The 130,574-nt window shown below is 31.5% G+C and overlaps 13 protein-coding genes and 1 long non-coding RNA gene across 21 annotated transcripts; 7 read left to right on the top strand and 7 right to left on the bottom strand.

The window, feature by feature from the left end:
* The first annotated feature begins 16,836 nt into the window (after positions 1-16,836).
* Positions 16,837-24,954, top strand: LOC116775216 (BSD domain-containing protein 1-B-like). Its single transcript, XM_032668066.2, has 9 exons — positions 16,837-16,997; positions 17,540-17,633; positions 17,850-17,966; positions 18,969-19,026; positions 19,354-19,451; positions 22,792-22,997; positions 23,770-23,880; positions 24,186-24,262; positions 24,329-24,954. Exons 1-9 carry the CDS (start codon positions 16,987-16,989, stop codon positions 24,607-24,609), a joined length of 1,053 nt encoding a protein of 350 aa, XP_032523957.1. The 5' UTR covers positions 16,837-16,986; the 3' UTR covers positions 24,610-24,954.
* Positions 24,955-26,218: 1,264 nt separating this feature from the next.
* LOC116775360 (uncharacterized) lies at positions 26,219-29,390 on the bottom strand. Its single transcript, XM_032668251.2, has 10 exons — positions 29,303-29,390; positions 29,069-29,239; positions 28,757-28,834; positions 28,540-28,681; positions 27,940-28,171; positions 27,654-27,843; positions 27,479-27,578; positions 27,219-27,347; positions 26,893-27,014; positions 26,219-26,481 (listed from the first exon to the last, which is right to left on the bottom strand). The coding sequence occupies exons 1-10, from the start codon at positions 29,378-29,380 to the stop codon at positions 26,326-26,328; spliced, it is 1,398 nt and encodes a 465-aa protein (XP_032524142.2). The 5' UTR covers positions 29,381-29,390; the 3' UTR covers positions 26,219-26,325.
* Positions 29,391-29,821: 431 nt separating this feature from the next.
* Positions 29,822-32,490, top strand: LOC116775206 (vesicular inhibitory amino acid transporter). Its single transcript, XM_032668054.2, has 4 exons — positions 29,822-30,250; positions 30,398-30,557; positions 30,698-30,827; positions 30,895-32,490. Exons 1-4 carry the CDS (start codon positions 30,112-30,114, stop codon positions 32,077-32,079), a joined length of 1,614 nt encoding a protein of 537 aa, XP_032523945.1. The 5' UTR covers positions 29,822-30,111; the 3' UTR covers positions 32,080-32,490.
* Positions 32,491-33,300: 810 nt separating this feature from the next.
* Positions 33,301-37,360, top strand: LOC116775044 (uncharacterized). Its single transcript, XM_061524674.1, has 10 exons — positions 33,301-33,411; positions 34,619-34,789; positions 34,993-35,070; positions 35,130-35,262; positions 35,456-35,687; positions 35,936-36,125; positions 36,424-36,523; positions 36,596-36,706; positions 36,892-37,016; positions 37,193-37,360. The coding sequence occupies exons 1-10, from the start codon at positions 33,352-33,354 to the stop codon at positions 37,334-37,336; spliced, it is 1,344 nt and encodes a 447-aa protein (XP_061380658.1). The 5' UTR covers positions 33,301-33,351; the 3' UTR covers positions 37,337-37,360.
* Positions 37,361-37,417: 57 nt separating this feature from the next.
* LOC116775043 (DNA polymerase interacting tetratricopeptide repeat-containing, protein of 47 kDa) lies at positions 37,418-46,994 on the bottom strand. Of its 3 annotated transcripts, XR_009753130.1 has the most exons (5): positions 46,712-46,994; positions 44,754-44,944; positions 43,310-44,119; positions 42,145-42,229; positions 40,633-40,762 (listed from the first exon to the last, which is right to left on the bottom strand). XR_009753130.1 is itself a non-coding variant. In XM_032667834.2 (4 exons), exons 1-4 carry the CDS (start codon positions 46,862-46,864, stop codon positions 39,985-39,987), a joined length of 1,932 nt encoding a protein of 643 aa, XP_032523725.2. In that variant the 5' UTR covers positions 46,865-46,994; the 3' UTR covers positions 37,418-39,984. The 3 variants fall into 3 exon arrangements, 2 of the variants coding, with proteins under 2 accessions (XP_032523725.2, XP_061380655.1); XM_032667834.2 differs by lacking the exon at positions 42,145-42,229 and having other exon boundaries at positions 37,418-40,762; XM_061524671.1 differs by lacking the exon at positions 40,633-40,762 and having other exon boundaries at positions 42,124-42,229.
* Positions 46,995-47,242: 248 nt separating this feature from the next.
* Positions 47,243-61,108, top strand: LOC116775419 (N6-adenosine-methyltransferase catalytic subunit). Of its 2 annotated transcripts, none has more exons than XM_061524673.1 (13): positions 47,243-47,618; positions 47,882-48,032; positions 48,331-48,455; positions 48,740-48,831; positions 49,129-49,255; positions 50,323-50,482; positions 51,149-51,237; positions 51,912-52,007; positions 52,146-52,290; positions 52,602-52,749; positions 59,386-59,497; positions 60,254-60,320; positions 60,876-61,108. In XM_061524673.1, exons 1-13 carry the CDS (start codon positions 47,417-47,419, stop codon positions 61,000-61,002), a joined length of 1,641 nt encoding a protein of 546 aa, XP_061380657.1. In that variant the 5' UTR covers positions 47,243-47,416; the 3' UTR covers positions 61,003-61,108. The 2 variants fall into 2 exon arrangements, with proteins under 2 accessions (XP_061380657.1, XP_061380656.1); XM_061524672.1 differs by having other exon boundaries at positions 47,846-48,032.
* On the bottom strand, positions 61,083-68,979 carry LOC116775045 (dual specificity protein phosphatase CDC14B-like). Of its 2 annotated transcripts, none has more exons than XM_032667836.2 (16): positions 68,462-68,979; positions 67,958-68,130; positions 67,629-67,773; positions 67,306-67,435; positions 67,108-67,233; positions 66,992-67,044; positions 66,717-66,907; positions 65,486-65,567; positions 65,307-65,418; positions 64,904-64,987; positions 64,543-64,702; positions 64,279-64,446; positions 62,769-62,908; positions 62,341-62,399; positions 62,181-62,267; positions 61,083-61,263 (listed from the first exon to the last, which is right to left on the bottom strand). In XM_032667836.2, the coding sequence occupies exons 1-16, from the start codon at positions 68,845-68,847 to the stop codon at positions 61,161-61,163; spliced, it is 2,199 nt and encodes a 732-aa protein (XP_032523727.2). In that variant the 5' UTR covers positions 68,848-68,979; the 3' UTR covers positions 61,083-61,160. The 2 variants fall into 2 exon arrangements, with proteins under 2 accessions (XP_032523727.2, XP_032523729.2); XM_032667838.2 differs by having other exon boundaries at positions 65,325-65,418.
* Positions 63,115-64,138, bottom strand: LOC116775047 (protein NDUFAF4 homolog). Its single transcript, XM_032667841.2, has one exon. It carries the CDS (start codon positions 64,014-64,016, stop codon positions 63,369-63,371), a length of 648 nt encoding a protein of 215 aa, XP_032523732.2. The 5' UTR covers positions 64,017-64,138; the 3' UTR covers positions 63,115-63,368.
* A 242-nt stretch (positions 68,980-69,221) lies between the features above and the next one.
* Positions 69,222-71,743, top strand: LOC116775049 (small ribosomal subunit protein eS12). The gene is made up of 5 exons (XM_032667842.2): positions 69,222-69,383; positions 69,718-69,852; positions 70,772-70,874; positions 71,312-71,413; positions 71,649-71,743. Exons 1-5 carry the CDS (start codon positions 69,367-69,369, stop codon positions 71,709-71,711), a joined length of 420 nt encoding a protein of 139 aa, XP_032523733.1. The 5' UTR covers positions 69,222-69,366; the 3' UTR covers positions 71,712-71,743.
* On the bottom strand, positions 71,738-74,955 carry LOC116775046 (zinc finger MYND domain-containing protein 10). Its single transcript, XM_032667840.2, has 10 exons — positions 74,793-74,955; positions 74,587-74,695; positions 74,402-74,515; positions 74,172-74,311; positions 73,901-74,023; positions 73,469-73,623; positions 73,233-73,384; positions 72,694-72,855; positions 72,173-72,411; positions 71,738-71,875 (listed from the first exon to the last, which is right to left on the bottom strand). The coding sequence occupies exons 1-10, from the start codon at positions 74,894-74,896 to the stop codon at positions 71,806-71,808; spliced, it is 1,368 nt and encodes a 455-aa protein (XP_032523731.2). The 5' UTR covers positions 74,897-74,955; the 3' UTR covers positions 71,738-71,805.
* A 184-nt stretch (positions 74,956-75,139) lies between these two features.
* Positions 75,140-78,759, top strand: LOC116775218 (large ribosomal subunit protein uL30). The gene is made up of 7 exons (XM_032668068.2): positions 75,140-75,249; positions 75,767-75,917; positions 76,343-76,462; positions 77,055-77,144; positions 77,726-77,869; positions 78,189-78,338; positions 78,599-78,759. Exons 2-7 carry the CDS (start codon positions 75,771-75,773, stop codon positions 78,737-78,739), a joined length of 792 nt encoding a protein of 263 aa, XP_032523959.1. The 5' UTR covers positions 75,140-75,249; positions 75,767-75,770; the 3' UTR covers positions 78,740-78,759.
* A 1,086-nt stretch (positions 78,760-79,845) lies between these two features.
* On the bottom strand, positions 79,846-82,346 carry LOC116775281 (uncharacterized). 2 transcript variants are annotated; one of them, XM_032668152.2, is made up of 3 exons: positions 82,182-82,312; positions 80,263-81,361; positions 79,846-79,981 (listed from the first exon to the last, which is right to left on the bottom strand). In XM_032668152.2, exons 1-3 carry the CDS (start codon positions 82,184-82,186, stop codon positions 79,871-79,873), a joined length of 1,215 nt encoding a protein of 404 aa, XP_032524043.2. In that variant the 5' UTR covers positions 82,187-82,312; the 3' UTR covers positions 79,846-79,870. The 2 variants fall into 2 exon arrangements, with proteins under 2 accessions (XP_032524043.2, XP_032524042.2); XM_032668151.2 differs by having other exon boundaries at positions 80,263-82,346.
* Positions 81,952-83,539, top strand: LOC133319564 (uncharacterized). Its single transcript, XR_009753126.1, has 2 exons — positions 81,952-82,080; positions 83,278-83,539. It is a non-coding gene; the product is annotated as an uncharacterized LOC133319564 (long non-coding RNA).
* A 58-nt stretch (positions 83,540-83,597) lies between these two features.
* Positions 83,598-117,115, bottom strand: LOC116775247 (transcription factor AP-2-epsilon). 3 transcript variants are annotated; one of them, XM_032668104.2, is made up of 11 exons: positions 116,967-117,115; positions 109,820-109,936; positions 93,696-93,839; positions 93,034-93,171; positions 91,271-91,372; positions 90,469-90,523; positions 89,338-89,521; positions 86,495-86,613; positions 86,092-86,234; positions 85,606-85,773; positions 83,600-85,433 (listed from the first exon to the last, which is right to left on the bottom strand). In XM_032668104.2, the coding sequence occupies exons 2-11, from the start codon at positions 109,877-109,879 to the stop codon at positions 85,326-85,328; spliced, it is 1,221 nt and encodes a 406-aa protein (XP_032523995.1). In that variant the 5' UTR covers positions 109,880-109,936; positions 116,967-117,115; the 3' UTR covers positions 83,600-85,325. The 3 variants fall into 3 exon arrangements, with proteins under 3 accessions (XP_032523992.1, XP_032523994.1, XP_032523995.1); XM_032668101.2 differs by lacking the exons at positions 109,820-109,936; positions 116,967-117,115 and adding an exon at positions 107,367-108,039 and having other exon boundaries at positions 83,598-85,433; XM_032668103.2 differs by lacking the exons at positions 109,820-109,936; positions 116,967-117,115 and adding an exon at positions 107,367-108,039 and having other exon boundaries at positions 83,598-85,433; positions 89,338-89,500.
* Between the last annotated feature and the right edge of the window lie 13,459 nt (positions 117,116-130,574).

Raw genomic sequence — 130,574 nt, 5'->3', positions numbered from 1 at the left:
AACAATTAAAAAACTAATTTAATGTTTTTTTTTTCTTAATTAAACTATGTACTTTCGATCACGTTAACACATATGAACTGACATTCGCTTGTTCTATGTTCAAATAAAGCTAAAATATAAATACTATATAATAAAACAACTATTGGTAATGGCACCATAAAGATGCAACTTTCTTCTGAAACTGGTGTACACTCAATACTATATCAAGCGATATAGCATTGAATATATATATATATAATTCGGAAATTATTCTTTGTGTTAATGTAATTTAAAAATCTCGTAATTCAGAACTGAACTTATATTTATTTAACCTCACAGCTTTTCTAAATACATGTACGTGTTCTTATAGACATATTATCGACAATATTATTTCAAAATGAACATTTTTAACGCAAACCAAAAAAAAAAAGTTTCTCTCAATTCACTGTTTTTCATAATTTTATATAAATTTGGGTGTAAATTAATTCTTCGATAATCGACTTTATAATTATTAAATTAAATTTAAATTTCGTATTTTCTCTCTTCAAAGCGTTTTATTTCCTTAAACATAATTATTTTTCAGAACAACCACTTACAATATATAGCGAGGAATCTCTTTTAATAGCCTGTCTTTTACTGTGTAACTGGCATATAATGAATGCGCACGCGCCTATACTCGACTCGCCTTTGAAGATAGCGCCAATACATGACGTGTACTTTGCATAATCAAAAAGCATCAGATTAATTAACATCACCAATAATAAGACTAAAAAGAAAATAAGAAAAAGACTAATAAGAAAAATTTTCCAATTCAATCCAAGAAAAAGGATTCCAAAAATCACACACAAGTTATCAGCATTCACAATTTTGTCATAACCAATATAAATTCTGGTGTAAATATACTAAGTTTTCATCGTGACACTAATTACGAAGTTTTTCGCGTTTCTCATACAATAAACTACGTTAATGCGTGCCAGAAATTATGAATGAAGTATTTCTAACGCTCCGTATAGCGTTACGACTTACTGTGCAAACGAAAAATAAACATACTGATCGAAAAATAATATACCGCTAATACATATATATATATAACAAGATCCACTTTGTTTTAAAAAACTAAATTCTATTTAACCACGTTCACACAAGCATTATTAAATATTACGAAAATAGTTTCAGATTTTTAGGTAATATCCAATAGCCTTCCGTTAGTGCGGTTATGTGTATATTAAAGCAATGTTGATATAATAAATAAATTTTAAATATGAAAATGTAAAATGAAAAAAATCATTTATAAAATTCAAATTTGAACCGAGAGCCTGTTCTGCTGTTTTATATATAATAAATAAGAAAAGAATATAACATTATTAAATATAACAGCATATATTCAAGAAAAGGCTTAAATATCAAACGAATGTCCTGGTACAGACAAATAATAAAAAAAACTAACAGCTTATGTTAATGAGCTATCCGGGAGTGACAACTGACAGGATGTCATGACGAGGCAGATAGGTTTTTTTGTAAAACTCTGTTCATTGCTATTATGTATGTAAATGTATTTCATGTAACTATAATTCTGGACTAGCTTCTATTATTAATAACTTGACAAACAAAAACAAATCGCTAGAATCCCGGTTTTTATTTAATATTAAATAATAAATCAAAATTGTTTCCAACGTCACACCAAAGAAAGAAACACAGAGTCCGGTTTAAATCAATATAATATTTGACATATATTCAATACATAATATATAATATATATACAAAACGCTTGCGTAATTATAACTCAATCATCACACGAAGATATAATATTGTTATCAAGCAATCGTTTAAAGCTAAACAAGGATTTTTAAATATCGTAAACAGAGGTACCAACACCACGTCGCTGCCACGTGCCTTATCAAACATGTCTTTTTACCAACTTTACAAACTAAACATCGATTAACGACCCATTGTACGTACGTAATATGTTTCCAAAACATTTCTACTAAAATAAAAGATTCTTTTGATAAGCGAACGATAAGGTTATAATGATTTTATATCGATTTTTATTTTTGTTTTTTTTTTTTTTTTTTATTCTACAATTTCTGATGTTTTTACTCTTATTCGGAATTTATTAAATATTACATCATATTGCATAGCTGCGCGACGGCGTCCGGACCGGACATATTTTTATATTCGCGAATTTTAAAGCGCATTGTTATAATTGAGCTGACGGTTGCTTGGGAAACCAGCATCCCCAAAGACCATGCCATCAAGGTCAACAAGTATAACGAACTCACTAAGAATAGGTTCGTCGTAAATTTGTACGCGGTAGAAGTAGGAGCGAGAGGTATAACAGCCAAATCTCTCTACAACCTGCTGAAAGACTCGGGTCTGCCAAGAACATCAGTTTATTCTTGGAACCTGCGTGGCAGCCCTAGTAGGTTCGTTTCAAATTTATTTAATGGTTAACTGGTTAGGTAGAGAGAGGAGCTTGGACAGTGGAGGTGAGCGTTTAACGCGATACATAGAGACCCCTTAAGCCTACACCTGGGTCGCAAGTCCTAGCCACTGTTGAAGCTCCTCTCCCTGCAACGCGATTGACCCGGCACTGCACGGCGAATACATGGAATGATGAGAGGTTTCGTCTCGACTACATATTATTCCATTACTCCTTAGCGAGATATTAAATTAGAGAGATTTTAATTTAAAATAACAAAATAAAATTCGCGTAGTAAATCCTAAAAATATTAATTTTATTTTAATGAATACTCACTAAAGTCCTAGATCTCATTATAATCCTTACATATATATTTTGATGTTTTCACAAGCACACTATGTTAAAAATTGCTATACTATATTAATATATAACTGATTTTTGTCGAAACTTTGTCCTTTAGAAGCATATAAATTTGCATCCAAACTATGTATAAACAAGAAGCTATTTGCGTGATCAAATCAAAAAAGATTGATTATTGATTTTATAAGTTTAACATAAAACAACTATCAAATAATTTTTTATAATACGAAATATACTATTTGCTTATAAATAAATAAAATAATTTCTAGACTTAACAACATTGTTCAGAAATCATATTGTAGTTTTACAAATGTAGTATGAACTTAAGATATTTAAAGAATAACGATAAAAAACTATAAAAGCTTTCACAATTAATATATTCTGTAAGGACTCGTTCATGGTTACGTGTCTAAAGGTACATTAATATTCAAAAATGTGTACACATCCTTATAAATAAATTATAATAAGAATGGGCCACCCCTAGTTATATTATAAAAAAACAAGTAAACACAAAACCTTAACAAATTATATACTAAAACCTTCCTCGAGAATCACGCTATCGAGTGGTGATGGCTGTTTGATAATCGGTGCAGCAGTTTTTCCGTTTATCGCGAACAGACAGACGGACAGACGCGGCGAGGGACTTTGTTTTATAATATGTATTAATGTATACTCTAATATAATGATTTAAATCTTAAAGATAACTGCTATATATTAAATATGATAATTATTCTGTGATCCTTATTTTTCAATGAATTTCGTATTTGAACAGCGATCTCTAAACAAAATTGACTATTTTTGTCATAAAATACATGACTACAAACTTTTCTTCTACTTATATGTATAGGAAATTAAATTTTTCTTACATCGACATACTAAAAAAGAATTTAAAATGAATATATAAGCGAAAATGATTCTCAAATAGATATGAAAAAAAATAATGGGTAATTTTATAATTAAATAATTTTAACAGAAACTTTGAATAGCTAAAACGCTTATTTTTGTTAAAGGTATAAAAAGTATACATTTATTTCCTATTAGAATTATTTTATATCAGAGTTCTTTGTGTCCGCGAGATGTCTGAATGAAAGCTATTTGGCGTACATTTATTTATAAAACAGATTCTGTTAAATATTTCACAAATCCATCTTAGCATTGATAATGATATGAAATCTGTTATCATAGGTATATTTCCAACTTCGACAACTATTCCCATCACTTTATACACACTGCAAATTTATTTAAAATGTCAATACATTTGAGGCGCATATTATATTTATAGTAACTTAGTGTTGTCATGAAAATTTAATATTGTTATCCTAAGATAGCTATTAATATTTTTGTCAGTAAATAACAATTTGAGTTACGTATATTCGTGTGTCTGTGTGTGTGTGTGTGTGTTTTTTTGTGTATTTTCCGAATATATATATAAGCATTGTAAGCATTTATTTCCAATTAAAGTGGGAGCTATCAATAGCGTAATTGGTAGGTGCAAATCCCGAGTATGCAGGGGCTTTTAGCGAAGCCTGTGTTAGCGTGGATTCCGAGATGAGGCCTAATTTAAACTGGATACTGCTGTGTATAGACTATGGGTATTCTGGTGCATGCCTCTGATTATGAATAAATTATTTTAATGACCATATTCTATACGAAGATGATATAGGCTGGTTGAAAAAAATTAAGAGCTCATTTCAGTTATAGATTATGAAACTATGATAGATAACAATTACTTCATTGTGATGCAACAGCTTTATTAAAGTAAATTTTTTATTAAAAACCGTTAAAATAATAACATGGAAAGATAAACGAATGTATATCTTTAACAATGTTATATGTATTAATGTTAAACGTTAATATTTCAGTCTAATCCCCTTTGTCTATACATGTCATTATGTTATTTATCGATACACCCTATCTACGGTATCTCTGATAGCGACACAGGTAAATAAGGCTCCATCTGATTTATCTACTTATTAAAGTTTTTACTAAGAGAAATCTGTGACGCCTGGAACGGCATTAAAATTGCTATGAATTATTTTAGCAGTATGTATTAAATTTAAATATTCTTGAAAGTCAGAGCTGCGTATAGTCTTATATGTATAGCCATAGCCGTTTTATTTTAAGTAACATCGGCATATAACTTGAACACAATCATTACATATGCAATATATAAAGATAGTAAATCGCGAATATACGCAGCGGGTGCCATCCCACAAAGCGCTGGGTTGACAGCCGACAGGCTACCGGCCACAGATAATATACTGTATAGCCGGACTCATGGCTGTTTAAATGAGAACTTCAGCTGATAATAACGAAATGCAATAAAAAAAAAAATAAACGTCATCCGTAACTTGATTTTATAGATGATTAATAAAAACTTACGTTATCAATGAAATTATAAATTATAACGAATTAAATGCTATTAAAAATAATATTATATCCTTTTTAATGAATGCAGTTCGAAATTCAAAACAATTTTGTACAAATGAGTCGTGAATTTGAATTATACAGCAATGTCTTTATTTACACGTTGCGATCCACTGAGACCGCGATCCATTACATTTCTTTATCCTTATAAGCGACACACAACATATAATCTTTGCATCCGATCGAGAGTACACAATGTTCAGCTTAATTAATTGTGCTTTGATTCTGAGCGTCACAGATTTATATCGTTTTAGATTGAAGATGTATTAAATGACGTGAGGATACACATAGACACTTAACAGACGGGACCACACCGCTTCATATACGTTCAACCGCATTTACTCACATTTACTCACAATTACTCACTCGCATTCATTCACATGATCATACATACATATATCACACTATACAATTACTTACGTATTGAACGTAAGATATATTAATATAATATACAGTGTATAATATAATTCAACGTAACCTTATTATGAGGTAAATGTTCAAGTGCTATAGAATTAACAAAGCGCAAGTTTATCATTATAAAATATGAACAGCATCGATATCGGCTAATCAGTGGGCTTTAGCGAATATCTCCCGCTATCAGATACAAGGGCATAAAGATGCTGAGGATAGCCGTATCTCAGATAGAGATAAACGTACGCCGAAATACTGAATCAAACAAAAAAGGTGCAAGCGATGGACCGCGTTATGCAATGTGCTATATGGATATATATATTTTTTTAATATATTATTTACAAAATATTATTATTTTTAAGCACCTACTCATTTAATATCAAAAATATATTCAGTTAGTTATATTATTTGCATTATTCATGTTATTAAATTTTATAGACTATATAGACGGTTGTTATATACATATATTTTTCATGTGCTAGAAACAATTATATGGGAATAAAAATGTTTATTTGTAAATGTTTATGTTCTGTATTATTATTGTATGTCTCGGTTCGGGCGGTATTCGTAAAGGCGAATGTGACACTGTTATTTAGTGTCCACAGTGGCACGGTTAGACTTACTCTATATAGCAACCAACAATCCTCCTTACATACATTAAACGAACCTCATAGACACATCGAGGGGTCATTAAAATGAACAATAAATAACTAAAATAGATTTGTCTATCATATTTATTCTAATGTAAATACAGATAAAAATAATTCTTTTTTTTTTAATTTAAACTAATTACAACTAAGTATCGTTTTTATCTCCGCACTTTCAGATGCGATCGGAACTTCACGGATGTGGAAACATATGGAATGGGTTTGAATTAAATGTTTATTTGTAAGTAATAAAAAATATATATCACTATATATATTATTCTAATGAGAATTCTTTAATTTGAAGCCAGACTGACATATTGTTACATAAATGACGTTGACATATCTGTCAAATTTCCCACCAAATTTTTGTTTTTTTTTTAATTTAAAGTTCAATCAAAAGTAAGTCATTAGTTTAAAATGTTTTAATTAAACAAAGACGTAATCTATTGTGACGTTAATGTGTTTAGTCCAAATGTAAATCGTCACACTACATACGAAGCGTTTCGCGTTTCCTCCTCATTACGAACGTGCGAAGATTTATGAATAAAACTGGGGGTATTCAGCAGTGTGATGAGGTTTGCGTGGACTAATCGTTCATTCGTTCGTTAGTGAATGAGCATGTAAATTAGTAAGTTTGAAAATATGTTCATTCGTATCAATGACATTCTTTCGTTCACAATTAAATATTTTTACAGAACATTTTGCAATCCTTAATTTGTTAAGCATTCGAAGACTACCGTATTCATTTGTATAAAATTCTTTTAACTTAAGTCCAATTTTGTAAACTCTGTAAATTATTTACAACAAATATGCGCTGGCTGCTTTAAGATAAAACAATAAATGTCTTGCGCTTGACTTTATTTAATAATTTAAAAATATTGACAGTATTAATATTTTAAATTCATAAAAATTTCTAAAAAATAAATATTAAATTTTTAAACCCAAAAGACTTGAAAATTGCAATATCCTCACATTGTTTCTAGAACAATTCTAGTCAATACTTATTTAATTGTACGTGAATATCCCCAGAATGCTATTTCAACAAAGCATTCCAGTAATGCACCCAACAAAGACACATCATACCTCAAACGGTAATAATACATTTCACACATATTGAATAAAATAAAATCACTATGTTATTATGTTTGTAATTCATTAAAAAATATTTGTTTTATATTAATTTATTTGAATAATAAACCCAATAATGCTGAGATTTAATATACTTATTGTTAGTTTGTTCATACATTATATGTAAGGATCGAGATAAACAAGAGTAATATTTATTTTTAACCGAAAATGGGGTAATTTATTCCGTTTTTATTACAGGCAACACCACCGGCGTTTGGTAGTGTTTCAATAAATAGTTTCCTGAAAGGTCGGTCGTGCGCGACCACGTAAATAATTAGATAGCACTAATTAAACCTGACTACTTGGATTGTGGGGCCGGTGGCAACACCAGCTAACCGAACTTTTAATATACCTAGATATTATCAAGAAATTATTTGTCTGAATAATCAATACCAATTCAACACTTCATTACCATGTTAAAAGTTAAACTTCCATTAATTAGAAAATTAATTATTCTATTTAGCTTCATAAAATAAGTTATTATTATATTAATAATACTATATCAAACCAACAGTTAATTTTGACCGTAGTTTGTATAAAACTGTATTGGTGTAACCGGGCGCCCGCCTAATACGGAGGCAAAGCACAGCTCGCTAATACCTCGATACTTGAGCGGTATTCTAAAAGCTATCTAATTTACTGCCCAGAACCAAACGAGACAGATTCCTTTCAAATATATTATTAAACACCTGGTAATACAATTATTACGTAATGTGATAATCACCATGTATAAACAAAGGCGCCAACAGTTCAGAACAATTATCACTAGTTACAGATTCCACGTTTTGGGAGGACAAGATATACTTTGTATTACAGATGCGCCAAGGAACACTTTTGCTCAGTAACGAGTACAGAGTCTTACTCGGCAAATATTTTCATCAACCGACTACGAGTCTGAGTAACTCGGTTCAACCAAATTTGCATTTTCTTATAAGAGTTCTTAATTTTATCTTATTACAACTCATTCATTAGCATAATTTTGATTATATTAATTGATATTGTCAAAGATTTCATAAATTAGTAATACATAATTATATACTTGTTAATTAATGCTCTTGTTTGAATTATATCTATTTAAATATATTGTTTTTTCTTAAAGAGTATGTTATGTTATTCTTACATACAAGACCAGATTTGATTTTAATTTATTAAATTTACACAAAACTGTAAACAATTTTAAATTAACAACATTCAACTATCTCGATTTAAAGATATCGTTAAATTAAATATGAATATAACACAAACGAAAGATTTAATAACACTTCGGAAAACTACGATTGTTTTATCTATCACACCAACGCGCTTTACGAACTATAAAGAGTCCTGATGCCTCTGACATCTGCTTATATCGTGTAAGTTACATGTCGTTCGGATCTCTGCTACCCTCTCATATTTCTCCATTATATTAATTGCCTATCAAAAACCAGATACCAGAAGTATGACCAATAATAACCGCTAGTCTCTTCGTCAGACTAAAAGCAGACAGTTCAGTCTTCACACACTAAGTGTTTCATTCAGAACGCGTGGTAATTATATTCTGTTTTCCATACATAAGAAAAAACCTTGATATGGCTTATAATATCGTCACTATTATAATTTCTGACTATATAATAACTTATAGTTTTTGCAGTAAAAGCTCCGTTTGTCTAAACAGTGATATTATTAACCTCTGCCACCTATACTTGGCTGTAGTAAAATATTTGTTCTTTAATATTTTGTTGAAAAAAAAACGAACTAAATAATTAAGAAACTTCATAACATAAAGTAACATCCTATCAGTTTAATATATTTTTAATGCTGTATATACCTATTAAGTTTTTGAAATTGTATCTGTCATTTTATCGTATTCTCGTTTTAAGTGCTATATTTCAAATACTGTGGTGTATCGATTAAATAAATAAATAAATAAATAAATAAATAAATAAATAAAAATAAATATGAAGTATTCCATCGGAACTTAGAACTCGTTTTCATAGTTAGACTAAAAACTGACAGTTCGAACGTTTTTTTATTCATACATCTACGTCTATAAGATTATTTGGAATTATCGCTGATGAAAAACTTTAAAGCTCTAGTTCAATTTGACGACTAAACTACAAGTAATGGTAAAAAAACGCGAATCTATTCGTTTCTCTTGACACTGTGGACGTGTTTATTTTCAAATTTCAATAAAATATACGGAATTTTGATAAAAGTAAGTTATCCAATATAAAATCGTACATAAAAAATAAACATTTTAAATAAGAACTTACTGTACAGTAATTCATATAAACAAACCCAGCGTGAAGGTTTTATGCCATTTAATTTAAATCCTATCATATATAAGTAAATTACTTAAACCATCACCACGCGTAGGACTCTTCCACAGACCATATACGGAACATCTGTACATTATCTTATCTTATCCTTTACATTATTTGAAACAAGTTATATTACACCTTATTGTTATAAAATACAGTTCATTTTTAATCACATCCTTACAGATCTATATTTTCTATAACTTTCATGTAGTTTTCAACTTTATTGTCTGTGCTCTATGGTGTATTTTTGTTTAATATTGACTCCTTGTAAGTCGGGATAAGGCAGACATTTGTTTAACTCACTGTTAGTGATCTTGGGTACTTCGATACGCTAATTTCCAATATTCGTAAGCATCAGCCTCTTTATCAATACATTATTATCTATGCTACATTATTAATTGTATTATTCAATATATTTTTAATAATTTTAAGTAATTTAAACATTCAAGAATGTAAATGTTTTAGTAGAAACCAGCCGCTTGATACACAAGCAAACTAATTTAATAAATAATTTTATATAATCCCTTTCATGTGTTTTAATGAAGTTTAAAAAAAAATCTTCGGAAGATTACTCTATGATGATTATGAATGATAGGATAAGTAACAAGAGAACCATAAAGAAAACATGAGTGAGTGATAGAAAATTAAAATTTTAACTTTATTCATCACATAAAAATTTAAATTATAAATTGAGACAACAATTTCCTGTCTAGTAACTATCTCGTGGTTACAAATCTACTTACGAAAAAAAAACACAAAATATAAATATAAATAAGTTCCATATTCAAATTGAGACCTCGGCGATTAGCATCCAAGATGGCCGCGCCCGATTTTCGGCCAGTGATACAAATTTCAATTTCCTGCCTCGCTTATCACATACCTGTCATCTGTTTGACAAATATGTTCATTTTGATGGCTTGGATACAATTTATAATTCTGATATATAATAAGAAAGAAATGACTTTGCATTCGCTTTACATGGGAGGTATAAATGATATAAAAAGGCTATATCTAAAAAGTTCCGTGGATCCAGAAGCTATCACGCGCGCATGTTATTCGATAAAGGGAAAAGCCGCCTCGCTGCGTCGAAATAGCAAAATAATTGCGACGTCGGCTCTTAAATCCGACATCATTTGTTTATTAAGGGCCACCGCGCGCCCGTTTAACATAAAGACTGTAAAAAGCTATATCAAATAAGACCTCATAGTTTTTTTTAATAATTTTAGACATTTCTTGTTAATTTAATTAATCTACTAGCATTTTATATTTGTATCCTTTATAATATAAATTAGTTGACGTTTTATTAACATAATGTAAGTTCAATATTTAGTCATAGTTAAACATTACAACCTCCTTACTATTACGGCAGACTAGTCAAAAACCGAATAAGTAAATTTTAATAAAATAAAAATTTACAGTCGTTAGATGGCGTTGTCTGGACTCTGGGCGCGTAGAGAAGTGGCTTGTCATCGAACGGTCCCGAACGAATAAATACGACGACATTCTTTACGTTAAACAACAGCGGTGCCGACGGATGAATTTTATTTTTGTATAGATTTTAAACTAAAGATTTAACTTAATGTCTGATTTATTTAAAATATACTTACTTATTATTCGCTAAATAACTCTCTGTCCGGTATGTATGTTAGGAATCCATCAATTTGTATAAAAATAAACGCGATAACTTAATTTAATTCAAGCGATTCTTTAGTACAATAAATTTATACGTTTAGCTACAGATACATTAGATTAAGAAATTCTATATTACTTACAATTAGTAAATATTTATTAACTTCTGTCCCATAACTATGTCTGTTTGCTATTTATTTGCATTTTATTTGTCACATTTTTAATATCTCAATAAGATTAAGTCAATCAAATATTTCTACAGAATAATTTGCTACCATCATTATATTCGTAAATATGTGTTTTATTTCATTTTAGCATGTCTGTTTGTTGTTAATAATATTTTCTTTAAAAATAGCGGGCAGAATAGCAGCTATTTCATGTCATATCTTCAACTACAACCAGTGCTATCTTCGTAAAAGTCCCTTCATCTATTTCAGAAAGAAACTCCTCGAAGGTCAACATCAATCTTTTCTTTCGCTCACATCTTATTTTATCTCAAATGATTATGAAGGAAGGATATAAAATTGACGGAATTAACGGTTCTGATGCTAACGAAGAGATCACTATGGAGTCAAATATTTGGAAGCAAAGAATTATCGCCGTATATATAAATTTCGCGTTGAAGTAAACTAAACTGAAAGAGTTCGACATTAATTTCATTTATTTGTAGTTAACGAGAAAGGTCCGATTGTTTGCCTAACAATTTACTATACTAGTTACAAAGATGTTTAGATTATTATTTATATATTTTTTGCTGTTTTATTTGCTTTTTTTAAAATATAACTAGAGTCTTCTTTAATAATAATAATAATTAAATAAAAGCCTTTATTCCATTCGACTAGCTCCTTCGCGTTTCCTGCACATAGTACTGAAGATTATAATTCGTCTAACAAATAAGAAGATTTTTATTGTCAAAACATTCCACGATTCCAGTGCGAGTGGAGCCACAGCTTTAAAAAAATACTCATTTAGACTATAGTTTTCATTTGTAACATAAGAATGATGGTTGAATTACATATCTTATACTTAGTTTTCGTAAACGAAATCTCATCGCGATGTGTAATATAAGTTTCCACACGATATACGGAGCGTTAACAGTATTTCATTCATATATCTTAACACATTATAATTAAAGTTGCTTTTTGAACGAAAAACGGGAGACGCTTCGTGTGTAGTTTGATTCAAACTTGTCCTTGGTTTGGGTTGGTTTAAAAGCGTAACTTACGAGAAAGCATGTATGTATTATTAAACATTGTCTTTGCTGGTTTACGATAATGATATCAATAGTGAAGTAGTACATAAAATCCTGAATCGAAAAATAGATTTAGTAATAAGTTATGTGGAAGCTGACCACAGCTTATTTACAAATTAAATATTTTTTTTAATCTGTGTCTCATTATATTCTAATTCTAATACTTCTTCACCTTAATTTATATGCCTTGAACTGAACGAGCCATTATGTTTCTATGCTGATAGTTTTTGTGGTTCCAAAGCCTTGGAGCAAACAGCCTGGTCTATATTTGAACTTTAATATTCCGCATCATCAGTCTTTACGTTTTGGTATGACCCATCTTCAGTCTCAGTCAAGAAAGAAATAAAACTTTCGTTTTTAAGTCTTGTTTGTCAAACATTTCGATCGTATTACGTATAGTTCTTGCTAATATCGATGCCTATCCAATGAAATCAAATCTATTTAGCTTCTTAACATCTTTGGAATAATTGTGACGTACTCAATATCCTTGTAATGAGACTATTCTGTTTAATATTATTTTTATGTAAGCCCTAGATTAAAATTCCTCCCTAATTCTCGCAAATACTAAATACGATCCAAGAATAATCTTTATCAAAATCCCAGACCACTCCTCTCATAATTTTGTCCAAATTCATTTATATCATATTCCACCAACTGCCTGGAATAGATTTCTCTCAGTGGCAATACCGCCATTTTGTAATTTAATTTGTTTTTTTTTCTATTATGTTCCATTTTGTGCTGTACAATATATATTCTAAATAAATTTCACATATCAAACCTCTTTGAAACTTTGACTGTAATTTTTTTTTTAATTCAGTATCATTATATGTAAATAAGTGAAGTTAATTTATAATTAATATATTTAACAAATATGCCTCCCAATAAAAATCAAAAGCATGGTATAACAGAGATGAGGTGCCCACGTTGTTCCCACTCGCTGTACGGTGACCACTTCACGTTGCTATCAAAATATTTAATTTTTTTTTTTAATACTACAAAGAGTATACAACAAATATACAATATTCAAACTAGGTTACGCTATCGATCATTTTAACATAAGTAGATAATCATTTTGTAATAATTTTTTGTCGTTAAATCAATTAATTTATTCAACATTTTTGAGAAAATTATAAAAGAAAGCGTAAAAAATAATAATGATGGTTGAATTGAGTTTTTGGTGACTTGTCAGTGGTATAGGCTTTCTGGACGGGATCCTTGCTAAGAAAGCCAGGGCTGAAGTTCTAATATAAGAATTTTTAATAAACGTATGAAGAATTCACGCGTTCTAATCACACCCAAACAATAAAGTTTTGCATTATGTAGTTAAGTAAAAAAAACATGAATATATTACTTATAAATAATTGTAATCATGATAAAAAGGTTTTACAGATGTATACATTTGTTGAAAACTTCACAATAAAGATTGTTTCTTATGCATACAAGCTCGAAACGCATGTCCACCCTAAGACCCTAAGCACGATTTTTCAGCCAATCAATAAACGATCGCAACCAACAATCGCAACGTGCGCGTTGCACTTCATATAACAAACAACCTTGCTCCCAATGAAACATTTGTTTAATAAAATTATATGTTATCAGTTTCTGAACGTGATATAACATCAACACTTTGTATTATCTGTTAAATCATTCGTTATGTCATTGCATTTTATTAATTTACGCATGTCAATTATATTTATCATTGGCAAAATATTCCACAATTCCAGCATGAATGAAACCATACCATTGACATATGTATTATTTTGAAAACTTACACCAAAAAAATATATTAATCGAAAACAAATTTTCTTATTACAATCTAAACGAAAATATGATCAAAATAACCCGTCGAGTTGTGTAAATGAACTACACTGAACATCGTTCATAATAATATATATTTTTTTATAGAATTTGACGTGTCGGTGTCAACGTACTGTCTATAATGTTTAGTATTACATTAAAAATGAGTTACACAGCTGGTTCTACCTTTAACAGTAAACAAATTCTCAATCCGATGCTATAAATCCCTATTCTCTGATCTCATATAAGAGATTCGGTCACGACGACATGAAATTAACAATTTTAGGGGACGTACGTATTCGCCATATAGGTGTTGAAGGTATTAGCCATTTTGACATATTAAAACAATTAGTGTATAGGAATTCAAGAAATCAAATTACGTTTAGAAATTTATTACTGTTTGAAGTAAAGAAGCTTTTTATTTTAAAAATCATTAATTTTTTTTCAACCTATATTATGTTATATTTATTGCAAATTTAATAATTTTTACATTTAAATTATTTGTAAAACTTAGAAAAGTTTTTAGGTCGTTGAACAATTGTCACTAAAATTGCGTAGTTTAGGCCAACTACTAAACATAAAATAATAAAACCAAGTTCATATCGTCACGCTACACACTGTGAATTCACATTTTTTCATTCATTCATAAATCTTCACACATTATAGCATTAAAGTAGATTTTGAATGCGAAACGGGAAACGCTTCATGTATAGTGTGAGGACACAAACCTGTGCTCAGCATACACTACAGCCTACAGCTTGAACCAGAGAGACAAATTTTAACCCTTTGTAGCAAATCAATATAAGTAATTGGAAAAAAATGTAAATGTAAATAAATAAATTTGGATTGACGTTTGCTTAATTCACTTCCGTTTAGAAAATAGGATTGTGAGTGCGTTTGAAGTTGATTATTTTAAGCTAAATATGATTAAAAAAAGTCTTCAACTGTTGTATAATTTTCGTATAATATAAATTAAATGCATCATAAATTACATGCCAATTTTGCAAAAAGTAATGCATCTTAATTTATTAATTATCTGTACTAATATTTGACATAATGGTTGAATGCATCGTGCAGCGCCATCTCGCGGGCGTGGTGGATCACGAGCGTGACGTCACTGATTTAGCGATGAACTTTGAAGACTCGCGTCGATCACGCTGTGTTATTACTCGTGGATTATCCATTCAGATTTTATATACAGGGTGCTAGAATTCTCTCATCAAAGATAACAAATATATATGTTTATTTTTGTTTGTTATACTGAGTAATTTTTATAGATAACTGTTATAAATATAAAACAATTAATGTTGAGTATCGTTAATATTTCTTATAGGTAATAAATCATTAAGGTCAGATTAATTGCAACTTAAATAGTTGATGTAATTTTGTATAAAAAATTATTTTCATCTTAAGGTAATTTAATTTTATAATTTTTATTGACAAAATATTTAATTGTGCCGCGATATATATAAGTTTTAAACACTCTGTATACACCACTTTGATGCAAGGTTCGCAAGCTCTTATTAATAATATGAAGAAAGCTGCACCAAATCTGATCGAAAACTAACAGTGGGAGTGCTTGCTACAAACAACAGTCATCAACACAAGTTGTGTTTCAAAATTTGTATGCTTATAAAATATTTAGATGCTGTAACGGTCTGTAACAAATAATGTTAATTTAATGTTTAAATATTTTTAATTTACACAAACTTGAAATTATATCACTTATAGAAGTTATTTTAGCTCATTAATGTTATTAATGGATTGCGAATAAAATCCTTACATATTTTATAAAGAAGCATTTTTTTTTTGTTAAAAACCTAAAGGCACATCTTATTCAGCCTAACGTACGTTTTAAACAAACAGACCATTCCCATACCTATCATAACACCGGTATCTCGAACGCTAAGCTCGCAAAATATAATATTCGTTAATACTTTATTGAATAATCCACGTATGAGATTGAGATACGTTACCCACGTAAATTAATATAATATACAATAAATTCCTATAATTACTCACCAGATTGCAATAATTTACCTGGGATAATTCTCATGATAAGTATTTATTTCTTTTTGAACATATTTTTAATATAATCTCAACATGGAGCTGCAAGATAGAAAGTTATTCAAAATTATGAATCCAATTCCATTTTAACTAATTTTAATGTTCCATATTTGTAATACTGTTGTATGATAAACATGAAATAACAAAGCGCTGTTTAAAAAATTTAAAAATGCCGCTTCCCATCAAAGGCTTGATACTGTGTTTCTAGTCTCTTATAGAAGTTTTTAACTGTGTTGTATTGTAATGTAAATAAAAACAATTATATAAATAATATTTGAATAAAAAAGTTGTTTTATAACTTTTACGTAGTACTTTTAAAAAAATCATCAGATAACATATTATATCCTCTTTCCTGTTATCGTTCTTGATTACTTATAAATATTTAATCTGTGACAACATTTTATAGATATTTTCTTATCTGGACCTCATATGTCAACGCAAACAATTTACAAAACTAATAACTATGTCAAAATTAATTCTAAATTTTGTGTAATAACAAAAACATTTACATAATTTAATATTGTCCAAAAATCCATGTAAAATTTATTCAATTCCTTACTAAAGCACAGGATGGCTGAAAAGTAAGTATTTTGAGATTAATTCTTATGACAACAGCGTACCAAAAGAATTTTTAACGCTTATACAATAAACAAAGTGCGCATGTATAAATAAATAATCCATGCACCATTTATTCGTTTTCTAATTATTTCCTGTTTAGAAAATGAAATTATAACCCTGTTGTACTTAATCTAGATTTATCTTAAATCTCATTACAATGTCGTAAATCATTATATTTCATGCCCCAAATGTTGTATAATGTAATAAAGGTATTAAGACATGTGTATTTAAGGTTTGTCATTATTGCTTTGTGTGTCTAATCAATCATGAAAAGGCATGTTTAAACTTATCATAATGATAAAACTGAGATAAATGAATGTTCTGCCTATTTGGCAGACAAAACAAAAAACGTCTAAATTAAAAAAAAATAATAATTTTCAAAGTTATTGTTTTCTATATCAAAGCAAATTCTAAAGCTAGACAGGTTTTTCAGAAATAATAGAAACAAAATAAAAAAAAAATCAAATTAACATTTTAAAAATATTACATGATTAATTGTTAATAGAAGTGAAAGCACAAGCGAGACAAGCACTCCAAAACAGGAAGACAAGTCCACTGGCAACTGGTGGGACTCGTGGATCACATCTGCCAAGACCAAGGTAGCAATCACATTACTCATAATATAGACTTTAAAGCTCCTACATTATTATTAACATCAAAATATATAAACAATATAATAAAAACTATTTCAACTAAGACAATAGACTGCATACATAAATCCATGTTTTATAAAATTCAGAAGTTGTAGTAATTCAATCTAGTTGGTATAAAAACAATATTAAATTTACTTATATATAAAAATATATAAATTACAGTCTGCGGAAGTGTACTCAATGGTCAAGAAGGACTTGGATGAAATCGGTACAGCTGTTAAAAGCGAGGCCAGTCATGTGTTCACATCAACATCAAATGTCATCGGCAAGACTCTTAAGGTGAGATTAGTTACGAACTAGTTTTTACCTGCAACTTTACCCATTAAGCATTGGGAGTTAGGCTTGGAGATATACATATAGAGTTTTGTAAAACAGTCACTATATATGTGTGACATGTGACTTCATACACAATGCAAGTAAGTCACCTTAATCCTTGAATAACCTATAGCCTACAATTAGATTACATAACTAGAAAATTTGTTCAAAATGTATTTAATAATTATTGTATGAAAGAACAAAGATTGTAACATTCACACAAACAATTAATTTATTGAACATTAATGTTCAATGTTACTTCAACGTTTGTTAAACTCTGATTACGTAGACAGATACACTTAGCATATTAGATTAATTCACATTATTAAAAAATTCCTATATAGTATTTATTAACTTTCTCAGAACACATACATTATAACAATATAATTAAAGCAAAAAAAAATAATAAAATAAATAAACTAATTGGTAGAAATATGTCTCATGGAATTTGAATTTTTAAAAATAATTTAAAATGACCAATGCAAAAAATGTTGGTTAAAAGGCAGTTAATAAAAAAAAAGCAGTAGAAGAGATGAGATGCAACTTCTCATTCCATGGATTCACCGTGCGGGTGCCGGGTCCATGGTTGCAGGGAGAGGAGCTTCAACAGTGCCTGGGACTCGCAACACAGGTGTAGGTTTAACAGGCCTCTATCTAACGCGTTAAACGCTCACCTCCACCGTCCAAGCTCCTCTCTCTACCTAACCACTATCTTAGCGCAGTTTTAACGACGAAATATTGCTCATGATTAAACATTATTATATAAATTTTTATGTCAGTTAACATATATTTATATATATATGTATTATTTCAGGTATCATATAGACATATATATATATATATGTCCATTTGTATATATATATATATATATATATATATGTAGATGTAACCAACATACAAAAAATATAAGTCACTATTAAATGTCATGCAAACCCAGGTAACATGTCCTATATTTGATTTCTACAGTTGGATGTTCCTGAATCACCAGCGAATGTCATGAAGAAAAGTTTAAGCACCTTTATAGGTATGTCATTAAATTATTATAGATATACCAGTTTAAAGTAAGATTTACTATTTATTTATTTAGTAAAGGTGAATGTCCAAAAACGTTATAATGTTAGGTAAATTGAAGTAAATAATGAAGAATCATTAACTTTTTTTTTATTCCCAAATCAAACATCTGCGAACAGACAGCATTAAAACCTAGCTGAACTAAATGGTAAGGATTGGAACAAATCGTCCTATTTGCAGAAATATATATGTATGTGTTAAAAACATGGGAATACAGAATAGACTCATAGTTCATGAGATAGCGTCTAACAGACTAACAATCATATTATATGTGTGTCAGGTCAAGTCAGCACAGTACTGAACCCCGAGCCGGAAGATGATGATGACACCGAAGTCATCTTGTCATCCGGAGACACCATCATGCTATCGACATATAAGGTGAGATATCAACACATGAAAATAGCAATTTACTTCAAGAATAATTAAAAAAAAACTATGTTGATCAAAGAAATTGAATTTTACACGTAATATATAAATTAAATTTATTTAAAAAAATTACATACATTACGGATTTAGGTGTCATATTATAAAATAAAATTACATGTAGAGTATTTAATCATGTATTCCTTTGCCTCGTTCTCTTGGTTATTTCACATTTGACAAAATCTTCGTCCTTCTGTTCTGATGTAGTTAATAGTTTGTTATATTAAAATCTTTACCTTCCACCGGATAACTATAAAGTGTTTAAAAATCATCAAAGGTGTTTGTTTAGTTAAATTTGTATTGATATTTTAAAATCTCTAAAGAATTACATACATCTTGACATATTCGGCTTCCGTTATCGTCTGTATTTCTAGAAAGTTCTTAACAAAGAAATTTTTAATATATCACCATTTTTTTTTTTGCATTTTATACATACGGTATAGAAATTTTCACTAACGTAACTCTATTGTGAATAATCAGCACAAAGCTTTAAAATATATATATATATATATATATAAATAACTAGCAAACCCGGCGAACTCCGTTTCGCCACCAAATGGCTTCGTTTTATGTAACATTTCGTTTGGTGATTAAAAGATGAAGAAAAAAATTTTTTTTGTTTTATATTTGAAAAGGAAAAATTTTATTTCATTTCACAACAGTAATGAATTCATCTCGAAAAAAAAAATTAAGTGTTATTTCGCCGAAGATCCTTCAGTGTGATTGCTTCAAGTGATTTCTTATGTGCCATTGTGCACTCATCCCAAACAATGAGCTTGCATTGCGTCAACAATTTTCCCATTGCACTGGATCGGGAAATATTGCATGTTGGAGTCTCAATTGTGTTTAAATTGAGTGGCAACTTAAGCGCAGAATGTGCAGTACGACCGCCATCTAGAAGAGTCGCCGCAATTCCAGATGATGCTAACGCCAAAGCTATGTCACCTGTTGATCGAATAGTGGCCAAAATCAATGAAATGACAAATGTTTTCCCTGTTCCTCCAGATGCGTCCAGGAAGAATAGACCACCAGTATTATTGTCCACCGTTTGCATTAATGTTTCGTATACTGGTTTTCGCTGTTCATTCAGCAACGGCACATTATTTTGAACGAATTCCTGCAATGTATCAACATTGTATTGCAGCTCTCGATTTAATTCTTGGTTGAATGCATCGTGTATCGATCGATTTGGTGCAATCATTCCTACTTCAATCAGTAGCTTGTTTACAATAGTCAAGCATTATCCTCAATCAGAATCAATCCTTCATTGTAGATTTCATCGGTTATTTGCATGTCAGGATTATTCGTTTGAATGCGCAAGCGATGCAAGATATCTTCACATATGTCGTCTTTGTATTTGTTCCATAACTGAATTCACAGTTTTCAAATGCGCAAATGATTTTGGTCCACGTACATTTACCAACAGCAGTCGCAAATAAAAACATTCATCATTTCTAGGATGAACAGTATACATGCGACCTAGTGCATCAGTGGAAAACACCTGTGGCCAATCTGGAACTGGGGTTCCTTGTTTGCGACGTTGGAATTTCTTCGTTGATTGATTCCAAGTGTAATACTTGGGCATTTCAACGTACATCAGCGTCGCTGCGAATGGATCTGCTTCACACATTGCAAAGAAGCTAGTCAATGTTGTCGATGGTGGTCTCTCAGCTCGTTGTGCTGCATTAGCTTCAATGAAAGAAAACTCTTTGGCCATTTTCCAAATGCACTGCTAAATGTACAACTGTGGGATATCTTTCATGAATTAGAAATGAAAATAATCGCCACAGTGCTTCATTAGTACTGACGTATTTGCCCATTTGGGAGTTGCTGATTTCGTCATTTATTGTAATCAAGGATGTGTTGAAGAAAATGGCTGGAATCGGGATCACTTCCATCGAACAATGGTTTCAGTGGCTGTGGTGGTGTAAGTAATGGATCCAGTTTGACTTTTCCACTTGCGCAGCACAATCCAGCCGTTTCTCTTTTGAACTTTAACGCATTGGAATATCGGCATACAGTCGTCATTGGTCCAATATTTAAATTTTCAGCATCACTGTAGTTCGCAGTGGGATCATATTGGAATGCCAAGCGATTGTATGATGCCAATGATCTTCGTGTGCTCACGCGTTGTCTCAATCGGGCATTATCTCTTATTATATTTTGTCTTTCTTCACTTAAGTTCTGTGAATACACTTGTTGCTGACTTGCATGTATTGTGCGGCGGCCGATGTTCGCACGTCGTCCTCTAGGCATTTTTAACTATGGGCAGAGTGGTGAATTTAACCTCCAATGCACGATCCACATAATTTACACAGTTCAACTTACCACCTTAAAGACAAATACCTGCTGTTGAAATTGAATAAAAATGTACACAATACACGTGATTGATTTGATGCAGTGCCGGCGTTAGGGGGGGGCGTGATGGGGCGATGGCCCAGGGCGACAAAATCGGGGGGGCGCCAAGGTCTGAAGTTGGAGTCTCTTGCCTCTCCTGGTGCAAACCCTCAGAACTGTCCTCTACGCTCTGTGCATATGCATATTTTTTATTGAGATTTTTTTTAGATGGATTATTTGAGGGTTTGTGGTCGAGGAGCGACTCTAACGATATCGCTAGAGTCACTCCTCGACCACACGGTGCTTACGCTTACGATTGGTGCAATACTTCCACCGCCAAACCGATACGCGTGACACGTGGTAGATGGTGGGGATAACTGAACCTTCTACGTCCGCGTCGTTAGCTCTGGGTAACGCTAAAGGAAAGATGAAATTCTTAATATAATTTTACTTGGGATCAGCAAAAAACTAACACTTGAAATTGCTTCCCTCAAGTGGGCGCCACAATATTTTCGCCCGGGGTATCAGTGGCCCTTACGCCGGCACTGATTTGATGGTTTCCAATTAAAATGTTAAAAAACGAATAACTTATTTTTTTTTACTTTTTTTTCACAATTTCACACCGGTTTGTCACATGAAATTAACTGAGAAGAAAACAATAAGTAGCTGTCAAACAATGTGTCACGCACCGGCGCCATCTACTTAAAATATTGGTTTGTAGTACATGCTATGTTTCAGAGATGGCGCTGTATTAAAAAATGATTTTCCCTATTTTCCCGCTTTTCTAATGAATTTTTGCTGAATTTTCTTTGCTATAAACCTCACGGAGTCCGAGACCTTTTCAACAAATGCAAAACCGTGGAAATCTGTTTGTGCGTTCTGGAGTTATAGCGTCAGGAAGGAAAACTCGACTTATTTTTATATTATAGATATTTGTATGTTATGTTATGTTCCATAGAAAGAGTTAGAAGCCCTCCAGCGTGTGGATGCGACGTATATAGTTCCAGCGGACTGTCCAGAGTTCGATGCCTGGCGCGCTACCCTCGAGCCCGGGCTGGAGTCGCCGGAGAAGGCCCTCAGACGAATGAATGCGAGTCCCGTACTAAGAGAACAATATGAAAGATTAGTCCCAGATGCCGTCTCTCACGAGGACTTCTGGAACAGGTCCGTGGTAGCAAAAATGAAGTTTATATGATGGAAATAGAGATCAAAACGCTTTAAAAATTATATAGTTCGAGTAATCTAAGTAGTCACATTAAAATATGGATGAAAATATTTTAGGCTTTTATAGTTAATTATAAATGGCACCAAGTTTAAGAAACTAACAGTATATAAGTGTATTCTATTTTGTGGCTATTTTGATAATTGTTCCAGTATATTAAGTAGCCACAAAAAACCGTGAGTTAGCCAGGTAACTATACCTCTACTTGCACTCAATGTTATAGACATATGTACTATAAAAATAGGATATTTGTTGGAAGGGCCTGTATTTTTTTCTGACACAAACAAAAAACCAGCTATAATAAAGCTTCTTGTATCTTGTTTACTGTCAAAAACACATTTACATGAGTTGACTACATCCAAGCTGACCCGACCCAATCCAACAAAACCCTTCACTTTCTCTATCAATCCGATACTTGTGCACTTCTCCAAAGACAGCTTCATCTCCTTCACACTTATCTGGTATCAAAGAGTCTATATACAAAATGATAAATAACATTCTGGTATGTATTGATTTAAATAAAACTATGTAAAAATTCTCATCCCGTCTGCCCGTGATCACGGTGGCTGCAAAGAACCCTAAACGCTTGGGCCATGCAGAAATAAACAATAAAAAATGCTTAGTATATGAAAAAAAATCTTATTTACAAGCTGAATTAACTATATAGAAGTTGTGTCAAAACATATTCCTATAAATCCTCTAATTTTCCTGCAGGTATCTGTTCCGAGTGGCTCTTCTTCAGGACCAGCTGTGCGCGTCATCTCGCCGTCTTCCTCAGGCCACGAGCGACCCCGTACTTGCGCACCTGCCACCAGTCGTGGACCAGTACGTATCACATCAAATTATGTTCCCTATTCAGGGTCCATGTGCAATCCGTCCAGAATCCCAATGATTTTTGCCAAATCTTCTACCAAATCATAGTCTAAAATATAAAATAATCTTGAAAACAATTACTATATCACCCAGATCAAGGCACAATTCAAAGATATCCTACTTTTTTAGAATACATTTAAGTCTCTGTAAGATACTTTGCAAATGGACACGTTTTAATCACGTTTAATAATTACACTAATATTATTAAAAAATCTGTAGTTTGTAACTTTTTTTATAACTTGTTAATATATTTTCAGGAGTCCCAAAAAAGTTCTTTCTGGTATTATCACAGATGATAACGAACCAGACACCGATAATGTGACGTGGGAGGACGGTAAGTAACGCAAAATAATTCTTATGTGTGTAGTTATAAGAGTTAAATTACACTGTTTATCTCCAGAGGATTTTGCAAATGACCTTGAATTAACCGAAGAACAGCAAATACTGCTCCTAGAAGAATACGAAAAGGAAATCACGTCAAAGAGAAAATCTAACAGAGATTCTATAAACAATAACAAACAGAAAGACATAACGGACACGAATCAGAATATAAAAACACCACAGAAATATAAGACAGATGAATGTGGCAACAATTTAGTTGAGGATTATTTTGGGGAAAAGGAGGTTAAAGATGACGCGAGCGCCAATTCGGATGAGAGTTGGGAGAAGTTTGAGAAATGATGATGTTGCCAGTTTTATTTAACAGCTGCTATATAAAAAAATATATATATATTTAAACAGATTATCATTGAAATATTTGCAACTGGCAACCCAAATGGGTATTAACAGCAACATACTGGCAACTTTAATAGCTTAGTTATATAAAATGTTTTAGATTTTACATTTTATTTAGGATTTACATGGTTCACATAATTTGAGCACTAATATGAGTGCACAAAATTGGGTGCAATACAACAAAAGAATATATTAATAATTTTTACATAGGATTTTCAGAAGCTAACATATAATATGTTAGGCATGATATAAAAAAAAAACATATTTTATATACATTAATGAGAAATTTATTCGTTATAATCATTTTGTAATGACAACATTAAAATCACCTTTCCAATGAAACAAACTAATTCCTTCCCCTTCCACAAAATTCATAAATAAATTCAGCCATTAGCTCTTCATTTAGTATAACCTATTTTGTTGCATTTAAATTATTTATATACATATTTAAAAAAATATATATATAAATCCTCTGTATCTATTTTTAAAAACTTTAACCCATTCCGTTTGTGTTTTAAAATGTGTCAAAAGTTTTTACCCGATGTGTGATAACCGATGTATGTAGTATTAAAAACATAGTTATACATTTTAGGGATTATTGAATACATTTAAATTATATTTAAGTGCTCTGAAATATTATTTGGTTAATACCGACAACTGAACATGAAGGTTGACATATACTTGTTATGTTTGTGTACTGTTTATTTTAAGAACTATGAATAAAGTTATTAAAAAAAATATATATTTTTTTTTTTTTGTCCATACATGAAGCACATTCGAAAGTCGAATATTCTCTTCTGACGCTTAAAAGTGACAAAAGTGACAGATAAAACTCACTTTGTAATTTGTTATGTAAAAATTATTCTGTATCTATGTATCTTAGATATCTGTATTTATTTCGTCAGTGACAGAAGTTAGAAATAACATTAATGTTAATACTGAAACGAAAGCATACACCCATTAGTTAAGTTTACAATCCAAAGTTTATAAGAAGTGCGCTAGGCTATTTTTATATATATTGTTTTTTTTTTTTTAAATGCCATATCTTCATCCGCACTGGAGTCGGGGAATATTTTGTCAACGTCAACGTTTTTATTTATTCAGCCAATTATAATTTTGAATACTATGGGGAGAAAACTCGTAGGAGTTTGTCTAATGGGATAAGGGCTATTTTTTTATTACGCTCCAGTTATATTTTTAACAGAACAAGAAATAATTCATAAATAATTAATTAATAATCCTGTTTAGATTACACTTTTTACTTAGCATACAGAAATCTGTTTTGGTAATGCTTGTTAGTAACTAATGAAAACTAATATCGTAGTAAATTGATTTGTAAACTTTGCTTGCATATTATGTCGATAATAACAATAATGCGTTTCGATACTATTATTATTAATGTAGATTTATTTATTTTATTAATGTTCCGTTAATTTTCTTAATTTACTTATTTTATAGAATTTTATTCAAATCTTTGTTGTTTACAGATTGAGTTTAGAATTTATTTTTATATTCCTAGCCTTTTATTACCGTTAAAAAATGATTGCAACAAAAGTATTGTAAATTTTCGAAAAATAGTTTATTAATATTTCTGAATTTTATGTAAATAATATATATAAATATAGATAACTATAATACGTGGTATTGGTATTCTTCAATAGTTTATTCATTATCAATATGTAAGTTCATATCCGCGTTGCCTTGTAAGTGAGGGTAGTACGGCCCTGGGACGACGGCCGATCCATCGGGGACATCCCCGGAACGAGGGTACGGGTGGTGAGGCGGCGCGCCCATCCATTGCGGATACCAGTACAAACCCTGTGGTATTTTAAAAAAAAAAATATGAAATACCGAATACAGTATAAATTTACTCTCTTAAAATACGTAAAACCCAAAAACGAAAGAATTTATTTATTTGGGAAAAGTGGAATAATTTATTTATTATACATATACGTTACTGGTTTAGAGCGTTTTTTCTTGTAAATCACCTTCAAAACTTTACAGTTCATACAACAGGATTTTAAAAGACTTTTTTAAGCAAATTAAATAATAATTTTATGTACTATACAGTATACTTGTATACAGTATCGAATGATAATCACAATACTCAAGAATCGCGAAGTTACGATTAACTAATTGATGTCTTTGCTTCAAATAAGTATTAAATTTAATAAAATGTAACATCTAAACCGATTATGGCTATCAATAATGATAAAATCAATATAAAACCTTATTGTTCCCGCCAGAACACGTGTATCTGTATTCATTGACGGTGAGCGGGTCCAGATACGAGACGCCAGCGATGGATCCGTAATTCGGTGGGAACATGAACCAACAGCCGTCTAAACTGTCTGTTAAAAATTTAAAGGTTATATCAATTTATATTCTGTTAATATAATTTTATTGCTCACCTTCGCCTTAAAAAATCACCAAGTTCCGTTCTAAAATTTACGTACGTTTTAATATGAAGAAGAGTCAAAAATAACAGTGTGTGTCACATCCTTATAATATGGCACAATTAATCTAAATTTGAGTTCAGGTTATATGAGATTTACATGTTATATTAGTGTAATCTGGTCCGGGCGGATATTCCGTGGACACTCGTGTAGCCTCCGTGGTTTGATCGATAAATGGCGGAATAGGAGACAACCCTGTCCCAGGATCACCGGGTATTATGAACGGACCTGAAACAATATTAACATATCAATGTATGACGCAAAACAAAACTTAAATTACAATAAATAAGCCGCATAAAGAACTCCTAATAAATTAATAATCCATATCAAACATTTTAACGATGGAAAAATTAAAATACCTCCGTAGAAATTTGTATTATTCCATTCGCAGACGTGATGGTCGCAAACGAGAGGTGAGAACCTTTCCTTAGTGTAATATGATTGACCGTTTGGTAAGAACTGGAAATGACGTGTTATTATCAAACAAAAATTATAAAAGAACCCTTAACTGAACAGAAATGATTTCTTACATACCAGCATGTAATCATAATGCCTGAAGCGTATCCCCTGTATATTAAAATCTAATATAAATGAACCGGAAGTTATGATACAGGAAACAGCAGTGAGCGGGGGTAGTTTGTACATAACGAGACCACATTTGACTATCGCCTTCGGTAGAGTCGAGACGTCTCTGACGTGCTGCAAGCTTTTCTTAAAAGGAAACCTGCAAATATTTAATATTGTTCGTACAAAATATAGTCAAGGATAAATTATAAAATTTATAAATGAACAAAAAATTAAATCCTTAAATTCGAACAACCTGAAAATACAAATTCCTAAATGACACTCCAGGCCGTGAATGTAGTTGTCCATCTGGAACGATATGCTGGGGTCTTCCTCTAAGAAGTATTTGTTGTCATTCATGAAATGGACAAAGCCAAGGAAGTGGAAACCTCTTCCCTTACAGTACGGCGTGATCCCGCGACCCATATTGTATATATCGCTGTATAGCTCCGACACGAACAGATACACATTCCTTCCACAGTAGAATTCTGGTAATAATTTATATATAACGTAACTAATACAAAATTATTTCTCTTTTTGAAATTCCAAAACAACTTCTGTTTTAACAGATTTAAATTAAAATTGAAGTTATATGAAATAAACATTTATAGTCCTTGACGCCTGTTTTTAGTATAAATTACGGCTATCAAATATTTCTTCGAGGCCATCAATATTTTTAATTTATAAAAAGTGTCTAAACAACGCCCACCTCTTTATCGTCCTAATAAACTCGACAGTCCTCAACTACATCTCACAAAACGTCATGAATTCCGTAGCTACAGCTAGGATAACAAATTCCACAGGATACACATTCATGTATTACCAAACAGGCTATTATATAAAATGAACATCATACCCTGACTCATATAAAATTCTGAAGGCACAGCACCACCAGCTCCCGAGTTGTAAGTGGCGACCCGTTCAGTTTTAATAGCGTTGTGATTATCGTACATAGTTAGCATATTATCTATTGCGTCGTCCAGAGCAATGAGCAGTACCTACGTCGTGTATTAGACACAAGTTTATTAAATATACTCTCAATGTATTCCGTCAAATAAAAAATTGTTGCCAACCTTAAGCTCTTTGATATGCATTGTTATAAATCTCCCCAGATGGTCAGTCGCTATGTGGACGTGCTCATTTATAATATACTGAAAACGACATCACTAAAATGTATCTATGATTTTCAAAGACAAAGAAATTAACAGCAAACATCTAAAAGAATATAATCAGTTGTCCGAGTCTATACAAAAAATATGTATGAAATAATACCTTCCATGATCGTACGGAAATTTCACTTAAACATCGTCAATGATCAAAAGAGGTCGGTTTGAAATTAGTAAAAAAAGAATATCTAAAATCACAGAACAGTCCCAGAGTCAAACCTGATCCGGCGCCCTCTTAATCTTCATCATTTCTATCTGATAATGAGCGAGATGATCTAGTTTATCAGTGGGGTCGTGTCCATAGATCTCATAGGCGTCGATTATCATAGAGAGAGTTATATTGTCGCTTGGCTCTTGACAGCATGGATGACGCCGAATGTCGTAACCATACTAGGAATAAATTATATTTTTATTAGAGTCTAGATTTTATATTGGGAGTCTAGATTTACTTACAGTACTGTAGCAACATGTTGAAAACGTAAATATTAGTAAAAATCGAACACTGCTTAGAACCATATCGTGATAAAACATTACTGACAAAACGTTTCTAATAAAAACGATATCACTAACAATCAATTATTTTCGTGAAAAATAAAATTTTATATCTACGTATATTTTATAAAGTTGTTATTTTTATATGGAATTGTTTTAATAGAATAAATAAAACCAGCATATTAAGCAACTTATTTATTATATGAAAAATTTTACAAGTTCATTCATAAATGTAACGAATAATCTTATTAAAAAAAGTACTAGGATATCATAAACTAGTAGGGACTTGTAACTTTAAAGATTGTCATAAAGAACCATTGTAACATCTACTATCGTAATAAAAATTGGTGAAGTACGTGTTTCAAATTTTATAAAAGCAACCTATATTTCGTTATATTATTTCGCGAAGACAAATTGGTTCCTATTGATCGTTTTGCCGCGCATCTCTCTGCGTCGACTCTGCCACACTAGTCACACGAACGAGGCAGTCGTACCATTGTACAGAGAAATTCCTATAAAAATGGTTGCATTCAACCATACAGTTTATATAATTTAAGATTATATTCTTGATGTATTGTAAATAAAATGGGGAATATTGTATACGCAATCACGAATATGGCTGCCCCAAATATTAGCTCAAAGTGATGTAAGTCTCAAATAGTGTAGTGTAACGAAGTCTTCCATTAATATTAATTAAATATAAGTGAGTAGTTTTAATATTGTCTTCCTCGTGATATCATAAGTATAATAAAAGTGACGAGAAATTTAAAATGATGAATCTCGGGCGTATCAAACTGCCTCCGATAAAAAATGTGCTAGATGTGGCCCTGCAGACTGTGAGACAGCAGGTGCCCGAGAAACCCGGCGCTCCGTCAAGACCACCACAAAATGTCCGTTTTGCAAATGCAGGTAATTATCTCATAACACCAAAATCTTTATGTAATTTGCACAGAATTACTAATTATTTTTCAAATATCTATAAATGTCTGATAACTATATTACATAAGGTTTTATGATTTTTACCAGTGATGAAAATATGTGCATATTTTGTTATAGACATGGGCGAAAGTTGCGAGCTGTCCACAATGAATGAAACGACGTCTCCGACGTATCAATCCACGAACCCAACTAACCCATTTCTTAGCGGACAGCTTCAAGCTGAAGACTCCTTTACAAGTTACCAGAATACTTACCCTCAGCAAGATGGAGCACCTAGGTACAAAAAAAATCATTAGCCCAACTCTCATTATCTAATGATTTATTTCAAAACATTTTTACAATACATTGAAAATTCGTACAATAAGATCAGGTAGATACAATTATTTTTTTACAAAAAAGTATAATCAATTATTTCAGAACGCAAAGCATGCAAAGCGTTGATTTCTATGCATCCTCTGAGGAAGGAGGTTTTGAAGAAGGTGGGGGCAAGCCGGGTGCTAAGATTAACGAATTTCAAGCTGCTTGGAACGTTACTAATGCTATCCAGGTAATGACGTATTCCAAGTCTGTATTGAATTTATTTATTAGGATAACAAAAACCGCCTCTTTCTCAGGGTATGTTTGTGGTGTCACTGCCTTTCGCCGTGCTTCAAGGGGGTTACTGGGCTATCGCTGCCATGATTGGAATCGCTCATATCTGCTGCTACACCGGCAAGATCCTCGTGGAATGTCTGTACGAAGATGACCCCGTATCAGGACAGCGTGTTCGCGTCCGCGATTCATATGTCAGCATTGCAAAGGAGTGTTTCGGAAGAAAATACGGCGCTAGGATCGTGAACATCGCTCAGATTATCGAGCTTCTAATGACATGTATACTGTACGTCGTTGTGTGCGGAGACCTCATGATAGGAACATTCCCCGATGGATCCATCGATACACGATCTTGGATGATGCTGATTGGTATATTCTTACTGCCTCTTGCTTTTCTGAAGTCGTTGAAGAGCGTCAGCATGCTGTCCTTCTGGTGTACCATGAGTCATTTGATAATAAACGCCATCGTTCTCGGCTACTGCATACTCAATATCGGTGATTGGGGTTGGTCAAAGGTTAAGTGGACTTTGGATTTCGAGAATTTCCCGATAAGCTTAGGTGTCATCGTCTTCTCTTATACCTCTCAAATATTTCTGCCGACTTTAGAAGGCAATATGGAGGACAGATCTCGTTTCGAATGGATGCTGAACTGGTCACACATAGCCGCAGCTGCTTTCAAATCAATCTTTGGATATTTGTGCTTTCTGACTTTCCAAAACGACACCCAACAAGTGATCACTAATAATCTTCGATCAGCCGGTTTCAAGGGGTTGGTCAATTTCTTTCTCGTGGTTAAAGCTGTACTAAGCTATCCCCTTCCTTATTACGCAGCTTGTGACTTATTGGAAAGGGTCCTATTTAGGGGTAAGCCGAAGACGATTTTCCCGACAATTTATGCTTTAGACGGCGAATTAAAAGTCTGGGGATTGGCTTGGCGACTGGGTGTGATAATGTTCACAATATTAATGGCAATCTTTATACCACACTTCGCCATACTTATGGGTTTCATTGGCAGTTTCACGGGTACTATGCTCAGTTTTATTTGGCCAGCGTATTTCCATCTCAAATTAAAGGGCAACCAATTAGAAAGTTCCACCATCGCTTACGACTACTTCATAATATCCCTCGGAGTGCTGTTTGGAGTAATCGGTATGTATGATTCGGGTTCAGCACTAATTAAGGCTTTCAAAATAGGCTTGCCCTTCTAATTTTGGGTAGTGTTTTAGACGAATGTTATTCTATTTTTAGATTTACGCATTTAATTCGTGTAAATTTCGCAGTGTTGCGACACATAATTGTTAAAACTAGTCTGATGTGATTTCATTTTATAGTAGTTCAATTTCAATGTAAGGTTAAATGTTATGGTGTTCTATGTCTTCCAAATATACATAGCTATAAACATATATTAGACTCTATATATAATAAAATATAAATCCAATGTCTTCCAAATGAGAAAATATTTAGATTGTTCTCGACAACGAAGTCTTCCATTATAATATTGCCTTCGCTTCTAAGTCTAAGGAGTTCCACGATATGGCTATAATACAAAATCTTATTTATTATTATCAATATGTTAAAATTCATATTATATTTGATAAAATATAGATATATAAGGTAATAATTTCAAATGAATATATATATATATATATACAATTTTATTTACGTATACAAAGCAATATATAACCTTTTTCAATTTATAGATAAAACATTGTTACACATATATCATATACTATAGGTATAGAAATATATTTGTTTAGCCTTAGCGCTGTTGATATCTGACACAAATGAGTTTGTACCGTCAACAAAAACAGTTTAAACTTTTTCATAAAAAAAAATTTCGCACGTAATAGGATCAAACTAGATAAATGTATGAGTGAAAATCTTTAAATTGCTTATGTATAATTTGACCTGTCAAACTCGTGGTAAGGTATATTTACGTATTTAGTAATGTCTTCCCAAAAATATATATATAACTTTTTTATTATATTTACCCAAAATATATGACAATAAAATTAACTAAAACAATATATCCTGTTAATGCTTCCATTAAAAATATGTCAATGTGTAATAGCGAACAATTTTTTTGGGAATTATATATCATATGGTTATCCAAGTTTTATAGATTAAAAATATATGACAGATAATAAAAATAAAAAGGTTCACAACGGGATAAGAAAAGACAATAATAAAATTAAGTAATATTGTTTAGCGCTTATATTTAGATATCAATCGCATGTTTGTGATGAAGTAAATTTTAGGTGTGTATTTTAAATATTATAAAATGTTATTCGACTGTTTGTTTTATTTTTTTTTTTTACCCGACTTAATAAATATAAGTTAAATAATATGAAATATCAGCTTTGTAATATATAAGAGCTTTAAATATCCGACCAACTAACGACCAATCAATGACTTTATTGCAATAAAATATATTTGTTAGAGTAATTGGTTATTAGTCCTATGGCCGCCATGATTACACAATGTCTGGCTTTAGACGTTCGCGAGTATTATTTGCAATATGCTTCCTACTGCAGATAACGGTAATTATAAAAGATTCTTAAAAATATATATAATTTATTAAATATAACATTTTTTATGATACACTATTAAATTTTCTATAATAATTTTATATTCCGACTTTTATATTAATTCAATGTTATATTCCGACGAAAGATTTTTTTAGTTACTTTTGCTTCATCAATCAATACTTAACTAGAAATTTAAAAATCATTTTTCATACTAGTTGTTTATCTAATAGATTTTGTTTCTAGGTAAATATTACATTTAGAATTTCAATTCCTTAATTTTCAATAATAATCTGGTGGTCTACTTTCTACCTCACACTATTGTCTGCTTTAGAAAATTGTTATTCGTTTAAGAAAGATCTTTTCCTAAATAAACATTGCAAAAAGGGTACATTTTTGGGAAATATGATTTTATCAAAAACATTATGTTTTTATCACTTTTATAGTCAATTATTTTAGGCGGTTAGTCTTTTCATTCAGTTTTTTTTTAATTGTCCCCTTTTTATGACCGTAGTTTGAACCTTCTGGAATCTTTATTAACATTGATCCTTCCGATTGTGAAGTACAACCTTACCTAATTTCCTTTTCGATGTTGTTTTGAATTATCGAGACCATTTAAAAAGCTATAAGATATTATCAAGAAACAAAAAGCAAGTATTTATTCTAGTTATTTGTGAAAAACGTTTCCAAAAACCAAAACAAAACGTACTTGTTGTATTGACTGCAGAAATTTCATAGATATGTAAACTTTTTCCTCGTTATAATACACGCTAAATGGGAAAGAGAATCATGGCGTTAAATATTGTACAGAGAAAATCAATTAAAAAGCAGTTTCCATATCTTATGTAATCTTTGATTATTGTTATTATTTTATATCATGTTAAAAACAGGAAACGAAAGTCAACTGAAGAATGAAACTAGTATTATTCGGATTTACTACGCGGATTTTATTATTTAAAAACTACATAATCCCGACGTTTCGGTTACTTTGCAGCAAGGTGTGCCCTCGTCTGCCCGTGATCACGGTTGCTGCAAAGTAACCGAAACGTCGGGATTATGTAGTTTTTAAATAATAAAATCCGCGTAGTAAATCCGAATAATACTAGTTTCATTTAAATGAATACTCGCGAAAATCTTAGATCTCATCAACTGAGGAATGTTATAAAAAAAAATTACCAAGTAACTTCATGTCTTGGTACCATAATATTCACTCTCTTTTTAGACCCCTTACAATATAAGGAATCACCCCTGCTGTTTGGAACCAAATGAAAATTTAACTCTAGCTATGATAATCGACGCCTTTGAGATTTACGGTCATGATCCAACTGACAAACTTGACAACCTCTGGCTCTACCAGAACGAGATGATGAGAATCAAGACTGCCGAAGATCAAGTAAATTTGATCATGTTTATATTTCATTATTTGATTATGAAAACCATGTTTTTTTTTTCATCTAATATATTTTGCTTCATTGGAATTGCTTCAAGATGATCAACCTACGTCTATCTATATAGTGCCTATAACTAGTACAGATATACTGCGATACTAGCTGCAAATAATAATGATAAAAATATATTGTATTTTAATTATTTCAGTACTTAATAAACGAGCGGATCCATATAGCCACTGATCATCTGGGGCGTTTTATAAAGCTGCACATACAAGAATTAAAAGTATGTATCAATTAATTTCCTTGTTAGAATCCTTTTTGGTACATTAAAATGTATTTAAGGTCCTCTTGATAACATTGGATGACGTCATTGATAACATGCTTGCCATGTACGAAAACCATAACGCAATAGCGGCCGAAAGGAAAGCTACTTACACGGGCGGCCCGGTCCCTATGGAGTTTTATTTAAGTCAAGGTGAACAATAATAATATTTAAATTGTTGTTATAACAAATTAAATCTCAGTTAAATTGTGTTACAACTACATATTACGCATTAATGCATATCATACAATTTTGGGGTTCATTTTAGAATTAATCTGAGGCATAAAATTTTCATATCTGTAATGAAATATAGGGGTTTTTAATTGAATTTTATCATGTTTTATAGAATTCTACTGCGGCAAAAACGTCTACTTATTCTACTCGGAGTTGTACAGCGATATATACCACATGGGTCGTGGTATAGCGCCATATTGCAAGGACAGGTCCTTCGTGTTCATGGGGTTTCTACATTATCACGACGAACAGAAATATTACCTGATCGATGATCCCAGTATTTCCTTCCCCACTGATAACTTCTTGCACGGCTTGGAATGTCACATTGGCATTTGCATATTCAGGTAAAATGTCAGTTTACACCTACATAGGGAACATCAATGAGAAAATGCAACAGCCCTAGTGTTGTTCTTACGTTTTATTTATCGCTATTTTTCCATGTAATAACAGATTTTGCATTACCTTTACAGTTTATATACCATGGTATACTTTAAATATATTGCATTCGAAGAAAAAGACTGTTCAATGATAGATACTAATTAGTTTAACATTTTTAAGCCAAGTCTAATTAATGTTAGATTTCATCCAACAGATTTCCGTTCAAAAAGATACTGCAAAGCGAGAGGGATGTCACAACACTACCCAAAGCGATCGTCAAGTGTGGTCTGGTGATGTACAAGCTGCCACCCCTGACTGCCGCAGCGTGCATCATAACCTCAGGCTCCTTCATCCTGGACTTCAACATTCAGGGGTTGAGATACAGGCACTATGACTATCTACTGGTTATTCTTTTATATTTACAACGCTCATCACTTATTGTATTTTATTACAAATTTTTCTCACTCAAGTAAGGGTTGCATAATTTAAATAAAAATCAGACATATGAGAAACTCTCTTAAGAAGCAGTATTTAACTAGTGCCATCCAAAAGAAGGGTTATGCAAATTTAGCTATCACGTTCTATATAAATTAAATTTGATTCCTGCATATTATTTGGAACAGTATATCAAATCGCCTACATCGTAACAGTGGCGATAGGAAATATGACAACAAATTAATTACCTAAATATGTGTTCAACAGACTACACCCAACGGAAATACTTATTACACAAAGGAACCTCATACGCCCCTGGTTTGTGATCACCACGTCTGTGAATGGAACTACACTAACCACTACGGCGGTATATTTTCTCATAATATAGAATGTTATTGTTATATTTATTAGCAAACTTCCTGTGATCCTCCTCTCATAGGTCCATTCTTGATTCCTGGAGATCCTGGGAGCGGGATAGATCCTGTGCCTCCATACATCGAACCCACTCCTAAACCAGACGAAGGGGATGAAGATAATATTACAGTCCCATGTATGTATTTCCTCTATACATAAATATAATCGTAAGTATTTTTTGAATTAAGTTTTATTTTAAAATGAACATAAGCAATATTTTCTATTCCTCACATTTGTAGCATAAGTTAATAAAACAGAAAAAATTTTCGACGAAATATCGATTTCAAGAGACCGTAGACTGATGTTGTATATACATTGCAGATATACTGGAGGGATGTCTATTTATGTATCCTCCGAACTACGGATCAATAGCTGGTAAAAGTTATTTAGATCCCGTCGAGCTACACGACGATCGATTCACATGCAGCGCTGCGGGCGGCAACAAGGTTAGAGCGTTCATACGTTGGAAGTTATTCAGTTCTAAAAAGCAAATTTTTATTATTTACATTACAAAAAAATTAAAAAAAACCTCGTGTGTATTTAGTTTACGAAGGTCGTATTGGTAAAAATAACAAAACCGATAGTTTTCTTAAAATGTCATTCTAACATTTGATATGTCCAGGGTTTGTATTGGTATCCTCAATGGATGGGCGCCATGCCTCATCACCCGTATCCGTCTATAGTAGACGAAAAAGGCGCCTTCGACCCACCAGGCGCATTCTACCCTCACCAGAATTACGAGATGGAAGAGTCAGACGTCGATTAATGATCAATATATCGTTTAAATATATTACTATTTAATTTTTAATACCCAAATATGGTTTTAGGATAATGGAATAACCAAGACTTACAACTTTTGAGTTTATTTCGTCCCAAGTAGGTACACCGTACATAGATTTTTTTTTTGTGTGGTTAAATACAATTCCACTTACACCTAAACGTAGTTACTACCTACCAAAAATGTATTTCATACAAACACAACTATAAAATGATATGTCGAACAATGTGTTTCAAACACTAAGCAAACAAAACAATAAGCAGGTACATCATCTATAATATAAAATAAACCTACGATCGCAATATATCTTGTTCACAAGCGAAATATTTAAACATTAATGGACCAATTCAATGTGGCCAGACATTTATTTTGCATTTAACATATAGTGTAAAGTATAGTAGACAAATACGAATATATTGTATCACGAGGATACGGAAATGATTAGTGTCCACATTTAGTAATATGATTATTCCTAGTACACTTATTATATAACACCTTACGCCTATATATGTGTAAAATAGAGCGGGGTCTTGCGACGCGGGGTTTTTTACGCCATCCACGCCAGCACACCGGCCATCAATAACAGATAGTTGTTGACAGGCGCTCGGCATATAAAAGCTATCCATCTTATTTTTGGCACCCAAACTGAGATTTTTGTTTTACCCCGCGGTATTATATTCATATTTGGTTGTATTTCTCTTTTCTTCAACAATATGTAAATCTGCATACAAATTCAAATAATCATTCCACCCAAGGAAGTGAGAGGGAGAGTAGCGGAGCATGACATTAGTTTGTGTTTGATGGAGTAATGAGAATGGCTAACCAAGACTCCCAGGGCAAAAGTAATAGTATCACGTATTTATACACGGCTAATTAAACGTGCCCAATTTTGTGAAGTAAACATTATGATGGTAACAATTAATACAAAATATAAACCATTTAAGAAACATAAACCGCATATTTGTGACTTTTGCTTGTCGTATAATTGGAAAAACCAATAGGACCATTGGTACGAGAACAGAAAATACCACCTCCCCCATCACTATAAGAAAAATATTTAGATAGGCCAAGATTACCTTCTCACGATTCTTCGATATGCCAAAAGGCTCACCGTGCAGTACTCGGAAAGAGCCGCTAAACATCTCAAACCTGAGGTGGTGAGATAGAAAAATACAACCGAATTGGTCTCACGAGCGTCTCACGACGTGCCCGAGAAACGTACCCATTGATCCGGACGATTACACTACTATTAGAATTAATATATCGATAAGAAGCGACGACATCAAATACAACATTATAAACAAACACTCACCGCACTCGCCGGTGAGCGAGGTCCCCACTCCTGCACCTCCTTCAAAAAAGTGTGCCGAAGACATCCGCCAGAAATCCCCCTTTTATTCACATACAAAGTTTGTGGCTTACCACTCACCTTTTACGAGGCGACCATAAAAACCAGTTCCGTTAGAGGCCGTGCAGTTGCCTATTTCTACAGTCGGATCCCATTATCTGCTCTCTTCCAGTAACGCCGTTAAAGCCGCAAGGCTAACAGATTCTCTCATTATAAGAAAAAAAGGAAGAAAGATGAATAGGGATACGATCAGTTGAAGAGAAAAACGAAATTGGGGTATATTTGTTTAAAAAAATTCTACCAAAGAAAAACATATATCACCTGGTGGAAACATTGACGGACTCTACTCCCCTATATTCTATAGCTGGGAGGTGTATATATTATATAAGTATATTCCGAATAGATTATCCATATATATCAACAACGCAATTTAAGCTCATACAGATTGTTCACTAATGTGAAGTCGGCAAATGATATGGAAGTAAATGATTCGAAAGTTGATTAAAATCCGTACTTGATGTGTTCGTAGAGTCCGTAGAGTTTCTTTCCTCAAAGTACCCTTATTCGGGGCTTCGCAAAAAATGAAGGTGACAAATAAAACAGAAAATATGTTTACAGGAACACAATAAGCTTCGCCCAAACCTGTTACGGAATAAAATCGATGGAGAATTGTCTAGTCTGTTCGTTAATTCTAAAATTTTATAAAAGATTGATGATGATTGATGCCTTCGATATTGGTGGTTCTACAATAGTAGAGATTTTAGGTAGAAAAATAGAATAAAAAACCGCCTCAGTAAAAAATAAATCAGAAATTCTAGTAGGAACATCATTCACGTTAAAGACGCTTCCTTAGAAAATAGTTAAGAAGACGAAACAGTTGAAACCCACTTTAAATTTAAAAAAAAAACAGACGAAATAAAACCTCAGCTGAAAAACAGAAAAACTTATTAGAACTCAGTTAGACGAGCAACAGAAGGCTACAATTATTACAAAAAAAATATATTAAGAAAATCAAAATAACTCTCAACAATAAACAATACACCAAATTAAAAAAAGAAACCAATTGATTAAACAATGTATAAGCTGACCACGTGACCAGGCCCTAGTCCGTTTCACGCGACGCATTATATTTCGTTATACTTCTACCTTTAACAAGTCCCAAGCCACGCGGCCAGCGAACCAAATATCTTAATTAATAAATATTTTTCCATATAATCTACAAAGAAACAACAGAGTACACGGAAACAGAACTCATAAAAAAAGAACAATAAAAAAACAAACGAATAGCTTACAGGTAACAGTCTAAAAACATACTCTCCACCCAACTGCCGCGTACCATGACAAAAAACATCGGGGTGCCGGCTTTCAATTCATAATATGTAGATACTAAGAGTTCACCCAAGCTCCTCCTGGGGTCCACAATATGCGGCATTTTATCACAACCCTCGTAATAAACCTTAATATTGGCACTGCAGTATTTATTACCCCTATCCCAAGGCGCCGGGAACAGTTTTTCCAATTGATAAATCAGTGGCACATTCTCTGGGCAGCCTGTCAAGAAATCTGAGGTTTCATATTCCGGATATAGAAATAGAATCGGCCATTTTAAAACGCCATTCTCTAAATATACCATAGAATCGCGAGCCCCCGGTAAAGTGGGTTCTAGTTTTGATATATCTATGTCATTTTTATTTTTACATTTAGATATTTTAATGCCGCGCTCAAGTACAGCCTTCACGATTAATTCTGACGATTCATCCGTCTTAGCCTCCTTTTTCCTCATTTTAGCAATAGCCAAAAGCTCAAAGAGTTCTATATCTGTGCAATTTTTCTGTATTAGTTTCCGACAATGTTCAATAGAAGCGTCATATTTAGCTGCTTCCAATGCTGATTTTGCAGCTCTTAGTCTTGTTTCGTCGTCTTCGGGGTTTAGTAGCAAGGCTTTCTCACTGTCATACAGTGCTTGTTTGAAGTTTCTGAGATTCCAATGCTCTGCAGCCCTATTGCTGTACAAGCAAGCATACTTTTCTGCTTTTCTACTTGTTACCTGGACCTCTTCTTGGTACCTAGAAATAAGATATACAATATGGATGAATCCGGAATTCAGCTGAATAAAAAACCGGGAAAAGTCGCTGTATTAAATAGTGGAAAGTTGTTAATTCAGTCACATCTGCCGGAAAAAGTAAAACAACGGTAATCGTTTGTGATTACCATGTTCAATTCTGCTTATTCTAAACGGCCACTCATCACATTTTACTGAACCTAAAAAAGCGGGATTTCCACCAGGACTCTGATTAATTTGAGGTTGAATACAGATGTATAAATGGCAGCGGTTAAAATGCTGGAAGACCGACACGAAATACTTAGATTTATGCTGCAACCCCTGCAAATGCTCTTGGTGACTTCAGAAGAGGTAAAAAATTTACTCAGAAGACAAAATGTTTTCCCAGTTACTATATATTAATTATCCGATATTGCACTTGGGGTTGCAAATTTTGACAGTTATCTTGAACGTGACCAACACAGCTTCAAACGTCTTATTCGATAGGTTGATAACAAACGCCCAACAATGGCTCAGAAAACCAATCACCTCGTGCATTTATTGCAATAAAACAACTATAATAGACATTTGCTTCTGTAGTAATAGAGCTAATAAGCAAAAACATTATATATATAAGAATAAATACAACAACCTAAATAAGGACTTCAACCGACTGAGACTTTTCTAGACTGTTAATTGTTCCCAAGGACTTTAGAGGAAATTAGCATCTTTGACATTTTAGATTCCACAATACAGATTTTGGACAGCGATATAGAACTCTAAACACCCTTAAACATCCTAATTATTGGAGGCATCACCTTTGCTAAAAAATCTCTTTGAACATGATAAGACAAACGAAACAAGCAAATTCTTCAAATTGAAATAATCAAACAAAAGAAGGATGTGCCTGAAAAAACGAGAAGGAACAAAGAAAGACAAGAAATATAGGACTGATAAATAAAATCAACCTAAACTAGTCAAACCAATCAATAAATTCTTCGTTAAAAAGTAGGAGGTGAGGTCATTTAATGTTAGGGTAAATAAGGAAAGGTAAGTTGTAATATCCCGTGAGGTAACACTAACAATGAAACCGAAAATTTGCCAAGAAATGTAAAATAAAAAAAAATGTCTTCTGTAAAAGGCGGTATGGCGGGAGCGAAATGTTCAAAGTTAAGATTAAAATGTGCTATTTTAATCTTAACTGTTCGAACGAAGATTAAGAGTGGCATTTATTAAGTCCAATAACTGTTACTTTTGAAGTTACTTCAGGTATATAACTAACTAAAGTTTAGTGACGATGTTAGTATCGATTAAGGTTAGTTCAGTTAGTATCGATTAGTTTAGTTTGTGTTTAGTTAGTATCGATTAAGGTAAAAAAAAAAATATAAAACAAAAAAATATAATTACTTCAATCATGTTGACTATGAAACCAGGGGCTGAATGAAGATCACCATTCATCTTAGTACAGAATCAAGGGAATTATATTTTCCCGCTAAAAATACAAGTAAAAATAACCGCATATAATAATCTTGAATGATAAAAATACTAAAATGTTTGATGTCTATCAAAACTATTTAAATGTAACCTGTAAGATTTTCAGAAATTATTTGTCGAGTTGTGATACACTGAAAGCGCTATCAGTCTTAACTTTTACTTAAAAAAATTATTATTTTATATTAAAATAGTGTAATTGTATAAATCATATTTTATAGAAATATGAAGTTATAAAGATGGATTTTGAAATTTAATTTTAATTATTTGTCATATAAAAATGATCTTATATAAATATATATATTAAGATTATATAAAAATATTTTTGAAGAATATTTTTGTAAGAACTAGATTGGTCTAATAGTATTTATTTGGTTTTGTTATAAAAAGCACCTATATAGGCATCATTCCTTCTTAATGTTTAAGACTCAGGCATTTATCCTCAAAAAGTATTACAAAATTAACAAAATCCTGTATAATTTATCCTATAAAATTAATATTTCTTAAAAATGGAGGTTTTTTTCAAATATCCTAGTTTAAGTCCACAGCATTTATCTATCCGTTTATAATTCACACAGAAAAATGAGAAAAAAAAAAATTTTTTTGTAATCATGTGCTATTTTCACAATAAACAACTTCCATAGAATAAATATAGATTTATAAACATAATAAAAGTAAAAATCATTTGAAACAAACTGGACACAAACAAAAAGAAAATAAAAAAAAAATATGTATACATTTAATTAATGTATGTACGTAGTAAGTTTCTACCCGTATAGGCATAAATACTGGGTAGATCGTTTTTATAGTTTGTTTTGTTTTCATAATTTTGTATTGGGTTTTTGGTCTTGCTTATATCTGTTATCATTTAAAATGTATCTATAACCTAGTGGCACAGATGCTGAAACCTATCTATTAAGTGGTAGCGCAACTGAACAAATAACAAATATGGCAACATTATTACCGTGATATGTCCAAGTTTCTTAACAAATAAAAAATATACCACAGAGAGAAGAGTCAATGTATATATAAAAAAAATGTAAATTAAAAAAAAAAACAACCATTTAAACTATCAACTTACAGATAACATTCTATAAATCTGCTTTCCGCCCGACTGCCGCGTACCATAACGAAAAACGCGGGAGTGCCGGCCTTCAATTCATAATATTTAGCAACTAACAGTTCACCTAAATTCTTTTTCGGATCAACCACGTGAGGCATTTTGTCGCTACCCTCGTAATAAACGTTAATGCTTCTAACGTTGTAAGTTTTAGCCTCGTCCCAAGGCGCTGGAAATAGTTGCTCCAATTGGCGAATCAGTGGCACATCCTCTGGGCAGGCTTTCACGAAATCGGACGTCTGATATTCCGGATACAGGAATAGCACCGGCCATTTTAAAATGCCATTCTCTAAATGTACTATAGACTCCTGAGCCCCCGGCAAAGTTGGTTCTAACTTTGATAGATCTATGTCATCTTCATCTTCGCATTTGGATATTTTAATGCCGCGCTGGATTACAGCTTTCACGACTAAATCCTTCTGTTCGCTTCTCTTGGCTTCCACCTTCTTCTTCTTTCTTTCATCTCGCGCCACCACCATCTTTTTCTTTTTGGCATCAGCCATTAGCTCAGAGAGTTCTTTATCTGATGATTTTTGTTTTAGAAGTTCCTGACAATGTTCGATGCACGTATCAAATCTCGCTATCTGCAGTGCCGATTTTGCGGCTCTTAGTCTCGATTTCTCGTGTCCTGGGTTGAATGACAATGCTTTCTCGCTGTCATACAAAGCTGACCTGTAGTTCTTGAGATGGAAGTGTGCTGCAGCCCTATTATTGTATAGGCTAGCGTTTATTTCCGCATTATCACACCTTACCTTGATACCCTCTGTGTACCTGGGGAGCAAAAAGAAAAGATTTAAAGGTCTACTATCAAGGAATTAAATGAACTAAATGAAAAATGATGAAATGCTAGATCTAGTTAAAGGCATGACATTATTAGCTTGCTGTTCTGCAGTCCCTTCCATAATTTCTTTGTGTAAAACAAACAAATATTAACAGTTAGAAATTCTATCGTATCTGCCTTTGATTCTATTTAAAAAAAAAATGTTTTTCGTCATAAAATTTCATTTTTTTTTTTTTGTAAGGAAACTAAAGAGTTATGGACATGTAGGTATCAAAATATACATTACTTTTTTATCAAACAAAAAATTCTTTCCTCGTATGTAAACAAATAAATAAAATTCCGCTGACATTACAATTAATCTATTCCATTTTCAATGGCAAGTGGGACTTTTTTTAATATATACATGATCATTCCAATGACTGTCTGTATATTTAGATACTTTCTTAAAAATTGCTTATTGTGTACAAAGACAAGTAATATAATGTAATTATGTATAGGAATTATTTTAATTTAGACAGAATAAGATAGCAAAAAAAAAATATGTTTCTTACATGAAAATCGGAGAAAACGAAATTAGATATGGCACGTTTATCTGATTTCTACAGCAATAAACAAATTACTTACCCTATAATAGCAAGTCGATAGTTCTTGTGTTTGAAGTTGAAATTTCCATCCTCTTTGTAATTGGTGGCCAGTTCCAATGGGGTATTTTCCTCAGGATCATATTTCAGTTTGGCCAGTCCCTCGGCTAACGGGGAGAGCTCACCGTCCTCCGGAGTAGACTTCATGAAGAACGGATGTTTATCCATTTCCTCCTGTACACCAGTTATTAATCTATATTATATGAAATTAATCATATATCCAAATTTATTGCTGATTTGTAACTGTAATTGTGTTATTTATATATGCAAAATTAATTTAAATAAATATTAGTGCTTTCTTTGCTTAGAGTGTTATTTCAAATTGTATTTTAAAAGGTTTCCTGTAAGGCTTTTTCCCTTGTTATTACCTCATTCTTTGTTACAAGTGATCTAGTAATTCCGGCTACTTGTCTATTAAATACATTGTCTTCCCACAACTTTATTTGTCCCCTGACACCTTACGCTCCCTTTTAGATACTATTCATTAACTAAAGTATATCCCTCCTTAATATATATATAATTTTGTTTTGATAATGTTTTCTTAAATCCTAAGTATGTCTTATCTCTCATTAAAGACTGTCTTATCACTGACTTAGGAATTTTTTTGTTAATAATTACATCATTCACCGACCAAACAATGTCACTGTTTCTTCTCCCTGTACAGCTTTGTATATTTTTCATGATATTAGTTATCCCATACTGTTATATAATAACAGAGTAATATAATATTATTTGTTCCTTTGTCTTGTTGTGTGTCCAGTCGTCAAAATTTATTAACATTGTTGATCCTTTCTAGATTTGTTAGTGATGGAATATTAATCAATTCTTTTGACATAAATTTGTTTATTATGTCCCTTTAAGATACAGTGATCTACTGTTTTGTCGGTTAAAGTCTCAAGAATCTGCTCAGAAGGTAATTTCCTATTTCATGTAAATGATATATGAATATTTTTTTTTTATTTATGCAATGTTGAACTAATACTTCAATATAAGATGGTAGAGCTTAGATGTGGTCTAGTAACTACAGCTCGAACATGGGCTGGCTTGACCCGGAACGCACCACCCTATCACAGAAGACCAGCGTGAAAGAGTCTTAAATGGCTGCAATTTGTCCGATTTGCGAGATCTGGTTCCCCTTTCCCCTCTTCCACCCTTTCCTCTCCCTCCCCCTCAAAAACGGTCAACAACAACATGAACATCTGCAACATACCTTATGTTGCAGATGTCCATGGGTAACGGTGACTGCTATCCATAAGGTAGGCCGTCTGAATATTTGCCACCATTGAAGTAAAGTATTTAAAAAAATTTACAATAAACTATGGTAAAATCATCGATATTAGCAGGATTCCCACCAGCGAGCTCTATTATCTGTGCCAATTGATAATTTAACTTTTTGTGCCTTGAATCAGTTAAGCGACCGAAGCACAGTATTGTGAAGGTTACAGCTTTGAGTTCTGATTGTATTGATATATTATTCATTTTATATTATCAGAATTTTATGCATTTTCAATCTCATTTATTAATTTTTTCTTAATTGTATGTATCACTCTGCCAATAAGATTTCATATTAGAACTTCCTTAGTAATCTTCAGTGACATAAATCTTCTATTAGTTAAGTCTCCTATAAGGTTTATTATTTCTCTATCTCATATTCATTTCTTACTCTCATCCATAACCAAAATGTTGTTTTTTTTTTGTTTATAAACGTTGATATTTATTTATTTACAAAAAATTACTTCATTGGTATCAAAAAAAAATAATCGAAAATTATATTTACCGTATCTTTTTATTCAATGTTCAGTTTTTATATCATTATAAAAAAAAAAAACACTTTTTCCATATTTTAAATACAGCAAAAATTTATAGTAAAGTGTTTAAAAAGACCTTTTACAATTGATTTTTGCTTATTTGTTATTTTTCTTGTATAATAATGATACTAACCTCCCACCGGTCTTCTGGCCATCCCTCAGTATATCGCTTTTTCTCCAAGCCATCTATAAAATCATTAAGTTCTTTGTCCAATTTTTGACACAGCGCGATCCTTTCCTCCTCAGTCATCGCCGGTTTCTTAGTATCTTTAGTATTATCGCCCATTTTAATGGTTCAACAAATTCTTATAATGAATATTGATTAATGGAAAATACACTTGTTAGAACACGTTAATTTAGCGACCACATGTTAGGTCTTTAGCGTTGAGCGTCTGGGCGGTGACTGGATCTAGGCTGAACCTAGATGACAAAAACAAATAAAAGAAATGTGACGGCAACTTGTTTTTTTTGTAATAAATGAATAAAATCGAGTATATTTTTTTGGAATCGAATAGTAATGGTTTATATTGATCTTATTTTTTATATTTAAATAAATATTATTATTTCTGCTTAATTTTACTTTCCGTTTCAAAAAAATAATATTGCTAATACTATACAACCAATGCTTCGTAAATGTTTTATTATTTTGACACTTGACAGCAACTTCAAACAAATGTTAAAAAGTCCGGTTTTCCAAAGTAGACTAAATATTTACTTGCGAAACTATTAATAATGAACTTTTATGAAATTAAAATTAATTAAAAACAACGGTTTGTCACAAAGCAGAGTAATAAAGAAATATATTTAGAATAAGTTAATATAAGTTTATTTATACACGATGTCTGACGCTTGGGAAGAAATTCAGGCTGTCAAAAGCAAGAGAAACAGTTTGAGAGAGAAGTTAGAGAAAAGGAAGAAGGAGAGACAAAACATTTTAGGAACGAATTTAGCTAGTGGTGATAAAACTGAGAGCGTACCGGCGGCTGCGTCTAGTGGTAAAGAACGCAGCGCGTCTAGCCCGGCGCCCAGTAAAAGTGACAGTAAGAACTTATTCCACATGTAATTCTAGGCTTAATATAAAAAAAAAATACATCTGTAAAACTTACTTTTTTGGCTGTATTAAATGCTTAAATAACATTCAGCAATCAAAAATATATATCTTATAATAAATGCTATTTAGTTATATAATGAGTAGAATTTTTTATTGAAAACGTCTACAATATCTGTATTATAATTCCACATTAATATCTAATATATTTCGTTTAAGCTCCGTCTATAGACAAATCGAAATTGATACCCTCAGCATCTCTGGAGGTTCGTCTTCTCCAAGTTTTATCGGACATGCAGCTCCAACTCCCGGCCACGGCCAGCGCCTTAATGCCAGGCCTCGGTGATGTCGATACTGGCATTGTGGCCAGCCTGCTACAGAAGTTCGCAACACAGAAACTTATAACGTAAGAAAATGCCTGACCATATTTACATAATTGAAACTAAACAAAAATTCTCAAATCAGATGTGAGCTGTTATAATTATAATGCATATTTAATTTTAAGATAATGGAGAATTAAAAAAGTTAATAATGAATGGCTAGGACAAAACATGACTAACAACTACAGTCAGAAATTTATCATAGATTTATTATAATATAATATTTGCTGGCATCAAAATTATTTCTAAGTTATTTTTTATTTAACATGTCATTTATATCATTTATATTTATTTTGTATTGAATTTATATTTTTAATGTTTCAGTATTAAAGAGAGGACAGAGAACACAACGGATGCTAGTATTGAGGTTGTGAATGCTGAATCCGTTAGACTGGCTGCCGTGTTGGCAGCATTGATGGAAGAACAATCGTCCACAGTCAAAAGGAAAGGTATTATAAAAACGTTATCCAAAAAATTTATATCTCTACAATGTTTTTTGTGTAATGTTTTAATTTGATTTACAAACAAAATAAGCCTGAAAATGTATAAAGCAAGTAGAATTATAAGGCTTGTTAAGTTAAAAATAATGAGAGAAATTGATGAAGGTATTTTTATCAGTAATTAATAGTGATACATTTGTATGTAGGACTTGTGTAGCACTTGTGTCCTCCCTTACATTCAGGTATAAGGTACTTCATCTTTGAACATTAGTTGTAAAATAATCATGTTGTAGGTGATAGTGCCTCTGACGAAGGAGCCCATCCGAAAGTCGCTAAATCTGCCACAGATGATAAAAAAACTGGGAAAAGTGATGCTGATATCATGGTAATATAATAATGTGTTTATTTTTGACCGAAAATGATTAAATGTCAGTATCTTAAAATAGCAAATATCTTTTTCATCACATGCACTGTATTATAGTATACTAATTAAATTTTTTTGTATTCTAGTAAACTAATACGCGAATAGAGTAAGAAATTACTGAATAAAATATTTTATAAAGTAAACCGTTATTAAGGATGATGTTTTGAATTTTGTATAATTTTTTTATCTGTGTAATTTTATTTTTATCTGTAGGGACTTTTTAAAATTGCAGATAAGATTATATATACTTTTTTATAGTCTTTATTAGCAATGCCGTCAAGTAGAGAAAAAGCTGTGAAAAGAGTGGGCGAAGAAATTATGGATTTGCTGAGTAAACCAACGGCTAAGGAGAAATCACTCGCGGACAAGTTTAAGAGCCAAGGAGGTTGGTTCTCAAAATTATTTACCTATTAGGAGCCATCCATAGAGTACGTCACACGGATTCAAGGACTTTTGAACCGCACCCCCCGTGCTTGTCCGAGGTTGCAACATTTTTAACCCCCCCCCCCCCGATGTGACGTCACACATTTTTTAAATTCATTTATGTATTTAAAAATCATTTTTTACATTAGATTCGCTCGAACTTCCTTAAACCTATTTACCCTCACCTTTAAAAATTCTCGTGCATCGAGTGTCCCGCTTGCATTACAACGCCGCTCTAGGAGTTAAATGAAGTTGCATGAGAGATCACCTCATAGCGAGAATGTTCGTAAAATATTAAAATTTTCAATTCACATCCAAACTTTTCATTTAGTATTTTAAATTTTAATATGTGACGTCACAAAATTATTCAACCCCCCGTGCCATATATACATATATATATATAATTAAGGTTTATGGTAAAATCTATTTACTAATCACTGATATACAAAATCACCAACAATTTCCAAATACAAAACTTCCCTTTTTTTAAGTCCTTTAATTCATATTATTATTTATATATTCAGTTCTCGGTTTCTGAATATTTTTTTACATATAACAGTAGTCTAGTGTGCTATAATTTATTTATTTATTTAAATAGGAAGCCAACGTTGTATACAATTTTAGATCTTAGTCTTAATTAATACTAAATAATTTAATTTGTTACATGCATTAATTGTACACCCCACTTATAGGCTAACTCGACATTCGCATGAACATGATATGTAATAAAATAACATTCTCTACATGTTCACTCACGAACAAAAAAATAAATAAATAATAATAATCTAATAATGATCTTAAACAATAGCAAATGTGAAACAGTTGAAAGCAACAACTGGTAAAAAAATGAGGTACAAATAAAGTAAAACAATAACAAACACTGACTTAAGGTAATAAATAATAATCTGCTTAATTGGTAGGTAAAATCGAAAAAACATTAAAAAATACAGTAAAGTAATTAAAAACGAAATAAATTTAGCATTTAAACCGATACAGGAGTTATTTTCATAATTTCCTATCACCTAAAAGGTGCCCAGGTGATGGAGTTCTGCCCTCATGGCACCAGATCCGACTGCGGTTCCCCGACATGCAAGAAACTCCACTTCAAGAAGATAATTCAGAACCACACTGACGAAGCCCTCGGTGATTGCTCTTTCCTCAACACCTGCTTCCATATGGACAGTTGCAAGTTAGTATAACATAATAATTTATACCTTATTAAATATATATATATAACTTTATAGATAATAAAATAAAGAAAGGAGGATTATGAATGTAGATTAAAAATAAAAACATTGATTAAATAGAATTCCAAGGGTATGTCACTGAAAAAATATATTTAGAGATGTATTTGGTCTATTTGACGCTTCATATTAATATAAGTTTAGAATAAAAATAAGAATATTGTGTAATTCATGATTGTATTTGACATGCCTTTGTCCTGATAGCAAACTTAATGATAGAAAAAAAAATGTACTGAAAATATTACTCGGCACACATCCACCTCTTAGTTTGCCTGTTTCTATATTTAAACAAATGTGATTTGGTGTCTCCAGGGCTGCAATAACTAGGCTGTCACTAAGGCTTTGTTACCTATCAAGTGGAATAACAGTCGAGATCTAACTAGTCAAAATTAAAAAAAAACTTAAATTACACTTCCATGTTTTATGATGTGTAATTTCTGACACTTTTATTATATTGAAAATCATTACTCTATCCCTATCTATACCGTAACCTAAAGAGCCAGTAGTTTACAGGGTAAAAGTGATCCTAGCTAACTAGATAAACAAAATATTAATTTTTTTTTTGAAAATGCTTGGAATTCATTAAATTAAATTATGTTTTCACTTTCCAGATACGTTCACTACGAGGTGGATAACACAGACCCAAACATAACAGCCCCCAAGACGACCCCCGAACCAGCGGCGAAACCGGGGAATAATGGTATCTTATATGTCTATAACATTAAATGTATATAAATCCATAATTAATTTTGCTTAAACCAATAATCTGGTGAATATCACGGAAATAGATTAACAAAGTTGGTTAGTTTATTGAAAGATATCCATTTTGCAGATAAGGTTAAGGGCTAAGATTTTCGAAATTTGAAAATAATAAAATTAAACTTTTTCATTGATTACAAAAATATCATAATTATAGGAAAATTTACATAAAACCTGCTTTATCTTATCATACATTCTATGTGACATAAAATTGTATGTTTCGTCTTGTAATCAAGGTCTTTTAAAATGACGGAACTAAAAAATTCTCCTTGTGCTTCTACCTTATGTCTTATCAGTATTTCATAAACAAAAATAAATTTAGAAAATATAATATAAAAAGTTAAATCATCGAGTTAAAGAACCATAGAAAAGAAAGTGCAGCCGAAACACAATACTCATTAAAAATAGACATAAATGTATTCAATTACTATATTCACGTCCTGCAACCGCTGCTATGAAATGTAACATTTGGAAAAAAAGAATGCAAAATAAAACATTAAAAGAGGCTGTATATTGTGATTTAAAAAGAAACACCATCTATAAAAAAGACATAGTTGAAAAAAAAAGTTATATAAAAATTAAAGAGGTTCTATAATATTGTAATGCCATCATCAGGAACACCCGCAGCGCCCAAGGCTGACGGAGTTCTGACGCTGACCCCCCCACAGTGGATACAGTGCGACCTGAGATATCTAGACATGACGTTCCTTGGTGAGCTATTACACGATACTGATAATACAGAAAAAATAATAATTATATGTGGGTAGCTTGACATAGTTATATTTTTTAACAATGTTGAGCAATGTTGGTACTAGAATAGCATTAACGTTATTTGAATGTTCCCATAAGGTAAGTTTGCCGTGATAATGGCAGATCCACCGTGGGATATCCACATGGAACTGCCGTACGGCACTATGTCTGATGATGAGATGAGGTGTCTCGGGGTGCCGCAGCTGCAGGACAGTGGGCTCATCTTCCTCTGGGTGACCGGAAGGTGGGTATTGTTATGGAATAAAAGTATAAACGATTCAGAGGAATTTCTGAAAATTGTATATTTAGCTAAGTCCCGATAATGATGTTGTGGGCATATTTTGGTCAATTGAGGAAATCTGTTGAAGTTTTTTGGCAGTCTCTCTTATCTATATTTATTAACTTTTTTATAAAGCCGCTGACGTATGTCAAGTAAATTAAGCAAGTGCAAACAGAAATTCAATGTGGGAGGAAAATATTATATATATGTACACAGTGACTCAATACTAAGCTTCGTGTTCTATAGCCGTTAGAAATGTATTCATTTCATGTCAGAGCCATGGAGTTGGGCAGAGAGTGTCTGAAGCTGTGGGGATACGAGCGTGTGGATGAACTCATCTGGGTGAAGACGAACCAGCTGCAGCGGATCATACGAACCGGGCGCACCGGGCATTGGCTGAACCATGGGAAGGAACACTGTTTGGTACGGCTCACTCTCGGGTTAAGAGACATCCTGAATGTCTCGTCTTCCTGTTAGTTATATTCTGACTCAGAGATTTGTCTTATCGCGAGTTCAATCTAATCATACAATAGATATGTTTTTTATGTTTGCTACACTAATCCATGATATTGTATTAAAATGGGTTCTAATAGTGGGTCTTCGGTTAACAAATAATTTCAGTTACAGTTTTTAATATTTTTGTTTTAGATTGTGAACTGAAGATGTTCAGACTTTCAGTTAATTCTTATCTATACTTATATTATTATAAAGCTGAAGAGTTTGTTTGTTTGTTTGTTTGTTTGTTTGAACGCGCTAATCTCAGGAACTACTGGTTAGAATTGAATTTTTTTTTTGTGTTGGATAGACCATTTATCGACGAAGGCTTTAGGCTATATAACATCACGCTGCCACTATTAGGAGCGAAGAAATAATGGAAAATGTGGAAAAAACGGGGTAAATTATTCATTCTTGAGGGCTTTCGTTGCATGCGTTGCGAAAACGATTCAAGATACCAAAAATATATGTATGAAAGAATTATTCCTCTTGAAATGATCTAAAAAAATGTCCACGACAGTATATATCTATCTTTTAAGATTAACACACTAGAACCGTTTTTATAGTAATAAAATTTGGTCGAAATTAATGCATTATTGTATCAACGTAATAATACAAATCTTTATCCAAATAAATGTGTTGTTGATTAAGATTATTTAACTGTGAACAAAATTGTCTTTGACATCACTTAATTTCAATGAATATCTTAGAAGATATTACAATTTTAAAATAACACCGATATAAAGTTCACCCGCGCGCCGCATGAAGTGCAAAACATAGGAGAGGCGTCGTTGCTTGCGAGCGACGCGGAGGGAGCGGGGGGGGGTGTAGCTCTACGAGGTACCATGCCGCGCGGTCGGCTCCCTTCTGAACGGTTGTATGCAGCGTTATTTGTTTTTGCGGAATAATATCGTCGTGTAATAATACTTTTTAAATACTATTTCATTTTGTTTTAAGGATAATATTTTGCTTCTAATAATTTCACAATTATCAACATTTTTTTTAATTTTGATGTAGTAAGTAGGTGTCATAGTTTTCTTTATAGTAAATATTTTTTGTTATAAGGATAGTATTGTTTCTAATATTTTAACAATATTATAACTTTTTTGTTTTGTTGTATATAATACTTGAAAATAGGTGTTATCCACATAAATATTCTTATTAGGTTAGGTTTTAGTTTAAGCATACATTTATCGTTTAACGGTTATTCTTTTGACATATATTTTATCCGATTTACGTAAGTACCAAATACAGGTAAGAATAATTAGGTTCCTAATTATTTACCATACGTTTATTTTTTTCTTGATTACGAGTTACGGTTTGTTTAATTTTTCATATCTTAGGTCCTTTTTTCGTCATTATAATGCCTAGAAAAAGATCTCAGCTTTCTCGGCAGACTGCTACTGCAAAGCGGCTGCGAGTTTTGCGCAGCAATGAAACAGAGGATGAAAATATGCATAGGTTGGCTACTCAACGAGAAATCAGTGAACAAAACCGTGCTAATGAATCGATTATTGAACGGTCGCAGCGTCTAGCCTCACAAAATTTCCGAACTTCGGCAAACCGACAACGGGAATCAAGCGCTGAACGTTCTCAACGTTTAGCCTCACAGAGTTCTCGAACTTTGGCAAACCGACAACGGGAATCAAGCGCTGAACGTTCTCAACGTTTAGCTTCACAGAGTTCTCGAACTTTGGCAAACCGACAACGGGAATCAAGCGCTGAACGTTCTCAACGTTTAGCCTCACAGAGTTCTCGAACTTTGGCAAACCGACAACTGGAATCAAACGCTGAACGTTTTCAACGTTTAGCCTCACAGAATTCCCGCACTTTGGCTAACCGCGATCGGGAATCGAGCACTGAAAGATCCCATCGATTAGCACAGCAAAATGCACGATCAGCAAGAAATAGAACTCGCAGGCAACATAATTTATTAAATGCTGCGTTTGCTTATGATTGTACACTTGACTATACTGAGCTAAATGATATTGATATTGGCAGAATGAATAAAATATGCAACTTATGCCAAGCAAAAAAATGGGCGACTGAAACTCCTGGAATGTGTTGTAGTGGTGGCAAAGTAAATATACCAATAATTCCGGAACCAACTACAGTTTTAAAAGAACTGATATCAGGCTCACATCCATCATCAAAGCATTTCTTAAATCACTCAAGGCAATATAATACACTATTTCAGATGACTTCATTTGGTGCCAAAGAGATTCGTGAGGGAAACTTTATGCCCACTTTTAAAGTCCAAGGGCAAGTTTATCACTTAATCGGTAACTTACTTCCAGCTGAAGGGGCACAGCCCGAATTTTTGCAAATATATTTTGTTTCACATGCAGATCAGGTATCCTTACGCTCAAATTTAAATCCAAGCTTGCAAATCGATCTTATCGACGCTCTCCAAACATATCTTCACGATCATAATACGTATATTCAAAGTTTCAAATACAATCTGGAAAATAGACCACCGAATGACTTCAAACTTATTATTCATGCTGATGTGAAACCTCCTAATGAGCATCGAGGTCGATATAATGCGCCAATAGTAGATGAAGTAGCTGTTCTTTTGATAGATGAAGACAAAGGTCCCCGAGATATTGTGTTGACGGCGAGAGATGGTGGACTTCAACGAGTTTCTGAACTTCATAGATCTTATGACCCACTTCAGTATCCTTTACTGTTTCCCTTTGGTAATGACGGATACTGTATAAATATTCCACAGCAGAATACTGCTGCTAGATCTAAAACTGTATCATGTATGCAATTCTATGCATTTAGACTCATGTTGAGAATAAATGACTTTAACAGCATACATTATTTCAAGGGATTATTCAACCAGTATTGTGTTGATATGGCGGCTAAAATGATTTCTGAGAGGCTAGACTTCATAAAAAGAAATCAAAAAAATTGAGAGCAGAAGAGTACATTCATTTAAGAGATGCCGTGGTTAATGATGCGAATATAGACGCTTCTAATGTTGGCCAGCATGTTATACTGCCGTCGTCATTTACAGGATCCCCCAGATACATGAACGAAAAAAGTCAAGATGCCATGACATTTGTCAGGAAATTTGGAAAACCAGATCTCTTCATTACATTTACATGTAACTCCGAATGGCCGGAAATAAAAATTGAGTTATTACCCGATCAGCATTCTTACGACAGACATGATTTGGTTTCTAGAGTATTTCATTTAAAACTCAAAAATATGATACTCCTTCTGACGAAGAAAAATATTTTTGGGCCTTCAAGAGCCTTTGTTTACAGCGTAGAATGGCAAAAAAGAGGTTTACCACACGCCCACATTTTATTGTGGCTGGCTATCAAAGTACAACCAGATTCTATAGATGCAATAATATCGGCTGAAATACCTGACAAACGACAAGATCCAATTCTTCATAATATTGTCATAAAAAATATGATACATGGTCCTTGCGGATTTCATAACCCTGCGTCACCATGTATGAAAGAAAACATTTGTTCTAAAAAGTACCCTAGGAATTTTATTTCTGAAACACAAACCGGGGATGATGGTTACCCAACCTACAGGCGCAGGTCTCCAGATAATGGTGGAAACACAGCAATAATTCGTGTCAAGGGTACAGAAATGAGCGTGGATAATAGGTGGGTTGTTCCCTATAATCCAGTTCTATCACGAATTTGCAATGCACACATTAACGTAGAGTTTTGTCAATCGGTCAAAGCTATTAAGTACATCTGTAAGTATATTCATAAAGGCTCTGACCAAGCCACATTTTCGCTTCAAAGTAATAACAATGAAGTAGAAACATATCTAAATGGTCGCTATATAAGTTCTTCGGAAGCGATCTGGAGAATTTTCCAATTTCCTATTCATGAACGTTTTCCGGCAGTAGTTCATTTAGCAGTTCATTTGGAAAATGGACAAAGAGTTTATTTTGATAATAATGCAAACCTTCAAGATCGTGTTAATAATCCTTCATCAACGACACTTACAGCGTTCTTTGACCTTTGCAAGAGGGACGATTTTGCAAAAACCCTTTTATATCACGAAGTACCCCAGTATTACGTATGGGAAAGAAATTCATTTTCTAGAAGAAAACGTGGGCAAGATGTTGAAGGATATCCCGGTGTAAAAAAAGACACAACTTTAGGCCGTGTCTACAACATTCATCCGACTCAAACTGAATGTTTTTATTTAAGAATGTTACTGCAACATGTTCGCGGTCCAATGTCATTTGAACATCTAAGGACCGTGAATGGTGTTATTTGCCAAACTTATCAAGGCGCTTGCAAGGAATTAGGTTTACTGGAGGGAGATGAACATTGGCAGAATACAATGTCAGATGCTGTAATGTCCGAGCCAGCCACAAAATTAAGAGAATTATTTACCATCATCCTTATATTTTGCCAACCATCTGACCCTTTAGCATTATGGAATAAATTTCGTAATGCTTTATGTGAAGATATACTAAACAGAATGCGTAATGAGAATCAAGATATGACATTAGCATATAATGATGATATATACAATGATGGACTAATCATGATTGAAGATAAAATTCATGAGATTTGCGATAAATCACTAACTGATTTTGGGCTTCCTGTATCAAAAAGGATTAATTCACTTAATCATCTGGATCCGTTAGAAGTAGCATTGCGAAAACCATATGATCTAAATGAATTGAATGATTATATTACTCAAAATGAACCAAAATTAGTTAATGACCAGGTGACCGCGTATTATTGTGTTATGCAAAGTGTTCGTCTTAGTGAAGGAAAAGTATTTTTTTTGGATGCTCCCGGTGGAACCGGCAAGACCTTTATTACTAATCTTATATTAGCAAAAGTAAGGTCTCAGGGAATGCTAGCTTTGGCAGTAGCGTCGTCAGGTATCGCTGCAACTTTATTAGCAGGTGGACGCACAGCTCATTCCACTTTTAAACTGCCCCTAACTGTTTCTTTACAAAAAGATAGCGTGTGCTCTATACGTAAAAATGGCCCTTTGGGAAAAGTTTTACAAGATGTCAGTTTAATGATCTGGGACGAATGTACCATGATCCATAGAGCTCATGTAGAGGCTCTAGATAGGACTCTTAGAGATATTAGAAGCTGTGATAAAATCATGGGTGGGATTACTGTCATGTTTGCTGGGGACTTTCGACAAACTTTACCAGTAATAGTAAGAGGAACTAGAGCAGACATTGTAAAGTCTTGCCTTAAAAGTTCCCCATTATGGAAGTTTGTAAACATCCTAAAATTAACTACAAATATGAGAGCACATTTGGGTGGAGGTAATATATTTTTTCCTTCAAAGTTACTTTTAATAGGAGACGGGAAAGTACCTCATTTTGAAAATAGAATTGAAATTGATCGTGATTTAGGAGAAAGAGTGAGTAACATTGAGGACTTAATTTCGAAAGTTTACCCCGACATCAGCGAAATAGAAAATAAAGATCATCAATGGATGTGTCAAAGGGCAATATTGGCGGCGAGAAACAGTAGCGTAGACGAAATTAATGATTTAATTTTAAGTAAACTTCCAGGAGACATAGTTACCTACACATCTATTGATAATGTAATGGATCAGGAAGATGCGGTCCATTACCCACAGGAGTTTCTTAATTCTTTGAACCCCAGTGGTCTTCCCCCATATTCCCTCAAGTTAAAAATAGGTGCCCCAATAATTTTACTCTGAAATCTTAAACCACCAAATTTATGTAACGGGACCCGACTTCAAATCAAATTTCTTCGCAATAACGTGATCGTTGCTATAGTTTTGACTGGTCCAGCAGTTGGTCAAACAGTGCTTATACCTCGCATCCCAATGATACCAAATGATTTACCTTTTAATTTTAAAAGAATTCAATTTCCCGTAAAGCTATCTTTCGCCGTTACAATTAATAAATCACAGGGGCAAACATTTAAACACGTAGGAATTGATTTACGCCAAGACTGCTTTTCACACGGCCAACTATATGTCGCGTTGTCAAGATCAGGTTGCGGAGAAAACCAATATGTTCTTCTGCCACAAGAAAATAAAACTAAAAATATTATTTACACAGAAGTACTTTAAATAATTATGTTATTTAAAAACTTAAAATAAATAAATAAACTAAATTGTCTAAAATAATAACAGAAAATTATTTATAAAACCGAGTAGGTTTTTTGCAAAAATAAATATGATGCCGAAAATAACTATTTCACGCGGACGAAGTCGCGGGCATAGCTAGTAATATATATAATTTTATAACTCTAAATGAAACTAATATTTTTCGGATGTCATGTCATCTCGTCTGCCCGTGATCACGGTCGCTGCAAAGTAACCGAGACGTCGGGTGTATGTAGTTTTTTTAAATAATAAAATACGCGTAGCAAGTAATCCGAATAACATTAGTTCCATTTAAACGAATACTCGCGAAAGTCTTAGATCTCATGACCTCACATATTTCCTATAAAAATAAACTATCAAAAATCTTTTGAACTGTTTTGTAACAGAAGAAACACTAATACATATCTGATAATGATTTATTTAATGAAAATTCTTATAACTCTAATTAACTATATAATGTTCCAGGTGGGCATGAAAGGCAACCCCGAGAATTTGAATCGTGGTCTAGACTGTGACGTCATCGTAGCCGAGGTCCGCGCCACAAGCCACAAACCAGACGAGATATATGGCATAATTGGTTTGATCATTTTTATACAGATATTTATAATTTTCTTGAAAATTTTTAACACACATTTTTTTTTCAATTTTTATATTTGAATAACTAAGAATTTAAGACCGAAATATCTACATATTTAGCCTATATAATATACATATCGGATTTTATTATAAATTCATTATTTTAAAGACAGGACGCCAGCCTCGCTGACGTCTCTAATGTCACTTGTTTCAGAAAGTTCCAGATATTTTAGAATGAAATTTCAATTCTTCTAAATGTTCTTGTATTTCTCGAAGGTTCTTTATGCTCCGCACTCGCTGAACTCTGCAGTCCCCTCTCGTGCGTCCAGACGTCATATTTAAACCAGAATTCAAACATAGTTCTATTCTTTGATTTCGTTTTACTTTTAACAATAGTAACGACGACCAATAAGGTGTTATAATAATTGGTGCCAGTTATTTTCATGTTGCATCCGTCGTTGAAGCTGCTTGCGCCGATACGGCCATTCTGGCAGGCGGTGCGTGCTCTGCACCTGCCTGGTGATGTGTTCTCTCTTGCTTAGCTTTCGTTATGTTCTCGTACCCGTTGCAGGTCTCGTAGAGTATGGGCCAGGTTCAAGAATTGATGCTTCATTGTCCGAAGTCATGCCGATATACATGATCACGAAAAACAAAATTTATTAAAAATAGACTTTTTAATTACTTATATAGATAGTAATGTTCAACGGAACAAGTGCTGTTACTTATACAATTCTTAATTTATTTTTTTTTGTTCTAGAGAGACTCAGTCCTGGGACGAGAAAGATAGAACTTTTTGGCCGTCCGCATAACGTGCAACCAAACTGGTCAGTAACTAAATATATATATATATATATATATATATATATATATATATATATATATACAATGCAACCTTAATGTAACAAATTCCTCGATATAGCAAATTCTTCGTAACCCCCTTGAATTATCCAGAGTCATATAAAATATACCTTTACATTGCGAAAATTTTTTGCTAAAAATCTCTCTATAATTAATTTTTAACTCAAGAGAAAGTGGACATACCTCTTATTGACGGATTTTGTCAACACGAAACCTTTAAGTTCCCACCCACATAAACATTACATATTAAATGTCAGTAACATAAAAAAAAAAATTACCAACATTTAATTTGTAATGTAAAATTACATTAAAAAATTTAATGGTGTTCATACAAGAAAATCCGTTCTGTCAAATCAAGATTACTATCTTGATATACAATTCCGTTACTGTATACAGATTACAATGACATTTTAAGTCCATTACTCATATTTCAGTCGTATTAATAGTCACAAATAATAAAATCAATCGAAAGAACTCAATTGAAATGACTTTCATTTATAACCTGTTTAATGTTCCTGCAGGATAACACTAGGCAACCAAGTGGATGGCGTGCGTCTCGTCGACCCTGATCTCATAGCGGCTTTCAAGAAACGCTACCCTGATGGTAATTGTATGGCGCCCCCTCCCCCGGACCCCGGCCTAGCTTAATACTGACGAGATCTAGCTTAAATTATGTATATACCATAGACTAAGAATATTAAATGTAAATAAAAGTGATTTTTTTTTTTCAAAAATAAAATTATTTTGTACCAAATTTTATTTTTCCTATCCACATTAAATTTTAACAATTCACATAACATTATGTCTCAATAAAATGGCGCATGCGGTGACCTTCTGCCCTTGGGGGAACACGGCCGCTGGTTGTGAAGTGCTCTCGACACAGACGTCACAGGTTTGTCTTTTGAACCACTGCAATATTAATTTTAATTAAACAACGGAAAACAGTGACAAAAATAAATATGGCAAGATACGATATATAATATTCAAATACAGACCCTTTTAATAGTAATAGTATGAAGTTAGAGATTAGACATATTAAGATGCTGCGTACAATGGAATCGCTTTAAGTGTGCCATAACAAAATAAAAGACAATGTTACTACATAAAACTACTCTACCTTTTCGGATGTAGTTTAAAATAATAAAAATTCGTTTAGTAAATCTTAAAAGGTATTAGTTTTATTTAAATGACTCACGAAAATCTTAGATCTCAATGTTACAATATAATTTAGACTTTTAATTAGCAAAAGTGGAATTTTTATAATTTCCTTTTACTTTTAATATGAAGCAATTCTTATAATATTTTACATATATTTTGTGACGACACAAGTTTGATAGAAGAATGAATTTTATGAACGAATGAAACCTATGAAAAATGAGAAATGTTATTTTGATTAAGAAATAAAATTATCATCTCTTAAGCATTTTAGAGGACGTTTAAAATTACATATGGCGGGTGTAAATAGTGTGTAAACAAGAAGCCATGAAATCATTACTTTGAAGAGAAAAAAATGCCAATTTAATCTGACGAAAACAAATTGATAAGGTTTATTAATTGTTTAATAACAAGATCTATATTTAAATGATTTTAAATTGAATTCTTATATATCAACTTTCTAATAAAACGGCCTACTTCTGGTTCGTTTATACCAGGAACTGTCACTGACAAGCGAACAGTTCGTAATGGACATCTCCACTAACTAAAAACGAATAAGAATAAGAACATAATTTACGCTATTAAGTCATTTATACTATTATTACTTTTTAGATAAAAAGTTCAAAATAATGTAGACACTAACGAAATCAATAAAATTCTAATACTCGTACCTAATATCTTGTCCAACGGTAGCTTTTGTTCCTGCAATCGTTCTTGAATTCACTTTAAACACGAGAGGCTTTTCTTTGGTAGTGATGCTGTATACAACATATTATATGAAATATATTTGTTAATCGAAGACGAATTTTTTTTTGTTCTATTAACATTTACCTGTTCCTTTCGTTAAGATTTTTTCCAACGACAAAACATTCCCGCAGTCTTCGTTGGAACTGAAAATTTATGTGCGATAACATGAAACATGGTATATTAAACCACGCTTCCTACTAGTCTAGACAATAGACTGTTTGTGTTATCTTAGAAACTAGTGTTAAGCTTACAAAATAGTTTTTATACCTACAAAGCTGATATTTATATTAATCTTATAAAATAAACTTTATTTGCTTCTACATATATACAACGGAGCTAGAGATACTTTACAACGTAACCTACCTCTCTATCACATTAATTTTGGTTGAATACTTGTCTATGGAATCATTATAAGTATAAATCATAAAGATTCAGCACTATCTTAATCTTATATCTCAACTACTAAGACAAACCAAAATTAATTACTTCTAACAAATATGTTATAAACAAACTTTGATGCTGTTAAGCAAATCCCCTTGAGTTGCAAACGGCCTCTCGTCTGAGTGTACAGAGGGGGCCCTCCGACCTGCCGGAGCATCTCTTCGGGCTCCTAATGAAGATGCGCCTACCGATCTGTCTTGAGGTGCTGATACTATTTAAACAATGTCTGTCTGAATAAACTTCGATTTATAACACTAATTTATGTACTATAAAAAGAAAACAATAGTATAGTTAGCAAAAATTAACAGACTGAGCCTTTACTTTCATCCATCTATGTATAACGTTACAGCAAAATGTATACTATTCATGAAATATATAATTATATTATGTGTAAATGATGAATAGTAAATAAAAAAGTTTATAAAACAAAACTCTTTAATAGCTACAACTAAATCACATTAAAATATTATCTCTAAGCAACAGTTTAGTGGAAGTTTACTATGAGGATAATATATAATTTTTAATAGTCATAATATTAAGAAATAACATTTTCTATAGACGTTTAGTAACATCTTGTTAGCTATCGGCTAAAGCTGTGTTTTATGCTCGGGAAGTAATTACATCTGAGTTTGTGGTGTGATGCATTTAAAACATCACCGTTTACAAAACTATCAGACATTTTCCACTTTTGCTTTTTTATTTTCTTCAACATCTTTCTTATTTTCAATCTCCGGCACCTTGTTCTTATAAAGTTTCTGTCTTAATTGTGTGGGACCAGCAAACATGGCTGGCGTTGTTCTAGTCGCTGGCAAATAAACTTCAAAAGTTTTGAAATACTTTAATATATTTACTACATCTTCTTCTTTTAAATTGTATTCGAAAGCTATTTTAGCGGCTGTCACCTCTGTAGGGTTTATCTGATGTGATGATATATAATCTATAGCTTGCCGTAACGTAGTCCTTCCATACGGAATCTTCTCTGGTTCTTTCAGACCAAAGTCAAAGTCAGGAACTTGACCACGAAAGCTAGGTAGTGGACGATCCTCACTTTGTTTTCTCTTTTCCCTAGTAATATCGTCTTCAGGACGGCCGTGCGAAGTTACATAAACATTCCTTAGCCTATCATCAAGCCCCGGATCCTTTGTATCCAGTTTTTTGTCAATTTCGGGGTCAGCTTCTTTAACTCTCTTTAATTCTTCGAACGTTGAAGGGTATGTGGGTGCCGCTTTCGGTTTTTCTTTCGAAATTATCTTATGAGCTCGGTTCTCTATATTGAAAGCTTTAACAGGCCTTAGAGCCTTTGCTACTAAAGCACCCATCTCGAGTGGCGTTAGTAGTATTATTATATTTAATATTCACTACAATATCATTGTTTTGATGATTATTTCAACATATTTTTCTAGCCTGAGAGGTTATCATTTGACATTTTCATATTATTGACATTCTTATTTTAAAAATATTATGGATGCATTCGTTATAAAATCTCTTTGTCAAATCGCATTAAAATTAAGACTGATAAAAACTACTTTAAAATAATGAGCTTGGAAACGACACGTAGAAACGAAATATACACAAACTTACATTTGAGTCTCGATAACGCTTCTGTTAAAGCAACCTTAGAATCACGAGTCGAAAAGCACTCAGTCGGTGGTGTATTTGTAGCGCGACTATGTTCTATTCTCATCTGTGGTGGACTAGGACTACGACCCAGACGACGGCGATTACTTGGTTGTATTGAACCCCTAGTAACTAAATGTTATTCCATAATTTATTTGTTTTAGATTTTTTTAATATTATTCCAAATTTATATATTTTGCATCGATACTAATAAACGCTTATACTAACTTTGGCTCAAATTTGTAGGTGCAATTTTAGTGACAGTGCCGGGAACTGGCCTTTGAATTATAGAAGGTTTGTTTGAAATTTGTGGTTTAACGGTTATGGCTGCGTCTAATTTTTTCTCTCTTATTTCGTTGTTATATAGAGTACTTCGCATCAAGAGTTTCTAAAAACATATATTTTTATAAAGCTTGATAGATAAACGTGTCTTTTATTTTTATATGTTCATTAATAATACGAGTTGATTTTATTAAGAATTTACAAGAATATAGAAACATCGGAGTAAGTAGACAATAATTCTCTAAACAAATAGCTAATTAATATAAATATATAAGAGTAACGTAAGTATGACAATTTGAAATCTCACCCTAGCGTCACTTAGCGTTTCTATCGGGACGGGACTGCTCGGACGATATGGGCAACACCAGCCCATATTCTTAACTGAATTATCCTAAATAACATACAAACTAAATTATTAAAAATGCAAGAAAAACAATTAATTTTGCTAAGAATGAAAACTTGACAGTATGGCTTTTTCTTATTAACGAATATAGCATGAAATAATAATATAATAAAAGGAAAACAAAAAACTCTAACTGGAAAACTAGGTATATTACCCTTATAGTCTTTCTTTGATTATTGCTAAGCTAGTAAAATTTTCCATACTGGTTATTGACGTTTTTATTATAATTTGGGATTCCGAATTGAAAGTACATATTGGTATATTAGAATGCATTAATTCCTTAGATTAACACATTATTAATTATTACATTTGTTGAAACTTTTACACTAGGTGTCTTATTTCTGGACGATCTCATCGTTCGAGGTTCACCGGCGCCACCGCTGCGACGAGATCTCGATTCACTCATTTCTCTCGATACCCTATAAGGTTTGAATTTTTTCTTTTATACAAGACAAATCGAATGATTGAATACAGTTTAAAGATTACCTTTTTGAAAGTGGAACGTTTTTGACAATGTTTAACTGCTCATTCAAATGCGACGTCTCACTTTCGACCGTTTTACCAGGAGCTGTTTATAATAAGAGAAATATATTAATTTCTTTTTATATTTAGTATATATATAATTTAATATACAAACCATGTCAAAGAAAACGCAACATCTGTATGAGTTATTGCATTGGCTGGGTGCATGTTTCGTACAACGCACTGCCAACATCCATAATTTATCATATAAACACTTTTTGCAAGGCTGGCAACATAGATATCTCTTCCACATGGGAACATTTTCTAATTCACTGTCACTTGAGTCTATTTCTTCAGAGAATGTTCTTTTAATTACAGAACTCTTTTTTGGAATCTTATTTACTATGGGTTTATTTGTTAAATCGCAAGCAGTAATAAACAATTCGTCTTCGTCATTTTCTTTTTCTAAACGAAAAAAAAAACAGTCGTTTGGACCGGGGCATTATTTTTTTTTAAAATAACACTGCTTTTTATAATAATGTTGGCAGTACGTTGGTAAAATAAAACATAAATCAAGATACAAATTCAAACAGTGTTACTTTAAATAGATAATTAAAAGTACACTGTCTGAATGACAAAAATAATGAAAAATTAATTTAAAATATCCAGAAAACTTATACTCCTGAATTAAGAGGAGAGAACTATACTTATTTTTATTTTTGAGAATATCACTGTACATAATAAAACATTTTAAAATAGAATTACAAATTACTATACACACACAGCTAAAACAAATATAACTAAGGCAAAATATTTTTTGGTTTTCGATATAAAGAAAAACTATAATTGATCGAACTTTGAAGAACAATCAGATTTATTTAATGATAATCACACAAGCATATTTCTTAACCGCTGAAGACAGTAGCAGTGTTTTTACTTATCTACGATACTATTTATATGCATCAATACTGACGAAACCACAAATATACTATTAGGTACTACCCCCATAAACATGACTGAACCTTTTTTTCAGTTCCGTTAATATTTAAAAGTATCAGGAACAAGCATGTTATGAAAATAATATAAATTTATTTCAACTCTCCCAATGGTATTGGCATAAGGATCACACATACCAAATATTACATAATAAAAAGTCATAGATAAAATATGACAATAACGTAAAAAAAATAAAAAAAGGACAATGCTTTGGACTTTGGACAGCTTTGATATTATTAATAATCTGTATTCTACGTACCTTCTCTTATTTTTGACGCCTGCGGTCGAGAGGAAGTCGAAACATCGTTTCTATTTTGTCTCTGAAAGGGAGGCGGTGGCGAGGGGGATTTACTCAAAACGACAGGTCGTTGTCTATTAATCTTCTCAGTCATCGAATAGATTCCATAATCGTGTACAGGAAGCCTGTTCATATCTTGATACATACGTCTCCTACATCAATGTTAACAATATAAAAAACAAATAAGTTCCCACAGATAATACATAGTTTTAAATAGCATATCTTCACCTGTTTACCTATAAAGATTTCCTTGTTTTATAAGCCACGGTTCAAGCTCTTCCAGCCAACTCTGGAATAATTCGATTACAAGCAACTTTAATATGAGAAATAGTAATCATTTGTTTATTTTTACCTGCTGATGACCTATGACAGAGCCAGGTCGACAGATTCTCATCCAGGCTATAGCCTCGTGTGCTGTCATACGATAATGCTTTATCAAATAACAGCCAATTAGTGAACCAGTGCGACCTAAACCTGCCTAAACAATAACTACGTTAAATACAAGTAGGAAACCAATGTTGAAACAACAGGATTTAAGATCATCCATAACCTTGCAGTGGACTGCTATAGCTCCGTCACATTCCTCACTTATTTGCAAGAATTTCAATAATATATGTCGAGGTGGACATGATCCGTCCGGGAAGAATAAGTTGTAATGCATTATACCGCTGTTAATAAAGCTGAAAGTTTTTTTTTCTATTTTATTACTTACTTAGCAACTTGATGCTGTCGATCTAAATAGAGACGGGGTGGCACATTAATACAAAACTAATTTTTTCGTACACTACGCCTCTTTTTTATTTTTTTTAGTCCATCCCGACGTTTCGATTGCTCTACAGCAACAAAGAAAACCTTGGATATAATTATACTAACACGTTACTGTCATAAAGCTTTTTATTTAGCCTCATAACTATTTGGACATTATTTTCTTTAAAGTAATCCACGTATATCTCAGGAGGATGGTATAAGGATGACACGTGGTTGTAATCAACTGGACCAATGAAAGCTAAAAATTTATCTAAAAAAATATTCACATTAATAACGCCCTAACACATTTTATCTTTATTCTATTCACTCGTGTTCGTGTTATAATTAAAATATATTGATTGTAACACTTTAATGAGTTTCTAGTTTTGATTAAGGAAAAGCCTCTATCACGGAATTTGTTTTTAGTTCATATATAACAATTTTTTTTTAATAACCGGGTACAATCCAATTAAGGTCTCCCTGTATTTTATCCAATCTCTCATATTCTTGATAGTTGAAATCTTGAAAATCAAAAAAACCCAAATCTCTTGCTCGAGATAAGCTTTGCAAGCAATCCATTATAGTTATTGTATAATTTGAGTCACCCTGTGTAGCGTCTTGAAATGGCCTTGTGTAAATGGATAAGAAATACGCATTATTCCATGACTAATAGTGAATTAAGGTGAACAAGCGGGGGGAATTATCTTGTATTTTAACACTATTATCTTGTTTTGGCCAGTACCAGAAATTATTTCAAAAAAATTACAAAAAGTCTTGCTAGAATATACGTAAACCATCCCGGGGATGTAATATTTAATTTAAAAAAAGATACTCTTTAAATATGCAACCATTGTAACACTTTGCATACAAAAATATTTAACTCCTTCCTTTTTAAGACAGGGTATTAATTAACCGCAATTAGGATTTATGTATATTAAATAACAAAAAGTACTCATTACCTGTAACATTGTCCGTGAACCAGGAGCGGTTCCAATGCATCTTTCGGCGGTAAACTCAAATACAAAACACCGTAACTTCCCATAAGGAATGCCGCGTTCGCCTTTTTCTTTGGATCCATAGAAGTATAATGTACAATACACTGTTTGTTTAAGTACTGTTTTAACTTTTCATTCAGAATTTTGCAATACTTGTAAACACATCCTAAATTTAAAGGGCCAAAGTCGGAATAATAGTTTTCATATATTAATTCATTATCTATACAGAAGTAATGTGTTTCTTCTGTGTTTTTAAGTGACTTTCCTGGTCTCACAGTTGCGAAATAAAGAACATTTTTTATATATTCAGTCATATATAAAATATCTGAATTACGTGCCATTGTATTCATGTACCAACTTATAAATTATGCTAAACTTTCATTTTGATGTATTATATTTACGTAAACATCTATTATAACTATGATTTCATGGCACAAACTTTTTTAAACGTACCTTACAAAAATAAAGTTGAATACAAAATGACTTTGAAGGACATAACGTTTTATTTTTATAAAAATGTTGATGTCATTTGGTCATTTTAATAGCCAGTATTTATATACACGATAATGTTAGAAATGATATTTTGTCGTTAAGTCACAAATAATATTCATAACCAGAATACTTAAATAGCATTGGCAACATTAGAAAATAGACATCTGTCAAATCAACCTCTTCAGTAAACATGGCAACCCTAGTCTTTTTCCGGTACGCAAGGTAAAGTGTCAAAACTTTTTGGTGGTTTTCTGTTAAATCTGCTTCAATTAAAGTGATCATAAAAGTTTTTGCGTATATAAAGTTGGTGTGAATATGTTCACGACTATCTTAATTCAACGTAATTTATATTTCAGGTTTAAGAAACGACAGAAACCATGGCCGATGTTGATGTGTAAGTGCTTTATGTTTCTCTGTACATGGTGTTATTTTTGCATTCTTAACACCGTTTCATTCGTGCGTACGAATTTTATCAAACAATAATTCCTCTAAACCCTTCTGTACCATTTAAATTTCTAACACATTTTACTGATTGTCAACATAACCTAAACTTCATATCACTATTATATTATAGATATCATTAGTAAGCATTTTCAGTCTATGATTCTTGTATGTTATAATCTCAGTTACTACAAAAAAATCTAATATTCCTAGCCTACTACTACGAATGCTACTTTTAAAGACGAATCGTGTTTTTTTTATTCACCCTACTATGTTCTTTATGACAGTGAGGTTCCAAACAACCCCGTCCTGAGCGGAGGTGCTATGGATGTAAACACAGCCCTACAGGAAGTGCTCAAGACAGCTCTCATCCACGGGGGTCTGGTCCATGGTCTACACGAGGCCGCTAAGGCTTTAGACAAGTGAGTTGACTAAATATATATGTATACTATCATTTGTTAATTAAACAGTTTATATACTAGGTAGTGAGTGTATTTATCTCAGATTTGATCAGAATCAACATAGGCGACCATTATATTTGTTTAGATTTAGTTGGTAAAGGAATTTAAACCACAAATATGTACAGGACATGTGATCTATAAACTATTATTGATATAGTTATTATTTATCCATTTTATTTAGTAATTAGTTGTGTATCTTACATTATCAGATACAAATCATTTAAGGTTATATTAAACATAGTTAAAAATAATGCCGTATAAATTGTTATCAAACATCATACAAGTATATATATGATTTTATTATCTGTCCTTATAATTATTCAACAGGCTGTAGTAATAAAAACAATATTCACTCTGTATGTGGCTGTTCTAGTCATGTGCCGAGTGGAAATATCTGACCTAATATATTTTGTTGGATCCATCATACAGCCCACATCAACGCATACACATAGTACCACAGTACTGTAACTTCAATATTGTGGCCTCCCAAGTGTGCTACAAAATTGTAAATATATAAAAATACACATGATGAAAAGATTCATCAACTTCCTCCTTTTTTAAAGTCGGTTGATAATATATGTTATCAAAAATAACATGAATCTGAATATTACTAGAAAATTATGTTTAATAAAAAAGAAAATTTAAATATATTTCAGACTAGAATAATAAGAAATTGAAAATATACAAAGATATTTTCATCAACACAAGCAGGACTCGAACCTATTACTTACAGAATTTACTGGCCCTATTGCTTAACCCACTGAGCTATTACGTCCATAGATATTATATTTTATGTAAGAAATTCTCTTAGTCCACAACCTGAGTATAATTTTAACATGATTTTTTCTAGAATTTTGTGTCATTCTTTTAATTACTATAGGAGACAAGCTGTTCTCTGTGTCCTGGCTGAGAATTGTGATGAGGCTGCTTACAAGAAATTGGTACAGGCCCTCTGTAATGAACATCAGATACCCCTTGTTAAGGTAATCATAGTGTTAATTATAAAGCCACAGAATATAATTAAGGATAAGACATTTATAACATTCTAGCTATCGTAATTCTGATTTGAATCTGTTCCTTGAGCTCTGATATTATAGGAATCAGCCCATGTCATAGTAAAAAGGTAACATAAATTTTTGAAATGTATAGAAAATTCTACAAATCATATATTTAAAATGTATATTCAGTTAAAAATTAACCTGTATATAGCGAGTTAATTATCTGTTGGTTAAATTTGCTTCGCACGAGCCACTCTGTCTCGATGTCAGAGGTGGCCAAAGAAGCATAGATTAAATTGTCTGCCCCTATGGTGATTCACGACATGATGAATCAACTTTCCTAGCATCCAGACATTGATAACATGAATATCGTACCTCGTTACATATTATATGAGCTTTTTGATCAAACAAATTTATCTCAGGTCGACAACAACAAGAAACTCGGTGAGTGGGCCGGTTTATGCAAAATTGACAAGGACGGCAAAGCAAGGAAAATCGTCGGTTGCTCTTGCGTTGTTATAACAGTGAGTTTATTATATAATTATATTAAAATTATGCGCTACGCACGAACACTGCTTGTCTAATGGCTGGTAGTGTCGAAAATGCGCCATATTGAGTGTAGTGACCCTATGGTGTAGTGTCTTTACGCATACAACTTTCCTATCACTAATACATTGATTATCAAATAAAATATTTTTTCCCAGACTAGTAATCTTTATGCAATTTTACTCTTCCGCTGACCAAAGATAATTCTTCCAGGACTTTGGCGAGGAGACGCCAGCGTTGGATGTTCTCAAGGACTACCTGAAATCTTCAAGCTAATCCTTAGGTATAATAAAAGTCCAAAAAAACTATCACTTGTTTTATTTATGTATATGGTGGAACAGGTTTAAAATGACAAGCACTTGAAGAGTTGTTAAACGCAGAGTTTAGCGAATTGGTCGCAAATGTCCTTATGTTTCGGCCACTGCTTCACTTGGCATTCCCTGTTAAATGAAGTTTGCTATACAAATATCTAGACTGCTAAAGATCTAATTATAATTATTATTTTTTAATTTATAATAATATTGACACTCTAAAAAATATTTGAAGAAGTACTGCATGGTATTTATATGATTTTAAACTATAGTTACAAATTTGAATTTACAGCAAGGAACTAATGACTTGTGGAGAAATAGATATATGTATATAATCGAAATTGAATATTGTTAGTTCGTTGCGGTCATAACATATATATTTTTTTCTGCTATATAAATCTTTAAATGTATTACAAAACTGCCAACCTGCCACAATACCACTCCGTCTTGCATCTCGAACACTTCTTGCTAGCCTTGTCGCCACATTTGGCGCACTTCGCCCCTCCACTGTCCAACGCTAGCGCCGCATCACTAGTATACGACTCCAGTAGTTTCTTGGCCATATTCCTTGACGCATCAGACCCGTCCATATTAAAATGATCCAATTGCGCCTTGGCTAACGTTTTAGTCTTCTTGTGTACTTCTTTGAGATATTTTTCTTTGATCTTTGAATTAAATTACAATTTATTAATCTAATGAGATCTAAGATTTTCGCGAGTATTCATTTAAATGAAACTAGTATTATTCGGATTTACTACGCGGATTTTATTATTTAAAAACTACATAATCCCGACGTTTCGGTTACTTTGCAGCAACCGTGATCACGGGCAGACGAGGTGTAGTTTTTAAATAATAAAATCCGCGTAGTAAATCCGAATAATACTAGTTTCATTTAAATTTATTAATCTGCCACTGGGTTCGTATTCTGAAACTTCCATAGCACAAACCTGCGGCACGACCTCAATCAGCGTACAACCTGGATTTTTGACGCCGTTAGTCCGGGTATGAAGACTAGAATAATCTCCTACTGCAAGACGACAAAGGAACATCTTCAGGTCTCCCAAAGGTGGAACTTGGTCTAATACGGCGTCACTTAGTTTCGCTTGCAGCTTTGAAAATAACCAGGTCCAATAAAGAAAGGAAGAAAAAATACATTATAAATTTCTATTGTTTCTTGTAAGCTCTTTTTGGAAAAAGCCCACTGTGTTGAAAATTCCATATGGATGAAATAAATACACTTTAAGTAAATAAATAACCTTTTGTCGAGACATTGAAGGTCCTGAAAAATAGGTTCGCAAATCGGCAAAATAAGAACGTGTTTAATTGGATACTAACGAATTAATTTTTTTTTTTATAAAATTTTAGGCATGAGATACTACTGGCGAAATTTTTCCTCTTTTTCAGTAAGCACCTTTCAATTTAATATGCAAAAAAAACAGTTAACATAAAAATTAATACAGTGGACACATTTTCAAAATTAATATACCGCGCAAAAAGCTGAACGTCGGCACTCGTCAATAGTATAGTAATGGGATAGACGCGGTTCCAGTAAAAGTTGTCTTAGACACAACCACAACTGCGCCTCACTGCGATGAAGTTGAGAAAGATCGTCGGCTGATGGTTTCGACCAACGACCGACTGAAAATTAAAAAAGAAGTTAGTTAATATGGCAATACCGGTCATAGTAGGCGTGGTTTAAACAAACGTATTTTTTTAACTCACAATTAAATATCTGCAGATCTCCATTGTCATTGACTTTCTTCCATGGCTCCAACTGTAGAAGATGGCACAAAATAGAAGGCACATCGAAAGTTTTATATAAATTTGTTGAAATCGAAGCGCCCACTCCCGCCACTTCCATATGCTCGGCTATGTAACTATTAAAAGAATACCTTACTTTTTTATTTATACCTTACTAAATAAATATCATTAGACAACTACAAAGTTTTAAAAATATATATCGAAAAAAGTAATTACGTATACATATCCTCAGGTTTTTTTTATATTTTAAGTGTATATAATAATATTTTCATTCAGATCAACGGTTGTTCTATAAAATTTTCTGGTAGAAATCTACTTAGTAAATTTCTGAACTGGTCTAGATAATTTTGTTTATACTTTTTTATTTTAACTGTGCGTAGAACTTTAACTTACCGCACAATAGAAATACATCTCATGCTTATATCGAACTGGAGATCATTCTTTTGTCGTTCCAATTCTTCTGGAGTCGTTTCACAATCCAACTCTTTGGCAGTAACAGGCTTTAGATATCCTTTACTGTAACGAAAAACAAGCAATGTGACATTGGAAATTAAATTCTTAAAAGTAAACTATAGTACAAAGGTTTAACTATTTGGCCAACAATAAAACTTTTATTTACATCACTACAATAACGAGAATCAAAAATAATAAATATTGAATTTACTTGATAAGAGCAACCAGAGCTGTTAATTGGTCAACGGCATAATTAAGAAGATCTATCACTACTTCGCTGATACATTGAGCGCCATCTTCGTGAAATAATACAGTTTCGAGAAGTCCCACTGCAGCTGCTTCGTGATATAACTAAAACATATCTCTGTATAATATTCATTACATAATAAATAATATATAAAAATATTTTGTTAATATTTTTATAATCTTTTGTATACGTACAACCATATATATACCAAAAGTGTTTGCAGGCGCCGGTTCAAGTTTCATAATCTGTGGGTATATTTTGAGACGCCATACTTGAATACATATAACTTCATAAACTAAATTCGGTAGCTGAAAAGTAATTTAAATTTTTTAACGCTTTTCTTATTTCTTTTACGATAAGTCTATGATTTTGAAACAACCTTGCCATAAGATATAAGAGTCTCTTTTGTTAGTTCTTCTTGCATAGTAGACGCTTCTAAGACTGCTTGTTGATTTAATTTTTGAAGTCGTATATGCCAATCAGTCCACCTAAATTCAAAAATTTATATGTCTTATATCCATTTAGGATTCTTGTTACTTTTTAATAATTAATAATAATTGGAATGTCTTATTCCCAGCATCTTACGCTTGGTTGCCGATAGCTTCTATCGGCCACGATGTCATACTCTGTATAAACAACTCTAATTCCCCTGCATCTAAAGCACTTAATGGTACCTCCTTTTCAGCCATATCTAATAATTATAGACTAAATTTCAAATATTTTAAAACTTATAGTGTCAACTATTAGAATTCAATATTTGATTTAATAGTTATTGTTGTTATGACAACCGTGTTTATTTTTCTTTTCCCAAAACATGTTAAAACTTCTTTTTTTATCACTAAATATGCCAAGTTAATATTGTTTTCTTCTAAATGCATTAACTTTTATTTGAAAAAAATAATAAATAAATATATATCAATTTATTCTACAATTATTTATTGCCATAATAAAAAACTGTAATATGGCGATTACCGGAAGTCTATGGTTTCTGTCGTTCTTTCTATAATTTGACACACGTGCCGCGTGGAGTATTGCCTCGCAGGTTGATATTTTTTTAGATATTTTATATATTAATGGTGCTAAATACATAATAATTTGATGTAAAATATTATTGCAGTGTTACTTTACTATAAAAGTTTGCATCCTTAAAATAGTGTATATATCATAAGTGCATACCATCCGATGGACTAGTGAACCGCATTTCTGTTGTATTTTGATCAACGAATATTTTATTTATTCATTTTATTCTAAGTGTGCGTTTTTATTTCAAGATATAATATATATGATCAGTTGAATAGCTAATGTTTAATATACAATAACTATTGACAATTTCCTAACCTTACTAACTACACGCTTTGAACCACAATGGCCGTAAATAAAAATGATTATTTCAATATTTATTATTCACACATTATATGAATGAACTACACCAGTTATTATTAAATAATTAATACTGAATGATGGTGCATATCGTAAATATCTTATAAATGTGGTCAGAACAAGGGCTTCACTGTCACATTGCTTCTTAATGGTCATTAAATGTAATCTATAAATTCTAGCACAATGGTGGCTACAACGGACAAGAAGGCGGCTCCGGCCGAGAAGAAAGTCGTTAAGGGCAAGGAAGACAGCAAGAAGCTGCCCGCGGTGCCCGAGTCGGTGTTGAAACATCGCAAACGCAGGGAGGCGCTCAGAACACGGCGCATTCAGGTACTTAGAAGTTTTTTCTTATAACTAATATATCAACATCCGCTCATAAATTGTAGTTGGCATAAAGCCTCGTCACTACTTAATATTTGTATTAAAATTTGTGGTGTTTTGTTTAAGTGTATATAAGCCGCCATAGAAGTAATAAATTAAATTACATTGTTATTTAATTTAACTGGAATTGGTGATAACAAGTGAAGTATTTGATAATAATACTCCCATTTACTTCTAATTATTCTTCTTTTAATTCTAGTCATTTGTTTACTTTAGAATACTACTTTTCTATATGCTCTATTCAGTGATGATACTTAATGAAAAGGCATAGTTCATCTGATAAAGATGCTGTTAACTTTATTATCTGAATTTAATCTTATACTATATATAACATCTATGCCAAAGCATTGGTTAATCATGTTCTAACCGACCAGGTCACTATCAAAAGGCGCACAGCTGCCTACAAGAAGAGGAAAGAAATCTTCAAGAGGGCTGAGCAGTATGTTAAGGAATACCGCATCAAGGAGCGCGATGAAATTAGGCTCGCCAGACAGGTTCGTAAATATTATGACAATACTGTCTTGGACAGTGGGGGTGAGCGTTTAACGCTAGTTATATATAGAGTCCTCTTAAACCTACACCGGGGTAGCAAGCCCCAGGCACTGTTGAAGCTCCTCTCCCTGCGATGCGATGGACCCATCCACATGGTGAATACATGGAGTGCTGAGAAGTTTCTTCTCTTATGACTGCATCTTTGTCGTAATATTTCAGATTTGTGTTCAGGGAGATTGTCTATTATATGTGACCTTAACCAAAATACAACATATATATTGAGTATCTAAGGAAGTTATATGGAATTTAAAGAATGAGTTATTCAGTTTAACTTAATAGTTTTCTTGTGATATATCTACAAATCCTCACAAATAGATGTATTTGTATATATATGTATTTAGTACTAACAGTTATAAGATTTTTTATTAATTTTTTTATCGTAATAAGTAAATTAATAGTTTTCATGTTAATTTTATTCGTTATTTACTAAACTTTACTCCATTCACTATAATTAAATTTTGTTAACTTTCTAAGAGTCTAAATTTGAAGAATATATATACATTATTCTTCTATATTTACCTTGCTATATTCTAGGCTCGCAACCGCGGCAACTACTATGTCCCCGGTGAAGCCAAGCTAGCTTTCGTCATACGTATCCGTGGTATCAACCAGGTCTCGCCTAAGGTATGTAAAATTTTAGATTATATTTTCTATATATTCTAAACAGCTGTCTCCCGACATGATAAGTGCTATCTTCATTTTGTTTGAGATATTTATTTAAAGATCAATTTGTATATAACATTAATCATTATAAGACATTAATAATATAGTCGAAAGAATATTTATGTTATGTGATAATTAAAAAACTCATTAATGCAAAACATTGTCTAGAGTGCGGAAGCTATAACTGAAATTGTTTAACAGCTAGCTGTTACCCTCGACTCTGTCTGCGTAAAAAAACGCTTAGTATCAGGATAATTAGTCGCCTAAGTTACTCCTTATTACATCAGCTACCTGCCAATTAAAGTCTCGTCGCAATCGGTTTAGCCGTTTCAGAGATAAGCCGTAACAGACAGACAAAAACTGTAAAAAAATGTTTTTTTCAATATTACGCAAAGACATTCCAATTTAATTTATGTGCATAGATTTCTTTCAAGGATATTGTTATATTTTCATCAGAATCACGAGTAATGTGCGAGATTCTCCTTAGAAAAGTCATTTTGACTGCAATATCTTACTTATAAACTTTAAAACTGTAATTCTAGGTACGCAAAGTTCTGAAGCTCTTCAGACTCCGTCAGATCAATAACGGTGTGTTCATCAAACTGAACAAGGCCACCGTCAACATGCTGAGAATCGCTGAACCTTACATCACCTGGGGCTATCCCAATCTCAAGAGTGTTCGGGAGGTATGTTACACTTGTGATGTATTAAAAATTCCTTAATGTGTTCTAAGACTTGCGATTCATTTAAATGAATAATATTTTCGGATAAGTACGCCTTTACTTATTATTTGAAAACTAAATGCGACTTTGATCACACGATAGAAAAATAATCCGATAATATTAGTTTCATTCAAAATTTTACGCAAACCTGATTTTTCTTTGCCTTCTAAATATCTACCAAATAGTAGCAATTATTTACAGTAGTTGTATCTAGCTCGCCCCTTTACATGAATTTCTTCAATAGATAGTGAAATTAATGAATTAATATTAAATTTCATTACAGTTGATCTACAAGCGCGGTTTCGCCAAAGTGAAGGGCCAGCGTGTAGCGATCACGTCCAACAAGATCGTTGAGGAGAAGCTCAGCAAGAGCAACATCATCTGTGTTGAAGACCTCATACACGAAATATTCACAGTCGGTGACAAGTTCAAGGTAACTATCCCACTATCAAATGTTAATATTTATATAAAATAAAAACTCCTAATATATGTTATGTACGTAAATTTATATTTTTTAATGTAATATTCTAAGCCTTATGTATTTTAATAACTAAAAAAATCCTCTCGCCAATGTACAAGAAAGGAATGAGTATTTAATACATATTTTTTTTTTTTATAATGATAAACAAGTTGCCAGTTGTAACTGACTAAAGAGTTTTTTATGTTTCTAAAAATAATATTTTGGTTTCATAGTATGCAAGCAATTTCCTGTGGCCCTTCAAACTGAACAACCCAACTGGTGGCTGGCGCAAGAAGACCATTCACTACGTCGATGGAGGTGACTTCGGTAACCGTGAGGACAAAATTAACGAACTCCTCAGAAGAATGGTTTAAATAAATAGACTAATATTATATTTACTTGTTTTATTTCATTATCATTTTATACCATTCCGTTTAATGATATTTGTGTGGAGATTTTTTTTAAAGATATAATAAATAGCAAGTTTTCAATAGATTTTAATTACATACAATGAAGTGAGGTTTTAATTTTAAAATTCAATTTATATATGAATTTCTCTGAGAGGAAAACTAATTAAATGTATTAATATAGCGCGCGTTTAGCTTTTCCTTCTTAGTATAAACGTAGGTCAATGAGTTTTTAATCTGCAAAACGTTAATGCTACAACGTACTGAGTATGTAGTATGCATGCATGCATGTATGCATCTTCATACTACATACGAAGCGTTTCCCGTTTCTCATTCAACTACGTTAAGACTAGAGACGAAACCTCTCAGCATGCCATGGATTCACCGTGCGGGTGCCGGGTCCATCGTCTTGCAGGACGAGGAGCTGCAACAGTGCCTGGGACTTGCGAGCCAGGTGTAGGATTAAGGGGCCCCTATCTAACGCGCGTCAAACGCTCACCTCCACTGTCCAAGCTCCTTGACCAATGTATAGACCGTAGATTTACGAATGAAATAGTGTTAACCCTCCTTATGTTGCTTGACGATGATGCCAATTATGACTAACCATACAAATAGAAGAGACCTTCCTCAAGTTACTTGTCATTCATAAGTGCACGAATAAGATTACATGGATAATGATTGAGACAGTCTTATTGACCTATATCACTCCAGATCACAAAACTTCACGCGTAACATTAACCTCTAAGAACAATCTCAACTCATAACGCATTGTCTCAATTACTTCAAATGAGCTTCAATAGATGTGATAGATTATTTGAATAAAAAAAAAATTACCTAAATATAATATATATTATACGTCATGACCTTGAATGCTATTTATTTAGCTTAGAAAGATACAATATAACTTACACGTACAAATCGATATCATAATTTACCTGAAATATCCTTAACTTTTTCGCAAAAGAAATTAAATGAACAATATATTCTTTGTGAAATAAAACGTAGGTACGTCCCAATAAAAGTTTTACTAAAAGACCAGAATATTGCAATTGGTTAATGAAACAAAAGATATCAATGTTTAAAAAAACTATATTAATATCACAAGTTTAGACGACAGATTACGTTCTTCTGATATTTTTCATGTAACGGTAGAAAATTTTCAATAGGCTGTAAGTTTGAGACGCAATCGTTTATCTGTTGTTTCAATACCTGAAAAAAAAAATCAAAATAATATCTAAAAATCAATTAAATATAATCAAGCTGGTACTTAGCATGAAACATTTGAATTATTTTGTATATTAGTATACCGTAAAGAAGATTCCCTCTAATAAAAATTTTGTTTTCTTAAGAATTATCTAAGTTTTAAACTAAAAATAAACCTCGAATTAAACTTATAGGACTAATTTTGAATCCATAGCTACGTAGTCGTTACATTTGGTTGACATATACTCATTCGTCGAACAAACATTGAAAATATTTTTTTTACATACCTCCATAGTATTCAAAATTGTGGCACTAACATAATCTTTGGTAAGCTCCTGCTTCACAAATAGTATATTTGATAAAAACATTCTGATATCGGATGCTATTTGAACATTAACAGACGTAATTTGCAAAAAATCGTTTGGAAATCCCGTGTTAATATCGATTTCAACTTTCTCATTAGCAACGTTCAACACAACAGTATTCCTGGACGACAAAAAACTGTCTGAAGACAGTTCCTTCATCACCAGTTTTCTTTGAACCGAATTCAAACATTTATAACTTTGTTCGTTTGATAATATTTGTTTATAATTTTCGGGAAGTATCGTGAAAAATTTCCATTTCACTGAATTCTTATTATCGACATTTATTAATTTAACTAAATGTCCGTGATGTTTGATTGCATTTTCACATATCAGACTCGTTATGTCCGGTGTTTTCTTTAAATGACATATATTGTTGGTGGGAATAATTGTTTTAATAAAATGTTCAGCATTCAATATGGCTTCCTTTGTATGTAATTTAATCCACAGTGATTGTTTTTTTTCTAAAGCGCCGGGTATTTTTATGATCAATTCTATGAGAACTGTGAGTTTTTTATTTTCCAACACAACCGTTTGAACAGGGACTGCTATATTCATACATTTTAATTGTTCATATATCTTCAGCGTGATATTCTTTAGTACTTTGTTACTTGAGAATAGTGTTATATGCATTTCCAAGTTACCAAACATATTCGATAACACATCATTGAATTTTTGATGTACGTTTGTAACGGTCAGCTTTATGAGTAAGTAATGTGAGTCTAGTCCGCAATAATCTTGAATGTCATTGGTTAACGTAATGTTAAATTTCTTAACAATATCCTCATATTTTTCGTATATTTCAAAGTCGTAATTTATAACATCATTCACAATATCTTGTCGGTTTGAAAGTGCTATAGTAGTTATATAATTTTCTTCTAATTTAATTTTCTTTGTTATTTCATAATTTTTCTCTATTTCTGTTACAATATTTTGCATGTAATCCTTTTCTTGCAGTAGTTGTGTTACCGAACAATATTCTACGGATGAATCTGGCTGTTGGTAAGCTGTCTCGTCTTCTAATCTAAATGTATAAAAATGTTCTCCATAAGTAGTGCAGATTACTTCATTGTTGAATATTGTGAAATCTTTAACGAGTTTTACAAAATATTGGCTGTATATTAAATTCTCCGAGAATATATTGTTCACTCTCCACATAGTTTGACCATCTGTGTACATGAGAGAATCATTTATGGGCTGAATTCTGTGTACAGCGGTGTTTAGATGGATTGTATGTTTGTCTTTGAATATTTTTGTGTCCCAATACATTCTTATAACTGTACCAATGCTCATACTAATCAAGATGTTGTTATTTGTGTAATGAATGTTATTAATTTCTGACGGACAGTTAAACATAGTTTTAGCCTCAACATGGTCTAGTCTATCGGAATGGTTAATGGTGGCGTAGTGTACCATAAAGCCATCAAAGGTGATAAAAACAAAAATCTCTGTATTATTCACTAAGTGGCAATGCATTTTACATCTACTGTAATTTAATTTCTCATTAAGATCAATATCATTAACATTTATTTGATAATTACTTTTCATAGAAAAATCGTCTAGTATATAAATCAATAAAGAGCAAGTACCATTTTTAATAGTAAGTATGTAAATAAATTTTTGGTCTCGTGTCATGAAAATTGCATTCTTTTCTATTGCATTAAAATGTTTGTACATGACGCCGGGCGATTTATCTTTCAGTTTAGCTACGTGGACGTCTCCTGTCGTATCTAGACATATCAGGTAATTTTGTGATGATATCACTTGATTTATTTGAATATTCAATTCCTTTTTGTAAATATACTTAGGATTGTGGGGTCTGAATATAAAAATTTGATATTTACTCCATAATACGAAGTTATCCCAAAACTCGTTATAAACAACGTTAAGGTGATCTAAGATTTTATACGCTGTACCCAGTTTTGAGCATCTTTTATTCAGATTTAATTGAGACATAACAAATTTAATTAAAGTATTCAGTACTGAGACGGACACAAAACTTCATAACCGTTAATATATCGTATGGTTTGACAGTTGACATTGAAGTATGCTGTGTTTAGTTTAAGCTATGGGAATTCAGTGTGAATGAAGCCATAGTAAAAAAAACTATAGGTGTTTCAGATCTGTTTTCCAATGTTCAGCGTTACTTCCAGTAATGTAATAAAAAATCGCTGAAGCCAGTATATATAGTTTTCAAATACAGGTTGATACTTATTATAATTATTTATAATCAGCCATAAAAATAATTCTAAGGATTATAGTACATATATTATTATTAAAACAGCACGTATGGCGCCACTTGTAACATAGGAACAACAGTAGAAAAATGAAATCATAAAAACATCTGTTAAATAATATAACAAAATGCTTATTTATTACATAATTTAAAATTACATCAGACGAGTTAGTTAAACAAGTGAATTAATTACTAATTAATTAACAACTTTAACAAGTGAATTAATTATAATATTCTTTTATAAACAGACTGGCAATCGGGTGTTCTCGTCTCATGTTAAGCTTAACATGACAAACTTATGGTGACAGCTGTCACCATAGACCATAGACTCTAGCAATACCAGAGATAATACTTGTGCTTTGCAGAATTTGCTAATAGCTGATCACTCCTCTCTGGAGCTAGCCCGATGCTATAGTATTAGGGGGGATATTCAGCAGGGAATTTAGAAAATAGAGATAGTATTCGCACGAGAAAATGCATCTGAAAATCGCTCTGTTTGCGACTGTTTCATTTGCATTTATAATATTATTGTGAATTTAAATTTCGTGTGTTCGGATTAGCCATAAATAATGTAGTGATTTCGATAAAAATAAATAGAAAATAAAGTATGAACATTGTTATCATCATCACGTTATTCCCGCCTTTAATATATAGTTATTTGTTATTTGTATGGAGTATTACTGTTAGCCCTGCGTCTTTTACAGCATCAACGGAAGAGTGGGCCAGTACTGAATCCGGAAGAGTGAGCCAGCACCTAGGGTACATACGTTTAAGAGTGCCTGCTAAAATTAAAGCTCGGACCACGAACTTAGGACATCGTAGATGAAGGAGGGATTGCTAGCGGTGGCCTACGACGCCCTCTCGGAGGACGTGAGGCGAACTACATAGTTTGACAAGCGATAGGAGATAATCAATAACCATGTCCGTGGATAAAATATAAAATAATAAAAACGTACGTTGTATGAATTTTAAATATATTTAATTAATTTTAACATACATATTTACAAAAAAATATAATAATTTAAAAGTCAAAGATCAAAGACAAACATAAATCCGGCAGAGTATAAAAAATGTTCTAGATTTAAATGATCTAAAATGACAAAGATAAATAGTTCGTTTTTATTATATAGGAAATGAGATTTTTATATATATATAATCTATACCGATTTTAATTTTTATTTAGTAACTTAAAATTGTACATCAAAATAGTTTTACATTTGCTAATAATAATGAAACAGCTGTCCAATAAAAAAAACAGATTAAAAGTACAAACATAGAGTCACATAAGAAGTACCGTTTAAAATGTCAGCAATGAAGATCACATGTTTTTTTCAAAGAAATAAAAAAATGCTTATTGTTTAATTACATACATCCTGGAACATATATTTAAAAAAAAAAGAGATTACAAATGATACAAGTAAAAAAGGTTCAACATATACAGCCAACCCTTGTTTTTAATTTAATTTTATACTTTACATCGGACTCAAAATGTGACATCATGTTCAAACTTTGAAATTTGATGAAAGATATTTTAAAAATGATATAATTAACATTAAAATTTTTTTTCTTAATATGAATAAAACGTCACTTCATAATAATTAACAGTCAAGTCACCGCGACTATCGAACTGTAATATTTAATATTGTTAGGAAAAATATTAATCTATTATTGATTATTGATCTTATTTATTTTTATCTCACCTGTAATTAATAATATGAATGTTTCTTTTCATTATACTTTAGACATTCGCTCGTGACTGCTGTGTAGGAGTTAGCACTGTCAACCTGGATCTTTACTACGAGTTCGTAACTACAAATTATATACAGAGTAGTATCAATTTTTTAAATTATATTTTATATTATTATCTGTATTTTATTTGACAATGCAAACTTGTAGTAAGAATACTGAGCACAAGTATTTTTAATAATAATATATTACATTGGTACATCTTTATATGTAGAAAAAAAAAATAACTGTCAATGTCTAGGTTGACGTTACAAACCCTTATTAGATAACGCAGCTATAAAGTTATTACGTTAAATAATATTGTAACATAAATAAAATGGTTACACTTACATCGGTAATTAAAAAATACATACATTAAAACATCGCTGGCACCACATAGATATGGTAATTCAACGTTAAAACTAATTGGCACACGTTCACAATGAATCACTAGCAAAACTATTCCTATTTTAAAAATACTAAATTAAAGAGGTTTTAGTTTTTAAATTAAGGCTGAATGTGAAAAATCGCTATTAATTCTATATTATCTATGTACAAATTTAACATTTGATATGTGTCTTTATTGCGGTGGATTACGTGTAGTACCGGTTTTATTAAAAATACTGTCTGGAAAAAAAACACATTTTATTATAAAAAAAAGAGCTACCATCACACATAGCTTTACTTATCATTCGTCTATATCTATACTATATTTACAAAATTCTCACAATCTTGAGTATTTCATAATTGCACTTTTGTTTTGCTGTCATCATAAACTAACAAGTTTTCTGTGTGGCAGTATTCATTTACCTTGTCTGTAGTTTAAAATATCAGTGGCACTGAAAACTTGACTTTAACATCCACTATTACGGATTGATTCGGAACTCAAAATATAATTCCTCTAATATGTCATCTATACAGCCGAATTCAAACTTATTTCAAATGTTGCTTACATAAAAAACTAGTTTTTTTTTTTAATTTTAACGTTAAGCGTCTTTAACAGAGCGACGCGGAGGTAGTGCGTGTGCTACTTTTTGATGTCGGGATCCATTTTTGTCTTGTCCATTGTCGACGACACCATCCCGCTCTGTGGATATAACTTGTCTAAATGCTTTAACGACTCGTTTAGGAAATTCTGCAAAAAAAAGTATACATGTCCCTTAGAAAATAATTAATTATAACAGTAATACATCTAAATATGAGAATGAGTATAATTTGTAACTGCAAATTTTTAAATGCAAACTTTTTCTGGTTTTATTTACATCTGTATTACGATTAGAACCTGAGTAATAGTAAAAAAAACAAACCTGTATGGCTGTCAGTGCGGCGACGATGGCCGGTCCACCGAAACCGTGTGATATGAGAGAGAAGTGTGTGAGGTGCCGCTGTATGGCCGGCTCCAAGAGGTGAGGGGGTCGCGTGTTACACAGAGGAGAACGGTCCTGGTTCAATAGGTCCATCACCTCCTTCACCACCTTCAAAGAAATTATATTGGAGACGTCATATTCAAGAATACCAATTCGCAATGTAATGTTGGTAGCGCATGGCTTTTCGTTTATGTCATTAGTGACACTAATGACACTAATGTGACATTGTCATATTGTTGTTAATTTTTGAATGATTAAAAGTCAAGAACAGTTCCAACAACGAAATAGTTAATAAACATAAACAACATCACATGTTTATTGACAACATATATGTATGTGAATTAATTGAAAAGAAAATATGTTTGTATGCGAATGAATGCAATTCATTGAGTGAATGCGTTGTTTGAGTCAGTGACTGTCTGTTACCTGTTTGGTGGCGTGTAACAGGTCCCTGCGTCGTCTGGCGTCGTGTTCAGCGTATTGTCTCGCAAGGTATTCCGCGAGCGCTCGGGCCGGGAACTCAGTCTCGCAGACGTAACCAAAATCACGCGCCAAATGAACAGCCTCGGCTGTCAAATTACGTAATATTTAATACAGACAATCAATTAATTTGGATATATTATTTTTATGAACGTGTGTCAGATTCTGTCAGAATTGTTTTCTATGCTGTAAGATGGAATATGTATTTTTTTAAATTGTACTTCTCCAGTTATAGGAATGAATTTCGTTTACACTCATAAGTAAGCCCTTGTTAAGTTTTTTGTAACGTGTCGTACTCTCAAAATAATAATTACAACGCGTCCAAGTGGGACGCCATTATTGTTCGTACCTTCTACTAATGAAGTGAGTAGCGTCACGTTAGCCGCTTTCCGTCGCCCCGCTGGAAGGTTCAGACCGATTTTCTCTAGTTTTTCCCTAAGTAACCTACCGCCATTTTTGCTTTTTGCTCTGAAAAAAAAAAAATGTATATGTCAATGAAAAAAAAAATTATAAGATCGATCCTGCTTCAAATAAATAAATGTTGAGTCAAAAAAAATACACTCTTATTTATTTTAATTAGCGTTTTGCATATAAATATATAAATAGTGAACAATACAGTTAATTTGAGTCTATTATTCGTGTTGCCGGTCGGACACCATTGTTGCCGCACTTAAAAAACGAAGAGACATGTCAATTAAAGATAGCGGGAAACACGACCGACCTCCATATTATGACATGTTGATACTTAACGAGTGGAATTTGTGTTTTGATTTGATTCGAAACTCATTTTTTATTCATTACTATATTATATTTTTTACTTATTCAATCTTTTTGAACCTCGACGGTTTTTCCTTCTCATTTTAATTCAAACTTAAGTGAAAGATACGAAAGAGTGTTTATGTAAGTATTATATGTATTTGCAATTGTTTCCAAAAAACGTTGTAATATGTTTTTTTAAATAAGAAATTTTAATAAATAACAGTTTTGATTTGAAAATTTTAGATGTTGTTTTTTTTTAAATCACAGACATGTTGAATATAATTTATGTGTGTATTTAAAGTTAAAATTTACCGCTACCAGTCGCTAGATGGTGTTGCAATATATAAACTGGCGTTTAACATACGCAAAGTCGTAATATAAAGATATTGTATTAAATTTATATTTAACAAGTTAAAGTTTAAGTTAAAAAATTGTAATGAAGAACCGATAAAATATATACCGTTTTTTATAATTTAAATTATTGCCTAGCTTAAAAATATACATCTATATAAATTAATAAATTATTAAGTATAATTTTAAATAACGATTATTCAAACGTAACCTCCGCTCCGCCCTCCCCGGGATAATAACCTCAATTTAACAAACCAACGTCTGGGATCTTCCCCTACAAATGGAATGCAAGCGAATACTTCGCATTCATTAATGAATATACGAATTTAAACCTCTCAATACACTATCAGAGAATTATATTATAACAACCAAAAAGTTTATGATTCGAGCAAAAGAAAAAAAAATTTAAGAGTTCCAAATTTAAAAATGAAGTTTCAAATCATATATTTTTATGAACGAAACCAAAACAAACATATCAAAGCCATCAAAATATTGCGAATAAGCGTTGTATTTTCACACGACAGCTTAACAACTGACAAAAGATAAGTACAAAGCTAACGAGCCGATGTAACCAATAACAGATGATTAATAGAAAGTTGCGGCGGAATACAATTGTACCGTTTGTATTTTTGTTCGTTATATTTTAAAATTCGAACTAATTTATATTAAGAAGAAAAAGAATATTCATTGTGTCAAATGTCAATGACATTATGTACATTGAACATATTCGTTATTCGAAATTTAATTTTTTTTATATTATCAGTTGACAGCGTTATTGTTGACGTATTAAACTTATCTAGAGACGACTGCTGTGTATCACAGAATATAACCCTAAATAAGCTTTGAAATACGTCATTCCTTAACGGGTAAAGGAAATTGGATTTTGTCTATTTGGAATAAATATCTTTTTCGCTTGACTTTCCAATAATTAGGCGTATGTTTTTAATAATGTTAAAAACTTTTTCTATTGCATCCTTTTGTAGTTTAATTGGATTTTTTAAGTCATTGACATTGATTCAAATACGTCAGTACTGAAGCCAGCAATTACAGCTCTAATAGCTTTCATTACGGTCGAACTGATATATATTTTTTTTATGTAAACTTTTTTGTCACAACTGCTACATCCGGTTTCTCATTTATTTAAATTTAGAATAAGTTTAGATACACGTAAAATTATTATATCTATATACATGTAGCAAATGTTATCATACAAATATAATAATATTCGTATATTTTATATAATGTTATTGCGAGTTTAACATGTCTGTTTCTATGTAACTCATAAATTCTGTGACGTAGAAAAATTTTTTAGAAAGACATTGTAGTGCCAGTCAATTTTTTGTACAAACGACAGTTCGTCGCGTGTGTGCAATTATTTTTTTTCAAATGACACTATCGCGAAAATTTTATAGTAATTCAAACATAGCAGTGTTCAAAATTTTCCTAAATAATCCAACGGCTAGTATTTTTTTTTAGTAAATGAGAGCATTTTTAACCATGTAGCTCTTGAGATAATTTTACTTGGCGTTTGATTTTTGAATTGGACGTGAATTTAACTTAAAATTCAGTTTTATAACGTTTGAAATAAGTAATTGTTAACATATTATCATATGTTCACTTTTCTTTATGTTATATGTATAGCCTTATTTCACGTTAAGAACATATATGTATATATATATATTAGTTATTGCCCGAGACTTCGTCTGTGTTAGTTTCGGAATTAGTATGATATAGCCGAATGCTGAATTACTGGCAGTAAATAGGCAGATTTTGGATTTGATTAAGTTATTTTGTTTTTTTTTTCCGATCAAATCGACAGAAACTCAGAAAGTATCCCATATCCATCTCCTGGTAATCTACTCACAAATTTTCAGCCAAACCCGTACAGCCGTTCTTGAGTTATAAATAGTGTAACTCATACGACTTTTTATATAAAGTGATTGTTTTAAAGAGGTCGGTCAAGTGCTAAGATCTCTTTTCTAACGCTTATTTTTCTTTGTCATAGTTACTACAATGTATCTTTAACTTATTTTTATTGACATGATAAATAATATCATCACAATACAAAGTATGTCGTCTAACCTTCTCAGTACACCTCCAAGTAGTGACGCGTTCAGGCACTCTGGTGGTGAGAGCCTTCGCTGGACCTCGGCGACGGTGACCTTGTACTTGCTGGTCGAAGACAGGAGAGAGAGTCTCCCTGGTACAGAGCAGAACACGTCGCTGGGGGCGCAGGCACCTGTCCCTACATCGCGGGCTTTCATTGCTGGGTGGAAAACATTGTCTATGGTACTCTATGATATGTCTATGAGTACTGACCTTGACTGCCTATGGTATGTTGTCATTTTTTTTATTTTTATAGAGATGCTTTCATACCTTTTTAATAATCATAAAATTTCTCAAAGATGTTTTAGAACAAAAAATTGCAACTTATATAAATTAATGTATTTAATAAAATTCGTATGAAAGTATTTTTTAGAAATCGAATACCGGCTGCTTTTGAATTTGGAATACCGACAACGGCTCTTAACAATTATCGCCACGCCCCAAACATGAGCGCAGCGTGAACGCAATTTCCATTATAATATTGTATTATGGGAGCCCTAATACAATAAACATTACTGTGTCATTAGCCGTGCAACATGCTGGCTAGTTAACACCATGGCGCTTTTAAAAAAAAGAATATTACCACGGATAAGTTTTTATTACAAATATATTAATGGCCAGCACCTTTTTTATTTAATATACTTTTTTTTTTATCAACGGCCAGTATTATTACTTTGTATGTATTAAATTTAAGCAAATAATATGTTTTAAATTAAGTATGTTATTATAAAACATGATACAGATCACCTTCTTCTTTTTATTTGACGGACGATAAAATCTACAATTTCGTATGATTAAACACACTTGTATTACAAATCAATCAATGCTATAAAAAACCGTATGAAATCTTTCACTCAATTAACCGGTATAAAAAACAAGTCGCATCTCATTTCCGTATCCGACCTACGCTATTTAAATATCTTATGATTGATCGATACTTTTATTTCTTTGAATCGGTCAGTTGAATGAGATTTTTTTTCGATTCGAGAGATAACTGGGATCTAATTATTGTGTATCTTCTAGGCCATCGTTAATATATCGATTTTATCATTGAAATATTTGTATCTAATAGTAAGAGATGTTTATTAATTTAATATAAAAACTTACTTTTTAATAAAGGAAGGTCGGTCATGAAGCCCGTCGTATCGTCCATGCCTGCATTCTATAAAAAAAAAAACGAGAAATGTGAGAAGGTTCTTTATGAGTTATTTACTCAATCTTCTGAAAAAATTCCAAAGATACAGAAAGGTCTTTAATCCGTTAAGTTTATTAAATTCTTAGCATGAACTATATTTTTTTTACATTATTGAGTATCGAAAAGTATTGCGATTTTATTAAACGAAGTTCCATTTTATTTTCATTTAACTTTTTAACAACTAGCAACACTTCTGAAAGTATGTATGTATATATAAAGATGTCTAGGGTCGTGATATTTTTTATTTAAAATACACTAATATATGATACGACATTTAAAAAATAGCTATAGAATGTTTACCGCGTTAAAATAAAAACTTTTTTAAACATACAAAAATTGCTATAAAAGAATTTTGTTACTACTAAGTCTTATTATCTGTACATCATCAGGGATAGTGCGAAACCGCGTAACTAGCATGAACTATTTCCGGAATATGGAAGTTTATTACTTAATAGTTATCTAAATTTATTGAACAGTGAATAGTTTACGAGTTTAATTCATTAATCATTGTGAAAGAAATCACCAAATAGGTAATTATTTAGAAAATCATTACGTTTAAACATTCCTCTGTCAATCTGTATCTCATGCGGTAATGAGAAAATTATCCAATGCTAGTTACGCGGATTTTGTACTGCATCTGATGATATATATAAGGACTTTAAGACATTCAAAGAATAATCTCATCTCAGAAGAAATCTCATATAAAATTACTACCTGTGTCTCGTCCGTGTGTAACGCGTGATGAAGGGCGAGGTCGTGTTGCTCCCGGGCTCCGTAGTCCGTCCTCCTGTCGTAACTGAATCCACCGTGAGGTAGCTGATTGATTGAACAGCAATATATTAAAGATTTGACCTTTAACCTTCGTTATATAGCACGTACTACATAGCTATAGAGTTCGTTCGTTACGAAAACCTGAATACTAACCGTATATAGTTCGACTGTGGACTTTTAGTAAGACTAAATTGTTTTAAATATTCATAGTAACTTTAAGAAAACTTCGATAGTTTTAAACTAAATATTTTTTTTATTCATATAATAACCTGTATTCATTGGTAATGTTTATACTGTAAGTATTTGGTTTTAAACTATTTGTATTATTAAAATATTGCTGACTTTATCTTAGTAAGTGAAATGTACGAGTTTGTATGACTTTTGTATTGAATAGAAAATATAAATTAATTAGTAATAATCTAATGCAGTCACGGTCGAAGGCTTGTTAACACAAGAAGCGAGTGACTCGCTTCATTACTAACTGTACGTCATTTAGTAAACAGTGCAGTAACTATAAAATGTTGACAGTCATTAAAGCGGATATATAATTAATTGTCTCTAACAATTAGTTGAATAAACCCGATTTTAACTTGAAACTCGTTACGAATAGTTTCCTGTTTTTCTTTCCCAACTCTTCACACGATAATATCAACGTATTTATATGAGTTATAACTGGGGACTGTTGGTATTGAATTTGAGGGGCTTTCGTAGGAAGATTACTTATAGAATTGATGTTACAATCACGAAGCGCTTCATCGCTATAACATATCTTAGCCTTGATATATCCGAGTCCATAAATACAAGCGTTTCATGGGCTCCCATTGTCGTGGAGCGGATATTTGCTGAACATTATTTACTTAATCTATCGAAGTACGGCATTGTTAAGAATTCTAAGGCGTTTGCTTTAAGACGGACGATATACAGCGGGTTCGTACTGAGTTGGGTGATTCAACTATAATAAACTATTTTCAAGATTGCGTTTCAGTTATAGAAAATGTTTTGTGGAGTTTAAAGTTATCGCTGTTGATAATTTGATTTGTCTGATGGTCTACTACTATACATGGTCTACTTTATACATTCTTACATACCATCAATATATTTTGGTGCTCGTGAGAAAATGTAGCTGGTTTTAAACTACAATAAGTTCAAAACTAGGAGAATTCCCCAACCTAGCATTTTAATATCAATATAAAGCGGTTTTAATTCAGTTATATTTCCCATGAATGTTATTAAAATATTGGGTTATTCAGTTCATTTTTAAGGAAGTCGAAATAATAATTAGACGGTCAATTCTTATCTATGACGCGGAATGTTTGGTTTAAGATAGCAATTTCGATCAAAGATTTAATATAATAACATTACTGAGGGTGAAGTATGCCAAGACTGCGGCTGAGGAACGCGGGGTGGGAGACGTGTATGAATATTGATGGGATACGAAATACTATATCTGTTTGCATGTTTGTTACATTAAAGATACTAATACATATGTTTATAGAAATTTTGTATTGGAGGACATTGAGCAGAAAATTTTAATATTTTCTTTACTATATTGACGAAAAATTATTTGTATATTAAATTCCCTGTATTTTTAAAAACTTGAGATTTTTATTGTATTTCTATATATTTAATATAAACCTATACTTTTAGTGGCATCCGATTGGTGGCTTCATGTGGGTATGTATATATTTGTATGGTGGTGAACGTACGTGGTGGGAGTGTACGTCGTGATGGTCTCTATGATGTCTGAGATGGGGAGGCTCGTGTCCGTGGTGTCGTGGTAGGAGCTGCTGCGGCGCGTAGTGCTGCCCGTACTCCGGACCACCAGAATACTCCATGCCATGGCTCTGGGAGGAACATTAAACAGATCGTTATATACCGCTCATAACTATAGTAGCAGTTTTTAATACTAAATGTACTTAGTCCAAGCTTGCATGATGCATCGTTATAATAGCAAGCGTTTCCCATTTTTCATTTACTAACCTACGTTCATACTATATTATACCATTTAAGAATAAAATACTGTTAAAGTTCCGTATGTAGTCACGATGTCGACTTGGACTAAGTGAACAAACGGTAACGGCAAGTGGGTGCTATAATTAGAATTTCGGGTTAAAAGTAAGTAAAATATGATTTAAATAATCAATTTATGAACTCCATATAACTGGATTATTAGTCCCAATAACCGCAAACAGCATACACAGTTAAATTGTGTGCATTAATTGTAGATGGTAATATAATTTTTGCATGAGGCAACACTTCATATATACGAATGGCATAATAAAAACTTTTTCAACATGAAATTTTTTAATACCTATATGCTAGTATTTTTCTGGTATATATATGTATGTATGTGTGTACGTCTGTATACCTGTTGTTGGTGGTGCGGGCTCGCAGGATGTGCGCTAGGGGCGAAGGGCGGCGGGAAGTATGGCGGCTGGAAGTCGGCGAGCGAGGGTTGAGCGCCGCGGAAGCCTCCGCCGCCCAAACCCAGCCCGCCGCCGCCCAGACGCTCCTGTTGACAGACATTACGTTTTAAGATATATAGACATCGATTATACGTGATTACATATTAGTAATAATGGATGCTCTTGTAAATGTGAAGGTTCTGATGATTGAGTTCCATTCTGAAGTTTCCCTTTAATAAACGAAAGATCAGTGCAGAGCATCACGACAACACCACTTGATATATGTCAATAAAATTTACGAGACTTAACTTCTTAGTCCCTTGGCTATCAGGTGAATGACGTCTTCTTGCATGAAATTATGGCTTTAAATATGATTTTATAACCAGGCGTGTTCAGTAACCTGTTGTTTTTTCGAACAGAATAATCTTAATTTCTATGTTTGTACTGCAATTTAATATTTATCAAACAAAACTGAGTCACTGAACTGTGAAGTTACACACGAACAGATAGAATAAGTTTTTAAAACACTGTTCCCAAATTTTTATGTGTTACCAGTAAGCTCATTTACGGCGTAATTGAAATCTTTCTATATAATGATTGGTATTTTTATTAAAGAATTATAATTGAACGGCAACACAAATTACATAATAAAAACATTTACGCCCATAAATGATAGCAAAAGACAGAATAATTAAAAACTTTATTTATGAGCTGCATATCAAATTATTGGATTTAATTTAAAATAAACAAATATTTTTGATATAATCATTTATAAGGTACATTAATATAATATTTTATTTAATTTATTTTTATAATTTATTTTCAATTTTTTTTTTTAATTTCCACAAAGGTAAACAGCCAACAGCGCTCAGCTATGTTAATCGTGTAGCTTGGATTCCTTTCAAACAATGTTACCTATACAGAATATAGAAAATATTGTACAATAATCTCAGTAATTAGTCCACTAAATATAAAAAGTGTATTGTTATTAGATGAAGTCAATTATCTCAATTATTCGAACGTTTCAAATAACGTCGATGTTTCCTTTGTATTACTAAATGAAACGTCAGGTTGTGCTTCGATAGAGCTGATTATGAACATACTTATAAGCTATTAATGTCTTATCAAAAAAAAAAAAGAATAGAAGAGGACTTAATAAGTCGATATGGTTTCAAAATATTTTTGACGTATGTAGATAAAAAAATATAATATGACGTTGACATTGACTAGCCCGCCATTTTGAAAATATTGTGAAATAAATTTTTGTATTAATCAGTTTTTAAGTTGAAGATATTAATTAATAGTTCGTTATTATTTTAATTCATGGTTATTATTACAGTTTTTTCGTTAAATTTTATTTTTAGTGAAATAGATTACACGTACTACAAGTTTGTATCGGCAGACATACGAAACGTTTCGAGTTTGTCATTCAGTAACGTAAACTAATAGTATAATACGAGAAGATAAGAAGACAAGAAGTTAATAAGCGAAGTTAAAGTTCTATATGTAAGTGTGACTATTCAAACTCACTCTTGTCTTAACTATCATATAAGAATGAGCAGGAAAAATCTACTATAGCCCATTATTTATAGAAAAAGAAATATTTAAATATTAATTTATATATATATTATATACTTTAAAGGACATAGATACTAACTAGAACTTGGAAGAATGAGTTATGTATATATATATATATTATCCTACTTTGCTTATGAATGTGATAAATTAATTCGAAATCACTCCCAATATATTGTTATAATAGTTAATTTTGTTTTAATATCAAGCGCGTTATAATTTGACTACAACACGCGATGTGCGTATTATATTATATTATATTATATTTCTTATATCTTATTAGATAATTATTTCTATATTAATTTGAACGCAGTGGGTACGTTTGATTTTCATAGCGGCCGAGAAATTAGTATAGGTATACATATATAAAATAACTATTTTATATTGGAGATATAGAAGAAGTGTGGAGATTGATTTAGTGTGAAGGCATTTTACGATATATAATTAAACATTTGCTATCTTAGGCTGCGTCTACAAGATAGATTTAATTTTTAAATATGTATACAAACTTATAAATTTGTGAAAAAAACGTGAGCAGACTTATTACTGTCTCAGACTTGAATTACCTACTCCATGAGTGCGAAATTTCGTAATTTGTCGTCTTTTTGATATTGTGATAACTATCGTCTTATGTACACAGAACTTTGTTTGCGCTGATCTGTAGATTGAATTCTATAGAAGTGTATTATGTTGCTATCGTGTGCACCTACCATTATAGTTAGATGACAGTTAGAAGAGACTGAGAACTAATACTAAAACGTCTAAAAAAATTCGTCTCCGACATAAATTATTCCTTTATATTTTATATAGATGTATGGTTTATAAATAATAATAGAAATGTCTAGAAAAAAACAGGATATAGTTCACTGTATTTGTTATTACAAGTATAAAAAAAATTACCTATACTATATTTTTTTATAGAAATACAATCTTGAATCTATGGCACTGTTTTTAAGGTTGAATTTCATTAAATAGATCGCTATTTATTTCTGAACCAATTGTCAGATATCACTGACGAATATTAAGAATCTGTATACGTTACTGATCGGTAACCTTACCACACGTCAGTAACGTCAAACACACAGTTCGTAGTTTTTCATTCGTATAGTTGATGTCACATGTAAAGGTTTAATCATTCTAAGACTTTAAAACGTACCTATTCATTTAAATAAAACTAATATTTTGGGATGTACTAGAAGTTTTTTATTCTTTTAAAATCCACCCTCCCGAAGTTTCGATTACTTTGCATCAACCGTGATCACGGCCAGAAGCGGTGGAGATGTGATTTAATGTCAAAATATTAGTTCTATTTAAATATAAAGATTTATCGATGGAAAACTTTACACTACGCGTGTTTAGTTTGTTGGAAACCAGTCGTAAGTTTACTAGTCGTAAGATTTACTAATATTTTTTTTGCGCAACGCTACCGGATGTGGTTTAAACTAAACGGAGCGACCTCATGTGGTTTGAACTTAATTAATTTGACGTCTCGTAAGTCGCTTTTTGCCGCCTGTAAGTCGCCGTGATGGATTCGTCAATGATAAAATATTCTATTCGCTTTAATTTTTAAAATTACTTATATATATATATATATATATATATATATATATATATATATATGTGCTCGAAATACTATAAATTAAATTTTTAATTAAGGAATTAATGGAAAAATTGTCGGCACGACTAAGATTCGAATCCGGGACGTTTCGTATCAACTCATATTAATATTTTATTCAATTAATAATATAAATTTCTTGAATATTTTTAATATATATATATATATATATATATATATATATATATATATGCGTTGTATTATCTATCAAGTTAGCAGCTAGTTTAATAAAACGAAGCTTTCGTTCTTAAAATGTTTTGAAATCAGTCCACAATATACAGCCACAGAACAAGTATGTAATGTTATTATAGATTTCATTAAATTAATGTTCCGAAAGCATCGTTTCGTAACTGCTCTGTGAGATTTATGTTGCTCTAATAACGCTGTCAAATTCTCGCATTGACACATATTGTAATAAGTACCTACGTATTTCACTTACTTTCATATTAGTAATAAAACCGAGTAACGAAACATGTTTTGGTTAGTGAGAATTATTTTAATAAATGTAACCTTACTCCGTGTTTATGTGTTCGAACGTAAAACAGATAGTTTATAGTTTATACTTATATACGAAATGAATGTTAAGATTTATTAATGGAATACTACATACTGTATTTAGCTTCAGTATTTCAGCTTGTGGTAATTCTATGAAAGCTTCTATTTTTACTCGTTATACGCTATTTTATATACAATAAGTAAAAACACGATACGAATAACAAAAATAATTACGTTTATGACACCGCTGTATTACACCGGGTTGCTGTAGTGTTGTAATGATTCTTCCGATAACTATCGATGATCGATATACGTTCAATACACAGTTATAAATATCAATCAATCAAATAACATTGGTATGCGTAATCTAGCTATTACAATGAAATGTAAATTGCTGGTCCCATTAACATATGAGATCAACAAAAATCATTTATAATCAACTAGTTATTTATACAACATCATTGACTAAATGATCGTTCAGAATTTCGAATGAAAGAATTTTCGTAATAGTATTTCAATAGTGATATATGATTAATTTTTTTTTTGTCTCAGTGACGTATTTTTAATCTGTAATTTTATTTTCACGCGCCAAATTAGTTTTGTGAATATGACACTAGGAATTTATGGTACGTCAAATGAGTTGATATATTTTTATATAATTTACCACAAAAATTAAATTACGACTATTTTATTTAATGATAGCGTATTTTTTATTATAAAAAAAGGATTCAAATGATCTGAATGTTTGTTGAATAATACAGAAGATATTGACGATAGAAAATTATGAAATATCGTAAAAATTCCTACAAACATATACATACCTACTTCTTTACGTCACATATTTAGGTATAATTATAAAAGTAACCTCAAAATGACGGACTAATTTGGGTTTGAAAAAAATGATTTATATCTTTATTTCGTTATTTAAATAAATCGACGGGAACTGTGAATGATTTATTGAAGAATTCATTCATGTGATCAAAGAAGTCTATCCGATTTCTGTGACGGACATGTTAATAAAAAAATCCTGTCTCATCAATAAAACAATCACATCAGAGTATGAATAATTCATATATAATTAAGCCACAACTACTTTACAACAAAATACTATTATTAAAATTTAAGTAAAAAGAGGATATATTATATATATTCTGTATGGAATCAATATATTTTTAATATCTCACCTGGATCTCTATCACGCTAGATAAATCAACGTACGCCAGCTCTGTTTCGATGTCTTCAATGTAATACAACACTTGTAAAATGTGAAAGCTGATAAAAATATTTAAATTCTACATTAACATCATGCCGTACAAGAACTGGCCTTCAATGGCGGGAGATTCCGGCTGCCTCGGTAGGCTATTACACACAAATTGCTCTAAACCTGTAACGAATTAAACTAACCGATACAAATTTATTGAATAATCGTTGTAATTATATAAACACGTGTGCTCTAAATATAAATTAATTATTTTTCTTTTTCTCTCCGACTATCGATAAAAGCAATCAACGTGGAGGCGCAACTCTAATTCTTTATTAGTTATGCAAATAACGTCATAAAATCCGTTCCCGATATCAGATTGCGATGTTTGTTATAATAAAGAAAAAAAACTATTATGATTGAAACTATAAAAAATAATAATAAAAAATTCTGATTGATAATTGTTTTATAATTAAATTGTATTGAACCTTTTACTCGAAATATAACGATTTACCGTTACTTTGACAGTGAGATCTCCGAAGCGATTTTCTAGTAACTGACGTTATTATACTCATAAATTGATTATTACACACAAGTTCAAACTCATTTATTATTGATATACGTGTTAGATAACTTTAAAATTGAACTGATACAGTAAAACTATGAGGATATTACTAGTTTTAGACGTATTTTTTCGCGCGGTTTTTACTACGTGAGCGCTTCGTCAGCGACCTTGTGGCCGCGCCGCGTGTCGCAGACTGCCGAGGGCGGTGGTGTTAGCTACTACGTGAACTAGAACCCTTCATTCAAGCCTTGTACGAGTCTCCTTACAATATATATATATATGAAAATGATTAAAATTTTTGCTGTATAAATAATAATGGATGAATCTAACGAAACTTTCATTTCGTTAGTGTCAAAAAAAATTTTTTATGATAAGAATTATAATATTTTTTTATAAGTAGTCAACGAATTTACGCATCCTTTGCTATTCAATTGAGTTTTAATTGCGTTGTTTTGGTATTATTAAATATTATTGTTAAATATGAAATTAATTGATAAGAGCGTTTTTTTTTGTTTACTTAATTATTTCATTTCTAGTCGAGTTGAGTACGATTCTAGTTGTTATCGAGAATGCCAAGTAATAAAGAACCCCGCCCTGAGGCGATAACTAATTAGTTGGTACGTGCGATTGGTGATCACTGGACTGGAGATTATTTGTATTGTATTCCATATTACATTTTATACCCTATTACAATGCAATAAAGACGTTATTCTTGTTGGAAATATAATTTCACATCAATTAAATCATACCGCCTTCGACCGTCTGCTTAGATATGTAAAAAAGAATTATATTATTTTATATATTATTATATTAAAAAATATACAAAAAAATTCACAGCGTTACATATGGCAACACCGAAAAAGATGGAGTACGTAATTATTTCCTAATTCATTCACTTTTGTTCAATATCCGTTAGTCAGTCACCCTTCTGTATGCATTCCGCCCGAGGCTATTGGCTGAATACATATTAACATTATATACGAAGCGGAAAGGGATAGAATCGATAACTTTATGAGACGGATCCTATGTACAGTGACAGATTTCTTTAAAGAGTTTTCATAGATTATCAACACTGAATAGAAATTGTCTTTACTTTTTAAATTTTTATCGATAAGACAAACGTCACTTGTCTTATAACTCATTATTCTAAAAATGAATTCACTTCTGAAGTCAATAAACATGTCTACGACGCGAGAGGCAATATATATTTTTATTGCCATGGCAATAATAAATTATACCAAGTGAATTTTCATATTTAACTTCTGAATTAACGTACATAATATGTTTGGTTAAAAATAACGAGAAAAATTTACTTGCACAAGTGTTAAACAGATTTTAACTTTGATAAAAAAAAATCATTCGATAAATAATAAAATTACATTGAAACAAATAACGAAAAAGTGTACAAAATTTATTGCGACAGAAGTGTTTTTGAATAAAGAACGCGCCAATTTGTCAAGTTTGCCTCGGGCAAGATGGCGGGGTGCCATTGCTGGTTCCTCATCCGGAAATATGTATTCTATTTATCTAATCATGTTCTGAACTAAAAGCTAGCACCCTTGAAACTTTTGTTAGTTAATTTATTAAAATAATAAATCAATATAGTAGAGTGAGTATTTCGTATTCTCATATTCTGGGAGCGGTTGTTTAAGGTCAGACATAAAAAGAGATTTGTACATGATAATTGAATCCCGGCCGAGAAAGTTTATTGCATCGGTAACAACATAAAAATACCGTGGATTGTATAAGGAAGTCTTTAAAACGGACTCGCGTTTCGGATATGGTTGAATAAAACGCTTTCCAAATCAATGTGCTTTTTTTTTACTATGGCAACAGAAAATGTTTCAACAAAACGACAAATTCCAATAAGAATTTTCATTGACATTATTAGAGAAAACAAACGAATTTTTCTATCAGACTTCAATCGGTACAAATTAAATATTTAAATGTATAGATTATCGATGTGTTAATTTAATTAATTTCTTTTGTAATCTAATTATAGAGCTTTTCTTTAGATACGTGAAAGTTATCATTTGCGACCATCTTAAGGTCTGATATATTTTAGGTCCTGGGGTCACTGGGATAGTCGTGCACGCACGTTTTAGGACATTTGATTGTGATAACATATTGAAAACTAAATTCCATATTAAGAATAAAATAACTGTATATTGATGATATCTTCGTTATTAATTTCTTTGCATTCGTCGGTAACAAAGTGTTTTACTTATCCGAATACTTCAACAATATTAATTCAATAAAATATCTCACACGTTTTTAAATTACAAAGATAAAAGATAATGGACACCGTTACAAAACTTAAAATTAAATCTCATCCAGAACGTATCCAGTACGATACAATCTTAGCTCGCTTATTTTCATAATTATAAATTTAGTTTTCATCTTGAACAATTTTTGACAGACGCGCTGTGACAGGTGCTTTTATGTTCTGTGGTCATGGCTCCTATAGGTCAGAGATCAAAAGGTCCACGACCCTAACTCATGCTACCGCTCGACGAATAAACAAACTATGTTATTTCCTCAATCCATCGACAATGCTGCCAATCATCGCTACATAAACTCTATGCTGTTTAATTATATTCCTTCACAGTTGATCGGAATTTAATTCGAGAGAAAAAAAAAATACCTACAATACAAAATCGTCCATCATTTAATTCGGACACAGTCGGTTATAAAAATAGTTGTACTAAAATGGAGACATAAAAATATTTCATACCTTGATTACAGAGATTAATATGTTGATTGCAAAAACAGTTTAATTATAAAAAGAAAGCACAAAGGACGCCGGGCACCGTTATGTTCTTGGAAGTGATTGATTCTGTGGCCATTGTGGCCGGACTAGTGACGGCCATTTTGGATTTGATTAAATACTTATTTAGGTATCGCCGTCGCTATATTGGCTTTTGGAAAAAATATATGTTTGTATAATACGAATATATCGTTGTGCAATCAATCGTTATAAAAATAAAACTTTATCGATTTTTTTTTTATTTTGTGTGTCATTACAATGAAAATGATAATTTATGATTGTTTCCGCAAATAAGCAAAATCTTCTGTAATCGATTCCGGTTTACGAATAAAATAAATAAAGTATTTTTATTTTTAAACTGGTTTAAATTTGATTTTTTTTTTACAAAATGTTTAATAATTACAGAGGCGGCCATCTTTAACTTATTACAAAAGTAAACATTTATTTAATTGTGATTTCTTTCTACATTATATTAAAAAACTCAATACTTTCTATTGTGTTTCCCCACACTATAACGTTAGACGTTCAGATCAGAATTGATACAAAATTGCCAAATAATATAGAATTCTATTACAATGTAATAAAACCTAGTTATATATATTGACCACAGACTAATATGAGAATTATATCGTGATAAGAGTCAAATTGAATTAGGTATGAATAAGAAAATGACTGATATCCAATAATAAGGTAATAAAACAGAATCGCTACAAATCTAACATTATATAGGAATTTTATTGTTTTCAAACAAACTACTAAAAAAAAAAACACAAGAAAAAAATTCATAACCCTTTGACTTATAAGTACCAAGTAGGTCTTATATTTAATTAATCTGCTTTAAGCATGCAAGCAATGCACAATAAAAAAATCATCTCCTTTATATTAAAGTAATAAAAAAAAAAGCTTTCCTTATAATTCAAATTCCAAATTTGAAATTTCTAAATTATGAACCAATCGCCGCACCCATGTAATATATTTAATACACAATTATATTTGATCCACAAAAGTTCTAAATCAGGTTTAGGTATTGAGTAATATCGACTTTCTATATCGATTACATGCAAATCTCACCTTTATATATTATTAAACTCAATAGACATTTGTTTTGTATTTATTTCGCGCTATAAGATACCTTTTTGTTTGGCAGTGACGCAACTGGTGACGTCATCGAGTCATTAGTAGGCGAAATTGGGCTCACTATAAACGTAACAGAGCTTAGAATTGACTGAATGGTTTGATGTATTAAAATAAATATGAAATGTCGTCAGTAAATGAGTATTTTATAGGCCTACGTAGAGTTTTTCACTACTATGTTCGGTTAAAGACATATTTCACTGTTCAAAACATGTTTAAAACATTACAAACAAACTTCCATACTAACAATTAATTACAATATAGAATAATATGTACATATAATGTGTTATGGGTATACGAATTCTTATAATAAAACATTATATAATGAATAAAGCTTCAAGTATGAAAAAAAAAAATACATTCCGCTCCACACATTTCTGTCCTTAATACAATTTATATGAGCTAACAATAACAATGGAGTAGTCATTTTATTTCATATGTAAAACATTTCGCAAGACTTAAAGCAACATGCTCAGCGGTACATTTGAATCTCAGCTCCGTTGAATTTGATCCGGGTTCGATTTCATGGTACTGAAACTGCGATTAGAAGGTAGTTGGAAAAAGCCTACATATTTCCTTTACTCAACAAGCTAAATGAAATTAATATCTTACGCTTGTTTACCAACAGTTCGGATTGTCAGACTGAACACTGACAGTTTCGAGTTTTTCGTTCTAATGATATCTAAGACTTTCGCGAGTTTTCCTTGAAATAAAACTAATAATAATTTCGTATACACTACTCGTTTTTGACTGCACACTCCCGTCGTTTCGGTTACTTTGTAGCGGAAACTTCTTGAACGTTGTTACAACCATGAATTAAGGTTAGCCTGAGAAGGCCAAATAATGTTAAGGATTCTATAAGTACTTAATTATGTATGTACTTATATATTATCTGCCTACCTACCTACTATTACATAGGGGCCCCTTAAAGCTACACCTGAGTCGCAAGTCCCGGGTTGTTGAAGCTTCTCTCCCTTCAACCTGGACCCGGCACCCGCACGGTGAATCCATGGAATGAAGAGAGGAAGAGAGGTTTCCTCTTTCGTCTCTTATAGACGATCCATCAATAATATACAAATAGTCGTAATAATCTTGTATGGGATCCGGACGGTCGATATATCAAACGAACACAATAGACAGCACTACGCCATAATATATTACTTTATATTACGATAATTTTCCATCGCAACACCACATACGGAGAGTTAAAAGTTTCATTCACAATGATCTCATATTACAGTAAGCGTCAACGTAGGTTCATTTTCAAGGAATATAGATGGCGCTGACATTAATTACTATATAAATTTTCTAAATCAAGCTCATTTCGTTTCACTGATACCAATACCGAATTAAACACAGACGAAGTAGCGAGCAAAATTAGTATACACATACAAATAATTTTCGGCAGTGGATAGTAATTTGAAAATATTGGCGTGGGCGCTGGTTTTGGTGAGAGCTCTTTGGTAACTCGCTAAGTGTGCCACGACAAGTGATCCGAAATGCTTTACATATTAAATATATGACGAATTTCGTCACTACAATAACACCGTCTGTTTGTAATATATATGAATAAAATTAAATTATATATGTGTTCGTCTATCATTCCAGCAAAACCACTAAAATAGAACTTTATATGGCTTTACAATCAGCTTGTCCTCGTGCATGTATCGCATTAGATATTATATAATATTTTATTATACCTGATACCTGCGACTTTGTCTAGGTTTTTAATTAATAAATTTTCTTTCTCTCTCTCTCTCTCTGTCTCTCTCTCTTTAAATTTTATCCTCAATATATATATGAATGACAAATGATAATTATAATTTTTCACATGGCGTACTGGTTTTACACGCGGTTGGTGTGACACGGACCGGGTTCAACGAACTGTCGCAAAAAACTCATAATATAAGGAAAAACCTGTCTCGTACAGAGGAAACTGTCGTGTGGAGGTGAAATAATGTAAAATATACAATGCTTTTAATATATTACACAATTTAAATAACACTACTGAGACAAAACATACTAGAAATATATATATTCCGAAATACATACATATATATATACATATACATACATATATATAAAGTTATATATAAAGTTAAGTATATAAGCACAAATAAATATAAGTATGTAACGTAAGCAAAGTCGCCGGTGACGAGTATTATATATTTGTACTAATAGTAGCATTAATTATTAATATGAAATATATAGAATATTTCTATCTAGAAATTGATGTTAAAAAAGTAATATCGTTCATTAACCTTTTAGTTAGGTTAAGTTAAGTATTTGTCGGTTAAAATTTATATTAATTTAACTCATATAAAAGTTGAAGATATTATTTATTCCAATAATATAGTTCTGTTCAACGTTCATATACAGGAAAATTGTAAAAAAACATTATTTTAAAAAAGTTACATTTTTGACAAACACGTCAACGGTTTACGATGACCCACAACTAAAGGTTTAATGTGAACGAGTTAACGACATCATTCTTGTTATTTAAATTACTGGTTAACTCAGATTTATGTTAAAATTAACTGGAAAGTTGATAGTTGTTTTCGTGGCTACCGAGTCTTAACAGCTCAAAGTTATTTACATAGTCTTGCAGTTTTTTTTTTTTTAAATACTATGAATTATTAAAAAAACCTAGAAGCGGAATTAGTTAAATACTATTACAAAAACTGTGACACGACAAAAAATTTAATGACACGCGTGATTTTTAAAACAATGAAATATTTATTTATTTAATATTCCTATATAACATTGTGTTCAAATCTCATTGAGCAATCTTATGCCGCGCTAATCTGTGTTCACCATTACAATTGATATGACAGTCTTTAATGTCAAAGTGACGTTTGTCATGTCCGATTGTCACGAACTCGTGGCTCGATGTGTTAAGAATTATTTAATGAATTATATAAATAATAAGTTATTTAATTAGTTGCAATAAAATTATTCCTTTAAATGAAATATATAATTTCACTTGTACTGTTATTCGAAGATACGTTGAGTTTTTTTTTTCTTAGCGAGACTATTATCATACTATCTGGCCAGTGTGTTCATTTATGTGTAGGTGGACAGTTCATATATATTGATATATTAGATAAAGATTTCTTTTAATGTTATTTATATAACTAACTTAAAGTGTATTTCAAAGTAACAGGTTTGAAATATAACGAAAATAATATATATATATATATTATTAGTTAAAATATGCACTCTACAAAATGGCGGCTAACGACTTATTAAACATTATTTTTATTGATAAAATTAAATATATGTAGCGAGTCAACTTTTAAACTGCTTTCTAAATTATATTACCGAATATAAGGTGTACAAAAATTGCGCGTAGGCTGAAAGAAACTAGATGTGACATTAGAAATTGGTTTTGACATAAAATTTATTATCTGTTACATGATTTAAAAAAAAATGAAACTATATCCGTCATATACACTTTAAACCAAGTTTTAACTTAACTCCGAATAATGGATACATTGCGATTTGCTTTTAACTAATTATATATATCGTAATGTAAAAAATTAATAATATTTTTTATCAAACATACAATCGGATATCATTTATAATGAACGTCATTTCCGTTCTAATTCACCAATGGCGGGTCAGATCGTTATCAGTAACGGATCCTTATCACAACATCTGGCGGTTATGAAATATTTGACAATCACTGGTCGAATACGCGGATGTTATTGTATACGTATTCTATGAGAGCGTTTCTTTTAATCGTATACTTAATATTAAGTATCGGAGTTAAATTTTAAAAATTATCGAAAACATTTTAATGTTATATTGTTAAGATGCAACAAAAAAAATTTAATTACAAAATATGTACCTATTCTAAACATGAAACATTGATAAATTTAAAATCAATTTCAGTACTTTGAAAACACAGTTAAGCTAAAACAATATATATTTCTCAGACGGCTGTATCAAAGTGCGACCTTTGCCTCCTCCTATTACGGCTTCTGGTCTATTATCTGTATCTTAAGGCTTATCTAACTCAGGTCATTACCAAGATTAGATGCTGGATAGTGTTATAACTTTAGATAAATAATATTTCATGTGTATTGTCATACATGACGCGGTCGTTTTATTACAATAATTAATAAAGGAGGATGGTTCGCAAGAAGTTTGTATATTTTTCGAAGAAAGTCATAAAAAAAATTAAATTTGAAAATAGAACCGGACTAGAAGGCATTTAAGGAGTCGGCGTTTCGTCGTATTTGTATATATTAAAAATATATACAAATAAATGCGAACTTACTTTTTCCTCATTTCCGTTTTGGTTAGTGTCCTCGTGTTTGTCTTCAGTTTCATTAATTCCAACCAATGCGACGTCCATTTGTCCGTCAATCTTATAATCCATTACGACATGATCCGGGTGGCGTAGTTCCAATCTTATTGTTTTGCTGCTGTCTTTCTCTAAACTTATATTTATATTACGTTTGATGTCTTTGTCGTCTTTCATTTTTTATTTATTGATGTTTTTATTTTTTATTTTTGTAATTCTGCTCCGTCATATCATCGATGATTTTTGTAATGTAATTGGTCACATTGTATCGGACCTGAGGTTATCTCGTCCCATTGTCGATTTAACACAGCGTAAATCATCAGATATCATTATCTTACTATTTACAACTGACCTATCTCGACCCCCTATTGTTGTGTAAGGACCGTCAAAAATACCTTAGCCGCAGCTCAACACATTCTGGACGGCTTATTGTTGGGCAATCGTGAACTTTTACACGATTATCGGTACCATTATATTTAGTATAAGAATTCTATTTTCGAATCGATTTATGTCCGACACAGTCACGTTATAATAACTTTATTCAACTACAAAACAATCGAAGCTTGAAACTTTTTTGAATCAATCACTGACACTGGCACGATAGAAATAAAAAACACTTAAAAACTAATGTCAACTGTCATTAATAAAAATAAATAATCTGTCAAATAATCGTCCCAAATTCAAATCTCCCGCGCAGCACGTGAGCGCGCGTCGCTCGAGGCTATCACATGGAGTGGGCGCTTGGAGACTTACAGACTGTACACAGACGGGGATATGACGGTATATAGGAAATAAACAGATTAAGCATACAGGTTTATTGATATTATACATATTATATATACGTAAATAAATTTTATGTATATTTCCATTGAATACTTGAAGAGCATAACTATAGAAATAAAATATTTTCTTACTGTTTTTTCTTTGCGATAGGAAAATTTTATAAGTAATGATTCAATTTTTTGTCTGTCATTTATAACTTCGAATCTATAAGGAATTATGTACTAAGTACATTTAATATAATGTGTTCTTTATCTGTGTTTTTTAAATATACTGTACAAAGCACACGAAAAGCTTGCTATCAGCGTGCGCGAAACCCTTTCATATTAAAATTCAAGTTTGATTGAAGCCTGCGTGTGTGTGTGTAAGTGTGAACACAGAATATGATCATGTGTGTGTAAATTCATTTGGGACCTTGTAGACGCTCCCGTCGTTAGATTAATAATTTTAAGATAGTTTGGGATATAATGAAGTATTTTAATACGGACAACGTATGTTTGACGAGTTAACAAACTCGATTGACAAATGGCCGTTCTTAAAACATTCGCTAGAGAACTAACGTTACATAATATGTATCACTATATAGAAAAAATATTTATTCAAGTCATAATATTAAGGTGACCGTAATAAATAATAATTATTTCTTAGAATATTATTTATTGGAATTCTTTATCGTTCATGTTAAGAAATATTTTGCCAAGCATGAGAGTTATTGCGAAATATATATTTTTTTAATTTATGGCCGCCATGCGTGCGAATTGTGCTCTAAATATTCAGCCAATGTCAAAAAATTAAAAAGTCACAAAATGTAAAATTACTCAAAACATTTCTTATGAATTTTAATCTTGTGTATGTCTTGTTATCTTGTTTCTATTTCACGAACGTAGTTCTTTAAAGTACGTAGAGAAGACTTCAACGAAGCCAACATCGCGCGACCAAATGTTTTCTATTGTATATAATAAAATTGTTCTGTTCTTTCGTAACGAGTGGAAATCTTCAAAATATGACTCGTTTAACAATTCAATAGACTACAATATTATTATTTTTCGAGAGGATGAAAGCTAATATATTTAGAAAGTCTAGCAAACAAGGAACTGAACAACAGTGTGGGTGGAGGTCAGATATATTGACATGTCAATTCTTTAAAGGTCAACGAATTTTTAGGACTTTAGTTTACCTTAAGACACTTGACACCTACACTGACAAAATACTGACATACAAACTTGACACTAACAATTATAGTGGGCGTCAGAAATATATGTTTTATCAAGACATAAAAATGAAAGCTTTCAAAATAAGATTAAAATTCTAATTTATGATTTTTATATTCGGTACCCCATTTTGAACAACACACCGCCATCTATATTCGAAAAAAGACATTGCGTGAAACGCCACCAACTTATAACCAATATACAAAACGTGTCAAAGAGGGCGCTTCCGTAAATGGATTTAAATATGATAAAACGGAGTCTATATAATAATTTGGATATTTAATAAATTATAAACAATATATAATAATTTCAATTTTTGTAGTCACTTTATATTCAGGTAAGTATTAAATAAAACTAGTATGTTTGAGAGGCACAAATAGCGTCATCTAGCGGTGGGTAGTCGAACCTCAGTATACACGCTTCATATAAACTCACCCAGGTGGCATTACTGTCGTTAGACACAGTTTGAAAAGCAGGCACACAACGAAAGGTCATTTTCTTCAGAGTATTTTCTTATTTCGGTCATCAATTAGATTTCTTCTTGCAGCTTACCTGAAATAATAAAGTGGAGAATATTTATTTATTTATATGTACGTAGTGCAAACAAAAACAAAAATAAGAGTAAGATGAAAAGTGATAAATATTAAAATGTTTCTAACAATTTTAATTAAAATAAAAATTTACCAACGGATTGTTATTTTTGAAATAATATTCATAAAATTATAGTATAATTTTATAATACAAACGCATATTTTAAATATTACGAGAGAATATATTATATAATCTTTGATATAGATTATTAATGACAGATGGTCGTAGCTTTATACTGAGATGAGTAACAGATTATAATATATTATATATATCAAAATCTTCCTCCGAGACGTGCAATTAAGCTAAATAATAAATAATAGTTTTTAAGCGTCAAGTGTGATCTATAGATCGGTCGAGATGTTCTCTGAAGGCTCTATTGACGACTTAATTGCTACTTATTAGCAGCTGAGCGATGGACGTTCCCGGAATTTTTTTGAATTGACTATTATTAAACCAGTTTTTGGGGTCGACTGACAAGTGCTCTAAAAATTATCTGGAGTATTTTCTACTCTTCATTCTCTAACAAAATAAATTTCATTCATTATTAAGAGACATTCGATTATAACTTTATTCTTTTAATGTGTAAATTGAAATAAATTTAAATGCAATTTTTCTCCTTTTATCGCCAACAGATGGAGCTGCTACACAATTATTTATTGACAGTTATTTCAAAGACAAAAAAAAAACGACTCGAAGCACAGATAATGGTAAGATTTCTAGGCATTCCAGCCCGTGCCATGCCTCGGGCGGTCGCTGGCAAGGTTTACGGTTTTTGGAATTTAAACCTTATCACCTTGAGCCTCGACTCATTTTGAAATACGTAACAGTTTTGTTTTTCGGTTCCCGAGTGTTGTACGTTTCATTGTAGTTCATGATTAACGAGTTATTCGCCATATATTTTTTGTTGATTCTTTTTAATGAAAGTTACTGTTATAATACAATTTTTAAACACGTGTTCATTGATGTGTCCGTTAAAAACAATTATCTTTCTCGCGGACGAATGATTCATGTTAACGTATATCTATTTAATAAATTCCAAACTTAACTAACAAAATTCTTTAAAACGAGAATCTTAACAATTAATGTTAAAAACGGAAGTCAATGAGCGTTCTTTTTTAATTTAAAAAGGATATTCAACTTGTTCATAGATGTTAATATGACTTTTATTTTCATAGTTATAAAGTATGTTTTTGTTGGTACACACGTTGCGTATTAAAGTTGGTAGCTCTGTCCATTTCGACATTCCTTTCCCGCCCTCTTTTTCGTATTAAATTGCCAGCGATTTGTTTTTATTTTACAATGGTAATGACGTGCTTTGGTTTATGATAAAACAGTAACAAATTTTATAACTTCCATAATATGTTTCATGTTGAATACAAAAGAAATTTTCTCTACAATTATAAATATTGTTCTTCTAAACAATTATTTCTTTGTGCTATTCCAGAAACATAATAAATATTTAATGATAACAAGAAAATAATGAAATGTAAAAACGTTCTCAGATTCTTTTTCTAAAACTTCAAAGAAATGAGAAACATCTCACAAGATTATTATTGTTATAATTGAATTCGTTGTAACTTTCCATGTCTTTCTGTTAATTTAAGTTATTGTAATATTTCACAAACACAGTTTTTTTTTAATTTTTAAAACGAGAGATACATACATATTTTAATTCGTACGCTATTATAATATAGTATATCTTATCTGTGCCGAAGTGTCTAGTTTGACGTATATTGTCACTTCCCGCCATTATCGTATTTAATATTTTCTATCCCATTTTGTGCGTGCGTTTTCTAAATAGTATTAGATATTAGTATATTTTGTTTATGCTGTGTATTTTTAAGTCGTTTTTGCATAATGTAATGAAACAACGCTGTCTTTAATTAAAAAGGTGTCAATAAATGTCATGACTGGAAAATAAGTAAGTTTTACTTCACTCTTATTTTATTATAAACAATTAGATGTAATATATTTATATATTTGTGTATTTTATTATATTATTTTGTATTTAATAATACTCTCAAAGATATTAACGTTAAATTTCAACATGAAGGGATTGCTTTTAACCATCAAGACTCGGGCGTGGCTGTGTGATGGATGCCATGTTTGACAAGCGTTTTACGCGTGACAGGCGATTATTAACTTTATATCTATCAAAATAAGGTACATTCACAGCGTTAGGTTCTAGTTAAATGGAAAATAGAAAATATATTTTGCCTGAACTGTTGTTTAAAAACGATTTAGTTTTGAGTTTATCGATAAGCTTGAAGAGTTACTTAAATTTAATTAAAGGAATAACCACAGTTATATTTTTTTGTGTATTTCATTTGAAGGAATAATCTATTGGATCTCCGTTATTTTGTCAATAAACATTGTTTTGCTGCAAAATAAAACCTAACAAGCTACGAAAATTTAAATCTAACAGTTAAGTTGCTTTCATGTTACGCTTCTAAAGATTCTAAAAATGCAATAATAACACACAAATGTAAGTTAAAATTATAATACAATCAAACATTCATAAAAATACTTCGATAGCGTCCATTATAATTTGAAACCATCCAAAATTAAATTGGTTAACAAATATTTTCATTAAACCGCAGACATAAGCTACCGTATAATCGATGAAGTCGGGAATTTAAAACTAATTACGGAATACGTGAGTTCACCGCGTTACGGCGAGGCGGGACGGCTCGTGCGCCGCTCACGACCGACGCCGCACTGACCACAGAACACAGAACATTGATTTGGAACACTATATTTGAATTTACAATTATTGCACATTGACATACAGCCAATGTCATAAAAAGAGTCCTTATCTATAGTTAGGCATCACAAACAGTTTTGTTTAAATAAAAAATCGGGGCTGTTGATTTGTATTTTCTTTGCATTTATTGTGAAATAAATATGATTTCAGTTTAATGTAAGTGTAACGAATGAGTCAAGATCACACCGCTTTTAAACTATTAAAGGAGTTTAACAAAAACCAAATACATTCAAGAATTGTAGGGACTTAGTCTATTAACATAATTGATGGTTTTAAATCAAGAGGTGTCATGATTTCCGGTGCTTAGAAAAAAAAAACATTGAAAGAGTTTAAAAACGTCAATTTTGATATACGAGTGCGTAATAAGAGAATGATGCTTGGTATGTTTTTAATTAAAATTCTGTTGTTTATTATAAATTTCATATTTAAAAATCTGATATATTTAAAAAATAAAATATTCAATGTATCACTGATGATTAATATAGAAAACTATGAATTATGTTATAATGAAAATGGGCTCGTTAGGTAAATCTCGATTCCGAATAAATTCATTCACGAAATGCGAATTAAAGAACGTGTTCGAAATTTGAAACATTTAAATTGCAGGCCGGCGCTACCGTGCGGCCATACGATACATTTACAAATAACATCCCGTCTTATTATTATCAACGATTTGCTCGTTCTGTGTTGGCGAACACAAAAATTTTCTATCCTAATTCGTGAGAGCTGAAATTTTATGCGTGAGAAGATTTTTGGTAGAGTTTAGGGCAATCGTAAATATAGGATAAATGTAGGATTAGTGCCAATTTACTTAATACCTACTTCTGACGTTTCCCCGAATATCATAGTCGCGGTTCACGGTCCAGGATTTGAACTTATATATAATTATGCTCAATTAAATTTATTAATATTTCCAATGTGAAAAATATGTTGTATCTTAAGAAAAATGTCATTAAATGAGAGGGAGCGGAAAGTAAATTAAATTGAGATGATTTTAAACCTTTACGGATGCTCGAACCCGCTGCGAGGTCGCGCTTTAAAAAAAAAAAAAAACAACGTCAACGAAACTGTCAGTGAGAGACCGGGGATGAAAAATGTTGCCAACATAAAAAAAAGCAGCCATTCATTCATAACGCTGGCCAGTAACATTTAGAAATTAGTTTATTTTAATTAGTTGGTGAGTGCATTGTTATATTAATTATTGTTAGGTTGTCAGACATGACAATATATTTTATTGTCTACCGCGTGATTTATTTACTAGTTACTGAGTTATTTGAATTTTAATTTATATATATATTTTTAATGGGGTCCGGTTGAATGCTGTTCTAATTAGGAAAACAACCTGATGGGATACAAATGAATAATGTTAGATATAAATTCCGTTTATGGTTTAGTGAGGATACAATGGACTCGCCTGTAACAAATTGCTTTTATAAACATACGATGTGAAAAATGGCGGCTGTCATTAAGTAATACAAACATGTTATGTAAAGAGTCTATTCTGTTATAATATGGAACATTTGATTTGAGCACAGATAATAAAAAGCTGTGTGTAAAAATATACAGATTATAAAATACTACCTGCTGTTGTAGTTTAAAAAAAAAACATGTAGAGCAAACATAAAAAAGGATGAATCACAAACGAGCTAGATTTCATTAAAAAAAATTATAAATAATTTATTATTCGTTCATAGATAATAATTATTAATATTTTGTATTTGCTTATTCTAAAACAATTCCATTGCTTCAAAATGTTTAAGACATATTTTCCTTAATAAGTCTGTTATAGATAAAACGGCCGCAATGACGTCTATATAAAATAGACATTTTTTTTTTTATAAAAACATGTACTTTTCAAATTGCCCGATTTAAATTAATTCTTTTTTTTTATTCAATCACCTCATTACAATACACTAGTAATGTTTTCTATGAACAACTCGCAGTAATTTAATATTAAATGCAATTTTAAATTGATATTCATAATGTGTTTAAATTTAATCGCATCCCGAATGAGTTCATTATGAGTGGACGTTGGTCGCTGGGCGTGGCGGTCGACTTGTCATACGATGTTTTATAACAAAGGCAACATTTATAATAAGAAACGGATATTAATAATTTATTTTGTTATAAACGAGATTTTTTTTTTTTTTAATTATCATCAAAACAATCCTGAATTTAATTCCAATATTGCATTTCAAAATGACATTAACTCACCGCCGCGCTGGCAGCGCTCCCGTTCTAAATTCAAAAATTTCGAAATTAATGGCCGATTTGACAGCAGCATTATTGTGCCGGCTAATTTTAATCTTATCAAGCGATGACAGCGGCTTAATGGGATAGCCGGTTGTTTTAAAGTAATCCCCAGCCGTTTCATTTGGTATCGGAGATTTTTATTTAATGTTCGGGACAGGTGCTATTGTGACTGGCTGCGGTATTATATTTAAAATTGACTTAAATAAAACCTCCTTTAATAATAATTGTATATCAACAAAAGAGGTTTTGTGTTTTAGCTTTTATGAATTATATAATTCTGTTGAGGAAGCTTTGAGATAAGAAACGGTTTGCGTTATAGAGCTATCTGTCAGGTTAACTATTTATTTTGAAAATCATAGACAAGATGACGTCATACCAACTATTTAAAAAAATTTAATGACGTAATACACATTTATAAGGCTTCGATTCTAGTACGAATAAAATTACTTAGTTCTGCTTCCAGTAGTACTGTACCGTGTGAAGACGATGTTATTTGATTAAAATATTATAGGATTTTTTTTTTATAATTAACGGTTTTTTTAACTATATTATTTTAAGTCATTGGTTTAGTTTTGTCGAATTGTAACTTAAATAGTACTTACGACTCAATTGCGATGTTATGTTAATTAATATATCTAAAGTATATCGTATAGATTAACGTTAAAACTGTAAGTGTAGAGTTAATGATTCGAACTCTGTAACACGTGCAAGTGTTTTATTTCTTATAACATAATAATAGTATTAGTATTGTTTTTGCGCAATAGTAAACGTATCAGTCTTATTTTACCGTCTCCCGAGGATTAATGTCGACGGAAACGGAACTAAACGGATCTTTTTTTATTATGGTTGTCTTAGATTTCCATAAAAGTGTTCTCGTCTCTATTGTTATTAAAATTATTGTTATATTAAATTAATATTTAAATAACTTTACTATTCAAACGATGTCACTCATAGATAATAATATTTTTATATGAATAAAAATACGTGAGTATTAAAATATATAGCGAATAATATATTTATTATTTAAAAATAATATTGTTATGGAATGTATTAGTTGAAACATTTTTTTTTCATGAAACCGGATGTTTCACGGATAAATTCCGTCGGCGTCTAAATTTCAGACGATCTAATAACAATTTTTTTACCTACACATATAATGTATAGATATTATTAAATATTATGATCACTTTAAATATATATACATATTCATATATAATATATGTTTGTCTGTCAAAGAAATTTATATACATTTAAATATATATATATATATTAAAATCCTGAGGAACAATTGATTTGGAATTTAGATAAACATTTTAATTCTGTAATTCTATTTTCGAACCTTCCTTTTTATATTTCTTAAGGTTTTTAATAACGATTTTTAAATATCGAATTGATTTTTTTTTATTAATACAATAATATAAGATATTATTTAAATAAATGAAATAAAAATTTAATTTCATGTATTCATATTAAATCGTGATTGAAAATAAGGACGTTATATAAAACAATTATATATCATATTTTAAATTCCATACAGGATATATAAAAGTAACATTGGCTGTATAAAAAAGGTATTTTTTATCTGTATTTTTTTTTCTTCCATCTAAAGTTTTGTCTCAAGTGTAATCTGTTGGAGCAATAATTATGAACATCAAAGCAGGACGAGGGTCCGTAATTATACAGCCGACGTCTTAAAATAACTCGTACTTTACTCTGTGGATGTTTTCTTTTACGGAATGCTTTTATTTAGTTTATTAACACATACAAATAAATCTTATAAATATGATACATTCTAATTCTATTACCGATGTTATTTAATGATATAAATATTTAAGGATATATTCAAATTTATTGGTAGACATTATTTTAATTAATCTATAAGTATAGGTATGTTATAATATGAAAGACTATGTTGTAACGTTTCCTTGTATCATATATGTATGTATGTATATTCCACAATATAATGTCTCATACCTCACGATGGCACTGCATGTAAACGTTCATGGTACAATAAGGCAGACATATCACAGTTACACAGACGTTATATATACTGTATATCGTATTACTGATATAGATAAAAAAAAACGCCCGCGGCGGTTAGCAGACACCGGCGGTAACGACCATCCCGCGGGCTTATCGGAAAACGACTGCAGGCTAAAAGGCTTTAGCTGGGGGCGAAGGCTGCGCGCTCCGCCCCGGGCGAACCCCATTGGATCCCCGGCCTGATGCCGTGACACCAGCCCGCACTATTGGCGGATGTACACCGGGGGCTAGCGACAATATTGTGACGTTTTTTTTAACGTCGCGTTTATCAGACGCGATTAATTGTTGCAGCTATTGTGGGGTTAAGTGTACAGTGAACGTTCGTAATGTGATTCGATATGATGTTGGTATTGGAGACGTGGAACGTCTGTGACGCTTTGAATGTGATGGTTTTGGATATATACGAGGGTAGTTTGAGATGTACCTGAGGCTGTATGAGACAGACTGTCGCCTGCTGGCTAGAGAAAACTGTATCGTGTTAAGTTACTTCAAGGAATGGCTATTATAAAAAATGATTATTACGTCGGTATTATATTTAATAGTTCATCACTTATGTTTTGTTTCTGTGGATGATAATAAGAAATGTATTTTATATTAGTTCTTAAAATTTTAAAAAGTTTCAGATATTTTTTAATTTCTGTAACATAGACGTACATAGCTTACTTATTAAGCGAAATACTTATTACGTTTTTGATTTAATTAGCTAGATAATGTATCTTAGATACAGATCAGAACAGTCCTTTCGTCTGTGTGTTCTTAAATCAATGAAGTAAAGTCACGTGTTCGTGTGGTGCGAACTCTTTACTAAGGAGCACTTAAATGTTTACTAACCATAGGCTTTATATCTGACAACCGTTGCCTTACAAACCTCAATTCGAAAAAAAAATAATATCAGAACGAATGACAGCTGTCAAACCTTTGTGTGGTCTGCAAGCGGTGCCAAAACTGAAAAAGTATTTGTGAAATAATTCCCTCGGAAACTTCTATTCGCCGGAGGTGATGAACATTTGGCCGACGTGGTTTCATTTTCGTTTATTAATTCGAAAGTTTTTCATTGTGTTATGATTGCTGTCATTATGTTCACCCGAAAATTAATTATTAACTTGAATGCGGTAATTTGGACACCTTTCTACTCGTATACCGACAGAAATTTCGAAATGTTTTCTCACTCGAACATTAGGTGTGGGTAAATTTTAAATCTTTACGATTCACGTGATTTAAAAATATATACGATTTTTTTTTGCGTTGTCTAGTGAAACACACCGTAAAATTAATAATAATAAATCCGTAAAAAGAAAAAAAAGGTAAGCAAAGCAAATCGCGAGACATTCGATAAGTCATTCTAGCGGCTTTAAAACATTAAGTAGTCATTAGTTAATACAGTGATATATCAAAACTAACCGAAACGTCGGCCAATCATAAATTTAAAGTTTTTTTTTTTCTATAGTTTTGACCGCACCGAATTTGTCACGGTGCGATACAAATAACGGTTCCGTTCATAATATTGTTATGTTGGCAACACTGGATTAAATTTGATAAGTAGTTTTGTTTTTTAATGTTTTTAATTATCTAAGACATTTTGCGATACATCCAAATCCTATATGTATGTTGCATAGAAAGGATGAAAATTATATATATATTTTTTTAACAAATATGTATATACATTACAATTAAAACTGAACTATTATTTAACACATGAATTAAGTATGATAAAATAATATTCAGTCAAAATGATTATTATAAAAATTTATATGTTTAAATATTTATTATGATAGATAATATTTATGTTACGTATTATTATAATACAATAAGTACCTAAAATGACATGATATAGTGTTGTACTGAAAATTTAAGTTGTTATTGGTAAAAAACGTCTTACATTCATGAAACTTTTTCAATTGGGCAAACTCTACTGTGACGTCATTTATTTCTTAATGACATTCTACAAAAGAGGATAGAAAAAAAAAGTTTGTATACCAAAAACTCGAAGCACGATAATAATATAACTATCAAGCACGTAATTGTGACGGACAAATGCCTGGAATACCTACGAAATTACATAGGATTATATATACTTTGTGTACAATTTACTGGTTTTTATGGAGAAAATTTTCATAGTGTGATACTTCTCTTTTTTCGTCACATTCCTGTGATTTGTAACTTCATCAAGTGGACCGGTAATGGCTGCATAATAGATGCTTTGTTTACTTTATCTTTAATGATAGAATTCAATTGTTATTTCGAATATGGAAGGTCTTCTAAATGTACTTACTTATTTATTTAGAAAAACAATATTCTGTAATTTTTGAATATGGAACGTCGTTCTAAATCTACTTTCAGTATTAGAAGAGCGATTGATATTCTGTCATTTTTGAATATGGAACGTCTCTAAATAAAGTATTAAGAGAAACAGATTATAAGTAATTTAATATTTATAACACATAAACCTGAATAGTTTTTATATTTGGGTTCATTTTTAAATTTATTAATTTAATTGGTTGTTTTTATCTTAAGTTTTTCGTTTCAAAGCAGGTTTTAATTTAGTTTTAACATTTATTGTTCGGATGATTCGAGACTTATTATTTCAAAGTTTAAATTTTCACGTATAATATAAATCAGAGAAAAGCCTATTGCTAACGTTCGTCGATAGTATTATTTATTATTGATTTTGGAGGAAACAGTAATATTAGTGATCAAAAATTGTCTAATATTTATTTAAGTATCTTAGAATATGTATCAATTATAAGATTTGAAAGCACAACGATACCTCGCTCATGATTCAAATATATATCTATATATTAATATTAAAACAAATATAGAACCTTCTTTAAAACAGAACATGTATATATTTAAAAAAAACAAACTGTGAGAAACAAGGTTGCAATTAAACGTCATAAAATACAAAATAACCGTTTTTAGCTTAGAGTTTAGTTTGAAACATTACAATTACTGGCTAACGATCGGTCTCACCCGCCAATTATATACGAAATAAACAATAGATTATAAATATTAATATTGAAATGTTGGTATTATACAGTTCATTAAAAAAATATAGTTTAAATGTAGAGCAAGTAGGCTGTGTATTAGATAAAGTTATAAATAATTTATATTTAATAATATTTTCAATAAAGGATAAAATATAAAGCTTTCGCGTAAATATGTCTTTACATAATCCTTGTTTAATTTCCACATAAAATACAAATTTTGTAATTTTTTGTTTACGTCGAAAAATATAAAAATGAATTGCATCATTTATTTTTATCAATGGTGCCAAAAATAATAAAAGATATAATGTGATACGTATTCAAGTAACTTATAACGAGCTAAATCTAAACTAAACACCAACAGTTTCAAGTGTATACGTCAAAACTGTAAGTATAGTAGTGAGTTAAATCAAACTCGTACTATGAAAAGGTGGATTCAAACATCGGTGATATATTATAATAAGTCGTATATATATAATAATCTGAATCAAACGAGTTTCTTTAAGAGCACACATCAAATCAATCACAATTTACTTTCCACGTAAACGTTAAATTACAGCTATTTACAAGAAATCCGGCACGAAACTGAATTATTATAATTTGATCCCGGACTCTTGTGGACTAATCTGATAAACGTTCGTCAAAAAAAAAAAAATATTTTTTTTTACTCTTATTTGTGATACAGTCACGACAGTATCCGTTTGGAAATCAAGGAAATTTAAATGAATAATGAATTTAAATTCACAGGACTCAGAAAGAAGTTTTGATAGAAATTAATGCTAATAATTATTATTACTATAATTGTATTATTTTACTAATTGTAAGATCATATTTATATATTTTCGCTATTAGAATACATACGGTACTTGCTGGCATTATACCATGATACAAGGTACTTTATACATCCTAAAAAGAAATCAATCTGTATATACACATATATATAGTTATATATTATCTGTATAACCTGGGTCAAACGTTTATACCATTAAGGACGGGACAATTTGGAGCGATCTCTAAGACAATATAATTTGACTGATTGATCGCCGCGACGGACACGCGATGTTCGAAATTCGAATTAAGGGATTTCGGTATTTCTTTTTTATTTAGAACTCTTGGATTTATCGTGTGATATATGTTGGTGGCCAGCATTATATGAAATTTTGTAAAAATAAAAATATACAAAACTTTTTGGTGTTTAGAAAAGATCAAATTCTTCTATCATAAGCATACCGACTAGGTTTAATAGATGTAGTTGTATATTTGGTTTTTGTATTCTCATTCATTTATTTTTAAACTAGAGTAGAAAAAATAATAATATAATAAATGAGATTATATATAATTTAAATTTTTTGTTATCCGTAATCGCAACATCCATAACGTACGTAATAATACATTTTAATATGCAAATGTGAACAGGTGCGGTCTGCAAGATGGCCTCTCAGAAATATTTAATTAATGTTAACTTAAAAAATTTGTATTTCTAACATTTTTATAATTAAATACCAACTGAAAAGCACAGTCTTATTATGTACGTCTGTATGGAATGGGTTGTTTTATATTAATATAGATATACCTTTATGTACCTAGTATTTACAAAATATATTTTGATATTTAATACTTACGCGAGTATTCATTTAAATAAAGCGATTTTTTTCGGATGTACCTACTACGCGTTGTATTTTACTATTCTAAACAACAGATCTCGTCCGCCCGTGATCACGGTTGCAATGTAACCGAAACGTCGAGAGTGTGTAGTTTTGAAATAACAAAAAAAAGCGTAGTAATCCGAAAATATTAGTTTTATTTGAAAATTTATTTTGTAAGAAAGCAAAAAAAAACATTAAATTCTATAAATTATATACACATACATAGTATATATATTTAAGTTATTGATATTGTTATTCTATAAATACCGTCATCTTAATAATAAATGTTTCTTCAATATCTACATAGGGTAGTTTTATTTCACTTGTCATATATATATTCATTCCTACTTTCCCTGACACCAAATGGTTTTGATATTGACATTAAATCGTATTTTTCGCGTCACTCGTCCCCAACATGTGATTGTGACACGGAAAGGGATTTTGGAATACGAATCTATTTTAATATCATCATATTGATGACGAATTATATAAAAAAATATAGTAGATACTCTCTTACAAGTATTAGATATAAAACAAAATTGATGTATAAGGCGCAATTTTGAACATAAACCTAATGTTCAGCGTGTTTTTTTCTATACGAGAGTCCTGAAGCAATTTCGATGAGACTCTCGTTCTTAATTGAAGTCAGTGTCAATGTTTTTAATATACAGAATATTCATTATTAGTTTTGGAGAAAATAAAAATTTATTGAAATAACAAAGACGACAACCAAACAGAATGATACCAATACGTACCTATCTAAATTTACCACTTGTCACGAACTAGAAAATCTTGGACGGTAATCACTTACCATTAATTGGTAACTGTTAGTTTGTAGTTCTGGAACAAAAAAAATTATTGAAACTTAACCTACAAAGCAAAAAGAATTTTATTACGTGTATGACATTTTACAACTAAATAGATTTAATGCATTATAATATCTGTATTAATTAATTATTTTCATATTATTTATAAAAATCTTTAATCGTCGTGAAAAACGGTGAAAAAGTGAATACATATAACTTTATTTATCAAATGTGTATAATTAAAGCCGTCTCAACTCCGACTCATTACAACCGTTAATGGCCGACATTCAATATAAACGACAACTTACTGTCGTTAAGAGATGGTCACAGTCCGCCCACGACACACTCACACTTGTAATAATAATAAAAAAAGAGGTTGTACGAAAAAAGAATGCATATGTTTTTATAAGATATCCGTTCCAAATTTGAATGTGCAATGATATCTAACTCAAAAAGGAGGTTAGCTAAAGAAGGATTTATATCATTTTACTACTTACTAGATTTCCGTTGTAAATCTAATACAAATAATAAAAGATGTGTATTACAGGGAAGAGTCTTATTTTTGTTTGTTCGAAGTTTAAATTTGACATTAACTTAAAGTGTATCAAAAGACTAGATAATAAAACGATTTGTACGCCATTGGTGTATGTGATTATGTTATTTGATGATACAGGTGGCGTGGCGCGTGCGTCATGATTGGCAGGAAATAGATATTCATCATGCCAAGGATTCCACTTTAAGAAAATATTGAAAAGATTCTTGCGTTGAGAAAAACGAATTTGAAGTTTTATTTACTGTACAAAAAAGACGCTGCGCTGTCAAATGTATTGGTTATATCATTAAAGCAAATAATATTTATTTGACTGTTATATTATACAAACTAACATATTTAACAAATGTCTGTTACAAATAACATTAATTAATGTTATACCAGCGCAAAACCGATAACAATGGTTTATTTTTTTATCAATTACCTATATCATATTAACATATATTCTCAGGTCCTTCATAGGGCGCAGCACTCGAACCGTCACGCGCCATCCATTAGGCGGTAAAAAGATCGGTCACGTGACCACTCGATGACGCCATTTTATTAATACTGACAGCAGTACATTAGCTTGTTAGCGAAAATTATAATTAATAAACATATCGGGTTACGAGCGGATTTATAACTATGGACTTATATACTGTAATAAAAGTGCTTGTTACGTTTGTAAGTGAGAAACGAGAACAAACACGAGGATTATATAGCGTTGAAGGTATGGAATGTTTACGAAGTTTATGTTTTTTTATGCACACAAGTCAACGAATGATTTAGATTTAAGGTTGCCGCGTAACCTTAATATGTTATAAATATTATAACGATTAATTTATATCGTAATTAATAAAGTAACCAAAAACAATGGCGTCGCAGCCGGAGTAGCCGACGAGTGGCGAACGTCCCGCGGCGCGCGCCGGGCGTCTATTAGTTTATTGATTCTTTGATTGATGGCGGACTTATTGCAATTAGAAGTTAGGACGTGTACACGACACGTTCCTCTCATTACAAAACCGAACGACGGAAAACAGACGCGTTATATTTTAACTTTACACATGTCTTAACAATTCAGTTATAATTTTATTTCAAAGAACGCTAAGGTTAATGTATGTAAATCAGTGCGAAAAAAACAGCATATGACATTAAACGATAGAGTAATAGATCTTTTGGAGTCCATCATTAGTTGTATTAGATCTGTGGCCGATATGGGGTCTGGTAAAAAGCGCAGGGTTCCGTAATTATAGGTCCGTAATTTAGGGGTCCTCGGTAAGGGTCGCTTTGATTCTTTCGCCATATCTTGATGGCGATAAATGTGATCTTGATTATTTTATTATTATTATATATTCATTATTAAGTACTATTGAGGCTTTTTACTAAGTATACACAGTATTTCATGTCCCATAAAGACAAACTATTTTCTTAATATAAGATTCCTTAAATATATAAAGGTGTGTTTAATCTGGAAGAAAAGCATGTCGATGTGCAAACAATATGAAATAATTTAAATATATTTTATAAAAGTTTAATTTTTAAGTAGAAGAAGCCAGTGTCTTCCTACTGACGGAACATCCGAGTAACTTAGCTACTAACAAAATTATTTAAATTAATTACATACATCAATAGACAAAAGTAATACTAAATACGGCAAAGCCTGAAAACTAACAATATCTTATAATATCAGTTGTTGAACTACAGCCGTACATAAAAACTTATTTATCATAGCAAGCTGGCTGGAAGGAGGTCGTGTTGCTTTTATAAAAAAAAAAAATAATAAAAAAAGAGGTCTTTCAAGAGTGCGGTCGGTGAAATTGTCTATGGGCAGGGCTGGGTCATTTATCGTGACGGCCCGAGGCACACTGCGTTCTGCCACTCCAGCTATTGGACTATTACCTCGCTTTGTGTAAAGTATACCTTTGTTTTATCTTGTATCTTTAAATTGGTCTAGTACTATGTATAATATAACTCAGATTGTATGTTAAGTTATGTTTCGCAATGTATTGACAGATTGAATTGTTTAAGAATTGAACGTACCTAACGTTTACTACGTCCGTGTTACCAACATAATGAACGTAAAATATATTATTTTAATCATATACAATAATATTTTTTATGTTATAAGTAACTGATATAAAGAATGTCCCCAACACCTGGTATTCAATAAAGGTTTAAAAACAAAAGCGGTGCGTAGAAAGGCGGTCGTGATGGCTGCGGGCTCTGCGATCTGCCACTTCGGTAACTGAGCTACAGGCCATAGACAATACATACAGATGCGACAGACGATACATAAAAAATATCTATGGTTATTATAAACAAAGAGTTATGTCGTTGAAATTAAATCATTATTAACAAAAAAACAATAAAATAGAATATTTGTTATTTTTATACTAAAAGAAAATTATTTTTTATATAAGAAAGATTAAAATTACGCTTTTCTAGTAGACAATATATGGTGATTTTAATTTAAATTTATTATATTTAATCTTTGACAGATTCTTCCATTGTCGAAGTAACTAGTAATTTTAAACCAACGCATCTCTTCAGACGGACATAAGAGTCAATATTGTTGGTTAAATATATTTTACATAGCATTAATAAATTGTAGTGCTTGTAGGCGTGATTTCAATGGCAGGTGTATGGTTTTCATTGTAGGATACCTACGCAATGTTACTATATGCAATTTATAAGATACAAGGATTATATTACTTTTTTTTTATATAGCAACACTTGAAAATTAAAAAAAAATTGTATATAACAATGAACTATCAAGTAGTTCTGCATTTAAAAGAGTAAGCATCAATTGGTAACAAAACGTTTAATTTATTCACCCTTTAGAAAATAATACAAACATTATTTAAACACACTGCGATAAAGAACTCATTTACACGGCGTATTAGTCGTGAAATGAATCGTAAAAAAAGTTATCATTATATAATCAGCGTATGCTATTTTCAACCTTATTTCAAACACATAAGGTTTATATAAAACGCAAACTGTTTTATAGTTTTAATTCAAACGCTTATGTAAATTTGATCTTTATCTGCACGTTATAAGGTTCATTATAATTTTGGGGTCGTGTAAGTAATGCTAGGCAATTTGAACAAATGTCACTCGTCAATTGAACTGTCAGATTTTGGAGGGAAACTTGTATTAACAGCTAATCTGTGGTACAAATGACGTATTATGGTCGTTTCAAATTGCTTTCACGTTTTATTCCATGATATATTATTTGTAAATGGCATGTAATATTGTATTTCAATCAAATCTAAGTTCGATGTTAATAGTTTTTGTTTTACATGCATACAATCAAGAAGGTATTACTAAAGAGGCTTTATATCTGAAAGTTTAAATAGACATAACTAATTTGCTGAAACAGCGGCGCACTTAATTTTTAATTTAAATGACTCTATCCCGCCGAGGGTCCGAATTCATTTCGCGCCCAATTTGAGGTCGATTAAAAACAAATTTCTATCAGAATGCATTCGTGTTTTAATAGGGCTGGCGTTATTTATGGTGACGTTGGTTATCGATAAAAAGCTTCCATGATTTACCGACCGCGTATCGACCAGGTTTTAATAAATTATTCTTTTTATGTAACAAAAGCATTAGCTCTCGACTGTTACATATATAATATGTTTACCTGTAAATTAACTTGATGTTATAAATATTTAAAAAAAAAATTTTTTTTTATTTACTTTTTTATGACATCGCCGTAATTAATTTATTAATTAATGTCTTAAGTTTTTATTAATAAAAGTTATATACATTTATAATAAGTTAAAAATAAACTGAGAGTTAAGAACTAACAGGTTAGCTTTGTTAAGACACTACGTTTTCTTTTTATTATTACTCATAAGTAGGTATTTATGTAATTCAAAAATTTTCAAACACTCCCACTTAACACTCACATATAAATTTAAAATGGTAATCGTTTTAAAAATTATAATGGATTGCTAATAAAATGAAACCTATAAATTTATACGTATAATTGATTTTTACGTATCTTATGTTTATTTTCATATAGATTTTAATTATTAAAAAGAAAAGCGTATTTAATATGATCTCATCAAATCTCTCACAAAACGACACATATTTACACTACCTAATATAAACTTTATGAAACCTCTTTCGTGTCTTATCTATTATCATCGACTCTATCGATATCAAGGCCATCACTAGTCCGCGTCGTCGACATATTGCCGTTACACTCTATTTGTTACCCCTTTACAAACGAGATGAGTCTCTTTAGATCTTACGGCCCTTTGTGCAGCCTCCGTACTTGTGATCTCCACAGTTTTGGAACTTTCGGTTCGGGGATATTATTGAAATATTAAAAATAATAATTCTTACATAAAACGCCATTCAAATGTAAATTAACTGTTCAATAATGTTTATTAATTATTTAGATTTGCTTTAAAACATTACAACGGATTTTTTTTTACTGTGAACGATACTATTTAGATATTGAACTTTTCTTATAAAAAATAACTGTTATAATGTTATAATAAAATAATGTTTAATGTGAAACAGTGTGAGCTATGTAGGTATGGCAAATATATTCGTATAAATGATGCTGTGATATAAATAGTGGCAACACCTTGACAGCTGAGCTACGAGAACGGATTATATCGCTTGACTCATTTACGAAATTGTAATGATATGACGAACATATATATGAGGTTTATTAAGAAAACTAATTATATGAATATTATTTAATGTATTTGTTTATAAATATATTTTTTTCAGGCAGACATTTTTATTGGCGATTTCGTTGGTGACAAACATTTAGCTAACTCACATTCACATATCAATATCCACTATCTTATATATAGAATTCTTATATCCGAGTGTCGTAATACCAAGTAAAGAGCTGTACTGATTTTGATGAAATTCTTCGTGAGTATAGATCACGTCTGAGGATCGGGCAACAGATGTTAAATATTTCATACCCCTAAATTTTCTTTTTTTATTATCAATTTTTTTAAATCTAACATTGTAAAAAACATCACGATATCTAAGATTTAAGAATACTAATGGTTTCGGTTACAACGATTTTGTATGGAACTTCAGACACTTTCATCTCGTCTGCCCGTGATCACGGCTGCTGTAAAGGAAACGAAACGTCGGGATTATGTCGTTCATAAAATAAACTTAAAAACATACTTAGCCGGATATCTGTTTTTTTTTAATATACATAAGTACTAAGTGTATATTTTAAATTTACATTAAAATCTTGCTGCGAAATTCAAGATCAAGTTTATTATCTGTAAGTGGGAACTTATATAATAAAAATTATGATATAGGACTTTTTTAATATTTTTATGTTATATAGAATTATCTTATGCATTTTTTTTAATGCGAAACCAGTTTGACCTGGATTTAATTTAAAATAACTTAAAAATATATATTTATAAGGTTCACAGCCAGCCTCATTATGTCTGAACGTTTCATTAAAACATAAATTATATATAATAACAATGAATAAACCCTTTCCCTGACCAGATATGAACAGGAAGGTATATAAGATTTACAATCAATTCCCCGTGGCTGTATTTGTTATGCCTTTGTGTTCGAAAAAAAATAAAAAAAAAAATGTTACAAAACACAATGGAGCCCTAAAATAACAGAAACGCCAAATGATTTCGCGCTTAAACATTTATAATTTTTTTTTTTTTTAATGTTCGTTCCGCAAAATGCGTTTTAAGAATCGCCGTGTTTACATAAAATTGAAGATTTTTTGAACTCTTTGTCGTATATCGATCCAGATCGTGAGGATGTTTAACAAAAGGTAAACTATACCCCTTTTTGTGGACCATCCTTGGCGTGTTTACATTGCCAATATGAGAGCAAATTTTCTATGCCTTTAAGGTATTGAACACTTAAAAAATATCCACTGAATTTAGTGTAGTGTGTAACCACACGTGAGATATTTTTTTTTTAAATAAAAACTTAATTATTTTAATATTATCAAGATATATGTAATAATTTATTATCAGGTTAAAACTTAGAGGATAAAGTACTTAATGTTTTATATATATATATATATTATATAGAGTTATTCTACGTAATGTACTTTGATAGTCGCATGTATTTTTTATAATTATTTATATATAAACATATATGTGTATTTGTATCTTGTATCATATTAATTTCTATAATGTTGAAAATTTTGTTTGTCTGTTTCATCATCATCATCATTATCAGCCTATCGGAGCCCACTGCTGAGCATGAGCCTCTTCTCGCATGGAGAAGGTTTGAGTATTAATCGCCACGCTTGCTCAAGACGGGTTGGCGATTTAAAACTTATAATTTGAAATTATAAGTCCAGGTTTCCTCACGATGTTTTCCTTCACCGTCCGTCAGTGGCGTCTAAATACTGTTAGAAAGTACGTATGACTATGAAAAATCACATTGGTACTTGCCAGGTTTCGAACCCGCGCCCTCACGCATGAGAGGCGGTCCTTTAACCTCCAGGCCACCACGACTTTTAGATTTTGTCTGTTTGTCTGTTTGTCTATTAAGAAAAAGCTATCACATTTTTTTGTCATGATGCATTATTTTCAGTAAAACGAATCTACAGTAATTTATTAAGTCACTCACCATTACGACAATATCATGCTTAGAGTATCAATTATTGGGTATATTCATATTAAGTAGAATTAAATTCATTATTTCGCGCCAACTCTGTCTATAAGCCATGTGTGAAAGAAAAATACGATTTATAAGATTCGATGGGAAATTTCGTTTAGTTTTAATAAGACAGTAGGTGGATGGTACCGTCACGAGCGTATTTAACGTTCACACGACCATCCCGGTGGTAAGTGGCGAGTGTTAGCCGTGGGCTAACAAATGTAAGAAATGCCAAAAAAATCTCATTCGATGTCTTCCAAGTCGTGATCAGTTCTTTTTTTTCTCTAAAAATTGTAAATACGAACGTTTTCATTATTCTGCCAAAAAGATTTGATGATATTTATAAAAAGACGCTACTCGCTTTATTTGAATTTAACGCTTTTTAAGACAAATACTAAGTAGGCATAACATTTTAATTAAAATCTTCATTTTATTAGATATCTCTTTTTCATTAAACAATTATTACTACGCTCAAGCTGCGACCTTGTTCTATCTTATTTTTTTATTTCTTCCATATCACAGTAAATAAAATATGAAAACCAAATTGACATCCCGTAACATTATAAAACAAAACTTATACACAATCATATCAATATAAAGACATTCATATACAGACTTTTTTCAAACGTTTCACAACAAAAAAAAAAAAAAAAATTCGAACTACCAAATATCATTAGTATTCCAACTACCAGAATGATCAAAAGCAATAACTTCCTATACGCTAACCGACCGAGTCCTGCCGCGGTCCGGAGTCTTGGTTTAACTGAACTCGGTTCATGACCGCCGCGAGACATTCGGTAGATCAATATAAATGCCCTTCAAGTATTTTAATGCACTAAAAATTACTTAATTGTGACCAGAACCGTTCTCAGAGAAGTTGGTACGGGAAGATAAATTTGGCTTCGGTACGAAAATAAATATATATATATTCATACCAA

Source organism: Danaus plexippus, chromosome 25 (genome assembly GCF_018135715.1).
Source record: "Danaus plexippus chromosome 25, MEX_DaPlex, whole genome shotgun sequence".
Taxonomy (NCBI): Eukaryota; Metazoa; Arthropoda; class Insecta; order Lepidoptera; family Nymphalidae; genus Danaus; species Danaus plexippus.
This window is presented reverse-complemented; position numbering and strand designations above follow the sequence as displayed.

Coding starts and splice junctions, on each gene's coding strand:
- LOC116775419 (XM_061524672.1), top strand. CDS start 47,417: ATGTCTGACGCTTGGGAAGAAATTCAGGCTGTCAAAAGCAAGAGAAAC. Junction 59,498..60,253: donor CGAGATATATGGCATAATTG/GTTTGATCATTT, acceptor TTTTTGTTCTAG/AGAGACTCAGTCCTGGGACG. Junction 60,321..60,875: donor CATAACGTGCAACCAAACTG/GTCAGTAACTAA, acceptor ATGTTCCTGCAG/GATAACACTAGGCAACCAAG.
- LOC116775218 (XM_032668068.2), top strand. CDS start 75,771: ATGGTGGCTACAACGGACAAGAAGGCGGCTCCGGCCGAGAAGAAAGTC. Junction 76,463..77,054: donor AAATTAGGCTCGCCAGACAG/GTTCGTAAATAT, acceptor GCTATATTCTAG/GCTCGCAACCGCGGCAACTA. Junction 78,339..78,598: donor CAGTCGGTGACAAGTTCAAG/GTAACTATCCCA, acceptor TTGGTTTCATAG/TATGCAAGCAATTTCCTGTG.
- LOC116775046 (XM_032667840.2), bottom strand. CDS start 74,896: ATGGCTGAAAAGGAGGTACCATTAAGTGCTTTAGATGCAGGGGAATTA. Junction 74,516..74,586: donor CTCTTATATCTTATGGCAAG/GTTGTTTCAAAA, acceptor ATTACTTTTCAG/CTACCGAATTTAGTTTATGA. Junction 72,412..72,693: donor TGATTGAGGTCGTGCCGCAG/GTTTGTGCTATG, acceptor TTTAATTCAAAG/ATCAAAGAAAAATATCTCAA.
- LOC116775247 (XM_032668101.2), bottom strand. CDS start 107,570: ATGAAAGACGACAAAGACATCAAACGTAATATAAATATAAGTTTAGAG. Junction 93,840..107,366: donor AAAACGGAAATGAGGAAAAA/GTAAGTTCGCAT, acceptor GTCTGTCAACAG/GAGCGTCTGGGCGGCGGCGG. Junction 90,524..91,270: donor TACACACGGACGAGACACAG/GTAGTAATTTTA, acceptor TTTTTTTTATAG/AATGCAGGCATGGACGATAC.
- LOC116775216 (XM_032668066.2), top strand. Junction 19,452..22,791: donor TCATGCTATCGACATATAAG/GTGAGATATCAA, acceptor TATGTTCCATAG/AAAGAGTTAGAAGCCCTCCA. Junction 24,263..24,328: donor TAATGTGACGTGGGAGGACG/GTAAGTAACGCA, acceptor GTTTATCTCCAG/AGGATTTTGCAAATGACCTT.
- LOC116775047 (XM_032667841.2), bottom strand. CDS start 64,016: ATGGGTGCTTTAGTAGCAAAGGCTCTAAGGCCTGTTAAAGCTTTCAAT.
- LOC116775043 (XM_032667834.2), bottom strand. CDS start 46,864: ATGGGCGATAATACTAAAGATACTAAGAAACCGGCGATGACTGAGGAG. Junction 44,945..46,711: donor GGCCAGAAGACCGGTGGGAG/GTTAGTATCATT, acceptor ACTGGTGTACAG/GAGGAAATGGATAAACATCC. Junction 44,120..44,753: donor TATCGACTTGCTATTATAGG/GTAAGTAATTTG, acceptor TTTGCTCCCCAG/GTACACAGAGGGTATCAAGG.
- LOC116775045 (XM_032667836.2), bottom strand. CDS start 68,847: ATGAATACAATGGCACGTAATTCAGATATTTTATATATGACTGAATAT. Junction 68,131..68,461: donor GTTCACGGACAATGTTACAG/GTAATGAGTACT, acceptor CATTTACACAAG/GCCATTTCAAGACGCTACAC. Junction 64,703..64,903: donor AAACGCTAAGTGACGCTAGG/GTGAGATTTCAA, acceptor ATATGTTTTTAG/AAACTCTTGATGCGAAGTAC.
- LOC116775049 (XM_032667842.2), top strand. Junction 69,853..70,771: donor GCCGCTAAGGCTTTAGACAA/GTGAGTTGACTA, acceptor TAATTACTATAG/GAGACAAGCTGTTCTCTGTG. Junction 70,875..71,311: donor ATCAGATACCCCTTGTTAAG/GTAATCATAGTG, acceptor AATTTATCTCAG/GTCGACAACAACAAGAAACT.
- LOC116775044 (XM_061524674.1), top strand. CDS start 33,352: ATGTCTGGCTTTAGACGTTCGCGAGTATTATTTGCAATATGCTTCCTA. Junction 33,412..34,618: donor GCTTCCTACTGCAGATAACG/GTAATTATAAAA, acceptor CTCTCTTTTTAG/ACCCCTTACAATATAAGGAA. Junction 35,263..35,455: donor GGAGTTTTATTTAAGTCAAG/GTGAACAATAAT, acceptor CATGTTTTATAG/AATTCTACTGCGGCAAAAAC.
- LOC116775206 (XM_032668054.2), top strand. CDS start 30,112: ATGATGAATCTCGGGCGTATCAAACTGCCTCCGATAAAAAATGTGCTA. Junction 30,558..30,697: donor CAGCAAGATGGAGCACCTAG/GTACAAAAAAAA, acceptor CAATTATTTCAG/AACGCAAAGCATGCAAAGCG. Junction 30,828..30,894: donor ACGTTACTAATGCTATCCAG/GTAATGACGTAT, acceptor CCTCTTTCTCAG/GGTATGTTTGTGGTGTCACT.
- LOC116775360 (XM_032668251.2), bottom strand. CDS start 29,380: ATGTTTTATCACGATATGGTTCTAAGCAGTGTTCGATTTTTACTAATA. Junction 28,172..28,539: donor AGAATTTTATATGAGTCAGG/GTATGATGTTCA, acceptor AATTATTACCAG/AATTCTACTGTGGAAGGAAT. Junction 26,482..26,892: donor GTTCTGGCGGGAACAATAAG/GTTTTATATTGA, acceptor AAAATACCACAG/GGTTTGTACTGGTATCCGCA.
- LOC116775281 (XM_032668151.2), bottom strand. CDS start 82,293: ATGTCTCAATTAAATCTGAATAAAAGATGCTCAAAACTGGGTACAGCG. Junction 79,982..80,262: donor CAATTTTGAATACTATGGAG/GTATGTAAAAAA, acceptor TTTTTTTTTCAG/GTATTGAAACAACAGATAAA.